This window comes from Tinamus guttatus, unplaced genomic scaffold (genome assembly GCF_059628265.1).
Source record: "Tinamus guttatus ecotype Peru unplaced genomic scaffold, ASM5962826v1 Tinamus_guttatus_pri_ptg000090l, whole genome shotgun sequence".
NCBI classification, from domain to species: domain Eukaryota; kingdom Metazoa; phylum Chordata; class Aves; order Tinamiformes; family Tinamidae; genus Tinamus; species Tinamus guttatus.
Genome location: NW_028288624.1, coordinates 893,160 through 1,037,338, shown reverse-complemented (window position 1 = coordinate 1,037,338; position 144,179 = coordinate 893,160). Strand labels below are relative to the sequence as shown.

The 144,179-nt window shown below is 39.6% G+C and overlaps 2 protein-coding genes across 2 annotated transcripts; one reads left to right on the top strand and one right to left on the bottom strand.

Annotated features, from left to right (window-relative positions):
* The first annotated feature begins 40,672 nt into the window (after nt 1-40,672).
* VRK2 (VRK serine/threonine kinase 2) lies at nt 40,673-83,961 on the top strand. Its single transcript, XM_088520564.1, has 13 exons — nt 40,673-40,811; nt 51,502-51,557; nt 51,999-52,068; nt 52,924-53,011; nt 53,161-53,269; nt 54,893-54,985; nt 62,725-62,857; nt 70,572-70,692; nt 72,777-72,835; nt 75,560-75,741; nt 79,581-79,754; nt 80,094-80,267; nt 83,743-83,961. Exons 1-13 carry the CDS (start codon nt 40,676-40,678, stop codon nt 83,959-83,961), a joined length of 1,614 nt encoding a protein of 537 aa, XP_088376690.1. The 5' UTR covers nt 40,673-40,675.
* Nucleotides 83,941-110,853, bottom strand: FANCL (FA complementation group L). The gene is made up of 14 exons (XM_088520562.1): nt 110,724-110,853; nt 108,605-108,663; nt 107,737-107,797; nt 106,704-106,760; nt 103,819-103,916; nt 99,959-100,055; nt 95,695-95,763; nt 88,666-88,816; nt 86,592-86,675; nt 85,924-85,969; nt 85,753-85,834; nt 84,835-84,951; nt 84,458-84,529; nt 83,941-84,064 (listed from the first exon to the last, which is right to left on the bottom strand). The coding sequence occupies exons 1-14, from the start codon at nt 110,814-110,816 to the stop codon at nt 84,029-84,031; spliced, it is 1,122 nt and encodes a 373-aa protein (XP_088376688.1). The 5' UTR covers nt 110,817-110,853; the 3' UTR covers nt 83,941-84,028.
* Nucleotides 110,854-144,179: the final 33,326 nt, after the last annotated feature.

Genomic DNA, 144,179 nt, shown 5'->3' with positions numbered 1-144,179 from the left:
ACCCCTTGTGAGAAGGGACTTGGAAATACAGGTGTTCCGCTAGCAAGCAAGGGAAGCATATTCATCATTACTAAATTTTCAGATTGTTCATTTCCACCTCTAATATCTATGGTTATTTCATCTAATACCTATGGATATTTCATTACAAATCCTAAAAAAACCTGTCATACTAAAGAATTAACAGGCTTCCACTGACACACAGCTCCCATCTTGATTCTTTCTCAGTGTTTTTGACACGCTGACCCTCTACTACTAATTGTGGCACAATCTGAGGTCCACGACTTGTTGTCAGAAGTCTCCCAAGACTAATCCAGTCAAGGTTCAGCAGAGCACATGGTAGTTGTTCCTAGAAGTAATAATAAGGAAGAAGACAGTGAAGGGGGGTAGGAAAGGAGGTGAGGAAGCCCAGAAAACTGCTAATCCCTGAAATGTTTTACGCCTGGGAAACATCTGAAGTGCTGCAAGAATACAAGGGGTTAAGGAAAGGATCACAGAAAGGGTCTCTCTCATTTAACTACCTGCAATGTCTTCTATCATCTCTCTATAATTTGGATCACATTTCACGTTAAAAAATTTTAAACCTTCAGGAAATCTTCTCTGTATATTTACAGCTATATAAAGAATGAGAACTGCTAACTACCTTGGTCTATTTCGAACAATTCAACCTCTATTACTTTGTGCAGATTCTGCCATCTCAATGTGATAGTTTGAGAATTTTTCTCTAGGAAAGTTCAGACCCACCTCAAACAGTGTCACTCACCTTATATTCAGGAGCAGGGATCAGAGCTCCAAAAGTAGACTAAAAAGAGCCAGGATTCAATAAAGATTTTTTTTTTCTGGTTGTTATCAAATTGAAGAAAAACAATTTATGTGTGACTAGCCAGCCTGCACGACTGGCTTGCTTATAACCTAGTATCCTCTTAGCACCATAGCTTATTACCACTTGCTACACAAAGACACTTTAAGCAGCTGAATGCCCACCATGAGGTGCATGTGTGGTTGCTCCCTGCATCACATTGGGTAATATCTGGCATATGCTCTGAAGCAGAAGGGATTATTTCCCTGTCAATATTTTTATGCCTATCTTCAAATATTTGCCGTTAGAAATCTGGTTAGTCTTGTTATATCTAGGTAGATCTCACTCTTTAGGCTTCACCAATATCTTCTGGTGTTCCATCATTTACTATAAGAGTATATTGTATGCTCATTTTAAATGCACAGCCTTTCAATTTCCTTATAATTTCCTGTTTGCATGAAAAACACCTCAGAGGGGAGGTACTCCAGGAGCCCAACTCCTAATACCTAATACCTAATACCTGCAACATTGATTAGCCTTTCTTGAATAAATGTGTGGTCCTGGAGAGTGGCATGGGCTCTCTTATTGATGCCTGGGACAGCAGCTGGGAGCCAGGACTACAGCTCTGCAGGCGCTGGGCAGGCCAGGCAGGACAGTAGGGGAGGCTATTGGAGAAGGAAGAAGGTTTACGGCAAGCCCCATGTACGGCCATTCGCAGTCCCCAGCTCAAAATGGCCTGGGATTCAGCCCACCAGTGCCGTTCGCCCATCATGGACTGCATTGCTACCCATCCAGAGCCGGCTCCATGTAACTCTGCAGCTTTCCGGCTCTTCGGCATTTGTGAGGGATTGTGCAAGGCCTCCTATTCCCCAAGCAGAGCCTTAATCTGTTTTCAGTCAGTTACTTCCTTTCTGGCAGCAGATATAAGGCCACACAGTCAAATAATGAACTTGTCTTTCATTTGGATATAGTTTATTAATGACAAAAACATTAATCCATTAATCAATTTAAAACAAGTTGGTAAATGAAAAAAATTCTCAGTCTCTTTTAGTAACAGGATCACATGCATCTTAAAAGGGGACCATTATCTCCATGGGTTTCTCAGCTGAAGTTAAAAATCTAAAAATGATTTTCATTCATTTCTCATTAATATGCAAAATTATTCAAATTAGATAGTAATTAACCATCTACTCAGTAGAAAACCTTTTCATGATAATTTATGATAAACTCAGTAGCAGCTTTGATTGAGATTGATTTTTGGTGTTGAGAAGCTATCATGAATACAAAAAAGCACCTGAAAAAATATTTTTAAACACCTAACTCACTGCTCAGCTAATTATATGGTAACCATGTTCATAGATTATTTCAAAGGGAGGCCTATAGGCAAGACACTAAAGCTGAATGAAACAGGCAAAACATCCTTTTGAGTTTGTCCTACATTTCATCTTAAAGCTCAGCTTTCTTTACATCTTCCAGCCTAATTCATTTAGCATGTTAAATGTTTAGCACTGTTTAATTCAGCAAACTGATACATTGGAGCCAGGGCTTTGCTTGATAAGGCACACATGAATTCTTTCAAGATAAAACCATTTGGAAAAGTCAGAATACATTCGAGACGAGCCATTCTTTCACAACGTAGCATTCCCAGGAAAATCATGGTGGTTTGTAAACAGGCTCCAGATTTCTTTTTGCAGATGGTGCAGGGAGCTCAGCAGGTTACAGGGTTAATATCATGGGCATGTTGTGCCGTGGAGAACCTGGTTTTGTTCTTTGCAGCAAAGATGAGCTTCAGGATTGGGGGACATTCTAGTGCTAAACACTGGGGACTGCTGCTCAGAAATGTTACTCTCTTGAGGGGGGAAAACCAGAGGGAAAGAAGCACTGACCTTGTGCTCCCGACATAGCTTTAAGGGGAGAAAAAAACTCTATTCGACACCTATTGCTACTAGTGGGAATTGACTGTGAGTACCCATGCCAAAGAGGCAGGACTATGGAGGAAAGAAAAAACAGATATTCCTAAAGGCCTTTCCTCTGAACTCGACCACAGAGCTAATGTGACCAAAGCCTGATGCTCTCATATATAAGCCATACACAGTTCTATTCTGGGGATTTTGTGTTATGTAAATAATTACCAACAGTAACAGGAGAAAGAGGAACTTTGAAGCCAAGACTTCTGAACTCTGCAGCTGGGGAGAGAAGGGTAAAGGTGAGGGGAAGGTTGGTGATGGGCTCCACAACCATCCTTAAAACAGGAGCTCTGGCTTGGGGTCCCAAAGGTCTATTTCCAGGTGGAAACCAAATGTCAGCACAAGTAAATCTTTTGATTTATTTTTTGACAAGTAAATCTTTTTCAACCCTTAGCTTAAGATTCAAAGTACTCCGATGTGGTAGGATGCTGTGCCCTGCAAAACACCCGCCTGCCCCAAGCGAGCCTGTGGTGGTCATGGCTATTGTAGGGCTCAGGCAATGCACTTCACTGCTGCCTGCAATCTGCAGGGAAAATGTCAATAGCTTTCGTGAAAACAGTGTTTTTCTATATGATTCTAGCCTTAAACTTAATAGAAATCCTATATATGTGTATGGCTGATGTGAGACACCCAGTATAAACAATGCACAGTTACTAAATGTAAAAATTTTCTTATCAGAAGTCACAAAAGGAATGTAGCTTAGTAAGAAATGTGTGGCTAGTGCGCAAAGGACAGAGTAAGATAGCTCTGAACAAATCCCCATTCATATAAGTACAATGGCATCAACATTCCCATACATTTGCTCTGGCCGAGTTTTATTTACTGCCCCACTGCAACGTGCGAAGTCCTTTTCCTCATCAGTGTGCTACATAAATGTCCCAGTTAGTAAATAATCCCCAACTGTACTTCTTGGCCCTGTGTTATTCCCCTTACAATGTAATGTATTTGCCATCTATTGACCTGGTACCTATACAAACCAAGGCCTATTGAATCTGTCTGCATTGTTCCTGGATATTTACTCTGTCTCCAATTGCTTCCAGATGGTTCAGCTTTACAATGACTCTATTCATCACTACCAGGGAAGGCACAGAGGGTGGCAGTGGACAACCTTCCCCAAAAACCCTCCCTTCTGGAGTCACAGAAGGACCACATTCATTCTGCCCACATTCATCCACAGGCATGACATGAGAATGTTTTCAAAGGATTATAAGAAATGCTATCAAGAAGATACTGATGACACCCAACTGGTAGTTTTTTCTTTCAGGGACATGGGGAGAATCCTCCCAGATGCAGTACAGTCCTGGCAGGAAATACAAACTGAAATGCCTGCTTAGGTCGCATGTCTATATAGTGACTACTGTCATGGATGGGTCTCCAAAGAAAGGCTGTTTTGCCGGGCGATCTCAGGTGACAAAGATTTAACCATTGGATCAAAGGGAAGTCACATGGGGAAAGAAGGTAGGGAAGGATTTCAGGTAGATTGGAGGAGCAGTGCTTTCTGAGGCGGCAAAGACTGATAGAAATGAGAAATTCATTCCCAACTTCCACATCCCTTGCTTTTCAATGATCTATGTTTCCTGCTTTCTGAACACTGAGATTCAAATAAATTGAAAGTAGCTGTGTCTTCGACGCAAGCAGAAAGAATAATAATCCTCCAGTACTTATAAACCTTTTCTTTTCTTCCTTCCATTGGAATATCTTAAGGGAGTTCCTGGGTATGAACTTCTCCAGGAGTGAAGCACTATTCAACTTATTTTACTGATGGGGAAACTGCAGCAAAGGACAGGTTGAGTTGTGTGTCTGAGGTTACACAGGAGGCTTGTGTCAGAATCAGAAAACATTCCTTGACATTAACATTAACCTGGAGCCCTAAGCATTAATCACAAGAGCTTCTTCGTGGTTTGGGGAGAACAAACCCACCAAGAAGCTAGAGTGAGTGAGTCCAGAAGGAGGCAGGCTCTGACGTGCAAGTGCTGCTCGAGTAATGGAGGGGCTGTGGTGAGGGAGAATTACAAGAGCAAATAACACCAGCCTTCCAGGCAGCACACTTAATCTGACAGACAAGAGCTCTACAGTAGCCAATGGCTGGCAGTGGAAACCTGAAGAAGCCCAAATGGAAAACAAGTGCCATCTCTCTAACCACTCTGCACCACTTGGGAGAGAACAAACATGCTGTAAAGCTACCTCAGCCAGCAAGCTGAAGCCACAACTTCCAACACTCCTTTGCTGCAACAAGAATCCAACTCAAAAAAGTTTGGCCTCCTTGGAGTCCTGGAGCCCCCCATTTCAGCAAAATCCTATCTGTATTCTGGGGCTAGCTCTGTAACTTTGAAAAGGATTCAAAATAAGGTGGGATAACATATCATTCCGGCTGGAAAACTGTAGCTAGATGAGGCAAAATTCCCCAGATCCGTCTAATTAATCGTCTTCAGTGAGAAGAACTCAAAACTTTGCCTTTGTGTTTTTTAGTTTAATTTCCTCTTGCTGCTTGTGGAAACAGTTAACAACCTTCTTTCAGTAATACATTACTCTGAGGGAGGGAAGACTGGTGACCTGAGGAACCTGGGTTTTTTTCCCTCTCTTATTATAAAATCATTTCTCAAATCATCTTTCTGACATGTTTGTCCATATTGATTAGCTGCTTTTAGAATGACATTGTCTGACCTGTCTAAATCCATCAATTGCTCTCCTGCTGATGCTTAATTCCCAAGATACTTTACCTTCTAATAGTGTGGTATGAATATTATTCATAAAGTCTTTTTGCTGAAAAGATCAATAATCACATACATCTTAAGTTTGCATTCTGGGCGTTGTTCAAGTAGCCCTTTAACAGGCCACAAACTCTTCTTTTTCCTTTTATCACTGTGGACTGCAAATGTTTCATTAGTAGCATTTAGAGAGTACATACTCGATACTATATCCCCAGGAGGTCAAAGTGAGTTATTAGGAACTTGTTCTGCATTAGGATTAATGCATATTCCCAGTAGTTTTCATTGCATTTCCATGCTGTGTGCCACAAATTTTATTGTTAGATATGTTTTGTCCACTTCAAAACTGTTTGGTAGGGAAGGGATGCCTTAATTGTTCCCAAGACATTGGGTAATGCTCTACTGATGGGCCTAAGGTTGAACTAATAGGCAAGCAAGATGCAGTTTAGCTTCAGCAGGTTTTAAAGTACTAATGAGGCACAATATACTGAAGTTAAGAACTTGTCAAGATGGATAGTACATATAAAAAGTTGAAACAATCCTTACACTTCTTTTTCTTTAAAAAACATACAAGAAATATAGCGATTTAGCCAATGCAGAGAGGATGATATGCACAAATTAAATGCTTTCTAGATGAAGATACAGACAATTGCCTTATAAATGTAAAGAATTCAAGTATTGATAGAATTTTATGTAAAAGATATATTTTATTAAGGGAATTGTTAGAGAAAGCCCTTTGAAACTAGATCCCTGTGTTGATCAAAATGTACCTGTCTGAACAGTAGTAGGTAAATGTGATTGTAAAGTATCCGAATTTTAAGTCTGCAAAATGGTTGAGTTGGATATTCTGTTTTCCAAGTTGCCATTTACAGGAGTGCCTATCTATATCGAGCAGCCTTCCAAAGTTTGGCGATTTTAAAGTATTAAAATAGACATAGTGACTAGTTACCATTTTAACTTTATGAGATTTTCCTGGAAGGTTCCTTGTAACAAAAATACAAGATGCTAGGTATTTTAGTAACTACAGAACTGATTGGATCTCCATTGGATTTTAACTACTGCATGCCAGACTGTTGTGTTTGGTGACATAAAACAATTCATTTTCATTTTATGACATAAATGTTTAAGTGTCCTGCTGCTGAGATGTATCAATCAAATCAGGGGTTCAAATATAGCATTATCCTGATGCTGGTATGAGAGGGAAAATGATGCTTTAGTTCACAGTCAATCAGTACCAAATGTCTTCACAGTCAATAACAGACTTCTGCATATCCTTCTGCAGAGCCATTACTTCAGGGTTCATAAAGTGAAACACAGCACTTCTGACAATGCTGTAGGATTTTTTTAGACCATAAAAATGTTGCTTACATTGAAAAGGAAAAATCAAACTCATTTTTAGAAGGATCATTTCAAGGCAGGCATTTCAAACAATTAAAGCCCAAGTGCTTTGTGGATAGTGATATTTCACAGATGTTTGAAGAATGGTTACAATCTGCCCAAATCCATTTTTTATGAAGACCACTGGAGAGCTGCAGCACTGGGAAGGGAAATTGCAGGCTACGCAATGGGATTTTTTTTCATGTGACGTCTTTCTGGCCTTAGAGCACGTGATTACTGCAGATAAATGGAGTGAAATCTTCTCTGTGCTTGAAAGGCTCAAACAGCTTTAATGCTTAGGGATTAACAAAAAAAGTCATATTAATGACTGCATATTGCCTTATCTTAGGCTTACACCTTAAATGGGCTTTTTCCTTACAGCTAATTTAGCTCACCACTCATGCTTCATGTGCCCTTTCTTAGTTGCACATTTCAAAAATGTAATGCAAGCCTGTACCAAATGGACAGTACATGGCCCAAGTGCCACTTCTAATGGCTCTTAACTCAGTCAAACCAAATGGCAGTGGAGCTCAGGTACTTCTCTCCCAGAAGAGCTACTGGGCTCCATGGCATGTTTCCTCTGTCAGGCACCTATCTGTGCCGAGACACCTGCTGCTGTACTCTGGAATAACAGAGGTCTATTTCTTTGGCCTTTCTTGTATTAAAAAAAAAGAAATAAACAGATGACTGAACTGCTTAAATGTTAGGGGAAGAAAAAAAAAAAAAAAAAAAAAAAAAGACCTGCAGGCAGGAAACAATTTTTAGGGAAAACAAGTAGCCAGAAGATGATGTGATAGGGCTGAAGACTAGACTGTATGCTGATTTCCAATAACTTGGTGTGAGAATGAGCACATACTGAAAGGCCTGGAGCAGTTAATCAAGCAACGTTTGACTTTTTGCACCTCCTGATACCAAGTTCCTCCAAGCTTTTCCATAGTCCTGCATGTTGTTGCACAGCTGTATCTGCTAAAGGATCCACAATCAGCTCTGTTTTTCCAACAAAATTTTCAGTAGGGAACACGTACAGTGTTTTGATTTGCTGGGAATCAGAAGTTGTTGCTTGCAGCTTCACAAAGTGGGAGGACATCTTATCTTTCTGCAAGTGAGTGGGTCAGTAGGGTACAAAGAGGTTGTGTCCTTGCTTGAGCCCACGTAAATAAATGTCCAGTTTCAAGGGAACGCAGCACCTGCTTGAGGGTCTCCAAGGAGAAGAGAGGAAGATTTAGCCTCTGCAGGTACCTTCCTGAGAAAAGAGGAGTAGGCTGCTGTACTCACTGTAGTCTTTCACATATGGAAACAGCCCCCCAAAATTTTGCACAGACTTTTGATGCTTCCCATGGCACACCTCCACTCTGCTCCCTGCCTGTGTACAGCTAGATCTTGTAAAAGTGGCTGAATTTTTGTGAATCAGAGAGATGAGGCTGTTCTGGGGGAACACTCAGGGGACAACGCCTGAGGAAGGGAAAATTTGAAAAATGATTTGGATATGAATTCGTTCTCCTTTTTTTTTCTCGAAGAAGGTCCACCTGACTAAAGGAGGCCTGAATCAGAAACCAAAAGAGGAGCAAATGAACTGCCCGGACTGGACGCTGAATGTTACTCCTAAGATGATTTCATTTGGTGTCTTATATGTACTACCAACACATCAAACAATTCCACCACCCAGACAGACCTTGTTATTTTGCTTTTGCTGACCTTTCCCAAGATGACCTTCTTTTCTGCTTCTCCCCCTCTTAAGGCAGTTTGAAAGAGCTGCTGCACTGTACTTAACCCTGACCCCAAGGGCGACAATCTCCACTGCTCTGTGAGGAATACTGCAGTATTTGTGGTGCTTAACTCTCATTCTTTACCTCTAACCTTGTGCTTTCTGTCCAACACACATAAGTTTTTCTGGACTCAGTATAAAAGGAAGAAAAAGAAAAAACATTAAAAAAAGCAATTGCTATGTAGGCTTGCTCCAATATAATTCATGATCCTTCCTTAGCAAATGACTGAGTAAGGCTTCATTTAATATTACTGTGGAGGTTTTCACAGTAATATCCTCTTTCTACTAAGCAAAGCAGATAATATTGACAATGTTGCCAAGTAATTACACCAGCAAAGCAAATGTATGGCGTTGTGCCCTGATGATTCTTCTTCTGGCTGCCCAGCATGCATCTCAGCAAGCAAGGATACAGGCCACTGACAAGAGAAGAAATGGTTTTATTTATTAATCGTGAAGCTCCAGGTTACAGAAATGCCACTCAGCCTTGCTATGCTTCCCATATAAATAATTGAGCATTTTATAGTTCAGCACAGTTGCTATGTGAGCATGTAATGCACAAAGTTCAGGCATTCGTTGATGCTCGGTGCAATATATAAGGAACCCAGCAGAATGTGGACAAACTTGGTCCATTCCTTCCATCACCCACCAGAGCTGCCAAAGCTGTACTTGATAACACCTGAATGACATTCGGCTGAACGTAATTTTGAGGACAGCTAGTTGAAAGAAAAAACAGCTACAAAGCACACCTTTGCAGGATCTCTCGTGATTTTGGCTGCAGTTCGGCTTGTCATTGCCAGTAGATTTCTTGGAGACCTTTGAAAGTCTTTGATAGTGGCCCTTCAGATGGCAAGTCCCTTATCTCACCATCATGAAGGTTACTGGTGAGTGTCTATATCCCAGGCCTCCTGGGATGCATCCTTTGCAATGCTATTTGGTCAACACAAACCCAGAATTTCCCACAATGTCCATTCTTTTTGTCTTCTCAAAGGCATTTATGAATCAGGGAATCTTGTCCAAGTGAAAAAGGAGAACTTTACTATTTCCTCTTGATATGGATATTTCTGTTGACACAAACAGCAGCCATGAATGCCTGATGTAACTTTAGCCTCACTGATGGCTCATTGTGACACCAAACGTGATCTCTTTTTCATAATGTTTTGCCTTGGCCAGGCAGAAAAGTGCCATTAAACATACCTTATATATCCTCCTTATGTATCTATAATCTATGCCCACACCCAGATGCTATGAGAAAGGATGACCACATCTTGACTTCAGCATGCCAAACAGAATTTCAGAGACTACAGGTATCATAAGTGAAGTAGCTGTCTGCTCTGAAAACATGGAATTCTGCTGTATGAGATCCTGCAGTGGGTTTGTCTCTTAATGCCTTATCACATATTTTAGCAAATGCATGGAAACTCCAACTTACTATCACAAGATCATGTAAGCCTTTCTTTATACATAGGGATGGACATTTTTTTTTTAATAGGGCTCCATTTCTTCCCAGTTATTTAACATAAATTATATGGAAGTATAAAGCAACCTCTTGTAATATAACGTTAGTGTTGTTCTGTCTGGATGATCACATTTTCTTCTTTTTCTTACATGTGAAAAGTATCAACTTGATTGTGTGGAACTGTGCATCCTCTACAAGAGTCACCTGCGCAATTGAGGGAAGAGCATCTCATCTTTCCCCACTGCCTTACCGCCGTGTTTCAAACCTCCTTTGGAAGGACGACATCAAAGAATTGGAATATAAATCCTTTCTAATGGCCATTCAATCCTTGGTCTAGTTACTCTAGTTACTTAGTCACTTCTAAGCAGAGTGCCAATTAGTGTCAGCTGTAATGGTGGTTTCTGTACTATGAACAGCCTTCAGCTGAGAGTCGGACTACAAGACCATCGTCTCGTTTCACACTGGAAACCAAAACAGTCATCATGAAGTAATAACTTTTGGTCACTGCTAACCTAGACCGCATCAAACCAGTGACCTTGAAATGAAGAGGCCTGCGTCCCACTCCCCTTCCTTCCATTTCTCAAACAGAACAACAAAGCCAAGGGGTTTTAGGACTGGAAGAAATCCAAACATAATGCATATATCATTGAACCCTGAGGTCTAAACTGGAAGCCAAAGAGATCTACGCTCTATCACTTTTCCAAGACAAGACTGAAAAAAAAAAAATGACTCTATAGTAGGATTGCATTTTCAGCAACAGGCCATGAGCTGTGCAATACCTGTGAAACCCATAATCGCTGACCTCATGACATCTCTCACCATCAACTGATAACCATCCCAAATTTTCTTACTGCAACAGTCTTTGCTACAGTCCAATTTATTTGCAGAACATCACATAATTTCATTCAGTCCGCCATAAAAAAGAGACACTAACTTCTTAAATTATTTGGTCCTTATTTATTTGAGTTATTAGTTTGAATTAAGTGAAGAGGTCTTGTTATTGAATCGATGTTATTTTATTATCTCTGAACAAATTCAGCCAAATAGTAGGGCTCTTGGAATAATGGAGGTCAAATTTTGGTCCACTATATTTTTCTACTAAAAAAAAATCACAAATTCTGCATTAAATTGGTAATATTATTCACAGTAATCCATTTAATTTCCATTTTTTTGTGTTTTACAGATCAGTTGCTCTCTTTTCCCTTTCAGAAGACTGATATCTATAATTTAAACTGAAATGTGTGTCTGCCAGTGAACACATACATATATATAAAAATAAGTGCTATTACAATTACAGCACCTAAATATATATCTATGTATGTTGTCAGTTCTAAACAAACTGTCAAGGCCCTGCAAATATTCAACAAGTGAGCATTTTAACATTAGGTCCATGATCATTAAAATGATCATGGGGAAATTTTTGTATCGCATACAAGACTTTTCTTTCTGCTTAAAAAATAACAGCTGCAAATCTGTTTTCTCATGCCCAAGTAGTCCTTTATGAGACACGCAAGGAAATGCAGCGTGGATTGCCATGAACAGAGCAATAATCATAAAATTAGAAACAAAGGAATCAGACAGAACAAAGCTTTTCGTAAAGATTCTAAATCACACACAAAACATTTGTTCTGCTCCAGCTCTTTGTGAACTAATTGGCTCTCCTGGAGGGACAGGTAATTGTACTTGACTACACAAGCTGTCCTGAAGCTCCCTTGGAAAGCTCCAGTGAGCTTCCAGTGTTAGCAGCCATCAAGGATTTCACAGGTCAGGCATCGGATCGATACAGCTAAAAGCAGCAGGGACTGCAATGTCGACAGCAGGTTTCAGAAAATGCTGCAAGTGCCAGTTTGTTCCCCTTCATGCAGAAGCTCAAGACAGCTTAATTAACCCTTGGAAAATACAATTTATCCAGAGGCTCTGCAGGTCTGTACTGGGCCTTATTGGTGAGCTGATAGCAGAGATACTGTTGCTGGCAGCTCTGAATTCCCTTTTCCCCTTCAATGCTGTTCCAGTTAGCATGCAAACAAAGTGTGGTTTTAGGAGGATGTTTTCGCCTTGTCCTGAAGAGACCACAAAGAAGGGCGTTTTGTTAGACCCCGTTGGGATGCCCGGCAGGACCTGGCCCGGCTGCTGCATTGCTCACTCGTGTCTGGGGCTGCCAGACTGAGCGCGTATCCAGCTGTGTGCAGAGAGTGCAGGGAGGAGAGACCCTGGGAGACGGGGAAAGGCATCTCCCACAGGACTAAATGCTTCTTTGCCCTCTTGTAAAGACGTTCCCTTGTTAGTTGTCTATTTTTACTGCCTTTTAATACCACACGGCCATGAAAAGTGCAGACAAGGTAATTTTCCACATCCCAAAACACCTGCATTTTAGAAGACAAAGAACTTGCCAGGGGTGACAGACCAGCGAGAAGCTGGCTTGTCTGATGTGATATTCAAATTTGTGTCTCCAGTGTCAGGCCAACAGGCCGAAGGGTTTTCCCTTCCGCAGCTCTTTTCAAGCTAAGGAAATCTTTGAAGAAGACATGCACAGAGCAACTAAGGAAAAAAATAACCTGAGTTACTGAGGCTAAGCAACCCGAACATATAAATCTACCTGTGAATTCCATTTAAAAAACAAAAAATAGCTTGACTTACAGTTAAATTAATTGTTATCTCTAATTTGGATAATTTCAGTTAATTCATGTAAACGTGTCTTCTTTGGTTTATATTTGCTTTCACTAGTGAATGAAACATGCAGCTTTTGTTCCCAAACAGCGAGCTCTCACTGGAGTTAGTTAGGGACATACCACTCATTTTCCCCTGGATTATTACTGCTGCTGATTGGTAAAAGACTGCGTGCAAATAAGTCAGATGAAGTGACTGAAGTGAAATTAAAAATAAAGTTTTACATGTGTGCTTACATACACTGTAATATATACACACACATACATGAAGACCCATGACATTTGCTATAAGGCCTTGAATCCACATTTTCATCTTCAGTAACCATTAAAGGCACAGGAATTTATGATGAAATGGAAAAACGGTGAACAATAAGCAACCAAGAATATTAAAAAAAAAGCAAAAGCAGGCCAGACAGTATCCATATCCATGATTCTTACTTTAACGTGCTCACAAAAACAGTGCACAAAAAAGCGCTTGATAGAATTATTTAATACATCTATGTCATAGTCCTATCCACACCAGTAGATATTAATTTTTCAGGGTAATTTGTGGGAGACAGTCTGCCAGCGGTAGTGAAAGATGCTGCTGGAAGGTCTGCAAGCAAAGGGCAATGATACATACTTGACACATCTCAACCTGGTATATTGCTACCTACTGGGGAACCAGAAGGTTTTGAGGTAGGTTGGTTCTCACCTGACATTTGTATTAATGACCAGCAGGAAAATATAAAACAGCCTTTGAATGACAAATGCAGAAGAGAGAAAGGGCTGGACTGTGTCCAACACAGGCGAGCAAGTAGAGAGGGCAGCCACACTGGGCACAAAGAACTTTTGCTCTTCACATAGAGGCTAATATTATGCGAGAAACATTGCCTTAAATATAAATACTAGGCACTTTCTATGAGAAGAGGGTCTTGCAGAGTAATGGACAGCAAAATGAGACATAAGGAGGCCATAGCAAAGTATTACAGTTGCTTACAGCAGCTGTAAGTGCTGGGAAAAGAACAGCTGCATTCATGGCTTCTGAGCAGGCAGAAGGCAGGGATGCTGGATGCACCATTATAAATCAGTGTTGTATTAGCAAGCAGCTCCTGTTTTCAGAGAAATCTTTACTTTCAGTTTGGGCTCAACCAGAACATGCTTGAAAAGACTATGGGATGCAATCATTTTTTTAAGACTTGTGAGATCAAGAGGAATGAAAGTTCTTAGGAGAACTTGGAACTGGACTGAAGAATGAGCCAGGTACCTGATGGTGCTTGGAGCAAGATTTATAATTAGTGGTTGGATATCATTTAAATAAGTGATTTTTTTTTTAAAACAGACCACATATGCCTATCCATGGTAAGACAGTGAGATCCCTTTGGTAAGAAAATAGACCTGAACAGACCTGATTTTTCTTCCTGACTCTGCCACTGATGCCCTTGGTGGCCTCAGGCAAGTTTCTTCTCATCACTGTGTTTCTGTTTTTCCTGTCACTATACCCCTTCTTCTATATTTGCACCTCTAGGTTTGTTTTTTACTGGGATTTTTTTTTCAACATTTACAACTGTAAGGACTTGACCTCTAGTAGAACCACAAGGTGCTATCAAAACACACAACACTCAATCAGCTTGTCTGCATGTGGGAAATCAGAGAATAACGCCATGACATGCTCTTGCACTTAACAAGTTTAGCATTGCAACACGTCATGCTCTAGAGATCTTGAGCAGCATGAGAGTTTCCACATTGGTTAGACTGATTTTATTTCATCCTTAAATAGATGGAATCAACCTTTTAAAAAAATACACTTTGTGAGCATTTTGAGGGGAAATTTTACTGGATTCTCAGGGCACCCAACAAACCGCATTTTATGAAGATTCCAGGACACGGAGAATATTAGAAAAAGATCATTATAGAGAGCTCTACATTGACATCTTCTAGGTAGTAATATTAACTAGCTTCTGTAAGAGCAAAATCTAAATGTGCTGTAGCTTGAAAATTCTATTTTAATAATACCAGCAAAAAGCTTTCATGTCCCTACAACACGTTTTAAAAACTAAATCCTCCTGTTAATTATCAGGGAGTGCTGTCTCTCCAAGGCTGGATACCTATTTCTGCTTAAATGTCCACACCTCAAGTGCCCTAAAATCTATATACTTGCTCAAATTGCCACAAAATTTGGTGTGTCTCATGGGAATCCAAGGTAAGGTTAGAGTGACAAGCTTAGAGTCATTTCTGCTAGTGCTTCTCAAGATATGGCCTGAAAAAACAGCTTTTCCTAAAGTGAACACATTCTGGCGAACTATTTTTTCCATTCTTGCGCTCAGATCAAATCATTCCCTTCACAATTCTTCAAATGTTGTTAAAATTCACCATAGAATATATTAGGATTTTGAAACCAAAATTACTCCCAGCTTGCCAACTTTAGCATGAGCTGTGTGGTACAGGTGAATGTAAGGTGTACCTTATCCCCTCATGGCAATTTGCACCTGATCCTTAAAAGGATTTCTGAAAATGTACTAGGTATATGTTTTTAATAATGCAAAAAATCTTTGACAAAGACATATTTTATTTTTCAGGGTAAATACAACTAAGTAGTTTTTTTTAAAAAAAATAAGCAAACTATACAAAAATTCAAGCCTCGAGGAGAGGGGAACTAATGAACAGTGAGGAGACCAAGAAAGAAAGAACATTTTAAGGGCAGTGGTAAGCAAGAAAGGAAGGGCTGGGTCTCAAGACTCTGAGAGGAAAATCTTAAAGACAGTAAGGAGGAAAGGAGTGAGCAATGTCAAGTCCTTATTCTCCTCTCTCAGGTGTGTTTCAGTATTTTGAGAGGCCTAATTTCCGCTCCTCCACATTTATGTGAGTCCTAGGGAAGCGTTATTCTCTTGGGAAGAGAGGATGGGTGTCTGAGAGCTTCTCCTGTTCACATTCAAGTCCAAAGTAACACAGTTTTACGTGTGTGAATCCCAGGACATTCAATATTAGATGCCTCACCTCTTTGTAGAGGGGATGAGGGAAGGGGCTAACCTTCCCAGCTGGCTTAGCCAAAGCCAGTGTAGAGAACAATGCCACAGAGGTTGGCTGATGAGAAGTCATCAGGCCACGAAACTAAAGACTCTCATGACCTATATTTCTATAGAGAGCTTAAAGAGAGAGGGGAAGTGACTGGAAATGGTGACTAGGGGTGGGGGGAAAGTTACAGGCAAAAAAAATAGACACACTGGTTTTATAGTATGTATTTAAAATTCCTATAGCCATACTATAAGAAAAAAAAAAGCCCAAACATTGGGCAATGCGTCATATTTGTAATTTCTTGGTTAGAAAGCAGCAATCTCTGATTATACAAAGCACCTGCTTGCTGATGGTGCTGTGAGGAAAATACAGCAGGAGTTACTGACCATATGCTGAGTTATTTCCCTGCAACAACTTGTAGAGGGGCCTGCCTGTGCTCAGGGCATGAGCTGTCAGGCCTGTGGGCAGGGAGACAAGCAGAGCTCTAGTGCTCACTGCTTAAGCTCTCAAAAAAATCTTCAATTAGTGCCTGTATGGTATATGAACATGCATGCTTCATTCATACTCCATGCAAAAGACGAGATCCTTCCTCGTCCCAGCCAAGGAGTCTGGGACATCCACTTCCATCCTGTTTTTCACTTCATTAGGACTCATTTATTTTTCCCATTCTGGAGAGCCAATCCCTTCCCCAACCCATCCATCCAAGAAGTAGCCTACAAAGGCCGCCTACAACCTGGTAAGCTCTCTGATGTATCCATGCTTTCTGTTAGTGGGTGATCAAGTATATTCATCATTAAGCAGCATCAGTGGAGAACTCTCCGAACACCTGAAAGTCAGTGCTGAAAACTGGTCATCCACAGCTGTGCTTGCACAAAATTTAGCCTAATAAATGCTGGACAATGGGATTACTTATTTTAATCATAACTTTTTCCAGCATGGTTACAGAACAGAGAGAATTTCGCAATTGATACCTAACCTTTCAGATTTGATCAAACTTGGTTTTTAATATTTAATTAGTGCATGTGAACTGAGCTATTGCATTAAAATCATTCAAAGTTCAAGTTTATCAAGCCATAAATTAATCCTTTTTAAGTTTCACCACAGCAAGAAATCCTTCCACTAATCATCACTACCATCCACATAGAGTTAAATGACTGTGGAAAGCCAAAGGGTAAATCCTGCAGCCTGCTGCATGAAGGAAGGACATCAAGGAGAAGTATGAACAACCTCTTGTAAGAAAAAATTGCAATCCCAGAAACATTTGTGAAATGTCCTGTAACAATCCCACAGAAGAGTTGGTCACCAGCCCTGCTGCTAAAACATGTGTACCTCCGAGAACCCTGTGAAGAAGTGTCAGCCTTGCAAAGATAGAGGACTAGGAGGGAGTTTCTTGAGGATGCCCAGCCAGGACATGGAAACTCTTTGGCCAAGACCTAAGCCTTAAGAAGCAAAAAGGGAAGAAGTAACTACAGCATTTCAACGTTAATTGCCTAAAAGAACCTAAACCCAATGTACTTATAGTAGTCTGGGGTACACTCTCTGAGAATGAGCAAAGACACAAAATACTGTGCAGAACTAGGACAAAATCAGGTCAGGAGAATCATCCCACTGCTCTTGCTGGTGCCAGAAGGACAGAGAACACCTTGTTGCTTTGAAAGGAAGACCTAAATGGCATGAACACAGAAGACAAGAGTAGTGCTGCTGCAGAGCCACACATACGAGTCTCCATACATTTCTAGCAGCATTGATATGATACATAAATATTATTTAAATATTAATAGTAATGAATACTGCTGTATCCATTATTTTAACATAAACAAGCTCTCATCAGGCACTTGTTCTGTGCGGCTTGGTGGCTTGGGCAAGTCTTTGACAGAAGGGTAAAGAACAGAAAATCTTGACACTTGACAAGAGTGTGATGGGTGACAGGACTACAATATGGCAGGTAGACGGTGATATTTCTCTACAAACACAACAGCTAGAAAAGCCACAAGTCTTTGCTGGTCACAGAAGTTTGTTGTTTTAAATAACTACCTTCAGATGAAGCTAGTGCCCAAGTTCACCTTAGAGGTGCTCCATATTCTGAGATTTTTAACAACCACCCTTCAGAGAGCAACACTGGGAAACTTTCGGAGAGTTTTGCCTTGCTGGGAAGAACATAAGGACTGTGCAGCCAGGAAGGGACAGGCTTCAGTTTCTTCGTGTGTGCTACAACAGAATGAAGCAGCTGACACTACGGAGAAAATGGTTAGCTGTAGTAAGCTTTAACTTGGTCATCTTGCACGTGAACTGGGTGAATCAACTCTGAAATAGCAGGACTCTCTGCAGTTACTGGAACTACAAAGCAGCCCTCAGTAGCCTTTTAGATAGGAATCTGCTCTAAATCCTGAAACACTAGAATTGCTTTATTTGGTCAGCAGTGGGGTAAGAGATGATTTAGAAACAGCTTCCTGGTGTTGGGAAATACATCTGCATTTCATCATATAATGGAACAAACATGGAACAAATATATAATGGAACAAACATTCAAAAGCAGGAATCAGTTATATAGATGATATGTTCATTATAGGTACAAATTAGGAAGCTCCTTTGGGAAGATTAGCTTATGCTGAAGATCACTGTCATGTCGAATTTACTCCAAAGCAGCTTTTTTTCTTTTAAAAAAAGAACCTGAAACTGAAATACTTCTGCAATATGCTCAGACTTTGTTCTGCTGAGTTTTTGTGCTTTGCCTTGTAATTTCAGGGAGGCCTCAAACATGATCACATTAATTGCTGTGCACACAGTCTTTGCAGCAATGAAAATCTTGATGTTGCAGTGCCCTTCCCAACAGGATAAGCTTCTCTAGAGTGACATTTGCTTCTACTGTCACTGCTTCATGGGCTGCTGATGTGGGAAAGGAAGAGCAAGGGAAGAGCAAGATCATGAGGAGGAAGAGAGTAAAAGTGTCAGCAGAAAGCCTGAGATGAGCTGAAGAAAAGGAGAGGAGGCAGCACTACTGGGTTAGGAAGGGAAGGAAAGGCCTTGTAACTTTACATTTATTTACATGGACATACATCTATTTCAGTCTTTGCTACTGATTTCCTGTGGGATCTTGGAAGAGACATGACTTTTCCCTAGCGAGGCACAAAGTGAACACAGAGATACCTCCACCCCACAAGGAAGCGATGGCATTTTAGCTCCCCAGAAGGAAATCCCACTACTAGCATAGGTTATATCCACTCTCGTAGAAGTACTAATGTTTTTGTGTTAAAAGCAGACAGTGAAAGTATTCAATACAAAAGCTCAAACAACTCACTGTGGCAAGTCAAACTAAGGAAAAATACACAAGATCCTCTCTTCATCACTGAGCAGTTAGCCAAAAACACAAGAGTCTTAGAGTTTATTCCAGTTAGAAGGCAAACCTGGCAAGGGAGGTGTGTATTCCCTCCAAACAATACTGCTCATCTGTGGAGATCACGTTCTGTGTTCCTGAAGAGAGCAGGAATTAACAATGAGCAGTTTCCTTGCTCAGATTCCAAGAGCCTTTTCTCAGTTTGTGCCTTGCATCCCACCCTGGAATTTGGATCAAGCTTTAAACAATGTCCCAAGTGATAGACAATTCCTAAATTAGCAACAGTAGTTCTTTGCTCAGGATTTTAGCCTACCTCTTAAAAATAAACAAACTATACAAGAACAAAATTGTAGCTGATTCTTATTTTTGTTGCAGCAAGGATCCTTTTTATATGCCCACTCTTGTTCTCCAATATTTGAAATATTATTTCATACAGGCCTGGCTTCCTTGAGTCAATAAAAATCTCAGTTCTCATTTTGCACAATTTTAAGCCCTGCTGTTAAAAAGAAAGAATTGGAAACACAGGAAAACACACAAACCAAAAAGCCAATAAAAACATGCACGCATTTATTTAATCACCTAAAACAAGCCCCAAAACATTCCAGAAGTGGATATCTAGTTTTTGAACGCTTGAGACTGACAACTCTGTATTTCGTATAATTATTTAGTCTGTATGATTTAAAATCTGAATTTTCAAGTCAGCTGGAATTTGCTTGACAGATGTGAGAGACTTAAAGCTACTTCCCAGGGGGAAACAAAGCCATATAAGAAGAAGCTGTGTCCATGAGCGTCACAAAGCTGCAATCATTTTCAACCATAGCTACTTGGAATGGAAAAGTTCACCTATTTTGTCAGAAGTCCATTATAGATGTAGTAAGTGTTCTGACACAATCCTTATATAAGATCTTCTTTGAACTAGAAAATGTAATAAGTTATTTGAATACAGCAAGAAGTTGCAGGTATCTTCAGTCTACATTTTTGTGGAAATTATGATTAGCATTTGAAAATTCACCTGTAGTTATGAGTGATTTCATATCATGCCAAAAATCAAAAAGTAATAAAGGGCTATTTGCTTTCAGAACTTTAACTTTCCCTTAAAGCCACAGAAAAGATAATGTTTAAAATAAAAGTTAAAAGGATGCTCTAAGTACTTTGGGAATTTGGAAATTCTGTGTATTTCTAAATAAAAAGATATTGACATTTTTATGAGACTAACATCTTGTTAACTTTTTTGGCCTCAAAATTACCATGCTTAAATAAAGCCTCTACTATTGTTATTTTAACATTGATCAAGGATTCAGCCAAGTAGTTTCAGAGAAATCTGTCAGTTAAGTGGGACACTGTGCAGCCGTGACTCGCTGCAGGTTCAGGGTTTACGGCACTATGTAAGGAGGGACGGCAGCAAATTGCCATGAAAGAACCTGCTAAAGCGTGCTGAAAAATACAGAAATTTGGACGCAATCTTTAGCTGTGTTTAAATGCAATAGATCCGCCATCCACATATCAGTTTCCAGGAATGACATTTTCTAATCTTGCAGTGCGCTACCGAAAATTGAACCAGATTTAAAATATACCTATTCCAGTGAAGATAATCCTGTAGATGATGGGGGATGGTGTCCAAGTCTCAGATGAGGTGCCACTGAAGTCATCTGAAGAGTCAAATGCCATAAAGAAAAAAAGATATGGACCAAATTTTGTGATGCTTTTGTATGACAAAGGCAACAGAATCACTTGGAAGAATCTCCTGAAAGTCTGCGATAAAATTAAATTAGCACAAAGTAATGTTGGTGAGCACATTTATAGGAGATGACTTTGGAGATGAGTGCAGAGAGCGGTCAGTACAAAGCAGTGTGCTGTGTGTGACGGTGCTATCCATCTGAAAAACATGCCAGAGCGCAAGGAGCAAATGCTCCCCAATATGTGTTACAATTCCAGATATGGCCAAATGTAGCAACATGGCCTCCAGGAAGACCTCTAAAGTTGTGAATATTATGTCTTTTGCAAGATATCTTACAAAATTTTTCAAATATTCATCTTGGTATCTTAACAATTCCAAACATTTGCAAAGAAGAACAATATGAAAAACTCTACCTTGGATTCTTACCACCTTGGCTGAAATAGACTCATAAAGAGGTTGGTCTGAATATTAGCATGACAGAAAAATTACCTACATCATTCAAGTACATTGGTGAGTCACCACATTACTTATTTAATCTTTTCTTCCTGCGTTGACCTCTGAACAACAATACATTCAACCCAGCTGCGGTGTTAAAAAGTAACATCTTAAAACTTGACATCAACTCTACACAGTGAGACAATAACATGATGAGTGAACAGGAAAAAAACAAAACAAAACAAATAAAAAGCAGAAGTGAAAGAAAAAGCAACCAGATATTCTGTTTTAAAGTTTTTTTCCATACAACACAATGAGGAGTTTTCCATTGACTTCACTGAGCTGGAAGGGATAAGAAGGGAAAATAAAAGGAAAAAGAATAAAACAGGAAAAAGAAAAAGAATAAAACATAGAAACAGAAAAGTACTTAGCATAGTAATACAACCTGTGGTTATAAAATGTAAAAAGATTAAAAGGAATTGAGATAAGTAATTTATTTAGTAGATATGACTATGAGACTTTTAAGAACTCTGAAAACCTTCTGCAAGAAAAAAGTGTACAGAAAAAGGTTACCTTCTCTCAATAGGCTAAGTTTTTGTCACTGGACAAAATGGAATTTCTCAATTCTATGAAAATTTTGACTAAATGCAAACTATTTGACTAAATGCAAAATTATGTTGCAATTTACTCAGTGGCTTTGTTCAGAATATAGAGAAATCAGAAATCATTAAGAATATGACAATGATGACCATGAGGCAGCAGTGTGCCCTCATGGCCAAGAAGGCCAACGGGATCCTGGGCTGCATTAAGAAGAGCGTCTCTAGCAGGTCGAGGGAGGTGATCCTGCCCCTCTACTCAGCCCTGGTGAGGCCACATCTGGAGTATTGTGTCCAGTTCTGGGCTCCACAGTACAAGCGGGATGTGGAGCTGCTGGAGAGAGTCCAGCGCAGGGCCACAAGGATGATCAGGGGCCTGGAACATCTGCCCTATGAGGAGAGGCTGAGGGAGCTGGGCCTGTTCAGCCTGGAGAAGAGAAGGCTGAGAGGGGATCTAATCAGTGTCTATAAGTACCTCAAGGGAGGGAGTGCACAGGACGGTGATGGTCTCTTTTCAGTGGTGGCCACTGATAGGACTAGAGGAAATGGCCGGAAACTGAAACACCAAAAATTCCGTAGGAACTTAAGGAAAAATTTCTTAACAGTGAGGGTGACAGAGCCCTGGAACAGGCTGCCCAGAGAGGTTGTGGAGTCTCCTTCTCTGGAGATCTTCAAAACCCGCTTGGATGCAGTCCTGTGCCACGTGCTCTAGGTGTCCCTGCGTATGCAGGGGGGTTGGACTAGATGATCTCTAGAGGTCCCTTCCAACCCTAAGCATTCTATGATTCTATGATTCTATGACAATTAAATGTCGATTACAGTTCTTAAGAGGTAATAGAGGGCAGAGGAGAAAGCTAAAAGTGTGAAAGAATTTCCATTTGATTAAAAAAAATGTTTAAATCAAACCAGAGATAATTGAGAAAAGCTATTTTTGTAGAGGACTGGAATATTAAATATTTGTCTTGAAGGCACATTCTTATGAACTAAAACATAATACACAAATATGTTTTAAACACATTGTTCAAAAAGTGGAAATTATCTGGTATGCTACTATTGTTTGGAAAACTTCAGATCAGCAAGGATGATATGTGGTCACAAGCAATATTCTAGCCAGCATCTACCTGGGCTACACAGAGCACTACTTCAGAATTACTAAGCAAATGTGCTTGAACACAAACTTGTTAGTCTTGGAGCAGTTTTGTGCTCCAATTCCTTGGAACTCAATAGTTTAATGAAGAGAAAAAAGGAAAAATGAGAGGAGAGGAGAGGAGAGGAGAGGAGAGGAGAGGAGAGGAGAGGAGAGGAGAGGAGAGGAGAGGAGAGGAGAGGAGAGGAGAGGAGAGGAGAGGGGAGGGGAGGGGAGGAGAGGGGAGGAGAGGGGAGGAGAGGAGGGGAGAGGAGAGGAGGGGAGAGGAGGGGAGAGGAGAGGAGAGGAGAGGAGGGGAGGAATAAAAACATTTTTTTAAGAAAATCCAAATTCTTGAGACCATCAAGATATCAGCAGGATTACAAAACACACAAGAGTTTCAAGAAATTCCGAATGCTCCTAGAAGTGGTTTTCCTTTAGTATCCGCCACTCCTGCCAAGTATCCATTAATCACATCAAGAGACTAATCCTCTGTTGTGCCTCACTGAAGCAAAGACGGGAATGTGTTGGGATTTTATTTAAATCCTAGAGGTAACTATGGAGGAGGGCTCTCCAACGCTGTGATCACAGCAGTTAATGCACAGGCTTGTACTCTGCTCTCAGCTGCTTCCCCTTCCAAAGCACTATGAGCTCTTTTGCTGTTTTCTTTCTGTTTATGATGGACCACAGTCTCAAGCCTGGTGCAGAAAGCAGAGCTGCTCCTGCCAGTTAGGTGCAAAAACACAAAGCGTTTCCTTCCTCTGCAAACTTTCAAAATCCTCAAATGACCTCATATGTGAGCATCAGAATATATGTCACACGGGAGAGCTCATCACATATGAGCTCCTCACATTATAGGTTGTGGAGGAGGGCATGTTTCTAAAAAAACTTGAAAGCTTGTCGGTCCTTAATGGCAGCTAGTAAAAGTGAAGGATAACACATGGAATTCTTGGACTTCTCAATACTTTGTCTACATTTCTCTTACACCTGCTTATGTTTCATGGCTCATTCAAATGTCAGCATGAAAATCACACTTATAAACAATGCCCTCTAAGCATTTATATTTTTTATGGTGCATTTTGAACAAGCTTTTTGATATTTTCTTTTTACAGCTAATTAATGAAAAACCACTCTGAGCTATAAAGAGGAGGTAATGTCAGGTTCTGACAGATGTTTGGTATGCATAGTGCATTTACTGCAATGTTTCCACTGTAAAGCTGGAAAGGGAAAGTGCAAATAATACTTGGTTTATCTGCTGTGCCTTAAAAACACATCTTGGGGAACCTTCAGGAAAATCGATAAAACATAATTCCAGCCATTGAAATAATTTCCTTCCAAAAACACAAACCTTCAACACTATTGCCCAAAAGAACAGAAGCCAGGTTCTCTTCTGAGTGTCTTCTCATTCTCTTTTGATAATCTCTTGAAACCTGGAATGCAAAATACCTATTCCCCTTTGTCCTCTTGTTAGGCTTTGACCTCCTTTGCTTTGTTATCTTAGACTTTGTTGCATCAGCTCCATGCTGGGAGCAGAATTTGTCTCAAAACTCGTGCCAGAGACACAAGGACAGATAAAATCTTCACCGATTTCACCACATGACCTGTATTCCTAGAAAGGTGGCTTCCTGTGGGAGGAAATAAGGGTGCTCATCTATGATGTTTCCTCCTAGTTGTCCATTGTTGGGTGCCCTCAAGGGATGCAGAGGGAGTCTCCATGGATGAAGCTGGTTTTCCTTTGGTTAGTCCATTCCTGTCAATAGCTGCAGAACTGAGGAACTTGCCTCTCAGGTGGGAATATACTGAGATCATATCACCCATCGTCAGGCTCTAATCGCAGTAGGATGTGTCCTGGGAAGTCTCCCAAGGGTGACTGCTGTTGCTGAATATGCATCCATAGCACATTTGGGATACTCAGTAACATTTATTTGAATACAGAAGGACTTAAGGTGCTCCTAGGGAACTGAAGACAAGGTGACAGGAGAACCACGCATGTTATTAAAGGCACCACGACAGTGATCAGACCACTTGGGTGACAGGCTGCTTGGCTATTTGTAATACAGTCCAGAGCATCTACTGTATATAATGGAACTTGAAGAATAGATGGAAACTGGATACCAGCTGTTGTTTTTAGAAAAAAATGCTGTCATAAAAATGTACATATAACTAGATGTACCTGGATGTAGCTGCAAAGGCCATAAATGAAAGCAAGGAAGAAGTACATCTTTACTTCCCCATGTATAGTGAATGAAGTTCACTTCGGATCAGCTCCAATCTAGCAACAAACACAAGTACAGAAGGAAAGGATGGTCAATGAACCAGAGTGTAAGGGATAAATCTGACTTGCCTTTCATTAATCACCGTCAGTCATGTCTTTTATTGCTAAAAGAAAATAATTATAAGAATAAACATAGAATTATAAGAATTAAAGGAATGAACATAGTTTCCTATGTCAGGTGATTCTCCAAGGGCTACATGGTTGAAGAAGCAGAATAATTATCACTAGTGCCATTCTGCAAGGCCTGAGCCTCTCCCTTCATCAGAGCCATTATTGTACACAACATCATTGTTTCATAAAAATGTTTTGTCCCCAACTAGAGAGCTCAATGAGGGGGTGGGTTTTATACTTGCTCTGGTTAGAAATCATCTCATCTCATCCACAAAATACCTCTTCTTCTCCCAGTTATTAAAAAAAATAAAATCTGTGTTTTGCCAGATGATTTTCTGCATTAGAATGAACACACTCTTGTTAATGTGAAAGCAAAAATTTCAAAGCAAGTTCTCCTTGAACTTCACCAAATGGCTTGGTACAAAGCATCTCAGACTAGCAAATGAAAATAACATAAATCTTTTAACATTCGGACACTTAAGCTGAAGTTCTGCCTTTTTAACTGAAAATTATTTCTTTTTTTGTCAGGCTGCCTCACACTGTTGCGTTACAGGAGCACTGAGCCTCAGCCGCACTGTATCACCTGGGGCAGCGAGGCTCTCTGGTAGATAGAGCTCAAATAAGAAGCTAATTCGTCCAGGGCCGCAGCCTCAACCTTCACAAAGCCGTCTGCAAATTGCGAGCGCAACCTCAGCGAGGATCTCGATGCTGAGCAGTAGGTTCCCCGTGAACAGCAATTCTTCACTGAAGGAGATGAGGGAAAACAAGGGAGCAGGAGAGTTTCCAAAGGCACACTGACTTTTCAGTCGTGGACTGATACCACATTGACACTCAGTGTTACAAAGACCTTCTGGAGAGGCCTTTCTCAAAGCAAACTAGGGGTGATCTGGCAGTCCATCAATCGGACCTTTTCTTTCCTTACTTTTTTGGCCAAGACAGCTTGCGTAAAAACAGTAATGGAATGAAAGCCTTTCGTTAGACAAACACAAAAGCATCATGGTATTGGAAGCTCAAGATCTACAGCAAAGTGCCCAGAGAGTGGGCATTTACTTTAGCTAGTAAGAAAGTGATTTAAAAGCCACAGCAAGACTCCTCCACAGTAGGGCCAAGGCAACAAAGCGATTGAGACCTGGAGTGTGACAAGCCCAACGATAGCTTAAGGGAAACTTGGGGTGCTTAGAAAGAAAGTGTTGTGAAAATTAAGCAACTCTAATCCATGTAATTCTAGGCAACAAGAACCTTCACTAGGGCAGTAGAAGAGTGTGAATTCATCTCCATCCAGAGTACCAAGTTGTGTTAAGCTATTGACACAGTTACAATGAAACCAGAAATAATGTATGTGTCTGATTATTATAAGAATACAAATATCAAGTGGATACACCTTTGTCTGACAACCTATACTGAAATGTCTAGGAATTTCAGAGGGGTGAAGTTTAAGAGAGCCACTGCGACCATCTGGTCATATTATCACAGGCTACAGAATTTCATTCAGTAATTTCCAACCACAACACAGGTAACTGGATTTTTTTTTTCCATTTTCTCTGACCTGTTTGGATGGAAGCCTGATAGAGAAATATCCTGGAAAAAAAGACCACTTTTATATTCTTTAAGCTAAAAAATTACATCACAGCAGACCTGAAAGCCTTTCTTTTTCTCCTTACTTAACACTGTACAGAGTGGGCAATCAAGGCAAGCCAAATGGTGCATGGAAATTTTAAAGCAGTCTGGGTTTCACAAGAGCTTAAAATTAATTTGTTTCTGTGACTTGACCAAAAATTTCACCTCACAGATGCTGCTTGGGAGACCAGTTCTATACCATCAAGCTTCTTTAAAGTAATCTGGATATTTTCTACGGACAGAAATAACACATTTGCAATGTCAAATATCAGTTGCATGTAGCCATATGTCTAAGAACATCCGTACATGGTGACTCGTCATCTTTCCCTCTGGAAGGACAAACTGATTCATTCATTGGGAAGCCATTCCCTTTATAGCTTTAAAATTTATAGTTGCAGATTCTGTGAAGGCCAAGCAGCACCGCAGAGGATTTGAGGCTCAAAATCTGTGGACTTTTAATCTGTGCTGGACTAAAGCTGGTAGCAAAAATTCTCTAATGGCCATCACCTTTTCAAGGGCTGTGATGCTAATTTGCCTCATAGGTTTTTACATGCCATGTAGATGGATTTTCTGGCATTGATTAGAATACAGAAAATAACTGTTTTCCTTATGCATACTTCTTCTGTATTTCAGATTCTATTTCTCTTATTTGGCTTCAGGTGCCCTTCACTCCTTAGCAGTACGGGTAGCAATACCTTCTTCCTGTAGCATTTCATGCCACATTCCCCAAAACTGTTAGCCAGGTGCCCACACAAATCACTTACCCAAACTCCTCCATTAGCCAGTGTCTAACATCCTCACCCCAAGCATTAGCTGTCAGGAGTCAAATCAAGTCATGTAAAGCGCTATGAACATACAGGGAAACACCTGCAGCAATATGAAGGGGAGGATTTACTACAGGGAAGAAGGGAATGTGTAACTTTTGCCCCACTCCAGCCCCATGGAGAAAACAAGAGAGCCATCTGAGCAAGGTAATCTGAACAAGGGTGACCAGGAAGGACTAATAGAGTGTAATGAGGCACAGATTACTTTGTGGTTGACATTTAGCAAAGGAGGCAGAAGAATAGAGAGTAAAGCCATGAGCAAAGGGAAGGATATCTCTGGCACTGTCTAGGGTTTGGTGACTATGTCAACAAAGCTGCTATAAGCTTTAAAGGCACTAAATGTCACCAGCTAAACAGCTTTTACTATTTTTTTTTCTAAATAGTAGCATATGAAGACTAGGATTCTTAGAAGGATTTTTTCCCTGCCTAAAGACATGTCTCTGGATTTCTGCAAGGGATATTTAGATCTCCAAGGGATTTCATCAAGTGCCTCCCCATGGCAATCTGTTTTCCATATATAGCCTCAATCTGATGAACCACTCGACTACAGTAGGTCACTGCACTGACATGATGGCAGTGTTAGGGACAACGTTTGTACATGTCAATAAGGCATCAGATACAAGCAGAAAAATTATAGTAATCTCAACTGAATTTCTAGTGATTTCAGTTACAGTGTTTTATTTGCTTTTATTTTCTTGGTGTAATTTTCCAACAGGGATTTGACACAGTTAGCAAACTGTAAAACTCAACAGGCCTAAGTCTGTCCATCATTGGGGTAATGCTGGAAAGAGAGAGGCAAAGAGAGGATGCCTAGGACAAAAAACCTGAAGAAGATGCTCTAAACTACCCCAAATCTATTTCCCTAATCTACCCCCAATTTCCGTAGCAATTTGCAATCTATCCCAAGCTATCCCAGTCAAGGCTGCTCCAAAGTGTTAACTGGGAGGTGGACAACATAAAGTCTTGAACATCACTCTCTGGATCTTATGCCTCAGCCTAGATGAGATTCTTTGCAACACCCATAATCTACATCCTGATGATATATGATGCCATTTGAGTCCTTCATGATTTATGTGTAATACTGTAAATAGTTTAATGATCCCTCTTTTGCTTCCTTTCTGCCAGCCTTTCCTCCATTCACCAGTCAATCTAAACTAATATTTTGGGAAGGATATCGATGCTTGAGTCACTAGTTAAGCAAAGGACTCTTGTGAGATACTTATTGCTTGATACCCCCTCGCCTTCACCAGCTTCACACATGCAACACTTGACTTCTTCTTCAGCACTATGGAAAGCATGGGGGACCTGAAGGGACAGTTCAGATCTCCCAGCACAGTGGTCAGGTAGCATGAGGAGGGCAGCTGCAAGACTCCTTACCATGCAATGGAACTGGCCCTGCAAACACACAACAGTCCCTAAGGAAACATTCAGCACAGCTATTGCTGCTCAGCACATTCCACAACAAGGTGGTTTTAGAGTTAATAATTGTTTTATCTTTCTGGGTAAGCAAAATTTATAAGGACAGGAAAATCCTGTCAGGTAAACAGATACTCTCACTGAACTACCAGAGGCATAAAATTCTATAGTCCATTCATTTGGTCCTTCCAGGTCATGGTTATCCCCAACAAATTGGTAACTTTTAATATCTTGATCCCATATTTGCCAATGATGATGTTGCAGAAGTAGGTTAAAGGACATTTATAGAGAGTGTATCTGATTAAAAGGAGTCATGAACCACTACTGAAATGTAAATATCATCCAAATTCATTAAATTATAAAATATTTTAAACTGGTGTATATAATTAGATAGCACTTAGGTCACCATAGAAAGGTTTGAATAAATACTTGCATGTAGTTTGCTTCAAAATAGCTAATAACAGGCAATTGTTTTCAGTGGATGACATACTGAAAAAGTTCCAGCATCACAGACTTTTGGGGAGAATAGGGAAATTTATCCAATGTGTTATTACTGTTATAGTACGGATCAACATAAGTCATGGGCCCATACATTGTCCTTAAACTGAAGAAGAAAACCTGGAATCTCTGAAATAAGCGTCAAAATTTCCACTGATTTTAATGGGACGTGGTGTCAGTCTACAAGTCTATGACCTATCCAGGTCCTCCTGCATTCCAGGGAGTTCTGGGGTTCTGGATGCTGTTGAAGGTGTGATGGTTTTCCCAACTCTGCTTGTCAAGCATTACTGAAAACTAACCCATGTTACATCTGCAGGGTGGGTAAATATGGTCCATATATTACTGAGGAAGGGAAGAGAAGCTGGACACAATGATTCACCCAGTTAACAGAGCACTGGCAGAGCTACTAGAAAAAGGGCAGCAGTCCTGGTTCTCTGCTCCCTTCCTCTGCTAGGCATAGAGATGCAATCAAGAAGTCTGGAAATGAGGAGAACTATGGAAGGCTACTGCTTTTTGGGCCAAAAGTCCTCTTAATGCCTTAGCGTGGAAAGAATGGGTTCTGGCTTTCACACAAATTTTGACATCCTATTTGCAACATTGAGACATGACTGCTATAATCTGTCCTAAAGCCCATCCCTGGCTTGCTCATGAATTCACAGTTTCACTGTTGTGTCTATATAATACCTTAAATATTGGTAATATCATCTCCATTCAGCAGTTAAAGCAACTATAGAGTGTACTGTAGTAAAACAAACAGCTGTACCCTACACAGAATAGTTCAAATCTCCAAATGAAATACTAAAATGAATCTCTACAGTGCATCTAGCTTTATTGCAAAGAGAGATGAGTCCATGAAGACTATATACACAGAAGCATTATTTTTTGATGAAAGTATAGTACTTAGCTTTTAGAAAGGCAGTTCTGACTGGTTTTCCTGTGCTCTCCCTGTAAGTACTGTGTACCCAGCTGTCCCTTTTACACTGCTTTATGTATCATTCTATGTATTATTTATACTCGGAAAAGATAGAGCCACACAGGAGTCAGAACTCGTTTACATACCAGTTATGTAGTAAATTATTGGTGCTATTGTGTCAAAAGGCATTTTTTGTGTATTCAGCAGCCTTACATTCCAGCGGTAACAGAAATAAATTAAAAAATAAAAAACGAAGCTTCAATTAAGAGACTGTTGTGGTATCTTCCCCCAAAGATGTTATAGTTCCATATTGATTTAATGGTCTGTTATTTTTAAAGTGACTGTTTTTAAAACAGTTGCACATAACTGCCTTTATTATTACAAAGGCACTGTCAAGTGTAGAAGTACGGAATTAGTGTACTTACATTAGAGAAAATTAAGGCAAAATGCCCATCTTCTTAACGTTACGTGCCTTTAATAGACAATCATTCTTCATCTTTTTCCTTTCAAATGTAAGAAAGCCTGAAAAGCTTAAACCAGGTTTAGTTTAATAAGAGAAAATAAGAGAACTGTCACATAGAAAATGACTAAATTATGCTCAGTTTAGGGGTTCCACTTTTCTCTTTTGCCTAAGGCTTTTGGGACATTAAGGCCATGTTATAAATCCTGGTCAGTGCTTTTTTCTAAAGAGCAGAAATGAGAGTTTATTAGCATCACAGTGGTTGCTTCAATAATGACAAAACAGTTGCTCATTACTGCTCATTAGATTCATATTAGATTCATTTGCAATAGCAATACATCTTCTATTCATACTCGATTGCAAAACAACAGATATGATTTGACACCTGCTGTAGTACAGAATTCATTAGAAAGTAATAATACAAATAGGAATTCAACGGATGGTCTTACTCGTCTCTCTCTGATGGGTCTAAAATTTGTCATTTAATGTGGAATTTATATAGGATAAATAGCACAGCAGGTGACCAACTTCTTCAAATCTTATATGCTTCAATAAAATATGACATGCATAGAAGTATATATACGCAAAGGGCAGACAGACATACAAACAAGTCAATTAACATACTATATGCAGTATACCATGTACTCAGAAATGTGAACAAACTGTTTCTGGTGATATTCCTATATGCATATATTTACATATGTATATATATATATATTATAATTTTTAGGATCATAAAGAAATACAAAGGTTATATTTTCTTCAGAATATTCAGTCAATAATAAACAGGTCATTTTTTTTCCCTTGAAAACTTCATAGAGAAACAGGCCCAGGATGTTACTTAAATAGTACTAAATTCCATTATCTTAATTTACTTGAATAGTGTGTAACTGCTAACAAATCGCTAAACTTTGGAAACACCAAACTAATGATGGTGCCAAACTGAATTCTCTTTCTTCAGAAAATCCCACAGGAGAAAAAAAAAAACCCCAAACTCTTACTTCAGCAAATCTTGCCATCTTTCTTGTGCAAAGAATGAAGGTATAGCCAAGCCATTGGTCTTCACACGAAGAGTTGGAAAGTGGAAGGACAGTTTGCTTTCAAGACCTAACCCCGAATGTCTGAAGACAATGCATATTATTGTGTGCCTCACTATTATCTTTCATGATATTTCAGGTGTTATTTCTAAATGACAAAATGAATGCCCCCTTTCTATCCTCTGCCCAGTCCTTAATTCATCTATCAAATTAAGTATCTGTGCACATGAAAATTTGTTCCTACAACATAACCAATGTCTGAAAAACTAATTTTCTTCACTTGACCTCTGAAGTTTTCACATCCCATTTTTTTTCCAATCCTTTTCCTTCCAAAACCTGTTTCCAGCTGAAGAGATCCTCTTCCAACCCAATTCAAAGTCATAATCTAGCTCTGCTTTCCACAGCAGAACTGCAGATAAGCATTGCCCTCTGCCTGCAGTGTTTCAGGGAAAACAGCTATGATTCCACACTAAATGTACAGAAGACAGCAAGGATCAATTCCTAAGGAAGGATCAAGAAAAATACATTCCCCATTTCTTAATAAAGTACAGCTGAGTTTAGAGGAACATGCAGAGATGCCGAGCTGCTATGATAGGTGACAATTCTGTTGGCTGTAGTGAAGCTACAATCCCTTAGACAGGCTGAAAGGCAATTATTACTGACTGACTTTCCTCTTGCCAAAATGAAACTTACTGCAAAACAAAAACTATATTTCTGCTTTGAGGATCTTTACACATGGTTCACTTTAATTTCAGCTCTCCATGGTGGACCAGAACAGCAACAGACCACGATGGTCCATTTGCTGTTAGAATATTGTTTTCATCACTCTGTCTTGAAGTCAGTTTGTTTCCTTTCCCATGACTCCTACTGGGAAACTCTTCAGACCTACATTTTTCTGAATTAGAAAACTTATACATACATGGCCAACATACATCCATTTAGCTTGAGACAAACAAGGTGGAGGGAAAATTGTTTTCTATATCCCCAATATACTTCTGCATCTGATTGCTGTATATGCTTTCTATATATCCCCTAGGAAGCAATTACATCTCATTTCTATCCATATTTAGGGTAATTTAGCTATGTAAGTGTAAGCCTTCATTTAGTACAGTAACATTTACTTCATCCTTTCGTAAGAAAGGCTTTCCTTCCCCAAATCATCTTCTCTTTATCTATCTCAGTTAAAAAGAAGAAATCTCAAAAATATACGATATTTAGGTTCTGCCACAGACTTCACTAATTGCAGTAGAGCAAACTTATCTTTATGAAATACAATGTGATACAACTTAGGACTGGACTATTTTTGGTCTTCTTCTGTCACATAATCAGCCTATAAACCTTTTATGATTCTTCTCATTTTCCTCCAGGAATTCTGGTTTATAATCAGCAGTCTCAAAAATTTTATATACATAAAAAGCAGTCTTAAATTTTGTATTATGAAATTTCATTAAATTTCCCTTACACCAATACTTCAACGCATCAAAATCTTTGTAAATGTTGAATAACTGTTTTACCAGTGCCTCACATCTTTGTATTCATCAGCAAATTTGTATATGGAGATTTCTTTGTTGTGATTGTTCATTAAATTAGCAACAATGAATTAAATAGGTATTGAGGTAGATCTTTAGGGAACTAACTAGTAGCCTCTTTCTAATCCGTAATTTCTTCTTTCTGTATATGACTTTTTCCCCATTTCTCTACTATTTTACAATTCTTGCACCTATTTATACATTCTCCAGGTTAATTAATAATTTCCCATGTGGTTCTGTATTAAATGCTTTGCTGAAGTCCAGATAAATTAGATGCATCAGGCTCCTCTTGCCTAGCAAATCAGTCACCTTAGAAAAGACAGATACCAAGTTAGCTTGGCATGATGCAAAGCAGTGTTGCTTTTTAATCCATTTTCCATTTATCATGACAGATTCTACTACTTTTTCTTTCCAAAAATTGTGCTACAGCTGCTCACTGTTGAGGTCAGTCTATCAGATTTTTTGTTGACCAAATCACTTCTCCCTGCTTTCTTAATTGTAAGTATTTTCCATATGGCAATATGCCATACCACATGCATTTATTTTCCTCACTGCCTATAAACTATGGAATGCAGGTTGTCATCTTCTTTCTTGACTTATGCCACCTGACACAACACACTCAAAATGTGTATTAAACAGAAAGACTGCTAGTAAAGCAGCATTTATAAGAGGCATGTAGGTATTCCTTCTCTACTGAAGTGAGCACTTTGTTTTCTCAGGACCTCCATTGACTATACAGTATTACTTAAAGGTTATTTCATTGCAAAACTTCTTGTCCCTGCTTGTCATAGAAAAGTCACATGCAATTACTCTATAACAAATATTTTGAAATAGCAGATGATTCTTTGCTCAGCTGCTGTTAGAAGAGCAGTTCTCTGAACCTGGACTCCTAAGAGTTGCTATTAAAACAAAAAGGCACATGAGCAGGGCAAGACTCACTTGAATAAGTGCTTTATAATCAATTCTTAAAGGAATTATTAATAGAAGATTATCAGAGAAAACAGAATCCCCAGCATGGAACTTGCTAACCAAAACTGCCAGATTACCCCATCAGTCTTCTTTTGTAACAGTGTTTTTCTTCACAGAACTAACACAGCAATGGGCGCTGGACCCCAACCAGGTACAGACAAGGACCATGACTCTATGCCCTGCATTTCCCATCATTCTGGAAAAGCAACACACCACTATTTTATTAGATGCATTATACAGTCTACATGCCACTTCACCACTGTCTATAATTTTTTTAACCAAATTGAAAGCAGTCTGAATAGTCATTAAAATGCAATGGCTTCCTAATTTCTCCTGGGAAAAAAGTATGGGCACCCTGCCTCTTTCCTTCTGGATGGAATTGGAGAAATAACAATGCAAATATATTAATATTGCATGGTCAGGGCTACTTTCTATTAATATGCCATTAATATGGTGACCTTTGCACTACATTTAAAGATCATGAAGATCAATATTTATTCTGAGGTCAGGAAAAAATCAATCTCGCAGTAAAATGAGTCATATTTAATATATCCCATCATAATAATTAAGTTTATATTTAAAAAGTAGCATTGATATGTGAATAATGGATGCCGTGACAGGTGAGTTTCCCTTCTCAAACAGCTTTATGTAGGCAATCTTGGAAATTGAATGACTTAAAGGAGCATATGCACCTTTCTCCTCAAGTGCTTCACCTAATTCCTCTCTGTTTCACTAAGTCTTTTTACAAACACTGCTCTGCGGAAGAATAAGAAGTCAATACATCCTGTAGATCAAGAACAGTGTAGTACTGTTAATATTTCTGCTATTTCTTCATCCTCATTCCCAGATATTCTTCGAAAAGTCTTAGCATCCAAGTAACAACCACCACAGAAGCTGAGCAACTATGTCCTGCTTTTCAGGCCGGGTGTCTTTGCTTTTCTACCTAGCATAAAATGTACGTGCCTGCCATGGAGGCAATTGCACTTACATTCTCTGCAAGATTGTGGCAACTTCATGCAACTTTTTCCTTCCATGTGCATTCATTTTTGGAGGAGAGGAGGAGTTCATCCATTTCTGAATGGAAAAAAAGAAAAAAAAAGCAAATTGGGACAATGGGAGAAAGGAGAATGCACATTCGAAGTTCCTATATGGGAAACCAGTTCTAATTCATCATGCACTCCGTGATAAACTCATGCTAATGGCCACCACCAGGTAACAGCAGCCACAATAATCCTCACGTAGCAGCTGTGGATCTGAGAATTTTCAAGCAAGGCACCCCAGACCTCTTCAGATGGATAAAATGAGGCAGATATGAAATTATTTGTATGCGCTCAGTCAATGTCAGAGCAAGGCCTAGGATTCTTGGAATTACTCCCATAAGGAAAATCATTCCTCATCCGCTTGTCTACTCCAAACATTAGACTTTCCCTGTAAATACCAGAAATCTATTTCCACAATAGACTTACATCATCTCCTTGAACATTTTTGGAAATAAATGAATGTGGCTCAAAGAAACAAAAACCAATTTTTTTCCTTCAGTGCTCAAAAAAAAAAAAAAAAAAAAGCTTTTCTAAAGGTATGAGCAATAAAACCTCTCACATATGAGAAGGAATAGGGAACAAACTCAAGCCCTGGTGGTCTTTTCAGTTACAATGATGGAAACTGGGAGCAACACCTTATCCCAGCAGCCACTAAAATTATACGGAAGGTGGGAACACAGGTGGGAAGAAGAATCTTGACCCTGACTGCACACACAACTTCTGCAGCTCAGCTCAGTCAAAGAAACAAAAACATATATATATATATGTGTTTATTTATGTGAATATATATATACACACACACACTTACAGCTGATATATAGCTGGTGAGGTATATTCCCCTCATGAAAGAATTTCTTTCCTGGCCTGGCAGGGCAGGGGAATCATTCATTCATTGAGGCCACTTGGCTTCAATGACAAGCAAATGACACATATTGCTCTCATTATCTCCTGTATTTTAATAGAGCTTTTCAAATAATTTGCATTATTATAAGATGAAAGTCCTGAGATATCCAATTTTTGTATTGTCTTTAAAGAAAGGCCATTTTTTGGCCTGTCTTTTAGGAGTCTCAGCTCTTTTCTTCTGCTCTATTTAACACATAAAAGCAGTTAAGACTTTGAACCTATTGCAAGATGCAAAACGCAAGAACTGTCTACTTGAAAAACCTTAATCAGTCAGGAAGTTGGTAAATTATGTCTTCATGCCATCCATATTGAGTGTCCATTACTCCTGGACATAGCACATTAACTGACTCATTAGGTATTTCAAACCATATGGACTTAGGTTTGGGTGGGTCACTCAGATAATATCCTGAGGTGAGACTTCCTAATTATTGTAATTATGGGATCTCAATCATGGGGCTGGCCACACAAAATAGTGCCAGAGTCTTTAAAATGGGTGTCAATGCACCCAGACAATGACTGAGATGAGCAACATGCCCCCTGGATGTTGGTGATCCCTTGATACTGCGAGGAGTAATTACTTCAGAAGTCGTGAGACGCTGCCTGCGATGACTGAATCAGCACAGCAAGTGCTCGGGACTCTGCAGTGGTGCACGAGCGCGAGCAGATTTCTCAGCAAAAGCTGAAAACGTTGTTGTTAACGGTCTTAATACAGAGATGTTACCTCTCTCGTGTAAATTTAGCCATTATGTTTTCAGCAACAAGGGGAACTGGGGCGTAAGGCAGGATTAAAAGTAGACGTGCTAAAATGTCAGTGTTAAATGCCACAAAAGTGCCACAGTGCAACAGTGCAATAGTTACAAGTTATTCACCTACTGTAGCAGATTTAAAGGGCTTTTTTGTCTGTGTGTGAAACCACAAAATTTCATATAACTGACTGAAATCTTTCACACTCAAGCTTAGGTTTGAAGCAAAGAAATAAATGGAAAATGGTTCTAAGTTTTCATGTGCAGTGCTTTAAAGCAAAGATGTGTTGTTAGGGAGCCTTAGGATAGTTTGCTATATGTCAAGTGCTTAAATAATACTTTGAAAATACTTATAAAATATTTAAAGAAAATGCTCATTCCCTGAGACGCACACCACACACAGCTTTTTATCATGCTCTAGGACTTACTCTGGAGAAAGATTAGGAATAGACTGCTGACCACAAGTCACGGAGCAGGACAAAACTTCCCAAGTTTGTGCCTTATAGCTACTGCCAATTTTCAAAATGCCTCTTAGGCACTTACAGACCTGAAAGGCCAGGTATTTAACAGTACCAGGCACCTGAATGCACAACCGACAGTGACCACGCAATGTCCTAGGCACCATAGCATTCCCGTTTTCTTTCTTGGTGTGAGGTAGCAACCACATCCGCGCTGACTCTGCGGGGACACTCAGATTTGCTTATACATCACGTCTTGGCATATGTATACCAAGCAAAACAGAGGAATACAACTCATTTTTAAAAGAATATTTCAAAAAGGTCTGTTTTAAAATGTTTTACAGCTTTTTACTCTCGTTTGCCTTGACTAAAACAGAAGTGGATGAACAATCTTCCACTCTTCACATGCAACACCAGCATATGCTATTTGTGGGCTCGCTGGTTATTATTGTTTGTCAATAAGTACCCAGGTTTAAACAACAAACTGGTTCTTCAGGGGTAGCCTCCTATTCTCAGTAAGTTGCTCTTCGTAAGTGATATTTGTTAGTTCCTATTGAAGATGGGTATTTGCTGTTAAGTTTTCCTGTTCCTGCAATGAATGTTAAAAGCTTTAAAGACTTTAAGCTTAAAGCGATTCTCTACTCTAAAAACAGAATTGTCCATGTTTTTCCTTAGAATTTCTCTTCTCTGACTTGTAGGTATATTTTAGGTCTTTTTATACTGTGTAATGATGTTAAGCTGTACAAGCCGTAAAACATTTAAATGATATTAAAGATGGGTAAGTTTTCAGATAGTCTTGCCTTTGGATGGAATTGGAGCTATAAATGTGCAGTTTCTCCTTTTTTAATAGTGCAAGAAAATTATATATAAATCTTTTCGTTTAAAAGCTGCCAAAATCTAAACCACAGCTACATATGCAGGTGTCTGTCATTGAATGAGTCACTTGGATGTTAAGTAGTGTGACTTGAATTTTCAAAAGTACTAACAGACTGAACATGTTGCTGTTTGTTAACAGTAAAACAGACTTTGGTGTGTCTGCTTTTGGTTTCTCTTTTTCTATTAGTTTACAATGAGGTTATATTTCAAATAACCTCCTCTTTTGATGAGTTCATTATCTCTCAGAACTGCATGAAACTCTTGTTTTCTTTTTGTGATCTTATTCGGGTTCCAAAATCAAAATCTTAACAGGCCCTAGAAAATTTACAAATGTTTATGATCTGTGAAGTTTTTGCATTAGACCTCAAATTTCTACTAAATCAATATATTTCACTAGTTTCCTGATGTCATAATATTCTCAATGGATTTATAGGAAGGAAATGAAATTAGCTCTGGTTACATTGCTTCACTAAAACAAGAAAAATCAAGAATATGCTCCTCAGTTATATTTATTTGGCTACACATTTCTTTCTACTTATTCATATTTAATCCGTTTTCTTTGTTTTTAATATCATTTCTACAGATTTTGAGTGTTTTAATCTGTTATGAAGTTTTCTTCCATTTCTACTGGAAAAAAAATCCTTAAACCATGGAGCAATGTACATGTCCGTGTAGATGTCTAACATATCACTGGTTTCTGCCAAATGTCTAGGAAACAGACACAAACCTGATTTGACTTGTGTTTCTTCTTCTTACCCCGATGCTGTACATTCGTGGGCGGGGAAAGGATAGCTAAGCGCTTTCATACAAGCTTCCACCCGAGTTTAATCGTTTGAATATTATTCTGCAATAGTTAGGCAAAAAACTTTCTCTTCAAACCGCAGCGGCTGGCTCTCTGACAACTACTTGAAGGCAATTTCTTTCAGAAAAGCTCATTCAGCAGTGGCATGATGGTGGCTCTCACCCCAAGCGACAGATATCCACAGAGCACTACCCAAACAGGGGAGTGATCTCTGCGAATTAAGGTGCTAGTTTCTTCTAGTGCACGGTAAGGGTTTCTCCGATGCAATACTAGTTATGTGTGTAAAAGATAACTCCCCTACAGTACATTTTGACAGCTGCTCCAAAGGAAAACCCATGTGAAATGCCCTGTGCCATATGCCTGCGTGAATTTTGAGAATTTGTTTGCTTCAGGGCTGACGCTTCTGCTGGCACTTTTTTTTTTTTTTTTAATTTCTGCCACTTTATCTGATCTCAGCCATTGTAAAATCAGAATAAGCCGCATGACTGCTAAAGAAGAAAGGGCCTCTCATTGCAACGTGGGCAATGTTCACTTTATGATCACAACCTCCCTAACTGCCTTTCTGTTCGTTCACAAATTCTGTTGCCATTGAAGGTGTGATTTTGACGATTCTTGACCTCCTAGATTTTGACTGTTCTTGAACTCTTGGGAATGTCCCAGAAAGGGCTTTGCTTGGTTAAGGGGCTTTCTGGTCCTGAGGATGGTCCATCCAGCACTGCAGTTGAGCAAGAGTCCCATTTGCTACAACCAAGTCCCTAAAGCTGAAATCAGACCCACAGCGTACCTGGTTGTACGGGTCAGAGTATCACCCAGCAAAGCTCAGCACCCAGGAGGTCCGAGGTAATATGATTTGAGGCCTCTTTTATTAATGTGTGCATTCAACACAGGGGCAGCAAAAGTAGAAAACTCCGTGTGAGTTGTGATCTCAGTTCAGATCTCACTTCGGTGGCGCTTTGGCCTGTGGGAACGTGTGGCAGGGAGCAGGGCGCGAGAAGGACCTGGTGGGCTGATCTCCCTGCCGCCAGGCTTCACCGGCGCGCAGGGCCACCCGCCCCAGGCGACACCCGCCCCGGCGCCGCGCGGGAGGAGGGCGGGCAGGGCGGGACGCGGCCGCTCCGCCCCGGGCTCCCCTCGGCGCGAAGCTTGCGGCCGGGCAGAGACCGCCGGGGGCCGGCGGCGAGGGGCGGGGCCGCGCGCGCGCCGCTCCCCTGCGCGCCGCTCGGAGCCGCTGGCCGTTAACGGCCGCTAACGGCCGCGCGGGCCTGTCGGGGCGTCGCTGCGCCAAGGCTGCCTTTGGGCGCTCTCCATGGCGCCTAAGGGGCGTGGAAGGAGCAAGCTGCCCGCCCCACTGCCGACGGACATGGTGCTGCGAGACACGGAGGGCAACGCGTGGAGGCTGGGCCGCCAGCTCGGGCAGGGAGGCTTTGGCTTGATCTATCTAGGTAATGATCCGCGCTCCCTCGCCCTGCTAACAGCTTGGAGCGCTTTGAGAAGTCGCTGCGGCGTTAGCCGCGCTGCCGGTTTGGCGGTGGAGCTGCGGGCCCGCGTCAAGGCACCAGGAAAAAGTTATCCGGAAGCGGTTTAGTCCCTCGTCACCGGAGCCAAAGAGGCTTTTAGAAGCTAGGCAGTGAGTTGCCAGCCCTGTGTTTGGAGTAATAGTGTTCAAAACTTGATAATGAAACTGCTGCGTAAGTTGCACGTGTAGTGCACAAACTGACATCCTGTTTCATATTTTAAAGAGCCAGTTCTGTTTTTCTCATTTATGTGTATTTAGTTATAAGCATATATTATAATTATGTATTATATTACTTCATTTTTGGGGTGGAAACTTTTTTTCTGGTGTTACCGTTTGTTTTCCTTTTTCTTTTAATCTTTTAATAATGTTTATTTCCTCTTCTTTGCTTTGTCAGAAAATACTCTGATGATACTCTGAGATATGGCATGAGCTTTCTCCGTAGCGTGTTCGTGTTCTCCAGGGTTTTATAAGATTATATTTTTATTAGAACAGGCATCATACGTCACATGCATTCCTGCTTCTTCTGCTTTTAGTAGCTGCAGGCTCCTCCGCATGCAGGGACTGCTTTCCAATGTGCAGAACCATGCGCGATTCACTGTGGCTTCCTTCAGGTGAAGGGCTTCTTTTCTAGCATCAGGCACCCAGTGTAGAGAGTACAGATTTGCATTTCCATGTGAGGGTCAGTGTGTTTTGGTGAGCTGGCCTGTGTAACAATTTCCAATAACAACATAAATGCCATCTTTTTTTCTGTTTCTCTGTGAATACAGAGTAGATTTCCAGAAAGTGGAAATCTTGGAGAAAGCTAAGGCTGTGTGTGTATGTCTGCAAGTGCAACAGAAGTACATAAGTAGTTTGGAACAGTTGGTCGTTAGGTGCCTGCATTTACCCTATATTTAAGTTAATGGTTTCTTTTACTTTGGACTTGGCCTGATTTGCTGCACAGAATTTCCTCACCAAGGATGTGGTGTGAGGCTCTGAAAGAAGAACTGTTTCAAATCCTTTTGCCACCCTTAGGAGTTGTAGGGCTCCTACAGGGGAGTTCCTGTTGTACTTTCATCTGCAATTTATAGTTTGCACGCAATGAACTGGTCTGCAGAGTGATGGGGCAGGAGATAAGTGGGGATAGCTAGAGATTCAGCTACTGCTCCTAATCAGAAAGCTAATGTAGACACAGCCCAAGATGTTCTTGACTGCACTGCAGAAGTTACTTAGCTTTAAACTATGTCAAAAAGCTGTTTCACTTCAAACTTTTTCTTCTTTCTGAATAGTTCTTTTACTGGTGATGAGAAAATAATAATTTGGCAGCTTCTTCCATTAATTAAATTCTCCAGTGTGTAATAATGTTCTCTCTTGATATTAATTTCTTTTATATGCTTTTGGGGGAGCCAGGAGATTTGTCACAAAACCTAAACTAGTTACCATACGGGTTTGTTTGTTTGTTTTTTGTGTGTGTTTTTTTTCCCTATATATTTTTTTCTACATTTTCCTCTGGTGCGTGATCCTTCAAAAGACTTTAATTCCATTTGAGAGTCAAGGGAACAAAGTAGATGATGAATCTCTGAGTATGAGACACAAGTGTTTGGTGCTGAGAGTGCCTTGTTGCTGTGTGTGAGTCTCCCACTTTGAGAGTTTTTAATATATATGTAGCTAGAAGAGACAGTGATCACTAAACCTTCAGCGAGAAGCAAACCCCCAAAAGAACTGTAGAGAGCTGAGCAAGACAGAGGAGGGGAGACAAATGCGACTGCCTGCCAGATCCAAATGGCAAAGCCCTTTTATAGAAGTAAAGGTTAACTTTACTGGCTGTATCTTTTAATAAGTATTTTTACAGCAGAGGTGTAAAGATTTTGATGTGCATTGTTACAGCTTAATTTCCCATTAAGGATACTCTATACTCCATTAATCTGTAACAATGTACTTGAGAAATTTTGTACTACCTCTGCAAACTGTTGCCTTCCTCAGAAAGCTCGGTTAATGAAATCAAAACTTCTGAAAGTCTTTGAAGACCCTGAGCCCTAGGATGCAAATAGCCTCTTCAGGTGTGAGGCTTCTAAACACAGATGCCATATGAGCCATCTAGCATTGGTCTTTCAAAGGTGCCTTTTTTTTTTTTTTTTTTTTTTTTCACAGGGAGGGCAGTATGGAACATAAACCAGCACTGTCTATGCTGGTGCAAGTTAAAGGAGACTCCCCCCTCAGACACACCCTTTAGTACTGGTGCTTATTTGCTGTTAGCCTCCTGAGACAAACTGTGTTATCCCTTTGGAAAGGGAGAGGAATGGAGAGCAGCTAAGGAAGAAAGAATGTGACATATTGGTGGCCTCAAGACTAGTTTATAGCCCCCTGGAGGACAGTGGCAGTACATAAGAAAATTAAGCAAGACTTGAGGAGAGTGCCACTGAGAGCCTTACATTCTCTCATTTATCTTCCTGATCACAGTCAGTAATTAACACTAGGCTTTATATAAATCATTCTCTAGTCCTGCTGCAAGTACTCTATTAATGCACAATTTGGATTGAAAATTTAAATGCAGAAAGGTCATACGATGTTTTGTTATGATTTTTGCCACATGCTCTAGGTGTCCCTGCTGGAGCAGGGTGGTTTCACTAGATGATCTGTAGAGGTCCTTTCCAACCCTAAGCGTTCTGTGATTCTGTGATTTTGCTGCCACAGTGAAATCTGCCGTACATAGTTCTATCTGCACTCAAATTTCTTTTAAAAACAGAGTTCTGCCAAACATTGTTGCAGATATCTTTTATAGTAACAGTTATATTGCAAGTGTTTTCATTGTATTATAATTGTATCTTGCGGTACAATGGAACTTGGTAAATGATAGATGAAAGCTGAGAATTGTGAAACCATTTTTCATAGGTGGCTTCACTGCAGATATTTATCTTTTGATTTTATTTGATGCTATTTTTGCGTATGTTTTGTTCAGAATATGTTTCCATTTCTAAAAGAGCAATTTCCATGGGTAATTTGTATAGCTGTGAGGAAAGGTGGCAAGGAGCAGAAGCTTTAGTGGAAGCTTCTTCTATCATTGCCATAGTTTTCATTCCTTGATTTGAGTTAGGAAGCAAATGTTGGTAACTAGAGAAATGAATTCTTCAACAGGAGCTTCAATTACTTTTACTAAAAATATTTTCTATAGAGTGCATCAAATTAATTAACAATGCAGTAAAAATGTATATCTAAAGACATATGTTAGAATCATAGAATCCTTAAAGTTGGAAGGGACCTCTAGAGATCATCTAGTCCAACCTCTCTGCACATGCAGGGTCACCTAGAGCACGTGGCACAGGACTGCGTCCAAGCGCGTTTTGAAGATCTCCAGAGAAGGAGACTCCACAACCTCTCTGGGCAGCTTGTTCTAGTGCTCTGTCACGCTCACTGTCAAGAATATTTTCCTTAAGTTCCTGTGGAACTTCTGGTGTTTTAGTTTGTGGCCATTACTTCTAGTCCTGTCAGTGGCCACCACTGAAAAGAGGCCGGCCTCATCCTCCTCACACCCTCTCTTGAGGTACTTATATACACTGATTAGATCCCCTCTCAGCCTTCTCTTCTCCAGGCTGAACTGGCCCATCACTCTCAGTCTTTCCTCATAGGGCAGATGTTCCAGGCCCCTGATCATCCCTGTAGCCCTGCACTGGACTCTCTCCAACAGCTCCACATCCCTCTTGTACTGTGGAGCCCGTTCTTGTTCTTGACTTGGTACTGTTAATTCTGCTCCCTTGGCTCTATGGCAAGAGGGTAGTGGATCCTCAGGTCGATTTGGGGGTTCTCTGGGTGCACTTACTGGGATGGCTGCAGAATGCAGCTCCACCAGTCTATTTCTTTCTTGCATTCTCTAATGCTCCTCAACCTTTCTACCTCCTCCTTCAGCTCCACCACCGGGCTAAGGAGATTGTCCACCTGCTCACATCTAAGATGGGTGGTATTTTTGCTACTCCTTGATAACAGGAGAGGCTCAGACACTCCCTGCAGCCAGAGACCTGGACTGCCACATGTTTCTGTGACAGTTCAGTCTGTGTTGCCACAGTCTTCCTGGTGGAGGCTCTCTTCTGAATGTCATGTTCAGCATCACTTTTATAAACTCAACAGAAAGAAAAACATTAGGAGCAGAAAGGTATGGTTGCAGATGCCAACAGGTGCCTGGCTAAGTAAGAATCTTGCTCAACCTTCAGACATTAAGCTGGAATTCAGCAAAGGTCCCATAGTACCTCCATGTGTGAACCGTCATGTGAAAATAAATTCCATGCTGGACAAAGATTGCATGAAGAAAGAGTCTTTTATTCTAGCTGATAATATTAAGCTGCATAAATACAGATATGGGAAGTAGATTATCTAATTTTTCACCCTGTCTGTGGGCAAACTAAGTCATATGTTTAGCCTGATTTTGCTACTCAGTGGTCACTGGGGATGGTCTCATTCTGTACCATCTGGTCAAATTGAACTGCTAAAGGGGAAATCTTCCCAGCCTGTGCAACTTTTTGTCAGTTCCTACTTCCTGTTGAGTCTTCTCTGTTTTCTGTATATATTTCCTTACAATTTAGGCCAGAAGCCTTTCAAAAAGTAAGCTATTTTTACTCAGTCTTCTAAAGTGCATTAGAAAGTCTGCAAAGGTTGACATTTTTCCAGGTCAGAGTGCTAACGTTTCATGTGGCCGTTTTGTTTAACGTACTTGTGATTTGGTTAGGAGCTGCTGTTTGCTCTGCATTTGTCCTCTTGGTAGCAGCTCTGGTTGAGAACTGAGGGTCCAGCATGGCAGGGTGATGCCAGGAAGATCAGAGCATCATGTGCTTAGTTCAGGGAGAGCTGCTTTCCCAACATGCTACCTCACGAGACAGGGCACCTGTAGCCTCACGGAGGGTGCTCCCTTCAGCCAGCTTTGGCACCTGTGCCCAGCTGGAACTGGTGTAGCATCCTCTAGGGGTGGCACTGTGTCAGGCTGGCAGATGGGCTAGAGCAGCTCCTTGCCAGAAAACAGTTTGTTCATCAAGTCTTAAATATTAGAGGCCTGGACTCCCATCAGAGAGTGCTGTAAGAGCAGACCATGCGTAGCTTTTCTGCCTGGAGTTAAAAGATATGACAGACCTATTGCAGCTCAGATTTAATTAACTTTGAAAGTCAAGTAGTGGCTTTCCTTGCTGTGGAATGCAAAACTTTGGCTGTAGCGAAGCAAAATTAGGGCTTCATGGAAAGATGAATAAGAAATAAAATGAAATTTCCAACCAGAACCAGATGTTCTATACTTAGAGGCTTTTGCAGTTATCTGTAAAACAGTTTAGCAGTTGAGCACAGTTTTCTCCCCCAAAAAACAGTTTAGTTAGGTCCTGTAGAATATGGATTCACAAGTGCAATATGGATCCAGGTGTAGGTAATTTGTATAAGGAAACTCAATTTCATAAAGATACCTACAAGAATAACCTAGAAGAAAACTATTCAAAAATGCTGATTATAAAAGGGTCTGTCCAGGCAAAGATTGTGCATCATTAAAGTAATGCTGTGGATAGAAAGGTATGTCTTCCTTAGGCTACATTATATATACACCATAAACACACTTAAGCAGTGGATGTTTTAGTTTTCAGGAAATACTGGAGATGGAGGTGGGGAGAAAAGTGTTGTGGTGCCTTTCCTTTAAATATTTGACTTGGTATCTTCCACACGTATGATATATTTAAAAATAAATGTAAAATAACAGATGCTACTCCTTGCTCATTTGTGCAGTTTTTTTAAAGTAACAATTTTCCTGCAACTTGGGTTGTTTTTTATTGTTAAATGCTCTGAATGACATTTTCACCCTTTTGCTAGCCATTGGATTTAATAGTTCTTGGCTTTACTTAAATGGGATTGGGTTTTTTCCAGCTTTCTTGTAGGCAGCCTGTAACTCTGGAGTGTGGTATTAACTTCTGAAGGTAGGTTTTATTTCTGCAAAAATTAAGCTGACAATATCACTCACCAGGATCAGCTATCCAGTGAAACAAAGCAAAAATAAAATGTTAGCGACCCAAGAACTTGTGAGAGTAATTCTCTTAGTATTTCTAAAATGAATATATCCTCAAAATATCCAACAGTGGCAAAGACACCAGCTGTGGGCAGTAGTGGGGATGTTTTTTCAAGCTGCCAGATCAGTGCTGTTTTCTTTTCCGCTGTGTAAACTTCGTCAACAAAACTGGTTCTGTGAGAGCCATTGAAGCCATTGAAAATATTTCACCATATTCCAAATGTGACTGCCACAAATTAGCTGCTCAAGCTGCACCAAGCACGTTTGGACTGGCAAACGGAATTGGCACATGCCTCTGTCAGGCGGCGAGCAATTGTGCTCTGCAGTAGTAGGAAATCACAGTTCATCCAAAAAGAAAAAAAAAAAACTCCTTTGTTACCATGTCATATTAACATTTAGAAAGCTACATTGATTAAGTTTGTGGCACTCGGCAACAAAACCATTGAAATTCATGGTTAAAGTGGATGTTAAGACCATAACTGCTGTGCTTGGATGAAACTAGGGAGTTCTGGAGAGGGGTTAATTTGAGGTAAGTTATTTGCTGTGTTGCCTAGGCACAACAGTTGGAAATTATGGCAAAGAATGTGAATCCTCCTGCACTGCTTTATCTCAGACTGCATTTTAAATTCTTCATATACTTCTTGCTGGTGCTTGTGGAATTGTCACCGAAAACGGGGAATAAATCTCTTAACACCAATGCAGTATTAAGAAGCAGACATTCACTTTATTGCAGCTCTGGATGCACGGGGGATGGCTCCGCTTATTGTGCATGCTCTAAGGTGTCTTTGCTAAAACTTTTATTTCTCTGTTATCTATTTATGCATTAAACTCTAGGAATGATCATGCATATTCATTCTATTTCCTGGAACTAATTACAATGTACCCCACCCTCGCGTGCGTGCACCCTCTGTCCCTCTGGTGGTCTCTCACGGTCTTTTGAGACCCCTGGTGGCTGTCTTTTCATAGAACCAAGGTTGGAGGGGACCTCTAGAGGTCATCTAGTCCAACCCCCCTGCACACGCAGGGTCACCTAGAGCACGTGGCACAGGACTGCATCCAAGTGCGTTTTGAAGATCTCCAGAGAAGGAGACTCCACAACCTCTCTTGGCAGCGTGTTCCAGCTCTCTGTCACCCTCACTGTTAAGAAATTTTTCCTTAAGTTCCTGTGGAACCTTTGATGCTTCAGTTTCTCTAGTTCAGTTTTCTCTAGTTCTGTCAGTGGCCACCACTGAAAAGAGGCTGGGCCCATCCTCACGCCCTCCCTTGAGGTATGTATATACCCTCTCAGCCTTCTCTTCTCCAGACTGAACAGGCCCAGCTCCCTCAGTCTTTCCTCATAGGGCAGATGTTCCAGGCCCCTGATCATCCTTGGAGCCCTGCGCTGGACTCTCTCCAGCAGCTCCACATCCCTCTTGTACTGTGGAGTCCAGAACTGGACACAGTGCTGCAAATGTGGCCTCACCAGGGCTGAGTAGAGGGGCAGGATCACCTCCCTCGACCTGCTGGAGACGCTCTTCTTAATGCACCCATTGTGTCCATTCGATGATGTCTAGTAACTCATTTCCGTATATGGCCTCATTTTGGCTCAGAATGCCCTGTTTTGGTTCTACTGCCCAGTTTCAGACAGTTTCTTGGAAGATATGGTGGCCCTTATCTTCATCTTCAACCGATGTTGAATGTTTTGTGTGTATTCTCTCATGACGTGCCAGGAACATCCACTGTATTTTGTTTGTATTTTCCCATAATGTACCAGCAACAGCAGCAAAAATGTGTCTTTGGGTGCATTCTTTTCTGGGGTTTCCCGTAACAGGATGAAGGAAAGCAAGGGGTAATAGAGCAGTGCCCTTTGTGCTTTGCAAATGTTTGTGAGGCTTTTGTTGGTGAGCGGTGGCCTCTGCATGGATTCACCTCGTGCCAATGTTAACAGTTATGCAGGCAGTAGGTCTGATTGTACGCATACATTAGCACCCTGCCCCCAAACTATGGAGCCTGTGCATCTCCATAGGTGATGAACACCGATGCACAAGCTGTAAACTGGAAATGCTCCTATTTGTTATGTTATTTTAAAGCACCCTTTGCAATCATAATCTCACCACATTGTACTCGTGGTACTAGATGTATGTACTTACATGCCATTGGAGACCTCCTGCATGTCAGCGCTGCTCTCCTGCAGGGCCCGTGCTTACTGTCCTGCAGTCTAGAATTTAACTGATTGCAATATTATGAATAGCCATGTGCTATCACACAGAACGAGGCTAGCACATGGCTAATTACGAGTATGCGGTAATTAACTATGAGCTAAACTCGCAGGAGAGTATGTGGTGCTGGGCTATGAGGTATGTAATCAGACTGTTTGTTAAACCTTGGGAGCCTTTCCAGTCTGCTAAGTAACTATACATAGTAATGAGGCAATTTAAAAAGAAGAAAAAGTTGTGTATATTTATATACAAAAAATAGTCTGTCCTGTATCTGAGCCGCAGTTAAAATACTGCTGCCTGATACATGAATGGTTAATTAAAACAATGTAACAGAAAGTTCATATGCACCTTCTGCTTATCTGTATGTATGTGATTAACTGTCTGAGCACCATCCACGTAAGAAATTCAAAGTTGTGTTACCCACTGTGTGTGTTACACCCTGTTTCATGTACATGCAGTAAAAAATGATGGTACCTTTTCTCCTCTTGCATTTTTGAAAGTCGTGCTACTCATTTGCTGGAGCATCTGTTCCTGTGTCTTCTTGCTTTTTGCCTGACTCTTCTCCCTTTTCACCTTGTAACCATTTGCAGTTAGTTTTGTTCTTATTTTTGCTTGCTGTTCTTTCCGTACGATTCCAGAAAGCATCCACGCCAGCAAAGGGTAAGAACCATGGGGGTTAGGCCCCTTTGCTGGCCTGCCTCCCACTAATTGCTCTTCTTCATTACCCTGACAGATGTTACTGTCTGTTCCAGATTACCATGAACGAGGCCTCTCTTTATAAAATGTCAAGATGTCTATAGGGAAGTTAGATCAGACTCTTTCAAATACATTTAAATTTGATACTACCCTATGTCTATCAAGCTTGTGCTAAGTAATTTGATATTAAAATCAATTTTCTTGAAAACAGTTTCCTTTCTGATGCATGCCAGGGAGCAGCTCTTACTTTGTTCTGGCAATGTGACATAGTTAAGTACAAGGAGAACACCTGGGACACATTCCTCCAAAGTGCGATGCCTTTAGCTATTAAGGTATAGCCTACATGTGTAAGGACATAAGTACCTGTGCACTAAGAACCTCCCTTAGTTTAGCAGGACAATAAGATAATAATATGTTTTGGCTTACCAAAATTCCCCTTCTGATTATAAGAATGATTTTAAATTGTATTCTGAAAGTTACCATATTGCTTTCCCAAATCTGTAGATAGTTCACACGTTCCAGAGCCACCATTTCAGGGCATGGCTCTATTTGCTCTGAAGCGCTACCTGCCCAGGAGCATTTGCACCAGCAAGTGTCAGGCAGGGGGCCTGCGGGCTGTGCATCCTCCCGGATGCAACCCAGGAGATGAGCAGGATTAAGAGAAGATGGATGTTAAAGGAATCTGTTCATTGTAAAAATATTTTTTATGCCCTCACCATCAAAAATGTAAGCTTGGATAGTTTGATTAGAGCCGAGTTTATTTGATTTTTATTATGCGGATGAAAGTGGTGTATTTTTGTATGTGCTGGTGAGTGAAGTGTTTCACACCTGGACCGTTGTGGTATTTGATCATTCTGAGAAGTTTGAAAGGGAGACGTATTTCCTCGGAACTGTATTCTTTTTCTTTCTTTCTTTTTTTTTCTTTTTCTTTTTTTTTTTTTCAATGATCATTCTAAAAGATGATTTAGTCTCATTAAATTTTAATCCAAGCGTAGCTCTATGCGCTTCAGCAGTATCAGAGAAAACTGATAGTTCTTCCAGGGTCAGAAGGAAATAGAATCGCATTGTGTGTGCAGGGAGACTCTGTCTCCGGGGCTGTAATTGGCACATGTGGTCAATTATTGTTTTGAAATTTCTACTTGCTCTAAGAGGCACAATCCCTCATCCCTCTTTTAGGCAAGTGGTGGCTTTGCCTTCCCTAACCTAGACTAGTGGCTAAATAATGTCAGAACAGAAAGCGAGGTTCTGGGGCCAGATTAATTTGTAGTGGTGGAAAGCAGTTCTGTCTATAGGCATAATGTAGGTCATAACTTTTAAGTGGTGTCTTTGTCACGATAGTGGATTGACAGGGACCAAATACAGAGGTTATCCAACTGATGGGAATGGCTAAAATATAGTCTGCTGTCATGTGATACTTCATGGTGGTGCAAAAGTGATGGAGTCATCCTGCTTGCTCCCTAATCCATGTTGAGGGAGAGAGTTCTGCAAATGTGAATTGAAATTGCTTTTATACTTTCTGATAAAACTTTTGGTTTTAGTTCTTTTGTTGTGTTTTAATTGACAATGTTTTGACCTTTAAGAACAGAAATTCTACTATATGTTGGGAGCTGGAAATCTTTGTCCTGCATTTTGACTGCCTTATGCAACATTAGCTTGCTCTTTATTTGCAGTTCTATTTTGTGGCGTAGTTTCATCCCCATCTCTTTCTTATTTTGCAGCTTCCCCTCAAACTCATGTTCCTGTAGAAGATGATGCTGTGCATGTAATTAAAGTGGTAATGTGTAGATTTCGTTTCTAAATTGTTAACTTGTATTCAGTGCTTTCCCTTAATTATCTATTCTCATTTTAAGCTTTGGGTTTGTACTGAATGCTTGTGGCTTTTGGTTTTTTCAGTCTTTTTTCTTTTTTTTTTTTCATGCATAGTGTTTGCTTGTCCTCATTAGTGCCCTTAACAGTTTAATAAGGAAAATGAAACTGTATATTTAAAACTATGCTTGATTTTACAGTATTTCTGAAATGGGTTCCTAAATAATTCCCCCAAAAATTAGTATTGCAGATTGTTTTTTCATCTTACTAATTAAAAAATGGTGAACCAAATGACAAAAAAGACCAAAAATATAAGAGGTAGGGGAATGATCCTCTGAATTTCATATACATTTTTTAGGATTTTTTTATAATATGTTTTCTGATACAAACTTTACTTATTTCTCAATAGGAGTACCTTGAAAATGGCCCCTTGTTTTCTGAAGTGAAATTTTACCAGAGGGCTGCAAAACAAGTGCACAGTAAGTAATGTATCAGAAAATAAAACTGTGTTTTCTAATTCAGTTAGTTTTAAAACTGAGTTAGTTTGTTTTTTTTTTTGTCTGTTTGTTTGTTTTTCTTGAGAGCTGATCCTTTAGCCCTTAAAAGTCAACTTATTTCGTACGTGCTGAACTGATTCTAGTTGGTGTTATAATAATTTTGGGTTGCTGCAGGTTTCCTTAATTGGATATAGCCCTTGTTTTTTTTTTGATCAGAAGTGAGCCAAGCAGTTTCTGCTCATGTGCACACATCAGGGTGCCCAAGAAGGTATGGACTCCACATAAGGCCAGTCTTTGAACAGAGGGTGCTTCTGCTAGTACCTCTTCCCCTGAACCAAGTTAAGAATGCACTAAATAATAACGGAATTTAGTAATAGCTGAGGCAATTGATTCTGCAGACAGTTAAATAAGCATGGATGCAATTTATTCATGGGAACTGTCCTAAAGACTTCAAATGACTTAGATTGCCGGTAGACTTAAGAACCTTTGCTAGTTTGAAGCATGCTGGATTGATGTACTTTTTATAACTTTACCATCTTGAATAAAGTAGAGCTTTTAAATGAATTGCATTCTCAGTTGGTGATAACTGGGTATATCTATTGCCTTTTAAGGGTGCTAAGTATTACCCTACTGGAATAGAGAACTTTGCTTCTTGATTTAGGTAATATAGAGGACTTAAGAGCGAAATTATCATCTGAATTGTTTGCTAAAGTAATCTGTCAAATTACATTTGTTTCATTGTGGTGGAGTTTTGCATTTGCTAAAAGTAGTAATAAAAATACTGTAAAATTCTCTGGCTACTTTGAACACAATGTTGTCTTTTTATTGTGATTACAGTAAGAAAATGGATGCATCTCAAAAAAATAAAATGCTTAGGAATTCCAGTGTATTGGGGATCAGGCTTGGCTGAATACAAAGGGAAAAGGTAATAAATAATCAAATGAGTTGCAATCAAGTGTGAAATTAATGAAAGATTCATTTTCAACCAAACAAAGGATATGTCTTTTCAATCTGACGATGCAAACCTGCATTTTCATCTTAAAGGATTCCTCCCTTCTGTGTATTTCCTGATAGCTACAGGTTCATGGTCATGGAGAGACTGGGGCAAGACCTTCAAAGTATCTTCAAAGATTCTGGGAGTAGGTTTAAGAAGACGATTGTTCTGCAGCTTGGGGCACGAATGGTATGTAGAGAGCGAGGAAATTGCTTTGTTTTTAACACGTTGAATTCAACTAATGAGATCTTCTTTCTGAAGTAATAAAATTCTTTTAGGTAGCTGTTGAGCTTAGAATTAAATGTATATTCAAGAACTTTTTCTTTTTTAAGTAAAATGAGCATTAAGTGTAAAATCAAGATACCTTGCAGACTAGAACTTGCTGGGCTCAAACCAGGGTTCTGTCTCGTAGATTAAAGCATTTTTAAATGTATGTCCAGACTGAGATGTGTAAACCCATTCTTATATGCTTTAACATGAATTGATTTTTTTTTTCCTTTTTTCACTGTCTGCAGGGTATTGTATAAGACCCTTGAGAATTTTGATCACAGTACTTTATGTGTGCAACTGTGAAATTAGACTGTGTTTGTTGAACACCCTGCTTGCACAGGCCAGAACTAGGCTATTTGCAAGTGTTTTCTCTCTCTCTCTCTTTTTTTTTTTTTTTTTAATGTGTAGACCAGCAGATGCTAATGGATGGTCACATACGTTTTCCTTTGTGATGTCCTTTGTGTTGTGAAAGACCATTCTGCTATTGCTGAGCAGAGATACACAGCAAGTAGAGTTGAAGCAATGGTCACAAGCTGCAGAAGGGGGAGTTCCAAGTGCGCATAATGTAACAAAGGTTTCACTGGAAGAATGGTGTGGTGCTGGACCTGGTTGCACATTGCTGAATACCAACCTCAGAGGACTTTTTAAAACTGGATTGTCCAGCATCATGTGCAACCTTACCTAACTTTGAAGTGAGCCCTGCATCAAGCAGGGGTTAGACTAGAGACTTCCAGCAATCCCTTCCAACCTCAATAAAAAATAAAACTGCAAAAGGCTTTTGTAGCCATGTAATTAAACAAATTTCTAACATTTCTTGGCTGTCTTTGTATTCTTCAGCAGCCAAGATTAGACTGTCCTTTGTTCAAATTGCCAAATACAAGCATATATTTCATAACAAGTAGAGAGCTATCACCCCTTAGTGAGGAGATGGAGGGGGAAGATGATGAGGAGAAATAGGGAACCGAGTTTCAGACCATGCAGTAATTGGCAGGATTAAATACATTCAACCCTAAAGGTTTATAATATATGTGTTCTTCCTCTAAAGAACCTGCTACTCTCAACAGTTCCTTCAGTGTTTGCAAAGTGCTTAGTTTACTCTTTGTCAGTGATCTTTGAAGCTGGTATTCTTAAGTATTTAGACAGGGATACTCACAGTAAAGGTGTTTTTTTTTTTTTTTTTTTTTTTTAATGCTTTGCTATTAGCTGTGTGTGGAGAGGGACAGAATGGAGAGGGGACTGGGCAGACCTCAGCAGCTGTGTGCTTGATGCATGTGATGCGACCAAACCAAGTGCCACACAGAGTGAACCTTCCAGGAGGACAACTAGGAAGGACCCCTCAGACCTTGTGCTCTACCCCCTAAAATAACTTGTCATCTCTCACAGCCTATGCAACCCCTGAGCTCACTGTAAGAGTGTGGAATATTTGGTGGTAGGGTGAAGGGAGGAGTAGAGATGATGATGGTTTCCTTTCTGATAAATTAAAGCTTTAAAGCATTTCTCATAGATTAAAGAATTTTATAAAGATTTATAAATCTTTTCTAGTTGGATGCTTTGGAATACATACATGAAAATGAGTATGTTCATTGTGACATTAAAGCAGCAAATCTGCTTTTGGGCTACACCAACCCACATGAGGTAAGCATTTTTATACTAATCTATGCTGCTACTCTAATGTATTTAGAATTGTTTTTGGCTATGCATATTCTGAATTTCATGTATTAAAAGAAGAGAGGACTTGCAGCAAAAACATTGTTATCTTCTCTCTGAAATTCTGATGCGGGATTTGTGGAACTTAAAGCTGGAGAGAGAAGCTGGGCAGAACTCTTGCTTTATTCTCTTATTGTTCCCTCTGATTGGGGTCATAGTGAGGGAAGGGTAAAATAACCCACAGGATAAATTAGGGGACCTAAAAACTCATCTAGATTATGCCAATTCAAGTTTAGAAGTATGGTTTAAGAATGTGGCCCGTTGTATCACCTTTGTTGAGAAGATCTGTCTTTCTAGCACTCTCATGAGCTGTGGTTCCATGACAATAGTTCTTGCTTATTGTACTGGATAGAGCAGGTGAGTGTCATTAGGACTGCTAAAGCCAAAAATAGCCATAAAAGTTGTTTTGGTGAAATGCTGTGAAACAGACCTTTTGATCCCAGCCTATTTGCCTGGTTTTATGATGTTCTTCTCTTTCTTTAGTTAATAAAAAATTGAAGTACCTTTTCCTCATGGAAGATGATCTTAATTTTGGAAAAGGGGACACCCCTTAAATGTAACTTAAATATGATTTGCTATAAGCAATATTTTGCCTCATCCTTCAATTTTTGTTTTCCTGCAACAGTGACAAAGTAATAGATGCTGCAAAACTACTCGCTGCTGTTGAACCACTGAACTGTATCTGATTTTTTCAAAACTTCAGAAGTTGTGCCTTTTAAATGCTTGATTCAGATTTAACTTTTTAGCTTTTTAAAATACATAGATTAAAAATTCTCATGACTGTTTTAAACAATCATGTGTATAGACAGTTGCATCAATTAGTACATAATCTCACTTTATGGTATTTACCAGCTTACTGAATCTGAGAAGAGGGTATTTATTTAGAGGCAAAACAATCTGCTTTTACTAACATAACTCAAAATACTTCTTTTTTCTTGATTTTTGTGTATTTTTATGATAACAGGATATGCTGCTATTTTTTCATTTTCAAATCATTTTGGATGTGTCTATTTACAATAAAGTTTTAAGACATGTAGCTGACTTGGATCAGTTGCTTTTGCCAGACTTGGCCGGATTGTGGGATGGTTTTGTAATTTGCTGCTCATGTAACTTGATGAAGATTGTGCTACTAGTATTTTGTTCTTAAGGGTGTTAAATTCATTGAGAGATCAAAAATGAGATAGTCGAGAGTCACGGGATAGATGTTTTGAGTAGCAGTGCAACTTAAATACCAAAAATGGCAATAGATATTGCTACTCAAATACATCCTAGCTAATAGTGTACAAAGTGTGAGCTAAAAGGCTTTGTGTGACTTTTTTTTTTTCTCTAGTAAAATTTTCCTTTTCTCCTGAAATACTTCTGTAAAACATTAAAAAGGAGGAAAGTAGCGCTAGTAATGGCTTGCATAAGCAAGATAGCATTTTTGTGTGCCTAAAAAGACAGCTGCTTACATGTGTTTGATAGCAAAGCGAGTGTGAAGGGAATTCGCCAACCCTAGGCCCCAGAAAGGGTGCAAGGGACCCAGCCCTGCTGCATGGTCATACCATGCTGACAGAGCCCCAGAATATCCTCGCTGTGTGCAAGTCATAATTATTCATAAGTGTATTTTAAAGTAGTATATTTAGCTAGTAGTAGTATGTTAGTATATTTATATTTCCTTATTCCAGAGATGGAAGCTGTGTGTTCTAATATATACATTTATATTCAACTTTGTTATTGCTGTTTAGCGTCTGTTAATGACTCCTGTTATTTTATGTGCAAATGTGCCAATAGCTTCCTGCAGATTCAAGAAGGGATCATGCTTTCTGCTCTTATACTGTCTCTTCTATAAATTAAACTCGCAAACGTTCCCCACAACCAATAAATACCATAATACCCTTTTCGAAATAGCGTCTGAAATCCTTATTGCTACACCTTACCTTCTGTGGCATGGCACAGAAATAAATAAGCAAAGGCCCTATCACTCCATGATCTCCAGGTGATGTTTAGAAATGGTGAGAAGATCAGAATCAACTGGCTTCAGAGAGCAGCTGACTGCAGATCTACCCAATAGAAGGGAGCGAGGCCAGGCGGTGAGTTAAAGGTTGAAAGATGAATTTTCTAGTCAGTGTGTTTCTTAACGGAGTCCGCGTGATGGCCGGTGGAATGGGGGTGATGGGCTGAGGGAAAGGCTCACTCATGAATTGAGGAGCAAACTTGAAGTGAGCAGGGCTATAAATTACAGAACAAGTGAAGCCCTGAGTGCTGAGAGGAGTTAAAGGTAATTCAGCGCGTAGCAGTAACTTTTTATATGACTAAGCAGAATGAGCATTGTTGATAGAGACCCTAAAACAGAAATTTGAATCCGATCACCTCCTTTAATATGGGATGCTTAGCATTAAAAGAGACAGCCTGTCATCAGACAAAAGCTTAAAATCAACGTTTTTAATACATGAAATGCAGTTTGGAGGAATGCCTCTTTGAAGCAGTTATCTTTTAACATGTTTTTCCTGGAGTATATCAGTAACATGCTTCAGTGCTGTGGGCTCTTGGGATTCTACCAAAAGGTCTGTATTATACTGGGGTTTTTTAATCTGTAAATTTTTAAAAATAGGTTTGTATCCGTGAGTTCTGATTTGGGTTTTCAGTGCTTCTTAGAAACAATAGCTACAAAATAAAACTTGCAGATATAAATCATAGATAGTCTTAACATAAAAAGAAAACATTTAAACAACCTTCATTTTGTGAAAAGACAAATAATAGTAGTTTTTGATCCGATGCAATGGATTTGCTCAGGAGGAGATGGGTTGAGGAAGAATGAAAATCCTTTCTGTTCCCATTCATGTGTTTTAGGAAGAATATAGTACATAGAGATATTATGCAGAAACAGTTGAGTTAGCACCTGAATGCTGGCTGCACCCCTGATCAGAGATACAACTTCCCAAGCAGGTGCCCTTAATTTTCTTTCATCACTCATATTTCTAAATCCGACTATAACTGCTTAGGCTGGTTTGATTTCCTTGGATCCTTGGGTATGATCCCAAATAATTTGCAGTGCAGTTGATTCCAGAGTATTGGGTTTGTTCCCTTGCTTCCAAGAACAGCACAGAATAGAAACTTTGGTAGAAATGAAAAAGAAAACAAAGCGTCCAAAGGGGCATCCTGGAAGTGGCCTTAGGCTTGGGCTGCACTGCTAGCTTGGCAAACACATTGCACTGTTTTGGAGCGACATAATCCTCCTTACTTTATGAAGGGGGCTGTTTCCAGGCTGGGATTTGAAGACAAGTAGCCTTAAAATTAAGGATTGGATGAAGCGCTACTTGAGCATTGCAGTGAGCCTTGATGTCCTTTTAGTCCTCAGAACATTAGAAAATGTGGACATGCTATTGATGCTTCTTTCTTAAAAGTCCAGAAGAGAGAAAATCTACAGGATTTCTTTCGTAGATTGTTTAGGCTGAAGCTTGTACAGTACTCCTGATGCTACAGTTCTCTTCTGTGTACTTTCTGCTGCAATATTAGTCCAATCTTCAAGATGATTTCACCTACATAGGCTCAGTCCTCTAAGTTCAGTCACCACTTGACATTTTTTTTTCTTTATTGTACCTAAAATGTACAATAAATTCTGTTCCAATCAAAATGTTTTTCTTCAATCTTTACCTGTTACATTTTGGTAATATTTGGATAAATTCAATAAATTCTTTAACTTTTTATAACTCAATGTTTATTGCTTTACCAGAACTTCTGTTTTCTTGTTACATATATTTTTTTGATCCTTAAAGCTTGTGTTTTCTTGATGCTTCTTTCTCCAAGAGTTTGTTGCTGAGAATGTTTCTCTCTCAATATTCCAAATGAAGTTTTCTCCATTTCTTTCTCAAACTTTAGATTTATCTTTTTTTTTTTTTTTTTTTTTTAACATTTTTGCCCTGCAAGACTCTTTCATCTTTCCTAGAGTCTTGCTCCAGGGTGCGGGTGTGTGAGAGAGACGGAGTGTAAAAGTGAGAAAGAACAACTACCCTGTACTTCATACCTTCTACTTCAAATGGAACTGTCTTCTAGGCCAGAATACAAAAAAAAAAAAAAAAAAAAAAAGGTGTCTGAAAAAGGTGGTCAGATGGTCTAGTGTCTCTGCGCAGGCACAAGTGATTCCTCCCCTTCTCTCCTTTGGTTAAACCACTCTTCCTTCCTTGTTTGCTTTCTTGGCCTCCTTGATTTTGTGAAAAATACAGTTTCTCTCTTAATCGCTGTCCTTCAAACTTCTTACACCAAGATGTACCTCACTCCTAAGACTTCTTTTAGTCTCTCCTTTTTCTGTAGAATAGTGTTCAAATTATGTTGATGACTCTATGGCCATTAGCCATCTCCTTCTCATAAGTACAGGTTGAGTTAATTATTTACAGAGCATTGTGCAAGCTTGATAGTGGAATCAAATGGAAAAAAAAATGTCCAAAGAAAATCTGGATATCATTATTCTTTCAGTGACAAATCACCTGTAATGTGTACTTCAAGATAAAATGCCATAAGAATCGAAAGTAGCAGGCCCATGGCTTTCCGGATCAGTGCAGTTATAAATTATCGATTATAGGTGTTTTATATGTTTAGCAGATATTTAGCACTTCAGATATAAAGTGCTGTGATAAGGGAATCGTGAAAAAAAAAAAAAAAAAAAAAGACCAGAGGAAAGCTAAATAGTACAATAACTTGCTTGTGCAGGTAGACAGTTTTTTGTGCCTATATGGCTGTTTGTTTGAGTAAGATAGACACATCCATGTTAGCATGAAATTAAGTGCTAAGTCTTTGGAAATCTGGCTCATAATCTGTAATAAAATCTATTAATAACAGACCATGCTAAGCACTGCTGAGTCTAGTGTGAACTGAGATACACTTCTGAAAACACGCTTTTTTAAAAACAAAAGCCAAAGAAAATCATCTAAGTTAAAATAAAGAAGGTGGGAATGGAGGCAGGAGGGTGGTGTGGTATGGCTAAAACCAGTTGTTCTAGGCTAGTGTCATAGTTGTGGCATCTGATCCTTGGTATCACGTTTTTTATTTGAAATGTTTTGCGCATCTTATTCTGTCTCTCTTGTTTTCCCTTGTTTCTGCTTTGTTCTCATTATACAAAGTGTGCAGATGCAGATTACCCTTTTATGATAGGGAAGCATATGCTAATACTGTAACTTCAGTATTTCTGTTCTTTAATCTTCACTCTCTTCCCCTTTATTTCCCCCATCCTCTTTGAAAAACAGGCAAATAAAATTACCTACTCTTCCTGCCATGTCCTGTATGAGTTTGGAAGGGCGCAATGCGTTGCTTTATCAAAACGTGTCAGTGAGCTATGAAGAACACTGCATTTTATGATGAAAATTGTATAATTAGAACAGATGAAATCACGAAAAGGAAATTTAGATTAGCTCAGCGCTTCCAATAATGGGGGTGACAGGCATGTGGAAGTGCATTGCTGGTTTTGTACAGGCAGAAGGGGACTGTTTTTTTGGTCCAACACTAATGACCAGCTTCTAGAACAACCAATGCTGCAGTCCTGGATGTTCTTGTTTAGTGCATTCGAGTGGCCTCAGCTGTCATTGCTTCTTGGTTTGCAAGAAGCTTGTCTTTTCTAGTGATGACAGAATAACCTAAAGCTACTTCTCACTTTCCTTTTTTTTTCCAGTATAAATTTAAAACAGCTCTGCTGAACTACTTCTGAGGGTATGTTAAGTAAATCTAATGCTTAAAATGATTTAGGAGTACACATTACCATCTTACAGCTAAGACACAGTGATTTATTTGCATGGTTCAAATTTGGCTGACGTATAATTGAGGTTATTCCCTAGACACCCCAATAAGATAAGATCATATAGACTGGCCTGCCATATGAGAACAGCTTATTGTATCTGCTCACATTTCCAGTCTAGATGCCACCAGAGAGCTGGCAGAGAGGTTTCTTTCTTTTTTTTCATGTAAGGGTTAAATTCTCATTTTAGAACAAGAGAGAGCTTGAATTTTTAAAGATTGAAGTCCATTCCACTCAACTGCACATGCAAACAACTACAGTCAAGCAAAATCCCAGACCTACTGCTTCAGCAGGGCAGAGTACCCCTCTAACCTGCTTGCCAGCCTGCATGGGATGTAGAAGACTTACAAAACTTGGTATTGGGATAGCCCAGATGGGTCCTAACACTGACTGGAGGCTCAATTAGCACAGGAACCAGAGCATCAGGAATACACCAGAGAATTAAGGCAGGAGAAAATCAAATCACCCAACCCAGCCATGTTTATGCTGTGTCCCAGATTTTCTAAACATGCCTACGGTCTTTAATCTTGTCTCACAGTTTGTGTAGTCTGCCAGGTGAAAAGCATCATCACTAATCTTAAAAGCCATCACCCTGCAGGAAGTGAGTGCTGCATCCCAGCTTACACGCTCCAAATAAGCACAGATCCTGCAGCAGAAACAGTAAAGCCAAGAGACTAGCCATCCCAGGATTCAGTGCTGCCTGGAGCACAAACAGGAGTCAGTAATTCAACAAAATGTGCCACAAAATAATGCGCCAAGTTTTCTGGAGGGTTTTTGCTTGTGTGTTTGTTTTTCTTCTACCAAAAGTGGTATAATTAAATTAAAAGTGAGAGCCAGAAGAGTTTATAAAAGATTTTTATAGGCTAAGCTATCTCTTAGCTAAAGAGAAAACCAACTCATTTTCTTATTCTAAATTTAGTTTCTTTTATAACATAAAGTGATTTACTAGAAATGATTTGTATATGACTTCTGATGCTCTAATTTTTTTTCCCCAGAGATCAGTCCCGTTGGCCATACTATAGCAGTCATAGACTTTTGTTTTGTTTTGTTTCCCAAGTAAGAAGCACCATACTTAAAATATTTCTGAAAAGCAATTGCCTAACCTGAGAACTGGTCAATGTAAAGGGGCAAAGGCCAAGTGAGAATGTAAAAATGTGAGTGAGAGAATAACCTGTGGGATATTATGGGGTGGACAAACTGTGATTAAATTCCAGCTGCTTTCAACAAGTTGCTGCTTGCCAGCTGCCCTGCAGTAGGTAGCCAGGGGCAGGTAATAAGCCTGCCCCACTCAGCAGGTAGGACAGGTTAGTGTGAAATCCACACAGGGCACTTGTGCCCTTAACGTGAATCTCGTGCATGGCAGAATTGATGTAGATGCAGTGTCCCGCTGCCCTGTGGTCGTGTTCCTTGTTTGCCCTGGAGCCCCGGGCTCTAGGGAAAGCTGCTGTCACTCAACCTTCCTCTGTGGCTTTTATGTGGTGCTGTTCCTATGAAATTGGACAGTTGCAGTTGATGGATGTTGAGGATGGGGGTTAGGTTTGTGTGTTTTTAGTAAGGAGAGGAAAGAGTCCCATAAGCAACATGAAGATACATAAAAGGCATATTGCCATTTATGATATCTAGATGCCCACCTGGAGAGGAGAGTGCTTAGGAAAAAGTAAGAAGACTGAAATTCTACCTGACTCTCATATAAGATAAGATGATGGTAGTGGAAGATTTAAATGGGGAGGGCAGCTGTTATAGCCCCCAGTTGTACATGTTTTATCCAGAGGCACCATTTGGTTTAATAAAATCTAGATCTAAGGCTGTTCTTAACCTATCAGTTTCTTAAGGCTTAATTATAAAGGTTATACTTTCAAAGGACAAAAGCATTATTCATTTGTCTGTTCATGTCTTCCAGGTTTATCTTGCAGATTATGGACTTTCCTACAGATATTGCCCCAATGGGAACCACAAACAGTATCAAGAAAATCCTAGGAAAGGCCATAATGGGACAATAGAGTTTACCAGCTTAGACGCCCACAAGGGAGTAGGTAGGTTTCTTTTTATTTTATTTTATTTTATTTTATTTTATTTTATTTTATTTTATTTTATTTTATTTTATTTTATTTTATTTTATTTTATTTTATTTTATTTTATTTTATTTTATTTCAGAGGAGTGATTACAGAATGAGTAATCAGGGTGAGTGAGCTGATGTGCACCAGGTTACTCAGGGTTGATCTGACCCTTGTGGGCTGACCTCTTCTTGTACCTGGACACATCGCTTTGGTGCTGCTGGGGGAAGCATGGTTAAACCTGACGGGCTGGGCAGTTATGGTGCTGGGAGATAGACCCAGGTGCCTCGGAGAAGCTGGCTGTCAAACTCGATTGGTTCATGGGGGCAGTACTGGCTTGTGTTTGCGGTGCTTGACAGAGACAGAGGCCGTATTTGTTACTGTTGCATTGTCAAGAAGAAGTGTTCAGAGCCTGCAAAGAGACCTTTATGGAGATGTGGACCTGAGTGTCACCATCCATGCTATCGGAGGATATTTCAAGAGGACATTACTTCTGCAAGGAGAAAACCTCTCTTGAAGCCGTAAAGTGTTAACTTTTGAAATCTTTTTCGAGTAGCCTTTCATATATCTTACTTATTTAAACTCGCTTTGATGGTATTGGAAACACATTTGCAGGTAAATTACATACATAGTCCTTTTATTGGATATTGATTATACTGCCTTGCATTCCAAGGCAGACTTAATTCAACAATTCCCTAATTAGTTAAAGTCATAACCTATGTCTTGTATTCATTTACCATTAATTAAACCTTAGCTGTTTATTACACTGCAGTCCAAATCCAATAGCAGACCCATAGAGCCATGGAAAAGGGAATGGGAGGTCAATATTGAAAATATATGGTGCAGAGTCCCACTGATGGCTGCATTGTTCACAATCAATATGGTCAATGCAACACAACTTTCTTAGTTGCTATGTCAGCAAGACAAAAAGTCAATTCTAATGTTATGCTAGTGAAAAAATGGTGATTATTGAAAAACTTTGACTCTTAATACAAAACAGTGTTTTTGTTAACTTTTTTTATTCTTCCCTCCGCTCCCCAGATCTTCTAAAGCAAAAGGAATGGTTTGATGTTGCCAGTTTTGCTAAGATCACAGTGTCACAAATGATAGCTACAGAAATTTGTGCTTGTTAATAGCTGCTGAACTGTTGCCTTAAACTAATACTTTCTAACGAGTTTTAGTTGGCACAAACAACTGTATATTATTGCTTTTTCTATTAAAAGGACCATTGGCCATGTAATGTAGAGGGTCTTGATAATTTGCCGGCGCTGTTAAAACCTGCAGTCATTTAACTCTGGTCATTAGAAAAAATGAAATAAGACTGTCAAGTGTTTGCCACTAAGACAATTGCATAATTTTACCTGCTAAAAAATATTTTGTGGTGCAGAGGGCACCTGTTCCAGCCTCTTCCAGATCACCCAAGCATATAGGGCATTTTCTGGAGATCTGACTCTGGCTGTTCTGCTTGGCAGTGTGAGACATGTGGCTAAGTACCAGTATGTTATGTGGATGCTTTTGGAAGAATAACTAAAGGTTGGTTTATTGGGATTCAACAGTCAAATAGACAAAGCAATTAAGTTGCCTAGTGGACATGTAGCAGACAAACTAGTAGAGTGCAGGTGGGAGTGAAGCTGCTTGTCTTTAGCAGCCTATGGGTTAGATAAACCCCTCAAGCGGCTGAAGCCAGGCTGGATTGGTGAAAAGTGGTAGACTCTAGAAAAGAAAATAATCTGAAAGGTACTTTGAGTGAGTTTAGCCCAACCTCAGAACAAACAAGCTCATGCTTGTTAGTAGTTCCAGAGAAAAGATCTCCAGATTTTCTGCTGCTGCCAGCAGAAAAGTCTGCAGAACATGATGTGAAATCTGGCATGTTGAGAGAATCCGGAGTGCTCATGTGGAGTGCCTCAGCTCTGGCTCCAGCTTCTCAGCAGACTCGATCCATTAAGGTCAAATTACCAGACTTTCCCAAAACAGCCGGTCTCGACACCCCAGGGAAAATGCACATCCGCACTGTGTGAGATGCTACAGGCCTAGATGGCAAAACAGTGACCCTTTTCCTTTGTCTTTTGCTGTGAGTTGTAGAGTTGTGGAGATGTTTAAGGACATTAGGGCCCTGCAAGTTTTCCAGCCCTTAGGGCAGAGGTCTTTGCTCAACAGTCTCTTGAACTCTCAGTTCATGGTTGATGCACTCAGCATAGTCTGTTATCTACAAAGTGAGATGGTGTGCTCTTCTGAAAAGTACTTAAAGACTATATTGACATGCACCACTGAAAACTGGGGTTAGCAGATTTCCAGGATGGAATTTTTTAATGGTCTTTAAATATAGTTTAATTTTTAAAAGTTATTTTACAAAGATGAGATCCTTTTCAGAGGGCTTTTCCTGAGTGTATATAGTGACATAAGTATTTCTCTACTCTGACAATCCCTGAATAGTACCATTGGTTGTGCTGAGCTAGAAACAGAGAATGCTGTGACTTGCTTTACTTTCCGCTTATGAAGTAGCTACCTGAATATGCAGTGTTTTGAGATGCATGCTAAAATTTAAAACAAAATTATGAATTTGTTGCCTTACAAAGTGCTTCTTGGCAATGCTGGAAGCCACAAGCCTCCTTCCATAAGGTCAATTGGATGCAGATTTAAATCAACACTGGTGTTTCACTAGTTGAATTGAGAGATTAACCCAGCTACATTGCTCCTCATTCCTCAAGCTGCGTGTGGAGCTCCTCAGTTGCAGAGGCTTCACAGTCCACCAAGACCCAGGACGTGCCCTCATGTGAACAGCACGTGGCAGCTCTCTCAATGGTAGAGTTAAAGTCTACAGGTAGAGTTAATAGTTAATCTTGTTCAGTGCTATCTCGGTTACATCCTCTAGCTATATCCAGTGTTGGCATTTGACCGAGTCACGGACCGAGGCAAGGCCTTGCCACCAGATCTGCCCACACCATCAGCTTTCTTGTATTTGGTGCTGGCTTTTTGCAGCCTTGTCTGCGGCCAGCAAGGGGCTCTGAACAAGCTAGCATTTTTAAATCAAAACTCATTTTACTTTGATGCAAATTCCCTATGACAAACAACTGCATTGTTGGTTTTAACACAGCATTTGATTGTGTGAGTGTGACCTCGTGTTCAGTTTTGAAGTCCATACTGTATAAACAGTCTTACATTTTTGCTTGTTGCCTGATAATTAAAGAGAATTATATCTGCATCCAATATACATCAAAAAAAAAGTTACATAGTGTTAAAAAGTAATATTTGAATCAATGCATTTTATGGATTTTTGTAGATTTTCTACTCACTGAGGCATGCAGTCAATACCTAATTTCTCTGGAGATACACTGCGCTTAACATATTGAGTTTTTTTAAATACTCTAGTCCTGTGCATTGAGTGCCTAAGACCAGTTTTAATTTGCTATCATTGATGAACATAAGAGTATGAACTATCTGCGTTGAATTCCCTACAGCACATATTTGTGTTGGTGAGCACGTTTCCTCTCAAGCTGATTTTGTTGAGCAAAAGTTTGTGCTTTGATTTTGGTTTGTTTTTTCCCTTGTGCCCCATTTTCAGGCAAGAGGGTTGTGTTAGTGCTGGATGAAGTGTGTCGAGGGGTGCTCGTGCACTGAGTCTGCACAGTCTTGTCACAGGGAAAGCCCTGCGAGTTTTGTTCTCCTTTCCCTGCTGTTCTCACAGAAATGTTGCCTTTCACATGAAAAACACAGCTCGGTACTTGTCCATTTTACTGTTTCACTCTCTTGCAGGGGTTGGCTAGAATATGTGCAAGGGTCATTTGGTGAAGAAGGATGTGCAAGGATATTAACACCTAAGGCTGGTGTTAATAAGATTCCTTCTGAACCTGTGTGTGTCTCAGAGCACTTCAGCTCTAAATAGCTCTGCATCTAGAGGTATATTCAGAGTTTGTCCATGTATATTTAGTAGTTGGAGGGAGCCTGTTGGTTTTTTCATGTTGGTCAGATGAATTCTAGATTGGCTGCACTTTGGCGCGTGTTTCCCAAAGAGTGTACGCGGGACAGCGTCCACTCTACTCAGTTATTTCCTATCCTGCTGCAGTGAATTTCCCAGATGGACCCAGAGTCTTGTCAGGGCAACAAGTGTCAGGGCAAAGAAGTACTTCACTGTTTGCTCCCTCCTACCCTGATAGAGGCACTGATTTTGGCAAGTTCTCCTAGTTGTTTTATCTTCTCAACCCCAAGTTAAAAACTTCTGTCACTTTTAGTTCATTGTAGATTAAAACACTGTCATGATTCATTTTTGACATATTACACTTCTCTGTGTTCCTGTTAACAGTGCTTTTTTATGGGCTTTTGAATTAATGGTTGTGGTATACGAGTTAAGTTTGTATGTGAATTAATATGAATTTGTTTGCTGATAATGTCATTAAGAATTGGAGGTTCCACTGCACATGAAGACAACAGAAGCAACTAAAATGATTCTTTCTATGGAAACTTTCCAGTCTAGAGAAATAGACATGGTGAAATTGTAGTACAGTAGTACTAATTAAAAATAATAGCAATACATTTCATCTCTGTCTCTCCTTAGCCTCCTAGATTTTTACAAAGGGCTTGAAAAAGTTGGCTTAATAAAGGCCACGGAGGAAGAGGCTTTTTTATGTGGCTTGAAGATGAGTTTTGTAGCACATTGTGGTATTGGGAGCTTAGAGTGGCTGATGTGAGATCATTTATGTTCCATTTTGAAATAGCAATCTGAATTTATATTAGAACTCAGCAAACTGCCAAATCTAGTGTACAGAGAGACATAATATATTCTCTTCTCAGTGTGAATTGCTTCAGTTACATTATTCTGAGTTATTGTTCAACCCTATGCCTGCATGGTGAGTATATATGCTTGTGGTGTATATAAAACTTCTTATGGCCCGACTCAGATTTCATTGGCATGGTTGTTAATTCATTAACTTCAGTGGAGTTGTTCCTGATTTATCTTTGCAGGAGTGAGTACAGAATCAGGCCTTAAATCTTCAACTAAAAAAGTTAAACTAGAAAAATACTGTAAAATAAAATATGACCAATGTGGTTATGGTAAATAGTATTTCATAAGAAATTAAAATACGTTAAAAAATTTGTAATGAATAGAAAAGTAGAAATCACAAATCTACTTTTTTAAAAAGAGCAATTTTTAGTTTACTGAGAAATAAAAGAGAATTTGTTTTAACTATGATTTTGAATATATACCATTGTAGGAGTGCCAGGTTGCGGAGTGAAACCATTCTGTTATTGAGTGGCTGCCACATTTACAGTGCAGCCAGACTGAGTTCTCAGCTCACGTTTAATGAGCACTCTGGTACTCGCAAACTAGTAGCAGATTTTTTTTTTTCAAATAATAATACAGATAAAATAGGATTTAATACGGGATGAAAATCTATTTAATTGCTCATAGGTTATATTAATTCACTGAATATTAGTTAAGTAATTAATTTGCAAGGATCAGAATTATTTATAAAGTCGAGGAAATGAGTACCTCTAATCCTGAATCAAGAAAGGAGCAAGGGAAAGTTGGTCTGTTCATATAATCAAATGCTGACGTTTTCATGTGGATCTATGAGAAACGCGTGTAAACGTCTTTATGTAGCAGACGCTTTCAGGGATCCGCTAGATAAAGTGATAGGGGATTTTGCCCTCTTTGTAAAATGTGCTCCCTGTATTTTTAGTGATAAACGACTTAGTTACATGTAGCAGCCCTGGCCACAGTGGCTTTGGGAAGGCATTAGGGGCGTCCTGCTTGCACTTACTGCTGCTGGAGTAGTCAGGAAATGGACAAAAGAGCTAAATGGGAATTAGAAGGTAATTAGACATGGCCAAACTTAAGTAAACTTGGCTCTCCAGGGACTCTTTCGGCAGCCAAGTCGTTATCTTGGGTTAGCTTCCGAAATCGTTATTTACAGCCTCACATCAATTACTCCCTTGGTGAAAAAAAAGTGGTCCAGTGTAATTTTGATGATAATCTCAAACGGCCACTTTGTATATAGACCATCCGATACAAGCGGGTGCCAGGAAAGCATTTTTGTGAAGCTTAGAGGATCGGCGGTCAGAAACGCGGGCTTATATGGTTATAATCTGGAATTGCCATAATGGAAAAAGGAGTTGTGAACACGTGTGTGAATGGAATTGTTCCACAGTTACTGGGAGATTTATGACTGGAGAAATTGCTGCAGAGCAGCAAGTGGTAGAGATTATGTTTGTATTTTAATATGAGAGCCAAGTCCTGCATTAGGACATTGTTGAATGTAGTGCAGAAAATAAACGACACCCGGGGGATGGTGGAACATTTGCTTAGATTGAAGGGCCTTTAATAATCCGATAGCCTAATAGCAGTTAAGATACGGAGTGTCTAAGAACTAATCTTGTCTTCTGCTTTTATAGTAATGTGTGGATGGTAACAAGAAGTGGTTATGATATGTTGGCATTGTGCTTTTAGCAGATGACTTCTGAAATTAAACGATAAGTTTGCCGAGTGACTTTCTGGAATTTATTTAATGAAGATCCATAAAATATGGTATCTGTTTACAACTGGATTAACAGCACTATGCTGTACTGGTAGTCTGTACTCAAGAAAAACGTACCAAATGAATCTGAACTGTTCTTTCATTCTAGAAAAATTCAAATTCATTTTGGAAAAGTATAGATTTAATTTTAATTGTATTTAATTTGTTTGTATTTTGTCTATTGTATTTTAATCATGATCAAGAGTTTTCTGTGTTAATGTAGTCTGTATTGTCTCACAAACTGCAGGCTGAAAGTCGACCCTGTGCAAAGACGTATTGCAGCAATTCTGTGTTTTATTTTAGGTTTGTTTGACCAGAAATAAGCAAAAATAATTCCATTAGTACTTTTTCTTTGATGTAGGTGTCAGTCTATAGATTAAGCAATCTGTTTTTCTCTACAGGAAATATATTGGTATGATGTTAATTTTTAATAGTATTATTTCCATTTTACTTAGTATATTATATTAGTATAACTGTTTGGGCTGCTCGGGACGAGAGTAAGTTGTTTCTGAAATAACTTCTTTTTTGGAAACAGCAGTGGTGAGTTTACCTGGGACTGGCTGAAGAGCAAGTGTATTGCAGCCGGCGCTCCAGCCCTCGCCACACGAACAGTGCGCAGCACTGGCAAGCTGGCCCCGCTGGCGTGCGAACGTGCACTAGATGGCAGTTTTGTCCTAGCTTCCACGTTCAAGCAGCTCTGGAGTAGAGCAGGAAAGGCCATCAGTGTTTAGTCTGCACGCGCAGGGTCCCTGCATGACCAATGTGGACCCCATGGACTTCCTGGAACATGTGTTAGCAATTTAGCAGCAGACATTTATTTCTTTGTTTTACTGCTTGGCTCTTTGAGAAAGTGTTGGTGCTCAGTTATGGGCTGTCTGGATCGTGTCAGAGGCCATGGGGATCGAGTCCATGTGACAGGCCCGTCTGAGGAAGGATGAAGCTGGAGGAGGTGAGAAAACTGACCCTTACTTCAGCAGTAACAAGTCACTGCCTGTCTGTGGACTGTGGCCAAAATCCTGGCCATTTTAGGTCTCATACAGCTGAACAAACAAAACACTTTGCCTGTTTGGCTTTTTCATATTTCATCAACAGTAGTTCAATCAGTCTTTTCTGTTTGCTAAGAATTGGTTCTTATTCTTCATCTTTTTTTCTCCCTTTCCCCCCACCCCTTCTGTTTTAGCCCCATCTAGACGAGGTGACCTTGAAATCCTTGGCTACTGCATGCTGCAGTGGTTATGTGGGAAACTGCCCTGGGAGCAGAACCTGAAGGACCCTGTAGCTGTCCAGACTGCGAAAACAAAGTAAAAATAAAACCACACACACATGCACACACCTATAACGTGTTCTGGCATTTACCAAAGAGGTCTGAAACGAAATTTCAAAGACAGCTCATATCCTGTAGGACATCATCTCACATGAAAGCTAAAACAATTTTCCTTAATTAAGAGAGATGTTAGAAGCTGTTCAAAATGCAAACTCCATATGCATATATACCATTTTGCACATGTTTATGTATGTTACTGCGGTGGAGATGTGATGATAAAGGCATAATGCACAGACATTTCCTCTCCTACACATCTTTTAATACACCGTTTTTTAAAAGAAATGGTGTGAACAATAATACAGCTGATACTGTGCATGCAGGTGGACACTGGAGATTGCCATTAAGCTTCACGGGTGCTTGGAAGAGAGCATGGGGCAAAAGTCCTTTGAAAGTTTTCTTCCACTGTGCATTTAATTTATTTACCTTTTTATTTGATATCTATTTTTCAGATGTAGGTTTCTAATGCCATATAAGCTGACTGTCATTATAAACATTAAAACACCAAACTAAAGAACTTGCTTAAATCTTTTTCCCAGCATGACTCACTAGAGCTTACTAAAGCAGCAGAGTGTATTAGTGTTTTCTTTCACTGCTTTCACAGTTGAGACTTGAGAGAGTTAATTGCATGTGGTACAGCATCGCCCGTAGAAGGATGTACAGAAGAGTAGTTATCCTTAAATGTAACATCACAACTGGAGAAAGCAGCAAACTTTTAAGTAGGGCAAGTCACAACAGAGGTACACAATAGGGATAGCTGATCCACGGAAATCAATCTGCAAATTCAGTGTGGCATCGGCTCTCAGCAGAGAAAAAGGTTAGCCTGCAGACTGTGGATAATACCGATTGCATCTGTAAATGTTGACATCCTATGTTATGTTTAATATTTCTCCTTTAGAAGTTCTGATCATTACACAACCCCCTGCAAGGTAACACTTATGCAATTCAATGTTAAATCAATTTAATCAATCAAACTGCTCCAGTAATGCTTCCCTTACTGTTAACCCTTTGCTTGCACCTGTTTCCAGAAAGCCGGCCAAGGAGCTGTTTAGGGGGAAATGCACAAAGAGTGACACTAATTCCATTTAGCAGAAATACCCTTTTAGAGCAACAAATTGTGTTCCTTGGCTTTAGATAAGTTGACAAGGCCCTCTCCTCTTACTTACTTGGTTTTTCTGTGCCTATACTGTTTTAGGAAGCCAGAAGCAGGCATCAGGATCCATGTACATATCCACTTGGTTGTGAGTTAGTGAGTCACCACCCAGGCAGGTCTGCTCTAATCACCCCAGCCCGTGGCTGTGCAGACTGTACAACTGTGACAGGGGAGGCACTACGACAGCTGGGAAGGGGGATGCGGTTGAAAAGCAGGAGACACAACAGGACCCCCAATTCCGTTGTTACCAGTTGCCTCTCGTCCTTCCCCCACAACTTCTTAAGTCATTCTTTCTAGATGAAACTCTAAGTAACAGAGTGTTGATGCAACTGGGCTAAAGCACTGAGTGCTGGAAATGCAAAATTTAAGGATTCCTGCTGGTCAGCTTGTTTTCAGAAGTTCTCATGTCATGCCATTACTGGAGGAGATGCTCCATTTGAATTAGGATTTTCAAATTTGAGAAAGTGAAATAAATTTAAACATACATATTTTCCTTTAATTTAGCTTAGATTCTATTTCTAATGCTGAAAAACAGCTCCTGGTCAGACCAAAGGTCCATCTAGCTTGATGTCATGCTTTGGGGAATGGTCAAGAGTCTTGGGAAGAACACACGAAGTGCTCAATTACCTTTTTCGTAAACCGTGTCATTATTGCAATATTTGAGATTTAATTCTCTGTTTATTATATGGGGAAATGAAGTTCCTATAGTAAAAAGATATAGTAACTTCCAAATAACCGCATGTTAAGTAGCCCTGTTCCCCTTTCCACTTGTCACAAAGTGGAAACACTGCCGAGGGGGCTTTTCTGGTCCATTCCCTTTGGAATTGAGATTTGCTGTCCTTCCAGATGCCAAATGAAGGATTAACTGCTCCAGAACCACTTCAAACTGTTGCATTCTTGTGTTGTTTCAGGCTTTTGGATGAGCTCCCACATTCAGTGATGGAATGGGAATCTTCTGGAAGCAAATCCAGTAAGTGTGCTTACAGTATCTACCATTAGCACTTCAGTCTGCTGTGGAAAGCACTTAAATGCCTTACACTGAGGGGAGCACGAGAACAGTAGAATTATTACAAAATGAACAAAATAATGAACTTAATCAGCAAGTCTTGCACCCTAAAAGAAAAGGCTTGAGTCCATGCAGTATCACTGGGCTCTGATCTTAGGGCAAGCTATAATGTGCAAGCAGAGATTGCCCTTCTGGGACCCTTTGACATCGCCCCTGCACACCAACCTTTGCAGAAGGAGCAGCCTCGAGATAAGAAGGAGCAGTGGGGCTAGGCAGGCAGGTGAGTGTAGGCCAAGTGGAGTCTTCAGGGCTGCTGAGAATTCGCTGTCCCGGTTCTCCATCCATCCTAGATGAGCCTTTCCATCCCTTCCCCTTGTTCTTCTCCAATGCCTGTTTGACTGGCACTGTCACTGATGTGTTTTCTTATTCCTGACCTTTTTATCTAGCTTCTACCTTGGGTTTTTGTCTGGCATCTTCTTGATTCTCTTCTCTCATATCTGAGTCAGCTGCACATAGATTTTCCTACCAGGCGCCTCCATTAGTACAAGCTTAGAGGGGCTACCCTGCCTCTCAGCTTCTGCCTTCCTGTCCTCCTGTGCTCCTTTTTCAAGTCCTGTCTGCATCCTCTCCTGCCCTAAACTTTCCTTCCTTTTCTGTCTTCCTGTGCTTACCTGTTGCATTAGTTAAGTCGTGAGAAGGTAGCTGCAACTTCTTTGCCAGAGATGGAGGAAACCAGAGAGGAGGTTTCACTGTTGGCTTCTTCCTACACGTTAGGATGCGTTTCTGGCCAGATACTGGAGTACAAGTTTGCTGGTGGTAGTGGACCTTACACCTAGGGAGAAGGGAATTAGTAAACAAATCTCCATATGCAGTGCTTAAGGATATGTTCTGTATCAAGTATGATATTAAGGTAACAAATAGTACAAAATGCACCAACCTCATGAGTACTTGGGCTAACTTTTTTTTATCCTGTTTGTGTAAAATCTGGCAGTACAGCAGATTAGGTCTTGCTCTGTATGTATTCAGCAGAATTCAGCCTGCAGTATGTGAACTGGAGCTCTATTGAGCTGATAACATGGTACTCCTGTAGTACTTATTGTGAGATTATATACATCAAACTCATTAATTAAGATCGCAATTTAATTGAACTCATAATTCTGCTGACTTCAGTGGACCTGGATTCGACCCTTCTCATCAAGCTTATTACACTTTAAGCAATTCTAGCTTGCAGGGATTTTTACTGGTGAGTTCCTGGTCGCTGTTGAATGCTGGCCATTCTGCAGCACGTGATTCTAGAGGCAGGATACTAAATGCTTTATGGCAGGTAAAAACCGTGATCCGTCTCATGCGGGGTAAGTGCCATACGGTGACATATCCAAGCGCAGTCAAGCTGCACCCGCGCTTTCCTGACCAATACTTTGTAGTTGCTCTGTGCCCAGAGGGTAGCTGGAGCCCCGGGGTTCAGCCTGAGTTCTGGTGGCTCAATTGCTGCCCTCCTTGTTAATGCTACCACCAAAAGCTGGGAAAAAGAGTGGATTGCCAGCAGAAAGGCCTCCTCCTCCAGCTATTATTATTATTTTTTAAACATAAATGTTAATAGCTTAATTCTTCTGTAACTTCCTTTATTAAATGAGAACACCATCCATGCAGGAGAGAACTGAATCTAATACTGGCACATTAGATCTTAGCTATCTGTAATCCACAAGTTTAGGAAACAGTGACTTACTATCCTAGAAATGTAGGTATCTGGAAGTAGTAAGCAACTGTTTATGGAGGTTTATTTCTTAGTGTATTAGGAGTTAGAAAAACAAATAAATGCATAGCTTGGCTTGTCCTGTGCATCCTGCCCAGAAACTGTACAAAGGTAACCAGAGAAAAGTTTAGTTTACGGAAAACACCACACTTAATACTCCCTCAATTGCAGTATCTATTTTGGATCTATTCATTTATTTCCATGAAATTTGTGCATTTGAACTATTGGAATGCTGCTGTATTATATAAGATGCATTCACAATATACATGTATATTTAATAAAACTTTACTTGTGGGATTCTAACAAATGTTTTTTCTCTACACGCTTTTCCTAATAGTATTACTTCTGCACTTTGCGCAGCTTTCCTGTCTCTAGAAGTACACAGTAGTGATAGCAAAAATAATGCTGTTATTAGGTTGTATTAGAACTTAACTCTCAAAACCAATATTTGTCCAAGAATTAGATGTAAAGAAAAGGAGAAAAAAAAAAGTTGCTCTTCTCAAATCATTGAATGTACAATTGCTAGGCTGATTCAAATAGTTATTGAGAGTATTCGGTGTTCAAAAGAATATTATGATCTACCAGATATAAACTGCTTCTATTTTAGAATGAACTATTAATATGTGTCAAGAAATTATTTTGATTTAGCTTTCATGCTTGTGGCTTAGCTTTCAGTAGCATACAAATTAATGCATGTCTATAACAAGATATAGCACTTAAAGGTTAGCTGGTTTATCCAAGCCTAATGCTTTTTTTTTTTTTTTCCCCATCTCGGAAAGACAGGATACTGTTGGTTCTGCATTTTGAATGTTGTCTTCAGCTGAAATTTTGTCATCTCATCTGGCAGTGCAGCATTGGCATCCGTTTTGGAATTAAAACCTTAAAAGTTTTATGTCCAGAAAAAGTGAAATTTATATTTCAAATATGCTCCACAGGTGAAATAGCCGAGTTTTTGGCATGTGTTTACGATTTAGCTTATGATGAAAAGCCAAAGTATGAAGTGCTAAAGAAAATCCTGCTGGATGGACTAGAGTCAAGTGGAACTCCGTATGATGGCCCTTTGGAATTTTCCACTGCAGGATGCGCCCCCTATCATTGCGCTTCTAAAATGCCAAAGGTAAGTGAGACAGTTGTGGGATTCTTGTCTGAAATCTCCTGCTGGGTAGTTGTCTCTCCTTTTGTGAGAGAAGGAAGAGCTTAAGGTCTCCAAATGAGACTGGCAGCAGTTCTTTTGCCTTAAGTGCCCCGTGTTTGGTAATTCTGTTTCCCCGGCTTTGCTAAAGAGTGGGATGTCAGCCCGCGAGGAGGAAGAGCTGTCGTGAGTCCTTTTGACCTGCAGCCTCTTACTTCAAAGCAGCAGGTCTGTGGAGAATCCCGGCCTCCCAGGATAATGGGGAAGTCAAGGACTTTGTTCCCTAACATCTTGAAGACGAGCCTGAATGCCGGGTTTTTCTTTCTGACCAGATTAGAAGCAAAGTTACCATTATTAGTGAAAGCATTTAGTTCATTTTTTTTTTGCCTTTGGCCTGTTGTCATTTGCTCTTATATTCCTACAGCCACTAATCTGGAGGATGTGTTACTCCAGAATTTAACTGTATTATTGGTATGTAGTGCTATATGATGTACTAACAGATTTTTATAGCTGACAACTAGCATGTTATGTTTTCCCTTTGTATTTTTAAGTCTGAAACCATACAGTTAATAAAACCTCATTTTAATAAGTGGAGATTGATGTAATTAGCAGCCTTGCTGGACCTGCTGTGAAATGTCAGTCCCATAATACCTCTGCCTTGAGACTCCACATATGCAAAAGCCCTGTTTCTTTCTCCGATGCATGTTCAATAAGGCAAGGTCAGGGTACCACTCATTTTTAATATTTCTTATGAACTTTGGACCATCAGAAGTGTATGTGAGCCAAGAATGCAGGATGCAAACTAATGTGACTGATAGGCTGCTAGATGAATGGTGATTCAAGTATCAGTGCACAGATGGTTCTGATTTGCTGAGTTTTGTAGCTGCTGCAACTGAAGACATAAAATATCCTTCTAGTCATAAATTAGCTCTTTGGAAGCAAAACCTTGGCACCAGAGCTTTACAACCTTCAATTAGTAGCGAAAGAAGTATTTGAATGACTGTGGTATTGACATCTGTAGGCCTGCATAGTAATCATTCCTAATAGAAGAGAATATCTGTTTGAGGGGGTTTTGCATGGCTAATTAACCACCAGTGAGAATATGTAATTTTTTCATGATCTCCTGATTGTCACCTTTCTCTCATGATACAATTACATTTTGTTGTAGCAAGTGCCTCGCAAACCAACTGTCAGCACTATTTACGTATTACAGAAGGCAGAACAAAAGTTCATGTTTAATAAAAAGCCACTGGATTTTGATCTTGGTAATTACAGATACTTATTTTAGCTACTTTACTGACTTCTGTGTTTTTTTTTTCATTTAACAAAACATAGAGTACCAAAAGCTACTTCAGTGTCAGTATTTCCCTTGCTATGATGGTGACCACTTAATCTCCACTAATTTTGAGAAGCTGTTTTTTTTTGTTTTGTTTTGTTTTACATTTTAGTTTGTACATTTTTTTTTAAACTTAGTTGAAAGCAGTTGTTAATTTCCCTGACTGATCTAGCTGGTTTTCTGATTCACAAGAATCTTGGATTACTCGGATATTGAAAGCTACCTTCAGTAAAGCTGCTGCTTCCCCATTTGGGGATACAACAGAGTACATAAAACCTTTCATAAAAAAAGTTTTCACCCATTTTGTTCCTTAGCCCCAAGCAGAAATAATTTTGATGACCAATCACAGGATCAGAGAGCCTGTAAAGTACTAGATGTGGGTACCTAACACCACTTTTTTAGAGAGATTTTTTTCATGTTGACTGTCTTGCTTCTTGGAATAGTAAGAATGCCCCAAGCTGTTTTTGCAGTGTGTTTCTTCAGCTAGTTCTGGTTATGGGGAAAAGTTTTTTTCACATATTCACTACAAAATAGCTATGGAAAGATTTCCAGGGTTATTGAGTAGACTTGAGGAACACTTTAATAAAGCCTCTTTACTAGTCTGATTTTTTTAAAAATGCAAGTAGAGCAGATAGATAGATAAAGTTTTCTTTAAATCTGTTGTCATTTTAAGAAAATCTGGATTTCAGTCTGTGCCTCCTGGCCTTGGAGTATTCAAGGCCTGGTGCACTTTGGTGCTACAGTCCTGCCTAAGTAAGTGTCTGAGGACAGAAAGGCACTTCCCACTGCCTCTCCTTATTGCGCTGTCTGTGGTTACCTGCAATAGGAATCTTTTCACCTCTGCAGTCCCTTTCCATCTCTACTTTTATTCACTGACCATTTCTCCATTAAAAAGGCAACCTGAGAATAGTGGGAGCCCCTACAAACTCTCCACTGTTGCCTCACTTAAGTAGCACCTGACTTTTAAACTACCTTTTCTTTGTCTCTGCCTGCACTGGTTTGGTAGAGGAAAGAGAGGATCTCAGTGAATTCCCTTCTTAAGATGATGTCGGGAGCAACTGATACAAATCCTGTGCTTCAGGATACTGTATGTGAATCTAATCTTTAAATGACATAAAAGGGATGACCGGGGTTACATCCTGACTCTGTTTCATTTGCATACCAAACACATGATAAAACATGGCATTATTTCTCAAATGTGCGTACCAATTTTTTGGCACTGGATAAATCTTTCAGCTTTTTCACCTACAGTGAAAGTGCTAGGATTATGGCCAAATAAAATACAGGAAGGCCAGCTGACTAGCTAAGTTTTTGTGCATTTCATTATGAATGGGAATCGATATAAGTTTTTAATTTTTTTGAGTATAGAATAAGGAGATCTTCAGGCAGAGAGTGAATATTTTCAGAAATGCTGTGTCTTGTTGTGAAAGCGGTTCGGTCACTTAAAGCAGGTACCCGACGCGAAGCTGCCAGCATGGTGCTCAGGCGCTGCCCGACGCAGTGCAGAGCTGCGCACAGAAAACAGCCCCGAACTCAGAGGCATCAGCAGCACTCGGTTGCTCATTCAGCTCCTGCACTTTCTCACAGCTGGCTACAGTGGCACATCCTGAGCTAGACCCTTGGAAAACTCTTGCAAAACAGACACACCTTTTCAAACATTAATAATTTTCACAGAGTAAAGCTATGGATTGAATTCTTAAAAGGTCTTTTAGTTTAAACAATAGATACAAATGCCCAGTAGCATTTTCAACAGTATTTAGTTTGTGCAGTTTTCATCTCCTGTATGCATTTAATTTTCAGTCCAAAAGGAAGCTTATTACTTCATTTTTAGCTGCTACATTCAGCTGCAGCTGCTGCATCAAGGACCATATGCAAACATTACAGTTACAGAGTTATTAGCGTGCCAGAAGTACCAAAGGCATGTGGCATACAGCCTGTGTTTTGGCTACATTTGTCTTCCAAGTTATAAAAGCCAAAAACAGACATCATTTCATACTTAGTGCTTAGAGCAGCACTGGAAAAAAACTTGCATTAACTCATGCAACTATTCAGAGTGTATTTCCCATTACATTTGAGAAGACTGTAAAAGCGTATGAGACTTTACTCTTAAGTTAGATTACCTGAGTCCGAGGACTTAGGAATTAAGTTATTTTAGGCAGTGTTGCATTTGATTGATTCCAGTGATAAGGGATGTTTTCAGCTCTCCTGAATAATGATACAGTGACGTATTGGCACTGTTCCCATTAAGGGTTATTAATGAAGGTTTTCAAATTTATAACTGAGTTTATTTTGTAGCATTCTTCCCAAATACTGCATAGCTTTTCGTATGTTTTTTAAAGATAATTAAAATGCTAAAAACAAATCTTTTGAGAGAGATTGTATAATCTTACTCTCATTTTACATTTTTGGTACTGAGCTTTACAACATTTATGTTTGTCAAAAATGGAGGGCTTTTTACTATACAGAATCGCTAATCATATGTCAACAGGTCCACTTACCAAAGGCTGTACTAAAACCGGTCCAACCAAAGCAAAAAAGGATGGAAGGTGAGGAATATGCCTGTCAAAACAAAACCTGTGTTGGGGCAACAACGTCACGATACTGTCAAGATGAAGACAAGACAATTAACTCCACAACGCTCCACCAAGGACAGCCTGTGCAGGTGAGGATATTGGCACTATCGTTAATAATTCTTGGGGTCCCTGGAAAGGTTTCCTGCTTCACTAGTTCAGTGCCTGTCTTTTGGGGTAGAGAGGGGAAGGACAGCCCTTCTCTAAAGCCCAAGCCATAAACAACAGGAATTGTCACATGCTTGTTGGATTATATTACTCCAAACCTCAAAGGCAATATTTTTGGTAAAGCCAAAGTAAGTGCAAGCAGGGCACTAGCCTTGCCTGTCTCAGACCTGACAGGTTCAAGGATTGGAAGGGTGCCTGTGACAACTGTGAACACTGTAGAGTTCATTTCAGTCTCAGGATTACTTTGTGTTGTATATCCACAGGTTCATGCACCAAAGCCTTCCCTGAAAGCAGTAGAAGAGAATTTACACAACACGAAAGTTGACGACTTGGACTTCCCCAGCAGGCCCTGTACTCACATAACGCGCAGAAAACTCCAGGCTCCAGGGAAGCTGCCTCGATTGAACTACATGATGGAGCCACCTGAAGGGCAGCAGGTGAGGGATGGGCATCACACACACGAAAGAAAGATTAGCTTGCTTAAAACAGGCTACAGTGACTGTGTGCAAATGGGATGTTTGCTCTAAGGAGTACATGTTAGCAGATGTATGTCCTGAGCAGGGTGGGTTGGACTAGATGATCTGCAGAGGCCCTGTTCTGTGATTCTGTCTGCTAACCAAGAAAATACATCTTTGTTTGACCATATTATTTCCAAACTAAAATCCATTTCATTTTTTCCATAGTGTGGTAGTAAAGGCACTGCCCTTTCAATAGTGTAGCGGTGTATCTGTCCAAGAGATGAAAGTATTGGCATAAAAGTAGGAACAACAGTCTCCTTTTATGGTTACTGTTGTGGTGTTTTTTGTTTGTTTTGTTTTTGTGTGTTTTTTTTTGTTGTTGTTGGAAACTTACTCCAGTAGTTTCCTTTTCTTAGTAATACAAAAGCTTCTAACACTTTGAGTAGTTGAATTCTTAAACAGTAATCTTAAATTTTGACTTTTTAATCCAAAGATTTTAAACATTCACTCACCCAGCTCAACTACATTTGGTAATTCCTGCACAAAAGGGTTCAATGAATATATTCAGACTTACTCTGCAACTCTACCTTCCAAGGGAATGAAAAAACATTCAAGGTTTTAGTAAAAATAATGCAGTGCTAAGTACATCTTAATAACCATAGTCCCTTCCTTCCTTCCTTTTCTTTCTGTGGGGTTTAAATATATGTTAACATGGAAACTCTGCCCTATTTGCTTCCCTAAAATAGAAGGAAATCATTGTCATATAGCAAGGTATTAAGTACAAAACCGAAAACTTAAAAGATAACTTTATTATTAATCCAAAATACTTCGCTCCAAGCAGCCTGCTGATCACTGCCCAGAGCCTCCAGTGCTGGGCAGGCGAGTGAAGCAGGAGAAGCAGAGCGTGCGGCAGGCAGTGGTGTGGTGAGCACCACCGGGCCTGGCAAGTCTCTAGAGTCCTGACCCAGGGTAGAGCCTGAAAGTAGCAATTAAGACTTTGTTTTTGCATTCTACTTGATAGTCCTTAATTTGCAAATTATTTTTTTAAATATATGAAAATTAAACACCCCTAGTCCCTTCCTGTATATTTTCCTTAGCCCTAAATAACAGATGGTTATGGAAAGAGAGCCATATTTGGGTTTCCTACTGCCTTTCTGGGATCTGCCCTGTCCCACGGAACAGCAAGCACCCAGCACCGTGGTTTGTAGATCTGGCCACTGGAGAGTTAACATGGGGAACTTGTGCTCCCCTCATCTTCAAGGGGAAGCCAAAAAAAAAAAAAAAAAAAAGAACATTTTGCAGAAATGGGACAAATTAGTAGGCTAGTATTTAGATTGTATGTTTTGATTTTTGTCTTTCAGAGGGAAAAGACACTGTTCAATATAATTAATAATGCTGCAACTAAGTAGAATAGGCCTATAGTACTCATCCACTATTACGCACAACAGCAGAGAGTCAGATTAAAATTAAGATATTCAAATCAGAAACTGGAGAAAGAAAAAAGGCCACAATGGTGTGTGTTCTGTATTGCAAGCTGCTTCTTTTTCCTTTTCCCATAAGTTCAGAGATCAGTACAGGAAAGATATAAAGGAAAATTTGGAGTACTGACATTACATAAATTCAGAGGGACACCTCATGCACAAGGGGGAAAAGACACAAAGCTGGGTCCATCAACATTTAAGTACCACATTGTTTTCCATTTTCTCCTTGTTTATGCAAAGTATCATATACCTATACATTTAGGCTGAGTACAGCTGTGACAACCAAGGTGTGTTTCCTTCAAGCTCTAGTTGATATGTAGGGTGTTGAACAGAGGGAAGTCTGTGAATGAAAGTTCAGAAATTTGTCTAAGGGAGAGTAACATGTATAGCAAAAGGGGGATTTTGAAGTCTTGGATACATAAGAAGCAGAGCTGTAGGAAAGGATGTCATTGCTTCTGAAAACTTTAAAAAAACAGCAAAAAAACTAACCAAGGATAAAAGAAAATGCTAATAGCATATTTTTGCAATTTTTGCAATGAATTTTTGCAATGAATTGGAAGTTCAGCTTCACTATAAAATGCAAAAAAATGCATACAACAAATACAACAAATTGAAACAGCAAATCCTATTCCTCACTATTGTCTAGGTTTCCAGGCAAAAACTTATTAGCACGAACTCTATAAATACTGTATGTATTAATATCATTGGGAACAAGAACTAGAGGTACAGAGAAACATCACTTGCTCATTTCAGCAAAAAACATGGAATACAGCTCCCTAAAAGGCTATATCATAACATATTCTAGAAGGAATAACCCTGACAAATTCATGCAAATTCCACAGTTTAGACTTTGTCGATCCACATTGCCTCCTCAGAGGGAACTTTCTAGATGCCATCTTTACACGTAGGGGTGTCCCCCAGGGGTCAGTCCTGTTCAATTTATTCATCAATGACCTGGATGAAGGCACAGAGTGCTCCCTCAGCAAGTTTGCTGATGATACCAAACTGGGAGGAGTAGCCGATACCCCAGAGGGCTGCGCTGCCATCCAGAGGGACCTGGACAGACTGGACAACTGGGCGGTGAAAAACCTCATGCAATTCAACAAGGCCAAGTGCAAGGTCCTGCACCTGGGGAGGAATAACCCCAGACACCAGTACAGGCTGGGGACTGACCTTCTGGAGAGCAGCTCTGCAGAGAAAGACCTGGGTGTCATGGTGGATGATAAGTTGACCATGAGGCAGCAGTGTGCTCTTGTGGCCAAGAAGGCCAATGGGATCCTGGGGTGCATTAAGAAGAGCGTCTCCAGCAGGTCGAGGGAGGTGATCCTGCCCCTCTACTCAGCCCTGGTGAGGCCACATCTGGAGTATTGTGTCCAGTTCTGGGCTCCACAGTACAAGAGGGATGTGGAGCTGCTGGAGAGAGTCCAGCGCAGGGCTACAAGGATGATCAGGGGCCTGGAACATCTGCCCTATGAGGAGAGGCTGAGGGAGCTGGGCCTGTTCAGCCTGGAGAAGAGAAGGCTGAGAGGGGATCTAATCAGTGTCTATAAGTACCTCAAGAGAGGGAGTGCAGGGGATGGTGCTGGTCTCTTTTCAGTGGCAGCCACTGACAGAACTAGAGGAAATGGCCAGAAACTAAAGCATCAAAAGTTCCACAGGAACTTAAGGAAAAATTTCTTAACATTTAGGGTGACAGAACAGGTTGCCCTGAGAGGTTGTGGAGTCTCCTTCTCTGGAGATCTTCAAAACTCTCTTGGATGCAGTCCTGTGCCACGTGCTCTAGGTGACCCTGCGTGTGCAGGGGGGTTGGACTAGATGACCTCTAGAGGTCCCCTCCAACCTTAAGGATTCTGTGATTCTATGATCTTTGGTATCTTTGCTTTTCTGCTCCAACTCTCACTCACACAAATACCAAGTTCTTTGTGTTTTTTTTTTCTTTTTTTTGTTTTCTTTTTTATTTTGTTTACCTGCAGAGATACATGAGAAGGGAACTTCACCCCCAGACTGTATTCTGGGAAGGCAAACACTTGGCTGCAGTTGAGGTGGTACCTTTGCAAGAAAAACTCTCTGGCATCTCTGGCTCTGGTGTATCCACTAGATCTGGGCTTGCATTTGCTGGAGAAATATACTGCTACAGTATAACTATAGCTGTACTTCTGTTATTAATAGTACTTTCCTTGTATTTTCTTTGATGGGACTGCTTCAAATGTCTTCATTTTTAGTGCAGTGATGTTCATACCAAGCTGTTTTTCCTTTCTTTCAAGGTTTCTTCCCAGAAGTCTTCAGCGTCAGGGGCTTAGAAAAGATTTTTATAAAATACTACTGTGAATACATATATTTTAAAAGCAATTTCTAGGAAAATTTCAAAATCTAAACTAAGTTATATATGCACTAAACTAGTTTTATTAGGCTATTTATGCCATAAGTGCCTGTTGATATAACAGCATTATAGCAAAAAATATTCTTGATAATACATCTTGCTAATTCATTTCTAGCCAGCTTCTGGCTCTCAGTTTCAGTACATCTTTAGTTAAATGATATTCTGAATGTATGGGATTCCTCCTTAAAACACTTTTATTTTGTCTTTTGGAATAAAAAAAGAACTTCAGAAGTTCTATTTCAGTCAGGATTTTGTTATGATTTTTCTTTTATCTAAGCTACTACCACATTTACGTTATATTTCCTTACCTTATTACAGTATGGACATTCACCAAAGATGACATTAAAACTCTGTCTGCTAGAAGGAAGACCTTGCAGCCACTGCAACAGAAATCACTGGATTAAAATTCTCATTTGTCTAATACCAAATTTACCCCTGGTGCATTCCCCAGAGTTTTTTGCAGAGTTCCTTTGATAAACATCTGTCACACATGCAAGTCTAGTATGCAGGACCACTAACTGAGGCAAGTTCCTTCCCCTCCAGTGAGCTGACTTATGAAATGTATGTTAGAAGACAAACAAATTGCTAGGCAAAATTCTGCTTCAACTTAAATTCACCTGCGCAATCCTTATTTTCTGAGGTCTGCAACAGCAAATTGAGTTTGTCTCATTAATAACATTTTTACCTCATAGAGGCAAGCCTGATGGAAAGGCTGTCCACAGCGGGGCTCATCACACACGTGATCTGGAATGGCGCCATCCAGGCGGTAGGCGTAGCAGATTCCACAGTCCTTAGTAAAATCCTTGTAAAACAACACATTTTAGCTTACAGTAGAAAGGAAAGGCAAAAAGAGGACTGCTAACAGAGCGTTTGGTTCTCTGCCTTTGATTGTGCAATTTTTATTACTTAGGAATTACTAACTATTTTTGCCTTCAACTACATATTTACATCATTCTGAAGGGTAAGATTAGTTTTAGATTTGCAAGCCTTGGCTAAGTTTTATTCTCTTATTGAATTATGTCCAGTCAGACAAGTGTTTAATGCTCTTGGGCCTCAGTTTCTTCTTCTTTAATGAAGAAAATCCTTTGTCATTACATTCGACATTAGACACAAGATTGCACAGTCAGATACCAACTTAAAAATTTCGCAAGTTAGTAATCCAGTGTTACAGCATTGTCAAAAATTAATTCCAAGTTTGTTTGAAATGCAGCAGTATTTGGATGGCCTCTTATCCCCTCTAAGCAGCTCTACCTAATTAGAACGGTAAGTCATCAACATCCATAACAGAATATTTGGATTTTCCACATCTCATTAGCCACTCTGAAACCTTCTCTTTCCCTTTTAATAGTAGTAAGACAACTAATAACAGGCTTCACAATGAAGGCCACAGGAAAGTGTGCACCTCTAATCAAAGGTTAACAAGCTCTGTCAATTGTTGTTTGAAGTTCAGAAGTCCTTATGACAATATATTAATCCAATTACCTCTCTTTTAAGTCTCTTATTTTTCCAGCAAAATTATTATTATTGCTATTTTGTTAGAAAGTGACCATTTACATTTTACGTACTCAGAAATAACAACTGATCATTACCAAAAACAACTTACACTTTTTTCTAACACGGCACGAGATGGAAAATCAACTTCTAATATGTCTTTCAGGTTTTGTAATAGGCTGATTTCTGGATCCCTGCAAATGACATGGGGAGGAAAAAGAGTCAACTCAAGGAGAAGCAAATACAGTTTTAATTTCAAACATCTGTTATTAAGGATGCTTACCACAAGTGCATGTTGTTGTTCAGCTTAATTCTCAAAGGATTAACCTCTGCAAACAACATATATAAATAGTTAGAATATCTTTAGGATCCCCTTTTCTCTGGCCATTCTCCTCCTACTTCTCTCTCTTACATTTCAGCACTAAAGAGGAAGATTTTTGTAATAATTTAAGGTACCTAAGTTGATGACTGCGCTTATGATCAAATTTGGAAATTCACACTCTACAATATTATCTCATTACCGTTAAGGAGGGTAAAAAGCTGTGTGAAACAAAGTGAAATACTTAAGAAATATTTTCAAACATTATTAAGGTACATGAGGTGCTTTTTTTAAAAAAAAAAGTATACAAAAATAAAAATGACTGGGTCATCATCAATGTGAACATCTGTAGGACACAGAGTCTACCCCTAAGCTAGGCTAGGAAAGCACCGGGAAAAAATATGACTGTCAAACACAGCAAAAGAGTTTGCCTTGAATTTAGCTTATGGGAAAAAGATTTAAAAAAAATCAACATATACTTTGTGAAACCCCTTACATACAGATTTGTCTTCGAAATTTCTGGTTCTTTAAGTAACGCTTATCCCCAGAGACTGACGGAGCTTAGGCTAGTACCTGCTTACCAGAGATGAGAGGAGGAAAGAGAAGTGAAAGGTGGATGGCTGCTGCCTTACCATGATCTGCTCCAAGAAAATAACACTCGGGAAACATGGTTGGATGCCTGGGATCTACCTCTATGTTCACCGAAACATTGGTCCCTACAATGACAAAACAAACAGAGATTTGTAGTCATACAGAGATCAACCAAGCTCTATTTGAAAATTGAAACATTAACTTTTTCGACAGTTTTAAAATACTTAATTCTGATTGTTACTACAGGTAATGAGTTACTACAAATTGTTACTACAAGTAAAGAAAAAGTTGATGTACAGTTAACAGATGAGTTAACTGAACAAAATGAGAATATATACTAAGTATTTCTAGTTTAATAGACTCTCATGAAAAATAGTAAGTTATTAAAATACTTGCAAGTCTTATATTACTGAAACAATCTTAACCTTAAGACTTCCATTTCTGCATAATCAAACTTAAGCTACATGAAACAATCAATTTGAAATCTTTGTGAAACTTTGAAACAGTGCAGATGTTATTAATTCCTCATTGTCTTTTATGGTCAGAAACAGGACAAAGACAGCAGTAAGAGATAAAATCAGCTAAGTTAGTCTCTCCCAGCATACTCTGGACTTGCACAAGCCCAGGTGTTTCTGAAGCAGTAAGCCAAAATGCATATCAATGCATAGCACTATTTTGAATGGTAGCAGATCAACAAATCATCCTCTTGGCATCTGCTATTCAAAAGGGAGCAAATGGCTCAAAATGCTCTAGAAGTTTTAAAAACTCATAGTAAATAATTTTGTAAATGAAAAGATATGTAATATATCAGACTGTGAAATTAACAGGTGCGCAGAGCATACTTGCTTTAAAGGAAAAGGAAAATCCTTTAGTGTTCAGTGTCTTTCAAGGGCATTCCCCTTGTACGTGTGTGTTCTTTTCCAAGAAAGGATCTGGTTCTGGGATCTGAACTGCTTTTGGGATTGCCTGTTTCTTAGGACCATAGTTCCTGGGCAATCTCTCTGTTGGCCAGAAAAATTCACATCGTAGATGTGAATCCTACCTGCATTTTGACCAATATGCTAAGAATGAGTGAAATCAGAAAGTTTAGCCCTAGCTGCCGATTATCAGCAAGTCATGACAGAAGGCTCAGCATTTTCCACCATCCTCATGCGACGTGAGGAACCTTTCGACCCTTCCCTTCCCTTTTCAGTGCACTTTATACAAAGCCCACTAGGACCAAGTGGGAGTTTGGTTGGACCCTTGGCCTTCTCCCTGACTGCTCCACTTCTCCTCTGCTTCCACTCCCTCCACTCCCTGTGCTCTTCTTTCCTTCCTCACTCCGCAGGCGTTCAGTCTTCCTGCAGCTTCAGGTCTGCAACTGAAGTCTACTGTTTTCCACTGTAGGTTCTCAGATTTCTACAATAAATTTTTGATATTTTGAGCTTAGGCTGAAAATCAGAAATTTTCTTTCAAAGATAACATTTCTCCTCATATTTTTGACCTCTGACAGTGGCAAATTCCTCCTTTGCAAGTACAATACTCCTTATTCTCTCTATTAAGACCTTAGAATGCCACACGACCATATGAATTAAGGTACTTTTTCAGATAGTTAATACTTTTTGCCTCTAATTTCCTCTTTCCTTCTCTCCTTCCTTTGTCCTTCCCACATGCCTCCTTAGCCCCTTTTTTCTCTCTCGCCCCTACTCTAATTCTCATTTTGCTCTTTCAGGACAGGTCAATCTTACAGATTTTTTGAAAGAATAACATTACAGTGGTGATAGAATGAGATGAGGATTTTTTAGAGCTGTATTTTTATAAATTCTGATTTCCTAGAGTTACAGGAGTCCTCAACTTTGACATTTACACAATTTACAAACACACCAGATTTTTCTACAGGAATTTCCATTTTATATTTAACACTGTAAAGTTATACTTTATATCCTAAAGTAATTCAGCATTTTGTGGAAGGTTAATATTTTATACAGAGTAAAGAGTGTGGCTTTTTATCATTTTCAAGCGCAGCCTTTAATTTTCCCGAATCAAAGAGGCACAATCTTCTTAAATAAGCAAAGCAAAACAGCACTGTGACTGGTAATGCTAAAATCCCTTGTTTGCCTTCTAATCTTTTCATACCTATTGCAATCCTTCTTGTTGTGGCACTCCGTGTGGGATTTTCTGGCTCAAGTACCCATGTGTTCCCATCAATTTCATCCATAGCAGCCCAGAACTCTTTCAGTGATTCTAATGCTGCCAAGAACTGGTTATAAATGTCTATTAAGGAGTTCTAAGAAAAGAAGAAATTTAAACAAATTTTACATAGATCTCTACCTACAACAATATGGAATAATCAAAAATAGTACATGATTTTAGAAGTTTTACAACCTAGTATATACACAAGTCATATATTAATGTAACAAAAATGTTGATCTTTACATAATAACTTTTACTACATAAAGCATTTTTAAACCAAATAACAGAAATTAAGTAGAGCTGATTTCTGAGTACAAATAACTACTCTACTCAGATTTCTAACACATATAAATATGCCAGACCTGGATTTGATAGTGTTTCATATTCTTTTTCAGAAAATTGTTCAAAAACTGATCAAAACTACCCATTTTCATTATAGCTTAATAACATAAACCACTGCAAATTACAAGTAAAAATCACTGTTATCTGCTATTAAAATTCTGTGATTGTCCTCCTGATGAGTACTTCTTACTACAGTGATTTCTACTTCCAGATGGGCTTGACTGAAAATGCACCCTGTTTTTCATCAGTAAAAAGTTAACAGTATAAGTAAGAGCTGATGGTTCCATAAACAGAAGAGATTCTGGCACAAGCAGTTTACTTTTAAGATGGTTTCACATGCTGGAGCTACGCTTTCAGCACTGTGTCTTCCCTCATGCCTCACCCTAGAAAAGCAGTAACCCTGAGATAAAATAACTCTAGAATGAGGAGAAAGGCAGCTGACAGGACTTACTCCTGCTGAACAACAACACAGTTTTACCACACAAATACCCAGAAATGCCCACATATTTAAAGTAGATTAGTAAAAAACCACCAAGCTAAGGAAAGTAACTTATCAATGTTATTGTCTCAACATTAAGCATTATAAAAACGGGTACTTAGCATTACACTTCAAACCATCTAAACAGGGCAAGAGATAGAAGGAGAAACTGTGCAATACTCAGAGCATTCTCTCAAGGCACTCCAATATTTGAGACTGGATGGGATGAAATCAGAGAATCTACGACTAACAGGACAATATGCAGAATGCTCATTCAAAAGAGAAGTTTTACAAATCATCACTGAGTAGTAACTATTCCTAAAGGAAAAGACCGAGTAAACACTCAGCAAGCAAGTTGACAACTTTCCAGAGGCCCAGGGGGTACAATACAGGACTATGAATTTAGGGAGCCAGGAGGAGGTGAAAGGAGGTGAAAAATGCAAGAGGAGGAAAGAGATCAGTTTTTTTGGAACAATAAAGGGTTTGAGTTGAAGGAAGCTTGAGTCTGATATAAGCAGTGGAGGAATTTGGAACTGTCATGAAGAGACCCGGGGGAGAATAAGGAGCTGCCTTCATGTGGACAGATGAAGCTGAGAGACAAACAGTGAAGGTGTCAAGTTATAAGGTGAATAAAAAGGCAGCAGTGAAGGAAAGTAAGAAGGAAGAAAAAAAAAAAAAAACGGTGGTTCAGAATCTCAAAACTAGAAAGAGAGAAAATATTTGGGAGTATTAGAAAATTATTTTTATACAGAACATAACTAAAAATGCATGAGTAGAAAGCAGGAGGAATATGGGATGATTGAGAAGACTTTTGATTACAATAAAGAGATCATAAAGTGCATTTCAAAAAAAAAAAAGGGTGTAACAAAGGCCTCACTGCATTAATCTTTTGGACATGAAAAGTTCTTGGGGTTAGAACTAAAAAGCAAAATAAATGATTGGTTCTTAAAGAGGTATTTTTGCATATACACACAAATATACCTGACGTGATTTCTCTTAATAATTTGTAATTCCTTCCTTCCTTTCTCCCACAGACAAAAGGAGAAGCAAATTATATTCATCTGAAGAAATACGATTTTACAAGTGATATGTTTTTATATTTTAGGCATACATATTTTAAAAAGAAATGATGTAGCTTAGAAATAAAATGTTACATTTTTCCTGCTGTTATTAAATTATATTAAAGTAGGAAAGCACTTAAGCAGAAAAGTGTGAATACTGCCAATTTCAAAATGTAACGCTTATTATCTTTAAAAGCATTTTGTTACTTTTATAATACCTGAAGTGATATAATAGTGTCAGTCACTTAACCACATCTTAGAGTATAATATCTTCATCTTAAGTACTATTATTTCCAATATTTTAATAATTTTCACACAGTCCTGAAATGTGATCTTTTGTGCTCTGATGACACTTAAATTAATAGCATAATTTTCTGGTACTTGCAACAGTTGCTTTCCATTTTGATTTTTTACATTTTTCTATATCACATACAGATAAATCCTCTAATAATCATTTTTATCTTTATCTTTCGGGAATTCAAAGGGTTTCACTAGAAAAAAAGAAACATCAAGGGATTATAACCCACAGATAAGTTTTAAAATCCAATTAATTTTAATACTAATTGTAATTTTTCAATGATGTCCCTTAAAAAGGTAGTTAAATCTTTTTCTTTAAATGCACTGTTCATTTGATCTTATTTGCATGCTTCATTGATGTTGCCAGCTGTCTCTTTCTATGTACATAAACGCATCTATAGCTATTTAAATACATCACATGCCTGTCATGCAAACCTTAGAAATAATAACATTCTTTTTTATTTGATTAACCAGCTAATTTTTGGTCATTCCCTGAGACTGTTCTTTTCAAAGACTGCTATCAATGCTCTTTCTGCCCACACTACACCAAGATGCTTGTTAATAAAGTCAAAGAATACAAACTATTGTCTTCTTGCTAAGCGCTATACAACTGCAGCAGGATTCGTATGAAATATGTCAAACATTTTTGGAAAAATAAGATATTCATAATCCAGTACATCATTACCGACTGCCTACCTGCCTCTAGAAACCAGCAACAAATATAAAACTGGTTCCTCCATGCTCTGTAATTCTTAGCTTTTTGTGATCACCAGGCAAATGTACATTCCAGGATCATCAAAGTTCAATCCTTCAAAACAGCTTAAAACGAATGAAGATTTCCTTTAATCTATAATCTATATCTTGCTTGCTATTTCTGACTATTAAGGATACCAACAATATCAGCTGTCCATACCCATAGTAATTAGGAACTAGCATAAGGCAGGAAATGCTAGCATTGAAATGCTCACAAAATCTTAGTGTTCAGATTGGATGGCATCATTCTCAGTTTTCAAACAGAAAAGAAATGTCAGTTTGGAATAATCAGTACGAGGTCCCTGGTCTGGCTTTTAAGAAGACAATGTATTTTGTAGCATTGTGTCCAGCGACCATAATCTCAGTTCTAAATGCTCATGCTCTCAAATTCTCCAAATTGAAATGAGGAATATAATTAGTGATCTCTTGTGAGAATGCAGCGTTAAGTGACTCAGCATGGACAGTTTTCCCTGTCTGCCGAGCATTTATTTAGCATCAAAGTGCCAGCTCGCCCTAGGCTCTATGAGGCAAAAATGTGGTATATGCTGATACAAGCTATAACAATGTGGTCTGAATATCAGTTCAATGTTAACATGAATCTGTGATAACTTCTGAAAACAGGTGTTTGAAGAGACTGGGTTAAACCTGTTATTCTCAAAAAAAAAAAAAAAAAAGACAGTGTAAACATATCAACTTTCACATGGTTCATCAGCTTCAGAAAACATTGGTCAAACTGCTTTATTTTTCCCATGAGATTGTACTTTTCCTTTTAATGGCAACAGCTGGGGGAGATTGTGGTGAATTATTACATAGAACCCAATTTGTATTTAATCAGAATCGGGATCTGGATGGGAAACCCTTTATTGCTCGAGTGAACACCTTATATATTAACAACCTGTCTGCTAGAGCCAGTCAGCTTTGGATTCGTGGCCTTGCAAATGACAGTAATCAGCTGGCCCCGTGCTGTCTCCAGCTGCTCTCTGAAGTAAGTTTCACATGGGAACAGCAAAGGGAGGATCAGTACACACTGGTCCTTCAAGGCCTTGGGAGAGCGCTGCTCTGTCTCAAGCTGTACCGTCTCCCACAGGAGATGAAACAAATACTTTGGTCAGTAAAAATCAGACGTATCGAACAGTTAAAAATGCCATAAGTAGCAAGTTGAAAGAATTCACAATTGTTATAAAATTGGGAGGAATTTCAAACACCTAAGAAAACAGAAAATAAGAGGAATTTAAGACACAGTTATAGAAATGAAGACAAATGAAAAGGGGAAAAATACTGAGAGTAAGAAAAGCCTAGAATTCAATAATATCTAAAGGAGCTGATATCATAGTAACTAATATTAGGAATTAAGATGACATACAGCAGTGAACATTTAGACTAGCAAAATCAATAATGGAGAAAGAGACAACAATAATTTTTGTACAAGTCTAGCAAACCACACCAAAATGCTCCTCAGAGGTTACTTATAAGAAACACAGTAGTGTAAAAGGTTGTTGGGGGAAGGAAGGTAAAAGGAGAGCTCTACAACCTCTAAAAAAAGCAGTCTCAAACACGTGCATATGTACGGTTTTAGTATCAGGAGACACATGATAGCATTGCTAATACAGATTTCTAAAATAAATTCTAAGGAATTTCATATAGATGGAGGGTGAATCATTAACGCTTTTATCCCAAAGGAAACAGTTTCTGAATTTCATGACGATTCTTCTTAGCAAAGATTCCATTAGTGAAAGCTAAGTGATATTAGTAAGACTTAAAAAAAATACTTTGCTAATTCTTGCATCAAATAAAATATGCTGAAAGGCTTCCAAGAATACCTGTAATATTTGAGGCAAATCTTCGAATCGCATCCGCTCAATCTTTGTCTCTACAGATTAGAATGGACAGTCTTGGAATGCCACACTCAACCCATCTGAACAGAAGGGCTTACCAGAGTTAGCATATGTGACTGCTAGGATTTTAATTAGTCATCTTCAAAAAGGCATATTCACCTATTCCCGAAGCTCCAGGAATCCAACCGTACAGGGCTTTGCTCAAGCCTAGCTGCTTCTTACAAAATTGCACTTGCCCCTTTTCCTTACTCCTCTGGTGACAAATCAGTAAGAGCAGGCCTGCTGGTCAGCGCAAACACCTACCTGATTAACCCTTTCAAAATAGGTCATTTCTTAAATTCCTGAAGTAACCAACATCTCTGATGAGATGGTTGCAGTTCAGATGCCAGGAAAACCACAGCCATTAGCCCATAAGCATCAGCTTACTAGAGCCATAGGTAGACAGAAAACAACTTAATAGAACTGTTGGCTGGTCAAGGGATCTCCTGTATCACCTAAATAATCTATGATTCTTCAAATACATTCAGACTACTGCTTATTTCTCACAAAAACTAAACATAGTTTCCTGCCAACTATCTAAATTTTTATATTAATAGACAGCATAGAAAGCTGAGGTGTGTGAAGCTCCTTTGCTTAAAAAAAGCACAAGCATGACAAATTTTATTGTGTTCCTATCGAAATGACTGCAGTATAATTCACATCGCTTTACCTTCCAAATCCTATATTGCTGTTTAACTGCTGGCTGGCTGCATGACCTCATTAGTCATTAATTTCCACTCTCATGACCTTCATGTACCAAGGCAGCTGGGCAGTGGGCAGTGCAGGAACAGTACCCTGATGTGAGGGCACCACAATCGGGATGTACGAAATGTGCCAAACTGCTCGCAGAGCACACTAAAACGGGGAGCCAGCACATTTATCTGGCTATTTGGGAAAAGAATATAACTGAAATAAGTAGATGTTCTTGCACTTGTCATTGAGAAGCACTCTGCATTTATTTGGCACTTGTAACGGTAGCAGCAGCAGCGTTGCCCTTGGTGCTGATTTCTTACTACTCTAAAAGTCTCCTCTGAGCCAGAATCCACTGGCTGTTGCTGATCCTGCTGTGAGACACCTGCACTGGCTACTAGGCCTGTCACGACGCACAAAACCCCACCATCTTCAGCCTGACATTGTGCAAGTTATAATTATTCATCCAAATGAATATGTCAGAGCAGCAGCAGCAGACCTCTCATCAGAGCAAAAGAAAAATACATCAAAACATTATCAACCCAGCAGGAAGACAGGGACCATAAGGAAAATTACCCATTTTTAATATGGATGCCATAAAGCCATGTCTATTATTATACAAAAAGAAAAAAAAAAAGTTTCAAGTCCACAAGCAGTGAAAGAAACCTGAAATAGGCAACAGCACACAGAAAAAAATCAATTACCTGAAATCTATTTATATTCCCTTTCACAGAGTTTATATTATAATAATACAACTGCACAATTTTAGGTAAGCCCTGTCACTTTCTACATGAAAGGTGACCTACTCATATTAAAGACTTATCAATATCAAAACTTCATGTAATTCTACATAGCAGATTTGTAAAGCATCTCCTCTTTCCCTTTTAGGAACCACAATGTTCACCCATTTGAGGACCTGCTAAATTTTGCTACCAGTTTTGTTTGATTTATTTTTTTTGATATTCAAAATATGTATAAAGTTAAAAAGGATAGGTAAAATACTGCCTGCAGTATACGGAATCCAGTACAAGCTAACAGATAACCAATACCTAAATTGCCCAAACCATACCAAAGAATAAAAAAATACAGGTAAAAATATATATGGAAACAAATATATTTTTCATTTGCAATGATCCATTCCTGCAATTATTTCCTCAAGCTCTTATACTGAAGCAATCCGACCTGGCACACACAACCTAGAAATTGGCAGTCAGAATTTTACCGTCGTTCTAAACTCAGACCGATACAACCTTCCAACCATGTTCCTTACACAAATGTAATAAAGATAGGCTTTAATGATGGGTAGAAAACCTGGCAAGGTTAGAATTATGAAAGGCTATCATTTATGTAAAATATGTTTTCCTGAATTAAATGAAATTAAGCATCAAGTATTTTCCAGAGAAAATTCAAATCAACTTGCATGTATGTTTTAATAACTTCTCAGCTATTAAAAAAGATGTATAGTACAGCATTTTACCTGTGGCATCCAAGAAACAGCAAACTGAACAGGAAAATCCACAAGGCAATCTGGCGGGTCCGTAGGATACTGAAGGAAGGAAAAAAATAATTTTTTTCTTTTGTTTTTTTTTTTTTTATTAATCATATGTGATTTAAAGTGAGACTGATATTCAGCTGCCAAATTTGATAATGAAATACGAGCGCTTCAAGCATCTTGAGAATTTGGCTTTCGAAAGAAAAATAAGTAAAGCATTTGCAGAAATAGTTATAAATATTAATTATCATTTAAAGAAGAAATCTTCATTTAAACATTTTTTGTATATCAGATTTTACTAGAGGAAGAGGATTCACAGTTTCTGATATGTTCAATGTTTTCACAGATATATTGGAAAAAAATACTTTTAAGACAAAAAGGTCAAATGTGAAAAAGTATCTTTCTTGGTATCTTGACCACATTTGTCTAAAAGAAGATGTGGACATTTACACATCACTTATGGAAAACTCTCACCTGCCAGGTACCTGATCTGAAGGCAAGAAAAACCTTTTCTGAGTCATGAATTGATTTTCATTTAAACAGGAATGTTTGCTGTTATGGGGAACATTTCTTGTTTTGAAACCTAATCAGAGTAAGCACATACCCCTTTAGGAAGGGATTACTATACCCAGAATTAAAACAAACAATTCCCATCTCCCAAAATAAATATTACCAATGAAGAAAAGGAAAAATAGCTGTACTAAGAAAACTGAAGCTACATAAAGAATTTTGATAACTAAGAAAATGACTGTTTACTGTTCGCTACACTAGAAAATATACCGCACTTCAGCACCCTAATGTGAAGCACCCTAATGTGAACAAACTAGTCAAAGAAAAAGATGTTCAGTTGTGAATTAACAATTTTTTTTAGAGCAACCATCCAAAATTCTATCAGCTTATCAGTAAAGCTTCTCATGTGAGAACCTACATATTTTAGTCAAAGCTAACCTTTAGACAATGCAATTTATCAAACCCTAATAGTGACTTGTGTAGCAGATTTACAGAAATTAATAAACAGAATATCAACAGAATATTAATAAAGTGGTATTAATATTAATAACTTAATATTAAAATAAAGAATAGAGAATCTCATCTGGGGAGACAGAGGAGAAAAAAAGTCTCAATTTCTTCACCGAACTAAAGAGTTAAGACAAAGAGATGAAGGTTAACTCTGCTTCTGCCCAGAACTGCTCTCCACCCAAAATAACCCCCCAGGCCCAGGTACTGTCGTTATCTAGCAGGCATTCTTTATTTTTAATATGTATCTTGATTTTACTCAAAATGTATTTCTGCACCAATTTCCAATTTCTGTCTACTGGAAAGAGTAAATAAAATACAGCTTCCTGAAAGCATACATCCTATTGCTTTGATTTTCTTGGATAACCTAGTAGATTTCTGTATTTCACAGAAACTTCTTTAAACTTGTATTTTTTTTTTTATTTCCCTCATCTATTTTTTTGCTAGAATGCCATTTTACAAAGACAACATTTACAACTCAAATATCTTAAGCTTTACAGTTTTATCAAATTGGTGGCAGACAAATTAAACAACAATGACACAGCAAGAGACCTGGAACATGTAAATGAGGTGGGAGACAGTTACAATTTTAAAATATCTACACACAAAAGCTGTTGAATTTCTTTTTTTTTTTCCTGTTGATATTATTTTTCATGATATACTTCAGTGCTAGAGTGAAGTAAACTTGTTTTCTGTATATAAAAGTGCGCCTCAAACACAGTAATTTTTCTGTAGGATGAGTCTTGGGACCACCCCAGCAGCTTTAGCCTATTACATGTTAACTTTTCTGGTAAGTAAATTCATTTTATGCACTCTTTCATAGGATGCCTTTGAACAAGTGATTGCAAACAGATTCCACTAACTTTAGATTAAAGAAGCCCTACAGCAATTTTTCTTGGCATTCTAGCCAAATTTTAACAGCACAGCACAATGTTGTACTTCTGTGCACCAGCTAATTGCCAACAACTATGAATTCTTATGCAACAATAATTCTGCGTATATGTTAGTATAATGCTTTTAGACTTTGCAAGATGAAATCCTATATAAGATCAGGTGAGGAGATACCCAATGGGGTGGCATAAAATACTAGGACAGAGCATATCAAAGTCGTCATATTTTTATTACTTCATTCAAATCTCTATTTAGGTTAGAAATCATCCTATTATTCTTCATAACAATTTAAGCAATTTTTACTTACATTTAATATACGAGCATGCATCTAACACACTTTTGTAACCCAGGCCAAGCCATTCACATAATCAAGTCTTTGCAGTTGCCTGCCAGAATTTGGGGGGTTTAAAATGGCAAGCAACCTACTTACTACAAGAATTCATATTAATTTCAATTATAGTATGATAATATCATAATATTATCATAATATCATAATATTAGTTATAAAACGTTATCTGATAAAACCAAACTGATGTATGAAGATTCTACTGCTTCAGACTACTGGATATCTTTTTAGCTGGGTAGAGACCGTCAGCTGCTCTTCCTCATGCTGAGCTTCAGAATACCTCTAGAAATGACTGGAATTACAACATGCATAATCAAATAATTAGCCAGTTATATTTTAATAACAGATTGTGTAAAGATCATATGTGAACAGGGGTAGCTGGACTAGAAGAACCCCAGAGATCCCTTCCAACCTCAACTATGCTGCTGCTCTGGGATTTTTTTACCATATCAAACTGCAGCATTACTAAAAACCTATGCTGCTTAAGATCTGCTTCAAGGCAACTACACCTTGCAGTATTTCACATATAGGATATATTTTTCTAGTTTCTAACAGTACTGCACTTGCCATGAAATTAAAAAAGAATTTTAGGGATAATAATTTGCATTTCATTTGTAGTGTCATACCAAGTATGGAATAGTAGCTCCCTTGTAAACACGGACAATATAGTGAGGTATATTCATATAGTTCCTGTACTTTAAATACCATGACATCATACTTTTCCATCAATGTATTTAATAACTGACAAGCAAATTAATTATGCATTCATCATTCATGTATGCTTCCAAATGTACATATATATGCATATTCAAAATACACTTTTATTAGTTTTTAAAAATCAACCTCCACAACAAAGAAGTTCTTTATCCAGAAAACTCTTTGTGTCTTTAAGGTAAAATAAATTCTGTCTTATGAAAAACTAAAAGATTTCAGATATTTAAGGGGAATATACTAAGTCTGGGAAGGTGAAATTTAATCTTATGCGACCATGTCCAATCCCCATCCCCTCAAGGCTATTATTCAAGATGTTAGAATAGACACCATCACAAACCATCAGTATTTAGACAGGTAGTAGAGTCACTACAGTGATTGTCCTGGATCCACTTCCCTCCCCCCTCCCCCGAACGGATTTTCTGAAGACAACACCAACGCTGTCTTACTGTCACCACACAGCCTGGATATTCAGTTTTTCTGGTAAGAGATTCATGCTTTGCAACAGGAAAATTTACAAGGAATTAATTCTGAGATGTTAAAATTTTGTTGCCTCCAAGCATGGCATTGGTTTGGTTCCCCTCAGGAATGAGTCCAAGATCGCTAGGAAATATCTATAGGACTTTGCACTGCCAAAAAAATCATGCAGCCTTCCACACTCCACTTAAAACTACAGCACAGTAAATTTACACAGCACAAGTCAACTCAGTCTTTAAGAAGTTATAGGGATAATTAGTAAGAGGAACATTTTGGCAGAAGTAAACACTCAAAATCAGTCAATTATTTAGCTTAAAAAGAAGGGGTTTTTTTGTTTTGTTTTGTTTTTTTTTTTGTTAAACCATAAGGACCCCACTTCTCTAGGTAGTTTGTCATAAATCTTTGTCTCTACAGATTTAATAGTAAGACTTGCTAACAAAGCAACTCAGCTATAATTCTTATGACGTGTTTAGTCTCTACACTGAACGATAATTAGCAAAAGTCTCCCAAATGGCTTTGCCTGTAAGACAGTAAAATAATTCCAATATCGTAAAAGGATTTTGCATGTGGTGCGCAGCTTCACATGAGAAGATTCTTACAGAAAACCATAGAGTAGCATGAATTTTAATTGAAGTTAAAGTCTGAAAACTCTATATAAAATCATTTTGCCCAAAATGAAACATATTATCTTGCATAAAAAACACTCAAGAATTTCTAGAAAGAAATCAACTAAAACGTTATGAATGTAAATAATGCTTTTCTTTTTTCTAAGAAGCCTTAAAATATTTTCTCTACATATAAATTCACCTTTGCATTTAGTTTCAGCGTGATTAGATGTTGTCGACCACATGAATCTTCAGCTTTTAGCTTTACTGTAGTAAGACCAGTATCCACATATGCCACTCTGGAAGAGAAAACTGTAACAGTTTGAAATGTCTGCAATACTCTTATTAGTCTGTTCGAAATAATAACCAGAACAAGTCCTATCTGCCAACCATTTCTGCTCTTCTAGATTTACTGCTGCTAATACACCAGTCTACTGCTTAATGCAGTCATATATCTTTTGGTTATTTACAGTGTGTGTCAAGGCTCACGCTGTGGTCAGTGAGCACTATGTTTCAGTTTTCCATCACTGGAACCTTTGACACACACAGCATGTTCCTGTCAGCCTCTACTTATGTACACATTAAACTTCCTGTCAAATCTTTGATCCACTTCTGCAGTTTCTTACAGTATGAGTCTTTTCTGCTCTTCATTTGCTTTTCTTTTCAATGAAGTTATCTTTTATTATCAATACTATTATTGTGGAAAATTGAGTCGATATTGGCTCATATTCTGGAATTGATTTTCTATAGATAGCAGTACTGAAGCAGGTACAAGGTGAATTATTTGCAGTGATTTCCGTTTGTTTTTTATGGCACTTTTTCACAGTACGCATGCACCCAAGCAAGCATTAAGTACATATCAAAGTTTAATATCCTAAGCTTTAAAACTTAGGACATAATCACTGACATTTTGTTCAAGGTCATACTGATTTGTAACTGATTTCCCACAAAAATGGAAGTGCATACAGTTCTAAAATGTATTCATCCCTAGAAATATCTTCTTCTGATCACTTTTACCAACTTCCAAAAAGATGCAAACTTATCCACGCAGTTACTAGTGAACATTTTCACTGTGTCAGTCTTGTGTAAAGATAAAAAGCAGCATAAGGTTATTGTACAACTTAACACTGAGATTAACTGTAAGACCCATCAGATTTCAAAATGAGCATCTGCTTGTTAACAGTAACATTTTTTTAAAACTATTGCACACTAGTTCGGTTATCTGGCGATGTCACTAAATCATGTCCCGAGAACACATGGCCTCAGTATGCAAGAATTGAAGAATAAAAACACAAAAAGCAGGAGCAGTACTAAGTGGGGCAGGGGATGCATTACTTCACGTGTAGTGCTGACTGTAATGCAATATTAAACAGTCCTAAGATACTCCCACCTTACAGAACTTTAAAACAAACAAACAAACAATCTACATCCCAACTCTTCATCTACTCTTGCCTAGGGTAGAAGAACCCCAAACCAGCAGCGAAGGCTACGTCTGGACACTCCAAGTAAACTACAAGTAAACAGTACTTAAAAAAAAAATATTCAGTTCTAAGATTCATATTTAAAAATATACCTTTAAAGCTATCTAAAATGTGATTTTCTCTGAGCTTGGAGGGAGTAGAAAAGAAATGTAAAAAAAAAAAATGTAGATTCTCACCTGCATTCTGTACCTCTGCAGTTCACTCTCTCCAACTTGGAAATTCTTACAACTTTCTGACTTCAACAACTACTCACTACTAGACAACACAACTATTTAAGTTAAACAATGCATCAGCTTTCAGCTGTTATTCATTATAAACAATGTACTTATTCGAGATTTTCTAATAAAAAAATATTTTCCCTTTCAAACTTTTCCACAAAGAGAAACAGTAAGAAACAAACAAACAAACAGAGAACAAGGGGCAGAAATTGTTAAGAAAGAATCCCAAAGAAGCCAAATTTCTACTCAAGCTTGTCTTGAGATGGTCAGGAACATGACTCACAGAACAGACTGAGGAGATGCTGGCGGTCTTTCACATGACAGTCACATAGCCCTACAGACTCTTTCACAGTCAAAATCCTACCAAAATCCTGACGCCCTGAATTCACTACTCAGGCTATCGGATAATATTAAGAGATCCTTTCCATTATTTCAGTACTACTTTCTGCGTATCCTCTTCCACCTCAACTGACACAGAAAGTATTTATTAGGTTTCTGCTGGCATTTTCCACCTTCTTAAAATGAAGAAGGTATCCTCATTTGAATTCCTCAGCTGTTGGGAGGAAAACACAGAATTTTGGTACAATTCTAGCACCTGTTGAACTGTGACTTTTGCATGCATGTATTCAAAATGAAGAAAACATATGTGTCTTCTTTGTATCGAAATTAGGTCAAAGAATCAGTACCAAAGTGCTTATATAATCACAGTAGCCTGCCCATCTGCAATCTGCTTTACTGTTTTTTTCTTTCAGTGGTTGATGACAAAAGAGGCATAAGATCATTTCAGATAATATCTCCAACTTCTTTCTGAGAAACTTCATATATTCCTTAGATAAAAGTCATTAGAACACACTAACTTTTCACCATCTTTGAGAGCTTCTTAGCTCACTTCAGAGATAAAGAAGTTATAACCTATTGCTTTGATTCGCCTTTGTCCAAATTTCTTTTGTTATTCTATCAGATTTGGATACAATCAGCTTCATCGTCACACTTCCAGCATGACCTAAAACTCATGAGAAGGAGGGGAACATGACAAGCCAGTTCTTTCCCAAAAGGAATCCGGTAAAATAAAGCTAGAGGTTCCTCAGAGCGTGAGCTGCAATCCTTCCTGACAGTACTAAATGCAGCCCTAGATGGTGCTGATAGAGTATATGAAGATCTTTTTAATAAACATGTGTACATATGTGTGCTTCACCTGAAATTCCAAATCAGCCCTGACTAAAGGGGATTTCTCTGTAGTTCATGCATACATTAGATTGCTAAAAGCATACTAAAATTAGAAAGGGTATTTGCTAGTAGGTGTCTCCCGGTTATTATCCCCCTTTCAATTCATAGTTCAGATATGATCCCCCAAATACAGTCTAGCATTTTTATTAATAACTGACTTCCCTATAACAAAAAAAAAAATGAACAGGGATTTTATCAGCAACAGAGGTTGATCAAGAAGAGTCCACTGCACTGGACGAAGGCAGAGTGCTTTGAGGGGAGAGTACATGCTCAGATTTTTTTTTGTTATGCTATAAAAACTGTGTAAAGTTTTAGGTAAATTGAACTAATATCTGAAAAGAATGTCTTCAGCCAGCACAGCTATATACTCAGTAATGAATATCACCGAGAAAACTTCAGCTAAATTAACATGGATATTTTAAATACTTAAATAAAAGTCAGTATTAAAAGTGAATTCTTATTTAATGTTATTAATTAAAAGCTATACATACATGAACCAGGTAAGAAAACTCAATACCTATGGCCTTTTTACTTCAGCTTTCCAAATTCTCACCTACACGTACATATACTTTTCTTGTCGATTTACCCTTTCTTTAGATTAACCATGCTACTTCTTTCTGTACAGAAATCATTGTGACTATGGAAAGCAAGACAGAATTGTTCCCTTAGAAATAAGTAAATTATGCAAGTTTTAAAAAATATGTGATCTAGGTTTTCATGCCAGCTTTTTAAGACACTTGTTCCTAAGCATAGCTACTTCACTAATTGTAATAATATCACTGTTATCCTTCACTACAGAACAGAAAACTAAAACAGCTGTACAAACTAGGTGAAAATAAGAAAGAAAAATAAGAAAAATAAATGCCACATTAAAAATGTAAGATCAGTAAGAACTAAATTATCTGATCCTGAGACTATGCCTTCTGTTTATATATAGTTGCTTTTTCTTTTCTTTCTTTTCCTTTTTTTTTTTTAGAGAAAAAAAGAAAGAACAGCAGAATGTTTTTAATATAGAATCACAGTTTCTGATCAGGATTAATTAACTGAACAAGTACAACTGGTATCTTGAATTCATGTATCTAAACAAACAACAGATATTCTAAAGACGATCTCTGTTTAAGTAATAAAAAACATACTTATTCCAACCCAATATTTCTATATCTCTGACAAGACAGGAGTAGTATTCTGGTGGACGTGGTATGTGCAGCTCTGGTGTATTCTTTAAGGCAATTTCCTGTTTAAAAGAGCATTAAAACATCATTAAGAGATATTTCAGTATTTTTGCATCTCATGTCATGTGATTTTTGCAATCCATTCAAAAATATTAAGCCTATGTAAACTTAACTGTACACTGCATTTGTTTTGTTATAGCCTCCAGCTAAAGCAGACAAAGAAGCTGGAAAATTACTTTAGATACTGGAAGTGAAAACATCTGCATTTAAAAAAAAAAAAAACACAGATGTCAACAACAGTTTCCACACTCAAATACCAATGTATTTATTTATTTATTTCATCTCAGACAATTGTATTTGGTACTACAAGAGTGCCAAAAAAAAAAAAAAATTCTGTAAATGTGAGAGAAAAGGTAAGTTTGCACTAGGTGTATGAGAGGGAAGGAAATGGATCCAGGGCATTTCATTGCCGATGTGGAATATACAGCGAAGTCATTGGAGAGGGATTTCCCGAGCCATCCTGGAATCACTAAATAATACTGGGATTGAGATACTATTGTAATCACAATGCCACATATTATCAGTAAAACCGCCTGTTATGATTGATTGCTGTAATTATTTTACATCACCTCTACACTATTCTAGTTTAGGATTTTGTGCAGTGAATGGACAGTGATCAGACTTTCCACAGAGCAGTACAGAATGCATTGCAGCAAGCTGCTATTATACTAAGTAATTCCGGAAGATAACTACCCAAACTCAGTGATACATCTCCAGTTATGCTTATTTTATGATTTAAAAAGTATTCCAAAAGAGAAAGTGAAGGGAAGAATTTTTTTCAAGGTCAGCCACTTATGTTTTGAAACATTCTTGACTGGAACACAAACAAGATTGGGAAATAGGCAGCCACAAGCTGTGATGTTTTTTCAGAAGCTGAAGTTTTATGCAGCTGATGCTCATGCAAGAAGGGACATGACTATCAGAGCAATGATTACTGCTACAAGCAGTTTTTCCAGTGTTACTGGGGGAGTATCTTTTAATTAGGTCAACACTTTTCACAAAATAAAACTGGTCACTGTGGATATTTAAAAAAAATCTACCAGCTGCAACTCTTAGCTGTTCTTCTCAGATCCTGGCTCCCTTGCATATCTACGTACTGTTTAAAAGATTTCTCTTGATATGGGATTATTAAAAAAAAATATGCCCCAACTTCTCCTCTCTTTGTTTATCTATTTCTAATTAACACCTAAGGACTAGCAGAAGATCAGGCAGTATGAACAGAGGTTAGGTTCATAGCTATGGAACTACTGGGACTGGCAACCATTATCAGGGAACCAAAGTCTCCACCATGCCTGCTGCGAGATAAACTGCAATTAAAAGTTCCCGAAAAATCAATGCAGAGCAGAAATCTTTTAAAATTTCAGATTTTTTTTCAGAATTTTATCCAATTAATACCTCATTCTGACATCACATCACATGATATGTAAATCATGGAGCCTGAAAATATATTTTTAAGCTGCAGCAACTATCCCTCTACAAAGAAAATGCTAATATTTTTATAAAAAACACAATAAAGCCTACGAGAGAGAACATAAGAAAAATCAGATTTCCAGAGAAAAGTTTCATTGTAACTACAGTAACAAAATCTTACAAAATGATAGCAGAATATCACATATTTTTTATGAGAAGAAATAAAAATGTCAAGAAATACCACACAAAAAAATGTGATGCTACAAGCAAAATATTCAGGATAGCTGCTTTAAGATTTTAAAAGTAAAAACAAACGAACAAAAGCCTTGAGGGGAAAAAGATGACCTTACAAATGCTGTGATACAGCTTGGAACAAACGAAAATATTTTTCTATTGTTTACAGATAATATAGAAATTGTAATAAAACAATTTTAGTAGTTTTTTTTTAGTAGTTTTAGTAGGTTTTTTTTCCCCCTCTATCAACAATCACATTTTACTACGTTGAATGAATTGTACTTTCAATATATACTCATTTTCTTGGGGCTTACGTATTCAGACACACAGATCGGCATAACTATTGTGAAATATTCCACAACAGCCACATGTAGACATTCTTATGTCTTATTCTTACTCCAAGTGCCTTTGTCTGGTTTAGCTTAATCTGTTTTGGCAGAGATTAACCAACATAGAACAAAGGCATTCCCAGTATAGAGCAGGAGTGTAATAAGAATATTTTTGCTGTTTTTTTGAAAAATAGTTATTGTGTTTTATTTCTAAATTGAGTGTGAATGCAACTATTCTTTGCAGAGAAGTCCTACAAAGTAAAATTTTGCTGATATCAAAATATTGATTTCATGTTCGTAACCAAACCTTTGCTACTCTTATAATCCCACACTAAAAAAAGGTTTTGATAAAGAATAAACAGCAGACATCAGAAAAGAACGCTTTCTACATTTATAGATCACACTATCATGCAGATGAAAGGACCTTTTGCAATCCACTGATAGAGCACCCACCCACTGTATGAATAAAAGCATTATTTTCCACCTGGACAATATGAGAAAGCCCAGAAAAAGCACTGCAAAGACGATGGCTCTTAGGGCTAACAAAGCTACATATCTCACTGGATTTTTTTTTTTCTCTAAAACAATGCATTTTCTGGAGAGAATAGACAGTTAAAATCTTATAGGGTGTTTGTTTATGCAAATATTATTTAAGCAGTGTGACATAAAATTGTCTCTTATTAAGTCATAAATCCATCTGTCAAATAGTAAACTGTAAAAAAACAAAAAACTGCAAATCAAATACATAAGAATATCCCTTCTCCCGTGTATGTGTATATATATACATATATATATATATATAAAAACATTGCTTACCATAACAGTTTTCAGCTCCACCAGAAAACTGACAAGATCTGGACAGCTGTGCAATCTCTGGAGAAAGCACAGTATCAGTTCATTTTCTTCATCTCATAACCTTTGGTGGTGAACAATTTTAGTCTAACTAGGTATTTTTCTGATGTTTTTAACTAACACAGAGAAAAAAAAACAAAACAAAAAAAAATCGAGCATGTGTGAAGAGTTCAATTTAAAACAAACCTCCCTGAGTATGGAGAACTTTATTGACAAATAAACACTTTGTCAAGCAATTTGCATAATACACTTACACAGTTTATGAAGACTTTGTTCTTTTATTTGGGAAGACATTTATAAAGACTTAATCTTCACAAACAAAAATAGAAGCTTTTGCATTACTTAACTACTCAAAAATATATTGGCTACTTTAAAAATAATAAATAACATTCTGCAGACTCATCTACCGTTTGAAGATGAACATGTTTGTGCTTCAGTTTTCTCAGCTCTGTACCCTTGGATGCTATGGAGTTACCACGCTTGTTCTACAAAGGGGTGCAGAGATGCTGTTTTTCAAATAGCACATGTGGCTTCTTAGAAACTTGACTGCAGATCTGTGCCCTTACTCCAGAGTTTTCTCTGGATAGGGAAATTTAACTATGATTACTTGGCCAAATATGACACGGCATTAGCTAGATATATTCACAAATTTTATTAACTTTCTTCTTTGTATTATGAACCTTTTTTTAGAAAAGAAAAAAATTAGTTTTAATTTAGGAATAAAATAAAAATTCCAGTAAAATGTCAGCTGTCATTTTAACAAAATATTTTCTATTTTAATCTCCAAAACATAGAGGTTGAAGAAAAAAATATATTTATAAGAATCTATCCATCTCTCTCTACTTTTGCCCGCAAATCCTCAGACATTTCAAAACAATAAATCTTGGTTATAAAATGAAAAAAGATTTAATACATTTAAATTGAGTTGTGAGAACAAGCATTTCAGAATTACTGTTACTATATATTTAGAAAGGAAAAGCTTTAAAGAGTAGTATACCTGCTTTAAAATATGCTGATATCCATGCAGTATCTTCTTTAGATCCCAGCTACACTCTATCCTAGACAAACAATATTTTGCATGCACTTTAAATACGAATTCATCATTTTTGAAAGAGTCAGGAAGTCTAATGCACACTAACACAAAAGTTTTTCCTTCAAAAACACAAAGGAAGTAAACAGTATTTTAAAATTTGAGTTATTCAGTTTTTTAAAATCTTCAAAAGTCACGATCCATAGTTCATTAAGAATTAGTAAGCAGACATTTACCCATGAAAGCCTCCACTCTTTGTTGAAAACAACAACATAATTCTTGCAAGTTAATATGACTTCATAAAACATACCAATATTTAGAAATTGGTATCCTGAAAATGTCAGAGTTAACTATAATGCAGTTCTAAGCATCCAACCTAAAATGTAATAAAGCTGTCTAATATCACATCTGTTCACAGTTTAGAATGGTTCCAGGTCACGCTGAAGTATAGAATAGAATATGAAAGACCTTAAACATTATTGCTTTAATATAGATGTTTGCACTGATCTTTCTCAAATGGTGACACATAAATATAGGCCGATTGAAATGAACAGTTCTATGCTCTCAAGTACATTGATTTCTGCATAAACACAACTGATTAATTCCAAAAGGTTTCAAAGTTAATTAACAACAAAATATTTTGATATAGACAATGTTTATTGTCAGTGTTTATTAACACCGATGCTGTAGGATGCTGTACAATTTTGTTGCAAGGTTAAGCTGAAAATAGAAAATATTAATTACCAAATTTGATATAAAATTATAATTCATAAGCCATCTATTAGTGTTTTTGGCAAAATAAACCTTTAGTTACTGCATTTAAAAAAAATCTTACCTTGCATTCTTCAGTTGATGGTCCACTGGTAACAGTATTCTGATATGGAAGTCTCTACCCTTGAAAATAAGCATTTAATTGATAGGAAGGTCAACACAGAAAAATGGTTACACATCAGCAGAAGTTTTCATAGGACTGGCTACTAAGAGAGAAACTTTTACTAGAATGTTATTCAGAATTATCACGAGGAATTTCTTCATTCAAAAAAAAAAAGAAAAAAAAATGACAGTTGGAAACTGCCACTTAAAATTCACAGAACTCAGGAAAAACTCTCCAATACATTGTGTCTCATAAGGCAAAAATAATATTTTTAACAAGAAAAAAAGCACTATCCAAATCCAGACACAACGAAGAAATAGAAGCTTATCTTAATAATGCAGAAAGATATGAAAGTCTTCCTTTGACTAAAAGTTACAGGAGACATATCATACTGAAAGGAACTTGGACACTGATTCACAACACATTTCAGCAAGGCTTGAGAAGCTAAACACAAACAGTCCCGCCTACATGACTGCAAGTACTCTATTAATAGGGAAGAAAAAAAAGAAAAAAGGGAAGAAAAAAAAAAAGTGAGACCACTCTTAAATGCTTAAATGCAACCCATTAGTGGCATTTTCAGGAGTTTTCCTGACTTTTGATCCTTCCTCTACTGTCTTCCGTGGCGATCAAAACAGTACTGAAACAAAGAAAGCTGGTTAATGTGTTTGATATCATCCTGGAGTCAAAACAGCAGTTAAGTCACTTCATTTTTTTTTTTCAGATTCTCAAAGTTCTCTCTCTACATACCATGACTTATGAACGCAAATTCTAAGATTTCTCCAGAAAGAAGTTAAGAGCAACAGTTCTCCACTATGATAGGACAACAGATTCAGTGGATGCTGTTTACCACGATTTTAATGCAACTTTCCAGAGTGATTCCTGTAACATCGTCACAGGCAAGCTTGTGAAGCATGAGCTAGATAAGCAGTCAGCGAGGTGAACTCAGCCTAGAGAGATGGGTATAGAGGGACCTCGTGTCATTTAATACAGTAAGTGTAAAGTCCTTGTCCTGCACCTGGACAGGAGAAACCAGCTGGAGAGCAACTGTGCATAGAAGGCCCTAGGGACCTGGTGGACAAGCTGACCATGAGCCGGTCACGTGCTGTCACAGCAAAGAATCATAGAATCATTATGGTTGGAAAGACCTTCAAGATCAAGAAGGACATCTGCTGCCTGGGCAGAGAGTGGTGCAGCACGCCAGGGGAGATGATCCTTCCCCTGCACTCAGCACTCCGCAGCTCACATCTGATCTGCTGCGCCCAGGCCTGGGCTCCACAGCACAGGACAGGCATGGACTTACTGCAGAAAGTTCAGCAACGGGCCACAAGACCATGAAGACATCATTAAGAGGCCAAGAGGGCTGGGACCGTTCAGCCTGGAGAAGGCTTGGAAATCTCGGCAATGGGCACTAAGTCGAACACATACCGTAAATTTCACCTAAAGGTAAGAATGAACCTCTTCGACTATGAGTAGCTGAACATGGACACAGACTGCCCTGAGACGCTGCAGCTTCTCCATCCTTGGGAGTTATTCAAAATATGTCCAGGCTTGGTCCTGAGCAACCTGGTTCAGCTGACACAGCTTGAGCAGCAGAGCTGTACTCGAAGGTCCTGTCCAACCTCTGCGATTCTCACAAGTGAGAATATCCTCTCAAAGCTAATGTTTACAAGAGGCTTCACTTAAACGTACAACCAACACAACACAAGCAGCCCACAGGCTAGACCACACTAAATAGCACAGACAAGATGTAAGGAGCAATTCTGCATGCCTAAACACAGAATCACATGAGTCTGATACTGGGTAGTCACTACAAAGCGTACAGTAAGCAAGTTATTAAGCAAATAACTGCAGGTAGCCTTGGCGCTTTCGCCAGCAATGTGCATTGTGTTTATTTAAAGACGCCTCTTTAGTCGGTTTTTAAGCCAACTCGGGAAGTGGCCGTACAACCCCACGGATGGGGAGGCGGCCGCCCCGGGGAAAGGGGTGCCCCGCGCGCCGTTTGTAACGGTCGCTTGCAAAGGCCGCCGGCCCGACCGCGCGCGCGCGCCCAGGCAGGCCCGGCCTGCGGTCGCCGCGGTACCTGCGCCGTGAGGAAGCCCTCGTAGGCTGTCCCGTGCCGGTTCTGCAGCAGCAACAGCGGGCACTGGCGGAGCAGGGCCCCCGGGGCGGCCATGCTACGCCGCGCTGCTGCCTCGCTCCTTCCCGGCACGGCCGTTCGAACCGCGCGCAGGCCGCGCCCCGCCGCCGCACGGCGCAGGCGCGGGGGGAGGCCGCGCGGCGGCGGCCGTGGGTACGAGGTGGCGGCGGTTGCTCCGTTGTGGCAAGAAAGAGTCAAGAACGTCCGGCCTCAGTTTCTTTCCGTGTTACAGGGATTCCTGAGGCAGAGGGATAGGCTGCAAGGCTGCCTGCCGCTGAGGTTGCAGCAGGCTAAGCCATCATGCAAAATGTGACGAGAGGCAGTGTCTGCCCAAAAACGTTTGAGAAAAAAAGCAGCTTAGCAAGTAGATAAGTGGTTAACAGAGTCACTTGAAACTAGGTTACAGGATGAGCAGCAGCATCGTGGGAATCTGCAAGGCTGCTTCCCTTGCAAACCAGAGGAAACATCATCTGATTTTCCTCATCATCATATGAGGAAAGTTTCTAGGAGAGCTGTATATTTATGGACCAGCTGGTGAAGGCTGTGCTGTTGGAGATCATAAGACAAGACTGTGTGTAGAAGCTTCTCAGCTTTTCCAGCAATGTCATCTGCCAGCAGAGGCAATTTCTCCTAGCCTTACTCAAATCTCCGATGACTTTGAGCCATCACATCCCAGTGCTGTAGGAGTTCAGAAGGGCTCACAAGATGTGGAAAAGGCAGGATTAGGTAGTAGGAGCCCAGTCGTTCCAGGCCAGGGAAATCAGAAGTGGCTGCAATTACTTACTGGAAGCTTTTATGGCATAGAACCACTGCCTCCATTTAGTTGCTGGCAGCAGCTCCCTTCCTCCACGACAAGAGAACTGGAGGGGAAGTGAAGGACAAGATTGTACTTGTTGCAGCTCTCCCAAGCCACATGGATGAGCACTGAGAATGAAGATGAAACCTCATTTAGCCGTTTCAGATGGATGTCAAAGTTCCTGTGTGCTCTTTGTATTCTCCCACAGTTCCTCCTGTCTAGATTCTGGTAGGGACTTTCGGTGACTTCATCCAAGCATCAGGTGTACTAAGTGCTAAGAAATGTCAGTTGTGAGATAAAAGAGTCCTAAGAATTGCCATTTAAATTCTTCATCATAGTAAATTTTTCAGGAATGCGATTTTTTAAAAAATATATATTTGGTGCTGGTTAACATGTTTTTAAAGCTGGCAAATGTCACTGATGACTTCCAAATTTCCAGCAAATTTATCAGTGTTGCTGAGCAAGACACATTCTAGCAATGCACTTCCTTGCAAGTACAAGTGTTTCTCTACTTACCCTTTTTTTTCTTTTTTCTTTTTTTTTTTTTTTTTGGCTTTGAAGAACTCTGTTCACAGTAAGATTCCATTACCATTTCAAAAAACACTTTTGAATATATGCACAAATAAGTTTTAAATCGTAATATGCTTAAGCTGGGTGCCCATGGCTGGCTTGGTAATGCTGTTCATGTGCATTTCATTACCAGCATGGCTCACCTGGAGCAGTTAATGCAATGCTTCATAGTAAATTGCATCCTTCATATTATTTATTAATTTGAGGTCAATCAAAACATTATTCTCTTGAGTTGTTTTCTCTCACTATGTATTGCACCAGAAATTACCTTATTTAATTACTAAATATCCTGAATTTTGCCAAGTACAGAGATTATTTCTTGATAGCATTAAATGCACAACTAAGGACATTTTTTTTTCTCCTTTTGGCCATGTTTATCTTAGTCTCTAACATTATGAGAAATGTCAAATCACTTTAGCCAAGTGCAATTACTGTTTAATGTGTCTAAATGAAAATATTGTAATACGAGGACCATAAAATGTTTTAGTACTGGGATTTAGAAAACATTTGTTATAATAATTAATTTATACTGTGTACTGTACAATTTTAAACATTGTATAAAAATGCAATTTAACCTACTGGAAGCATGCTATTATTTGGATCTGGCATACAGGATTCAGCTTTTTTAATATAAGAAAGTAACAAGTTAAAAACAACAGAGATTTGACAAATATGCATCTTAAAGCAAAAGAATCTTTATCTCTCAGCCATAGACCACCTCAACTAATTTGATTACAATCATTATTTATCCAAAGAATAATAATGGGTTTTATCAATATTTTGTCCTTTTACATCTTTCTCTTAGCCAGTAAAAGGTATCAAAAAATCATGACTAGAGTGACAAAATGTAAATGCACAGTCCAAACAGAAATCACTTAAAAGTAACAATACCTGAATATCTAATAGGCCAGATTCTATTGGTGAAATTATCCATGAACAGTCAGAGACAACATAGAGATTCGTATAAGACAGAATTCATGTGGAATCACTTAAAAAACAATCCATTGATACAATACAATTCCCTCAGTAATGTGCTTTAAAAAAATACCATGAAAGGCGTAAAAATAATGCATTAGTCTCCTATATTACTATCACTAACATAAAATAATCAACTTCTAAACATGCAAAATTGTTAATAATTGCTGTCTTTCATCATAAGTCCATATCATTTCATTCATCTTGCCGTTAAGAAGTGACCTTTTCTTTGTGTATCCCTCCTTTTCACACAAATCCTCTGAGTGACAGAATCTCATCCTAATCCTGTTTCCACTTAGAAGTTACAAAAAAGTATTGCAGACCTTAGAGGGAATAAGTAATCACAATGGAAAGATAATAATATGTTTATGGAATCTGGAATTTTGTAAAAGCAAATTGAAAAATTACAGCCACGGAAGATCAATGTTACTACTAATGCAAAGCTGTCAATCAAATATTTTCAAACTTTCATAGTTAGGGCTGTGTTTTAATATAGAGCACCTCTATTTCAGAGAGCCTCTCTCTTCTGAGGTAATTCCTCTTAGTGATCACATAAAATCTGGTGATAAAAGCAATAGTTTCTATGGAAAAGGCATACTATAAAAATATTTAGTGTATTTTAACTGTCTCCAAACCAGTGTGTAACACCTAAAAACACAGAGCTACTGCTCCAACTGAATGACTCGCTGTGAAGGACAGTTCTGCTCCTCCCTTCACACCATTCCCAGCCTTGCAGGCCGTTTTTATAACTTACTCCAACTCTGGTTCTGGATTGATCCCCTTATAAACTGAGTCATTCTGCTCACCAGCCAAAAACTGATTGCTTTTCTGATTAATTCATTTTAGGCTGCCCTGGCTCACTGAAGTAGTGTCATGAGCACCAGACCTGATGTGAAGAAGGCTTCAAGAGGGCACAGCCTCAAGCCAGAACATCCTTTTTGGGGAGCAGTGGGACGTTAGATCAGCCCCTGGAAGAACATGCAGGTGAGAAGCACCAGAATTCCTGTTGTACTACAGTCCTTCCAGTTCCCAGTCTGTAGCTGGCACAATCCTTATGTATCCCCCCTTATGTATGGCCTGACATCAGAAGCTTTCAGTACAGAATATTTCTTTCGATTAGCATAGAGTGATCTTAGTCAGTACTTTATCTCTGGGTATTTTAAATCCATTTTGCATCATTAATGGTTCATGAACTGAAATGGAGACTATGGCCACCTCTGTTGTAGACCTCACTACTGAGTGCTGCTGTTACCAGGAAGGTCTCAAGCAGCACATGTGTCTTCTAAAGATTTTAAATGCAGTTATATTTCTGTACTTAATGTTAGAAAAAATACAGTAACAAAATGAAGAACACTTTTTGTTCATGGATTTGGTAACAGTTATAACAATATATATAACAATTATAAAATAAGGAAGTGCAAAGCACTGGCTGTTTTAAAATGTCTTAGGTCCAGAGAGCTCTCAAGCTTACGTTCATCTTCGTACATATATGCAAAATCTTGGCACTTGGGCAGATGACCCAGTGATAACTAATGTATGAACATTAATGGATTCATATAGATTAACTTCTGTGCATAAAGAACACAGACCCTTTAAGCCCAATTACATCTTCCTGAACTGTATAAATATTCCCTTTGCAGTTAGTGGCAACTCAAGACAACCAGGCCAATCCATATGTTGTATTGATTCTAAAGGCACAAGAGTATGCAGTTAATCCCTTTCAAACCTCGCAGAGCACAAACTCTTGGAGATCTTCCAAGCAGCCAGATGAATGTTGCCTTTCAGAACCAGTGAATGTGTGTTATGAGATTTCAAAAGACCTTGGGCCAAAATCTTTCATTGCTTTTACCATGTAAAGCCTGAATATTTAGTGAAGATGTATATGCATACATCAGTGTAAATATGAAGCTGATCATTATGTTGCTAGCAAGGGTGTAATGCTAACATTGCCTTTCCATAAACTTAGTTCCTAAGAAAACCAAACTAAAGAGAGCAACTCAAAGACATTGTTTTATCCAAACATTTGACAGACACTTGATGACAGACTTGAGGGTTTTCTGCTCATAGATTTTACCTGGAAATAATTCTAATATAACATGTGACTGACAATATAAATCTTCACAGATAGGTTGAAAACCTTTTAAAGTTACAAATACACATATATTCCAAGTTGTCATATGATTGGGAATTCCTGTGCATGTGAGCTGTAAACCTTTGACAGTCAGTCTAGATATGAAACTTAGAGGTATTAGAGAATTTGATTTAACATCTTTAGCTGTGTTCTCACTAAATTATTGTCTATCAGCCTGTCACTGAATCTCTGTTTTTTCAGCCTGTGGTATTTCACTTAAGTGTTGCCACTGTGATTTTATGGGATTTTCTAAATGCTGTAGGAATATAAAACCAGCTCTCAAGCATAGATCAGATTCTACAGTCTGACTGATTATTCCCAGGATCCAGTCTAGAATTCTCAGGTTTAACAGTGTAGCTGAGTCAAACAAATGATACTGAGGTTAAAAAGAACCATATTATTAAATAAAAGTTGTATTAATATGATGTTAAAATTAGCTAAGTTTTAGCTGTGTTCAAGCTTTCAAATTATAGTGCCCTTTATAAATCAATGTTGTCTAGCAATTTAAAAAATAATGTTTATATTATCCAAAATGAGAGAGGTCATGAAGACATACAGCTATATCATTGAGCATTATTGCTGCATATTTTCGAGGTTTCCTCAGAACTTGACATTTTTATTATATTTATAATTTTGAAGAGCTAAATATATTTTTATAAACTTCATGATAATGTAAGTATGTCAAACAAAAAGGATTTAAACTAATACGTATTGTTAAATGATAAAATTATCCGGTATTCCCAGATTGCTGGTAAGTGCAAAGTATATTGATACTGAACACTGTAATTTTTAGGACAGTAAGGTCAGAAAGTATTGCTTGCCAATAGTTTAAGGAATTTATCTTTAATTAATTTTAACTATTTAATTAATTTTAACCATTTAACAAAATTGCCTGAAAATCACAAAACTTAGCCGTTATGCAAAAATAGTGTTCTGTAAATAGAGGCAAATGCATTTTTTGTCTTAGAAACAAAGATATTGAATAGCTCCTGTTCGGAATAAATTTAAAGTCATATGTGATTAGTGACTTAAAAATATACCATAGCTGCACGTGTACCTTATGAGGAAAACTATAGTGTTTGTCTCTTACTTTTGAAGCTCATAAATACAACTCTGGTGATTTTATGTTAAGCAACAACAAAAAAAAAGACTTTATAGCATTTTATTACATTTAACTTTACAATAGTTTTAAGTAAGTGTGTAAGAAGTGCACAGACAATAAATGTAGGGACAATATTGTGTGGAAATTAGAAAGAAAGAAGAAAAATACATAATGTATGATGTAAAAAGAAACAGATAAAGAAAATTAAAAGGATTTTACTAGAGAAAAACAATTTCATTTTATTGTAAAGCTCTAAATGAATAAAATAAAGTCTTTGAATGTGAAGATGATTAAAAAGACAAAATCATTAGCTAAAGATATTCACAAGTTTAGACTTTCATTTTGATTGTAATTTTAATTAGCTGGACACTGGGGGGGATGAAAATGAAAGCCAACATCATCTACTTACTCTTTAAATTGCATTCCACCTTAATTTTCTGCTCTTCAGTTCTTAATTTTCTCTATTTTTGTTCTAAGTAATCCAGTTATCAGAATAAAGTGATTTTCTCTCAGCCAGGTTTAACATTCAGTATTCGAGTCTGTGAACCAAAAGTTCACCCTACTGCTTCAATTTTTATTCTTTCAATAGCAGAAACTCTCCAGGAAACTTTTCCAGTCTTTTGTCTGTACAGCAGGGTGCTTTATGTACACATGACAGTTATGTAGCTAATAACAAAGGATTCTATTTTAAAAATAATTATGTTCCATTTACACAGTTTCCCACAGAATTTACTCAAAATACAGGATGCACCAAAAAGATTAAATGCCATTTTGCTGTTCATTACAGCTATTTTTCTAAAAGTAGCCAGTTTATTTGCCTTTTTGTCTAGGAAGAACTGCATGACCAAAAAGTGATCAGAGTCAATTTATCCTTAAACAAAAGAACTAATTACATTTAGTCTGTGTGTACATTGAACCATTATCTTGGTGTTTTGCATCTCAGTGCCAGTCCATGGACAGATACTCCCTTCATAGCAGCTGAACTGGCTGAAGAGACTCTGGACCTCATTCTTCTTGACCAACTCTCCTGTGCCAGAAAGAGTGTTCTCAATTGATAGTTCTGGTGAGAAAATATAGTGGATCCTCCTCCTTCTAGCAAAGTCATCCAGGTTGATTTAAATGTTTGACAAAGGTGATCTGAAGAAGATTGTATGGCATTTTCCAGCAAAGCTCTGTAGGCAGAAATCCCTATCTGGGATGGGTGCTATAGGCGCATAAGCAAGATACACCCGTCAGTGTGTGGTCATCATCCCTGTCTAGTCTTATCTTTGTGAATGACTCCTCACACTCTCTGCCTTCCCCTGAACACATCCTGTCTTTACAGTTAACATGAGGCTCTTCTGCAAGACAAACTCTCTTGCAAGACAACTTGTTGGCCAGTGAGGGCCAGATATAGGAAGGACATAAGGTGATTATCAACACATTGCAGTTTTCATCCTCACTGGTAGATAGGTTTATGTAAAAGGGAGCAAATCTGTATTTCATCCCTCAACCTAGCCGGGTTCCTTCGTTTGGGCTAGAAGTATCTACATTGAGCAGATGAGTTATACATTGAATACAGTATTTACATTGAGCAGAGCCGTTATATTGTCCGGGTACGTGCTTGTCCTTTCTGAATGTTTTAGGAAAGATTCATTCCTAAGAGACATATGAATGGTTGCTGAAGCACAGTGAGCATAGGTTGATCTTGACCTGATCGTTTAATCTCACTATGCAAAAGCAATTCAGTCACAAGCCTTCTGCCCTGTCTCCACATTGCAGGCAAAAACCCAGCTAGCATTTTTACTCAGACTTACTTACTTTTTTACTTCTACAAGTTTTCACTAACTATATCAACATCTGCAAATCCTACACATACCTTTTTGTACCTGGGAGTTCTCAATGTCATTTTACTTCAGATCCACAGTGTGCTCTGCCTCAGATTCAGCATCTCCTTGTTTCCAGTGTTTCTCGCTTCCCCTTTTATAGAATTGGAAGTTCATCATGTAGTCACCCTCTCCCACCTAATTTTAACAGGTTCAAAACTCCATCGAGATAACTGCTCTGCTTCCTGGGCAGAACAACCAATTTCAAATATTATATTTAAAAACTAAACGACCACTTAGATGACCAATTTAGAATCTCATCTGAGATTGTATATAGTTCATTGGAGTCTACCTAACTTTATCCTTCCACCTGTGAAGCATGGTTTCTAAGTACCAGTGAGGGGTCAAAAGCTTCAAGAACTGAAGTGCTCTAAAGATTTTTCTGAGGAAAGGGAGATTGAGGTGAGATCTGGTCATTTGATATAAATACAAAACAAACAAACAAGGGGGCATACTGCAAAAATACTAAGAATTTTCACAGGTTTCAGTTTATGAGATTTGGTGGAATTCGGCAATGGGGAGGTAACCTGTGTGGAGCCCACAAAGATCACATTTCTAGAAAGTGATTATTCTTGAGATCCAAATTGAGAGTAGAGAGGTTGGCTTAGAGTTTCCGTGCCTCCATCCTGTTCTTTAGGGAATATGTACATATGCTAACTTTAGCACTATCAAGCTAATATCTGTATAGCTGGAACCTGACCCTTACAGAAACAATTCAAAGGTTTTAAAATTAGGTTCTTGCTCGGCATTGCTCCCTGGAGGAGCCTGCCCATCTCTAGTGACTACAGTACTTTAGTGAGGCAAATCTCCATAGACTAAATTTTTATTCCATTGTTTTTATAGAAGCACAGGAGTTCTCCAGGTGTAACATTAAATATGTAAGTGGAAATTTATAAGCAATTCTTTTGAAAACACAGAATAAAAAATATCTTACTCCCTTTAAATGTGCTGTGCAGAACATAGCTTAAAAAAACCTTCCCTTTTTAAGCCAAGGAAGTGCACATGACTTCCACAGTGTGCACAGTTATTGTATAAGCAAGCATTGATACGGCAGCAGCACTTAAACTTAAACTAGAGCTTTCCCAAGTATCTTTTTCCTATTTTTGGAAGGTTTAACATCAAATATTTAGCATCTATGCCTTTTTTTTCCTTTGTTTGTTTTACAGCTGATGTATCTCAGATATTCCTAATAATTTAATGCTAGTTCTATTTTGTCTTTTTCTTTCCCTCACTGGAATAGTCTGAATTTCAGTGTTCCCCAGTGGAAACCTGCAGCTGTGGAACTCTCTCCAAGGCTTTCAGAATCAATATAATCTCCTAGATTTGTGAATTGTTGGAGAAAAAAAAAGGAACAAATAGGCTCACGGATAGTTTGCTTATCTTAACCAGTCCAAATAAATATGATTTCTCAGTCCCCCATCTAAGAAAAAAAAAAAGTCATTCAGAAAAAGGTATCTAAGTAAACATGTAATTTAGTCATGTATTTCATACCCATCCAGAATGGCATGGATTTAAGAAGGTGCCATCCTGAGGAAAGCTGTTTCAAAATTCCCTCACTTTAGATTTTTAAAATTTGTATCAGATTTTTAAAAAATTGTATCAGATTATCAAAAAGCAGCTGAAGTAAACAAATAACGTCTACTAAGTCAACTTACAAGTGGTGCAGATAGCTGATCTTCAGAGTCACCAACTGACTTTTTACATTGGAACAAGTGACTATCTTTAACCAGCAAGGGCTAAATCAAATAAACCGTGTAGGGACTCAGAGTAGAATTAAAATAGGATTCAGGCACCTAAACTCAACTACGTTGCATATATTATATGCATATATGCATATATAGCATATATTAGGTATATAGTAAAAAAAAAATCAATTGAAGTTAAAAGTTAAAAATTAAACTCTTGATGCTGATAATTTTTTTAGCTCTATGTAATAAAATTGTTCCTCCTCCCTCAGATTTTGAATTTATACTGGCCTTGGGTTTACCTCTACATGTCTGAATGCTTGGAAATAGTTTCAGGTGCAATAATCACAGAATAGAAACATATGTGGAGGCACAACTTTTTAATGAAATAACAAAGCTAAAACAGGTCTAGAGAATTATCCATCAAATTATATTTTTAAGAGTGGCCATTAAAATGTTGATGGAAGAATATAAGATGATGAGTCAGGGACACTAAAAGACCAACTGCATGGGTTCTACAAGATATTACAATAAGTACTGAGAATTCTACTTTATAACCCAATGTGATTAAATAGCATACTGCTGAAAATGCAGATGTTATACTATTATAGTAAAAAAAAAAGCCTTTCAAAGAAGGTTCTAATTAAATCATGAAAGATCACAAAAGAAGAATGGGGAGGGGTTTTGCTAAGAGTGCAGCCATATGGAAGGGCCAAGATTTGTCGCGGATCTTTGAAGTTTCACGCCTAAAACTACAGGGCCTTGAAGCCACTGAAAACTCAAAGACCTTATCGTGAAACTGGCTTATGTTACCATGCTGTCATGCTGCTCAGTAATATGTATGAGCTGCCTATGAGGAAGAATTATTATTAAGGAAAATCTGTTTTTATAATGATCTTGGACTCATATTTTCAAGGCAACTAAAGACAGGGTAACATTGACAGCAGTGAAGATTCATGCTAACTCTGTAACCTACGTACATTCAAATCTCAGTTACCGTGTTCTACAGTGGCATTGACAGGAGTTTTGGGAGAAGGAAAATATTTCACTGTCCTTCAAAAACAAAGTTTCTATATATTTCAATAGCTCAATCAATATATATCAATATGATATTAGCAATGACACAGGATTTACAAATATAAGTACTTATATAGAGGAAAATATTTTTTTTTAATAATCCTGATCTCTTAGTCATTGGACCTGAAATTGTTTCTGGGTGAAGTATGAGCTTTTGTTACATGTTATAAAGTATGTTGGGACCATAAGTCAGTGGATAATTAAGTAGCCCAGAATACATCTGAGATTGTGGACCTTGCTTAATCTCAAAATATTTCAGTAAAGATTCTTCTGTTACAAAATCTGTATTCCAAAGGCTTTTTTTCTGTCATTCAAAATAGTGTTGCTGTGTGTTGTGTAAAGGAAGCACTTAACCCGAACAACTATGGATGAACGTGCTTGTATATAGGAACAACCTTGTGAGTCTCTGCCAGCCTCTTTGTTCTGGGCTAATCCATTCATACACTTAAATCCATTTTTACAGGTTCAGGTCTGGCTCCTTGTCACTATTTTCTTCTACATGCTTTTTTCTTCCATGCTAAGCAAAATGTTTTTTCTGTTCAATTCTATATTCTTACTCTCTTACTTATAGAAATAAAACTCCCTCATTTGAAAGCTGATGATCTTCCCTTCCCAGCAGATCAGTCATAATTACTACATTCTACTCTGTCCACATCCTTCAGGTTGTGAGACATGGCAGTCCTGGCGGTCGGCTGCTATGGGAATTGTGAAGTTTCTCCGCTGTTACGCACGTCTGGAAAAGGGAACTGAAGTGTAGAGAAATGCTGTGCTGAGAATCTGCACTGTGCTGGGAATCTGCACTGTGCTAAGAATCTGCACCACCTGCGCCTTGCTGATAATGTACTGGGGAGTGTTAGTGAGTTGTCCTTGGCCGGCTGGGAATGGGGAGCTATGTGGGAAAGAGTAGTTAGCCGTCTCTGGTAAACAACTTTGCAGAGCTGGGAAAGAGCCTATGCAGCCGGGACATAGCAACCTCCCTAGCAACCAATCGTAGCTAACCTGGATATCCCTCAGATGCTTGTAGGTATAAATATATGCGCACTTCCGCTAATAAACGGAGCAAGATCTAAACTCATATTGGGATCGTGTCTTGTAATCCGGCTCGGCTCCCGTAAAGGCCTGTGCAGTTGTCCTGCGCCTGGTTCCAACATCTGGCACCCGAACAGGGACCCAACGGCAGGGTCGTCGGGACCTGGCGGCAGGAAGGTGCTGTGGCAGGTCGGAGATCCTGGATAGCCACGGCTGACGGGGGAAGATCCGCGGGCGGAAGATCCCGGGTCGCCACGGCTTGACGGAGGATCGCGGAAAATCCAGGGTCACTACAGCGTGACGGAGAATTGAGGAGCTGGGAAGCGGTGTCCGGTGTGAGGTACCCACACCGCCGGGACCGGGTGCTAGGCACAGGGTCCAGGGCCGGGGGCAGTTGAGCCGTCGGGGCCCCTCCGCGAAGACCGCCTTAACCATGGACTGGGGGGCGGCAACACAGCTGCTATTGTATATTCTCGCCAAGCGAGAGGCGGCTGTGAGTACGAAGAAACTCTATGAGTTGTTACGATGTGCACAAGAGATGGGACATCTGCAGACTCTGGAACTTATGTATAGTGCCACTGAGTGGCAGGAGATAGGGGACTCTCTCTGCGATGCCACCATTGGGGGTAGTAAAACGGCTAAGGACTTGGGTTGTACGTGGCAAGAAATAATGATAGCGAAGGTCCTCCTCACTCCCGTGCAATATCTGTTATGGGAACGGGAGTGGGAGAAACAAGTCCAAAAGGTGGTGAACGCACGTAACATCTCGGGAGATCCATTGTGTGGTGTGACTGGGCAGATGCTTATGGGACGGGATCTCTATGGTGACCCCGCGACTCAGCTAACCTACTCGATGCCCATGTATAATGCTTCACGGAAGCAGGCGCTGTTTTTAGTGCCGTCAGAACGAAAGGCCCCATCATTTACAATGGTGAAGCAGGGATTGCGGGAGTCCTACAGAAATTTGGTGAATAGGCTCGTCCAATCCCTGGAGCAAGCTACTGAGGAACAGACCCTCTGCAAGCTTTTGATCTGGTGCAGAGAGAATGGGTTCAAAGCCGAGCCCCACCTAGTATTCAAATCCGATGTGAAAGCCAAAAGCAAAGTGGCCGCCGGACTCATGTCCGCTTTGCGAGCACTTCAGGACCGGGACCGCCACGCCACCGACAACGGCTGGTGTTTGGAGATCCATCGCCAAACCCCCCACCCGTGCCTGCCCCGGTGCCTGCACCTGCGGTGCCTACACCGTCTGTGCCCCCGCTTCCGGACCCGCCCCTGTCGCGCCTGAAGAACGGCCTGGCTGGGTCCAGGACTTGTTAGATAAACTCAAAAAAAAAAAAAAAAAGGCGAATAAGGTGCGAATGAGATCAAGGAGACTTATGTTGCTGAGGGCTTGATGAAAGCCAGGAGGGAGGTGCAGAGGAATTTGATTCATCTTTTAAAAGTGGGGGTTGTAGAACTATAATGCTTTAAGTGAGGACGGAAACCGTTATTAGGGCTATTGTTTCTATTTGCTATGTTCATCTCTATTATGTGTTGTATCCTTTGTATATTGATGCTGACACGAGGTATGGTCGAAAACTGGAAATTTGTATGATCCGTAGAGTCATAAAACTGTTGTGCAAAATAGAATCCAAGATCTTGAGAAAGAAGATGTTTGCCTGCCCAGGCTGAGCGATAAGGAGCGCGGAGGCGGCTGCTCAGTCAGGTTCACAGCCGACCTCCTCAGAAAAGCAGTTGAAGGCGGCTGCTCGACCGGGCTTGTAGCCAACTTAACTGCAAACATCCTCTAAATTAATTTGAAGGTCAAACACCCGAGAGGGAGGGAGATGAGAAAGGCAGGACCCTCAGACTGACGGCTGGGACCACTTACTGGTATGAGCACCTGCGCAGCCAGGAGGGAAGGTTATGTGACTGAAGGTGGAGTTTGTCCGCTCCCCGGTCTGCCTGCTGGCACCTACTGGCCCTACGTGGCAGGATGCACCGGGCTTAAACAGACAGTGCGGAGAGAAAGGGGGGGGTGAGACTCCTAACACTGAGACCCACGTTGTCTCTGCGGGGACGCCCGCCGAGTTAGGAGCCTGACAGCAACCCTCTAATCTGCCAACTCGAGAGAATGTTCAGTCTCAGTGTCCTGCCGACAACCAGTGGAACTCACTAGTGGAGTGCACAGCTACGTGAGGTCGTGCCGCTGGATAGAAATTGTTTTTGTGCTGTTTGTGTGTTTGGTCTTCAGATCTTTACTGTGTAATATATATCAGCAGAGAGGGCTAAATAAGCATGACAAGAAAGTGAAGAATTTGAAAGCAGGAAAGCCAGGAATAACTCAGACTGCGGCGTCCCCCCCCACCTCCCCCGCCCACCCCCCCCACCGATGGAGGACTGGGAGCCGTACTCTGACTTATATCCTTGGACAGAGCTTAGGGGAATACTTAATAATTGATTTAAAAGATTGTTTTTTCACCATACCATTGCATCCTGAGGACCATGACATAGTGGAACATATGAACCAAACGCAGAAATGCCAGCTACAAAAGACGAAAAATTGGCAAGAACAGTATATGTTTTAAATTTTGAGATTACCTCAGGATGGCCTAGTCCCTCTGATGGTCAAACACAGGGCTGGGCTAAAGGGAGCCCTGACAGAAATAAAGTCGGGTCTGTGTAAGGTGATGCTGAGAGACTGGAACACGGGAAAATGGACGGGACCCTTTAGCTTAATAATCTGGGGAAAGGGTATGCTTGTGTCATTACGGATACTGGAACCTATGGGTGCGCTACAGCCGGGGATTCCATCCCCTGTCATGTTACCTCAGGGGTGGGATCTATTGATTGTGGATTTAAAAGACTGTTTCTATACCATTCCCTTACATCCGGAGGATTCCTCGAGGTTCGCCTTCACGCTACCTTCGGTGAACCGTGCAGAACCGGCACAGCGTTTCCAGTGGGTCGTCCTGCCTCAAGGCATGCGAAACGTGTCAGATGTTTGTCGCTGCTACTTTACAGCCTCTCCGACAACGATGGCCTGATACCATCATCTACCACTATATGGACGACATCCTGTTTGCCCGAAAAACTCAATTCATGACAGAGGATGAGGAAGCGATCACCAACACACTCAGCAGCTCTGGTCTGGTCATCGCTCCGGAAAAGGTACAGCATACCAGCCCATGGAAATACCTTGGCTGGGTTATTACAGAATCCACAGTCGCTCCTCAAAAGGTTACCTTACATGTGAATTTACGTACATTAACTGATGTGCAGACCCTAATGGGAGATCTACAATGGGTGCGTTCATTGCTGGGTATTTCTAATGAGGACCTTGAGCCACTACGTCCTTTGCTCAAAGGTACAGACGCTGGGAAGCCGATTTCGCTCACGCCAGCACAGCAAGCCTGTGTTGAACGATTAGGGGAGTTAGTAGCTACGCGCTTATGCCCACGGTATCTTCCAGGATTGCCTTTGTGCCTTCTCATTCTTTCACGGGAGAATTCCCTTACGGCGGTAGTCATGCAGTGGCAAAAGAAAAAAGGGGGAGAAGACTACCTTGCAGTTTTAGAATGGATTTTCTCCTCAGCTCAACCGTGCAAGAGCGTGACCCCTCGGTTGGAATCGGTGGCTCTCATGATCCACCGTGGGAGAACTCGGGTGCTGGCAGTCTCGGGGGGTGAGCCAGCGGCGATCCACCTTCCCCTGCAGGCGGCAGATTTGGAATGGGCCCTGTGGCACTCCACTGCGCCTCAGTTAGCTCTCTTGGAGTTCCCTGGGGAGGTGACTTTGGAAAGGCCTGCAGGAAAGCTTGGCCACTTCCTCACCAGCTATTCGTGGGTAGAAAGACCAAAGTGTGTAGAAAGACCTCCGTGCGATGGCCTCACGGTATTCACAGATGCAGAGAAAACCTCCAGAAGGGCGGCCATCACCTGGAAGGAGAAGGACCTATGGAAGGCCCACACCCTACAAGCGGTGGAAGGTGACTCATTGCAGACTTTAGAATTGGCGGCTGTCGCATGGGCGCTGATGCACTGGAAGGACACCCCATTGAATATTGTATCGGATTCCCTGTACGTCGTCGGAGTAGTACAGCGGATTGAGGATGCTCTTTTGAAAGAAACTCGTAACCAGCGATTGTTCCAGCTGTTTCTACAAATCAAAAGAGCTGTGAGGTGGCGTTTGACGGCATTCTGTGTCATCCATGTCCGGAGTCATCAATGGACACTAGGTTTGGGAGAGGGTAACAATCGGTCTGACCAGTTAGTGAGCTCGGTGCGTGAACATGGGCCACTGAATCATTTTGAAATCGCCCGAATTGCTCATGAACAGTTCCACACTAATGCCAAAGGCCTGACCTAGATGTATGATATAACTGTATCCGATGCCTGTGGAATTGTGCAGGCCTGTCCCCAGTGTAGTCATCATGGGCCAGGTCTGGGCATTGGTGTGAACCCCAGGGGCCTGAAGGCATTAGAGATGTGGCAAATGGACATCACACATGTACCTGAATTTGGGCGCCTCAAGTATGTCCACGTGTCCATAGACACCTACTCTAAGTTTGTGTGGGCCACAGCGCAGACCGGCGAAAGGGCCCTACATGTCTGCAGGCATCTAACCACATGTTTTGTGGTCATGGGCTCGCCCGAGCACATCAAGACGGATAATGGTCCAGCCTGTGTCAGTGAGTCTGTCCGATGCTTTCTGATGAGTTGGGGAGTAAGGCATACCACTGGGCTCCCAAACTCTCCAACTGGTCAGGCACAAACAGGACACTCAAGGACTATTTGCAAAAGTTCAATTCAATAGTGGACCCAAGAGAGTGTTTGGTTAAGGTTCTATTTGTATTAAATCATCTCTGTGTCTTTGGGGACAATGTTGATCCGCCTGTTATAATCTGTGCCACCTGTGTTAATGCAGGCACTCCCACTAAAGAAATGATGGTTAATTATTGTAACCCTAGAACGGGGATTTGGGAGGGCCTCGCCACTGTCGTATTCAATGGTCGAGGGCATATGTGTGTTTCTATGCCCACAGGTCCGCTATGGGTTCCCAGCAGATGGACTCGTCCAGCAAAAGGAGTCGCGGACGCGAGGGAGCGTCCTGTCAAAAGGGACATGCAGGACAGTGGTGGGCAGCAGCGTTGCTGATGTTCTGGGTACTGGGACTTAAGGGGCTCCAGGTTACCATCCACGATTGTTTGATCCTCGACAGAACATCTGGGTGACCTTAGCTCGAGAGCTAAATACCACGCGTTTCTGTGCTAGTCTGGCCACCCCTAGTACCCCCTTTGTAACATGTCTAGTTGGGGTACCTGTGAACGAGACCACGTGGAAGTATTTCTGGAATGCAGTAAAGGCAATGCCATCGTTGGGGAATCCCCAAACTTTGAAAAGATTGACAGCACTCGAGAACTTGGCAACGGGAATCAACCGTTTCGATCTTTGGAGCCACAACCTGCCTGCAGGAGATAGAGTTACTAGATTCTCTTAATGCTTCTATTTGCCTTTATATTAATGCATCGCATAAGGGTTGCGCTTCGGGTTATAGTAATAATTGTCGCAGTAGCTCTCAGGCGCCCACCTGGTTGTACCCAATCGGCAACGGGAGTCGTTGGAATAAATGGTGTGGTAAGATGTCCCACAATTCCTCACATCCGGGATCCAGCCCTGTAACCCTTTGGACGTTGCCTGCAGGATATTTTCTCATATGCGGCAACCGGGCTTGGTCCGGAATTCCATCAAAGCCCATAGGGGGTCCATGTACAGTAGGCCAAGTAAGTATGGCTTTGCCCTGGGTCCATCCTAACAGCACCAGGGTCAAAAGAAGAACTTGACGAATGGCGCGTAGCATAACCCAGACGGAGGACTGTAATGACAACGTCCGTCTTTGGTCCAAGTGGGAGGTAATTTTGACATCCTTCTTCATACCGGGGGCGGCAGCGGCGCGAGCTCACAAAGTCTTAGACATCCTATCCTGCTGGGTGGTTAAACAAGCAAATGTCACCAGTCATGTCCTCTCTAATCTTGCGCTAGATTTATCACAGGTGCAACATGCGGTGCTACAAAACAGAGCGGCCGTCGACTTCCTGCTGCTAGCCCATGGGCACGGATGTGAAGACTTTGAAGGAATGTGCTGTATGGATCTGCAAGACCACTCTAAGGCAATCCACCAGCAAATCCAACAGCTGATGGAACACGCCCAGAAGATACAAAAAGATGTGGGCTTCTTTGAACTGGATGGGTTAACTAATTTATTGGGTATTGGTGGGTGGCTGAAATCCTTGCTTAAAACAAGTTTGATGCTTTTGATTATTATGCTTTTAATCCTAGGCTTAGTCAGCTGTGCCTTTGCATGCTTAAGGCGAATGCTATCCTCCCTTACTCATAACGCCTGGTTAATGCAAAAGAAAAAAGGAGGACTTATAGAGGAATGGCTTGGAGATGGAGGACACCTTACGGCTCCAGGCGGTTGGTAAAACCTCGGCAATGAAATGATCGAGAGTCCTTGAACTGCCCATCAGCAGATCAATAGACAACGGGCGCTGCTCAGCAGGACGTCGGACTCTTGACTGGAAAAACCTTGCAGACCAACACGGACTTGGGGATGGGTGCATGTATTAGTAAATCGCGGCTAATATGACTAGTTGTTTTATTGTTTATGCCTTGTAGTTTTTGGCTGTGTTTTTGCATGTATTAGACATAAGGTATTCTGTTTTTGCATGTATTAGACATAAGGTATTCTCACTTACCAGCAAGGCTTGATTAGTGCAAAAGAAAAAAAGGGGGAATTGTAGAGAAATGCTGTGCTGGGAATCTGCACTGTGCTAAGAATCTGCACCACCTGCGCCTTGCTGATAATGTACTGGGGAGTGTTAGTGAGTTGTCCTTGGCCGGCTGGGAATGGGGAGCTATGTGGGAAAGAGTAGTTAGCCGTCTCTGGTAAACAACTTTGCAGAGCTGGGAAAGAGCCTATGCGGCCGGGACATAGCAACCTCCCTAGCAACCAATCGTAGCTAACCTGGATATCCCTCAGATGCTTGTAGGTATAAATATATGCGCACTTCCGCTAATAAACGGAGCAAGATCTAAACTCATATTGGGATCGTGTCTTGTAATCCGGCTCGGCTCCCGTAAAGGCCTGTGCAGTTGTCCTGCGCCTGGTTCCAACACTGAAGGAACAAATTCTTTGCAGGGCTGGCTTGCCAAGACTCTTGGCTGAAATCCCAAACTTAAAGCGCTCTGGCATTTTGAAGTCTAGTTGTGACCTCCTCACCTACTCTTCTTGAGGAATTACTTTCTTGTCTCTACAGATCTCATAACTTTTTTTTTTTTTTTTTTTTTGTACAATGACCATACCATTAATCTAATCAGTGGTGTCTGAATTCACTCAAAAAATAAAAGAAAAATCCAACTATCTAAAGAAGTTGAGTTTGTATTTTGTCTCTGAGAATTAATTGGGTTTTAAGTGGCACAGAATCACAGAATCACAGAATGGTTAAGGTTGGAAGGGACCTCTAGAGATCATCTAGTCCAATCCCCCTGCACACGCAGGGTCACCTAGAGCACGTGGCACAGGACTGCATCCAAGCGGGTTTTGAAGATCTCCAGGGACGGAGATTCCACAACCTCTTTTGGCAACCTGTTCCAAGATCCACACAATTAGAAACGCTAGGAAAAAGGAACCCACAACAAATCATGGATCAGGCAGCCCAGAGGAAGCCTTTTCAAGTGGCCGGTTGAGTTAGCTATAGCTACGGCTTAGTCGTCTAAAAAATACTTATTTCCGTAGGCATCACTCGAAAATCAACACCATTACACACCTGTAGGGTACGGCGCTCGGAAGATCTCGCGATGTACGGGAAGAATAGGGAACTAAGGCATATGCCATATTAGGTAAAGAGCAACGCTTATTGGCTATATAGGCATGCTTCCGCCTTCGCTACCTTTATAAGATCCAACCTGCGTATATTAAACGCCATTTGCAGCATCCTCATATTGGTGTCTGTGCTCTCTGGCCCAGGCACGGGTTGGACGTGCCTGGCCGCCTCGGCAGACGGAGTCGATTGCCAATGTCAGGCAACAAGTGGTGACCCCGACGTGATACTCCGAGGCGGCGGACCGTAGGCGGTCGAGGGATCCGGATCATGGAAGGGATAATCAAGGTCGTATTATCGTTTGCTCGTGAATGGGGGATTTCTATGAAATCGAACGCAGTTAAGAGCTGCATTGAGCGGCTCCTTGAAGAAGGGGCGGTTAACAGTGCCGGGGAAGTTTTATTCCCCCAGCACTGGCAGAGATGTACCACCGCCTTAGCGGAATATGGTATATCTAAGGGGAGTGCGAAAGATCTAAAGACATGGGGAGTGATACGGCAGGTCCTCCAGAGAGCAAGGGAGGAGAGGGAGACTTGGAGGGCAGCACGGGAGGCACTCGGGAAGAGCGAAGCAGTGGGAGTGCAGACAGAGGCTGATGAACAGACCCTCTGCAAGTTTTCGATCTGGTGCAGAGAGAACGGGTTCAAAGCCGAGCCCCACCTAGTATTCAAACCCGATGTGAAAGCCAAAAGCAAAGTGGCCATCGGAGCCACAGTAGCCTTTGCAAGCACTTCAGGACCGGGACCGCCACGCCACTGAAAACGGCTGGTGTTTGGAGATCCATCACAACCCCCTCGCCCGTGCCTGCCTCTGTGCCTGCACCTGCGGCGCCTACACTGTCTGTGCCCCCGCTTCCGCTTGTTAGATCGCCTTGAAAAAAGGAGAAAGGGGGGCTGGGAAGAGAAGGCGAATGAGATCAAGGAAACTTATGTTGCTGAAGGCTTGATGAAAGCCAGGAGGGAGGTGCAGAGGAATTTGATCTGTCTTTAAAAGTGGAGGTTGAAGAACTGTAATGCTTTAAGTGAGGACGGAAACCGTTATTAGGGCTATTATTTCTATTTGCTATGTTCATCTCTATTATGTGTTGTATCCTTTGTATATTGATGCCGACACGAGGTATGGTTGAAAGGTGGAAATTTGTATGATCTGTAGAGTCATAAAACTATTGTGAAAAATAGGATCCAAGACCCTGAGAAAGAAGATGTTTGCCTGCCCAGGCTGAGCGATAAGGAGTGCGGAGGCGGCTGCCCAGCCAGGCTCAGAGCCGACCTCCTCCGAAAGCAGCTGAAGGCGGCTGCTCGACCGGGCTTGTAGCCAACTTAACTGCAAACATCCTCTAAATTAGTTTGAAGGTCAAACACCCGAGAGGGAGGGAGATGAGAAAGGCAGGACCCTCAGACTGACGACTGGGACAATTTACTGACATGCGCACCTGCGCACCCAGGAGGGAAGATTATGTGACTGAAGGCGGAGTTTGTCCGCCCCCTGGACTGCCTGCTGGCACGTACTGGCCCTACGTGGCAGGATGCACCGGGCATAAACAGACAGTGCAGAGAGGGAGGAGGGGTGAGACTCCTAACACTGAGACCCACGTTGTCTCTGCGGGGACGCCCGCTGAGTTGGGAGCCTGTCAGCAACCCTCTCATCTGCCAACTCAAGAGAATGTTCAGTCTCAGTGTCCTGCCGACAAGTATTACCTCACGAGTAATTAGGCATACTTTGCTTCTTTAACGTGCTTTCACCTGAATAGCCGTAGCCACTTTGTTCTGTGTGATTATTGCCGAATCCCAAACCCATTCGCAACCTAATTGGCAGCGAGGATGGGATTAGGCAATTGAGACAGTGGAACTCACTAGTGGAGTGCACAGCTACGTGAGGTCGTGCGCCACTGGATGGAAATTGTGTTTGTGCTGTTTGTATCTGTGGTTTTTAGATCTTTATTGTGTAATATATATATCAGCAGAGAGGGCTAAATAAGCACAACAAGAAAGTCCAGAATTTGAAAGTGGGAAAGTCAGGAATAACTCAGACTACGGCGTTCCCCCCCACCTCCCCCACCCACCCACCCCACCGATGGAGGACTGGGAGCCGTACTCTGACTTGTATCCTTGGAAAGAGACTAGGGAAGTACTTCAGCATGGGAAACAAGAATGAAGCGACAGCCAAGCTCCAGTGCAACTGACACGGAAGGACCTGCAACAGTCCTTACAAATTGTAAAAGCCTCAATGCTACTGGAGCGGGCGCCTCCTTAATATACAGAAATCCCAAGCAATTTCTGGGGAGGAAACCAAATTGAAGCTATGCAAACATAAATAGAAATGGAAATCGAGAACCTTTCAAAATGATTCGGAAATCTTAATAATCGATTTAAAAGATTGTTTTTTCACCATACTATTACATCCTGAGGACCATGACATAGTGGAACATATGAACCAAACGCTGAAACGCCAGCTACGAAAAACGAAAAATTGGCAAGAGCAGAATATGTTTTAAAATTTTGAGATTGCCCCAGGATAGCCTAGTCCCTCTGATGGTCAAACACAGGGCTGGGCTAAAGGGAGGTCTGACAGAAGTAAAGTCGGGTCCGTGTAAGGTGATGCTGAGAGACTGGAACACGGGAAACTGGATGGGACCCTTGGGCTTAATAACCTGGGGAAAAGGGTATGCTTGTATCGTTACAGATACTGGAACCAGATGGGTGCCAGCAAAAATGGGCGAGACCTTGGCTGGAAGCAAACTCGCATACATCAAACGTAGCAGGCAGGCAGCTGGTACCCTAGCTGTGGAAAGTGTGAGCCTGCAGAAGAACAACATGGGAGGAAGAAGTGTTACTGTTATTATTAGCTGTATATTGTGGCTTTTAGGAGGTAATATTACTTTTAACGCTATTATAGAAGCTGATGCTACTTTTAACACTAATGGATATGTTATGCTACTTAGGCGTATTGTTAATTATACCCAAATTAAGAGTTGTTGGCTTTGTGGGACAGCGGATCAATTGATGCACTGGTGTTAGGTATTCCTCAAAGCAACTGGACAGACCTGAATCCATATAGCCTACTCAATACATCATATCAGTGCACACAGGAGAATGTATGGGCGGGCACGCCAATAGCCATCATGCTGGAGGAGGCGCTGCAACAGCGCAGCACCACAGCCTCCATAGTCCATGTGAGAAGTCATGCCAGTATACAGGGATATTATCAGGAAGGCAACAATAAAGCTGATGCAGCAGCCAAGGGTGTATGGACAATAACACAAGCTCGTGCTATACACGAGCACCTCCACATAGGAGCGAGAGCCCTCGCAAAGCATTGCAACATTCCCCTTGCAGCAGCCAGGGATGTGGTAGCCACTTGCCCGTATTGCCAACGATCGACTCTATGGGGTGCTGGGGTGAATCCCCGTGGCCTAAAGGCAAATCAAATCTGGCAGTCAGACTTCACATTATGCCCTTTATTCAGACCACGACCCTGGTTAGCAGTTACAGTGGATACATGCAGTGGACTGATCATAGCCACACAACACCAGAGGGTTACTGCCCGTGCAGCTCACCAGCATTGGATAACGGCTATAGCATGGTTAGGTGTTCCGCGAATAATCAAAACAGATAACGGCTCCTGCTTCACAGCCCAATCTACGCAAGACTGGGCTGACAAATGGGGAATTCAACTGCAGCACGGAATTCCCCACAATAGCCAAGGACAGGCAATTGTAGAGAGAGCAAATCAAACCCTCAAACAAAAAATCAAGATCCTTGGGGAGGGGGAAGGTCATACCCAAAGAATTCCCAGTATGAAGCAACCAGAAATTTTGATGTGAGCGCTATATTCGCTGAATCATTTCATTCGTGGAAATGAGAACAAGGCACCAGTGGATAAGCATTGGGCGGTCGCAGCTATAGAGGATGGGCCCCCAGTTCTGGTCAGGTTCCCAGAGAAAGGAATATGGGAGTCTGGGTGGAACTTGGTAACCCAGGGAAGGGGCTACGCGGCCGTAAGACAGCAGGAGGTAGTGAAATGGGTACCCGCAAGGTGGATAAGACCGAACCTCAAAACTCATGGCAACTATGAGCTTACCCCTACAGGAACAGCTGGTGGGACGACCCCCACAACCCATACACCTCAGTGATGGAGGATTCGACTGGACCCCGACCTACTAAGAAAGCACCTTGTCCGGTTGAAAAGGAAACAGCAAAACAAACAATCGACATGGCAAGACGAGGAAAGGGTCTCTTTGCATTATCCTGCTGATACAGGTTGTATGGAGTCGACCAGGAAACACAGAATCCTAGGCCCAACAATGGGCGAGAGGCGCATCCCATTATTGCCTCCCCACCAAGGTGGAAAAAAGGGGAAAGTCCTGATCTCAACCTGTGTTGAAAATGTTGCAGTTTGAAAGCCGTAGTGGTAATGGTGGGGGGGGGGAAGGAAGTATCAGAAAAGGTATCGGATTCACGAACAGTCTGTCAACTGTAGGTCCGATTGCCCCCCCTCAAACAAGTAGTCGAGTTCACAAACAGTGTGATTTATTCAAGTGCAGCATTTACAAAGCAGGTTTCGGATGTTAGTACAGAAAATTCTCTACTAGAGCATGGGGTTTTTAGCTAGCTCTGATGTACAAATATGCAATCATCACTCACCCCAGAAAATGGGAGAAGACGTCCAGTCTTGAGTCTCCTCGGGCAGCGTCCCGGCGCAGGGGGAGGGAAAGGGGCTCAGCCTCTCAACTGACCCAGGAGTTACGATGAATTCTTCCCTCCAGACTTTTCATCCTTAGTTCACCTTTTATACTTTTCTTTACATTCAGGTGGAGCTTGAGTGACTAAAGTCATACTTAATATTGTTGTTGATTGGTGGAAAAGTTTCTCGCTTTCATTTAAAGGTACAGTCAACCGAAAATCTAAAGCGCATGCTCAGTGAGGGGTGGTCGTACCTCGGAGGCGGATAACTTCTGAGATGGAGGTACGGTTTTCACATTATAATGAGCAAAGTTCAAGCAAAGTTCATCATTTGCCACCTTTGCTGGCTCAGCACCGGACTTGTTATCGTATATCTCTCATTAGACGGCCACTGTGCAGCTTATCAGCAGCCCAGCAAAGGGAGTGCAACAGAGTTTGGCCGCGGAGCCTTCACCCCGCTCCATCCTCCGTTACTCCCTTTCGCAGCTGCGAGGAGGGCAGATTGTGTTGCCCAGGGAACCGTGGAGGAGCAGAGTCCGTGCGCACCAACCATCCTGGAAGTGGCAACTGTGCAGCACCCCAAGCAGGCCTCTGTAATGCCAGAGCTGTGTGAGGCCCTAGTTTTCCTCTCAGTTCCTGCTTTCAAACAATTCTTCTACAAACGCTCCTTCCACACAATCCACTAACATGCTTTGCTTTTGTAAGCTTTGCGGCTTCGCTAACAGATAACGCTTTATGCAAATTAATGGCACAAAGAGCAGCAAATCTCACAATACTGCCTAGTGGGACAGTGTATGGGGAATCATGGTCACCATATGGGTCATATGTTAATGTGACATACCGCTCCCATCATGTGAATTTCACAGGGTACCTAGAGATAATCACTCAGAAGGCTCAGAAATGGGAGAGAAAGATTACATCAGACCCCTCTGCCACCTATGAAAGTTATAATACAATAAATATAGGCAGAGGTGTGGGAAGATTTAGCTGCGGGGATGATGAAGGAAACAGGGAGTGGATTATACCCGAAGACTTGTTTAGACACTCAGGTACAAGATGGACGAACGGTACTATAATTCTCCCCACCTGAAACGTTTCCTGCTCTAGCGCGCTATGCTTGCTGGCTGCTGCATACCTACCACCAGACAAAATACCCCCAACCCTTGTAAAATTTTTTTTGCCCCCATGTCACCTGGTGTCTTTTTACCGGGTAATATGAGCGAGGCACCATTCCTCGTCCTGGTGAATGCTAATATTACTTGCCTCGGCCCGATTTTAGGATCAACAGGGCTATACAAAATTCAAAGCTCGACCTGTCACTTGTTGCGGACGAATAAAGCAGTAAACACGTTGTCTCAACAGATAGCGGCAGGTTTTAGGGATGTCAACAAGATACTCAAAGCACATCACGAGGTCATCAACGTAATCTTCGAGATTCTCCAGGTGGCGGGAGGCCGGTCCAGAACATTCAAAAACCTAACATTTTGTTGCCTGACCACAAAAGACTACGAGAAGATCGACAAGAGGTCGGAGGACATTCAAAACGTAGGATCAGATCTGCTACAGATGATAAGACGTAACCCAGGAAACTGGAGATGGCTTGAGAACATAGGCAACAGTATCTGGACATGATTACTATCCTGGCTCAATTGAATTGATTGTGGAAGCTTGGGTTGATTATCATTATGGTATTGATTGGTGTCTTTTGCAGCATGCCTATTTTGTCATGTATAATCCACTATGTATTGCATCAGCTACGACGCTCACAGAAACAAGGCAGTCACAATGTATGCTATTAGCAGCTTGTTCAAAGTAGTGATATTTAGGATATTTAGATTAACATAGGGGGGGGGAGATGTAGGGTACGGCGCTCGGAAGATCTCGCGATGTACGGGAAGAATAGGGAACTAAGGCATATGCCATATTAGGTAAAGAGCAACGCTTATTGGCTATATAGGCATGCTTCCGCCTTCGCTACCTTTATAAGATCCAACCTGCATATATTAAACGCCATTTGCAGCATCCTCATATTGGTGTCTGTGCTCTCTGGCCCAGGCACGGGTTGGACGTGCCTGGCCGCCTCGGCAGACGGAGTCGATTGCCAATGTCAGGCAACACACACCTTCATAGCATATTGAAATCTATAGGAATCAGATGTATTATAGACTTAATGCATCCCAATCAGTTAAAAACTTCACCAGATTCATTAGCTCTAGCTTGTATATTCGTTTTGGCAGATAAATTTGTTTGATCATCTGCATTTGCAGTTAGCTCTTCTAGCCAAGTACATGTGGGATTTCCTCTTCCACTTTCTATAACCTTAGCCAGTGGCATCTCCTGGAACAATTTGGTTTGGAAATTATATGTTCTCAAATACTAAGTATTATACTAAAGAAAGAAAAAAGTTTTCTCTTTAAAAAAATGACTTAACGCTAGTGTTACATTTCTTTGGAGTCTGCTGACAAAGTTTAGAGCTTGCAAGCATTATGCATCTTTCATCTTTCATCCTGGTGTGATTACTTTTGTATTCTTTGGAAGTTTTTTATTATTATTATTGTTTAACCATTAATTTTGTCTTTATTGTGTGGAATGAATTTTTTATTTGGATACATTTCAGTTACTTTTTCCAAAGTTTGTTAACTATTTATTTTAGAAATGATTGTTATCCATTTAGATATTCAGTTTTCATAATATTGAATTTACTTGGTAACATAATCCTATAAAATCATCACTATTTATACCAAAGCATTCACCATCTAAATGATACCATGGAAATGACTAGAATTTATCTGATTTATTTATTATTTTTAAATAGTATGTATTTTATATTTGGATAACCTATTTTTACTGAAAATATTAGTGAAATAAGTATTTTTGTAAATCATTTTTCAGTAAGTAAAAATATCAACAATCTTTCGTATAAATATTCTGTAGCTTTTTTGATAAGCAAATGAATTGAAAAAGAAAAACATAATCTCCCTCACAACACTTTGAAGCTACAGTGAAAAAAATCAATTAAATTGTTGATCCAGTCTTTGGACCATTTTTGGTTGCGAGTGTTCCATCTGTCAGCTATTCACATCTAATACATTCTGCACTGTGACATGCATGTGCAAAATAACACAGTGGTCTTACCACGCTGGTAGCTTGAAAAGGAAACACATCTTTACCAATAACATTTTCCTGGATATCAGTGTTTATTTGTTGCTTGTAATTGTTCAGCAATTTGCTGTCCTATTTCTGGTTGCAAAGAAATATGCAATAGATCTTGAAATCCTCTGGGCCTATGACATGTAACAGTGTAGAAGATTATTCTCCCTTTTGTCTTCTTTTCTACAGTACTTCTTTGGGGAAAATTTGGGAGCGCTTTAAATGCTTCTGGGATTGCAAAATTCCTTCCAGCTTGAGAAACTGCAGTAAGTTCATTTGCTCCACTTTTGTCAAGATTCCATTTATTTCTGACACGATATAATTAGAGCAAGTGGTTGTTAACCCCCCTCTCTCCCTTGCTAATTTCCTGCTCCCATTGAAAAGCATAGATCAAGGTCATGACAGGCTGTACTCCTCTCACATACAGCATGCACTGATTGCAGTGGATCCTAGCTAAAAGCTGGAGTCGATACACTGAAAGAAGATCTTACTTTCAGGACAGTCTGAGTTTTCTACTTAAAAAAAAAAATCCATTTACCTAAACAGGAATTCAGTGGAAAAAAAGTGAAATATGTTTAACATATGGCATCCCAAAACATCTAACATTTTGCATCTATAGTAAATGAAAGGTATATTTTTACTTTTATGCCCACATTACCTCACTTGGGTCGTTTGTCTTTTAAAGGACTAGTAAACCTTAATTTGCTTGAGCAGCTTTGAACGGATTTTTATTGTTTCTTACCACAGCCTTTCAATGCTAGTGTTTTGAAAACTAAATATGAACTGCAAAACTCAGTCAATCCTGTAGTATTCTTTTAATATCATTTTTATGTAATTAGCTGCCAAACTGTGTTCAGTTACCGACAATTATTCTCATGCATTTTGAGGGATAATGCTAATTTCACAAGTAGCAGCATTTTATAAGGAAGGTGGTTGGAACACTACAGAGAAAAGTTCCTCTCTCAAGAGCTGCACAGCATATTGAGGACCTTGGGAGAAAAAATTCATTTCACCATAGCACTATACCAAAATTCAGATTTTACAAAAACACACATATATATAGGCCGATCCTATCTGGCAGATTATATATAGGCCGATCCTATCTGGCAGATTGTGCATTCTTATAATGCTAACTAGACTTATTATAGGCCTGTGTTCTTTTTAAACTGATAAAATAATGGGAAAAAAATACACAGAAATTAGTAGGCCAGGTTAAAGCTGAAGATTAAAGTGATATAATTAGGATCTCTTACAACAAGATGCCTTTTTCTTAAGTTGTCTAACAGATACTTAGAAGCATCCCTTGTAATATTTAGGGAGTCGAAGTATATTTAGAAGGTATTTTACAGTGATTTGCAAGCTCTAATCTGTGCTATGAGTCAATTTGGATCTGTAAACTAATTTCAAGCCTGAGACCTTGTAGCTTCATAATGCAGTGCTGAGACTGTCCTAATAGACCTAGTTTATCCAACTTTGCTTATTAGGCGGGACTCAACTCTGCACTGAACTGCGAAGTGCAGAGATGGCCTTTCTTCAGTGAGGACTGTGGGAAAAAGAATCTTTTTGCGAAGACAAGGAGGTGCTTTTTCCAATAGAGGGAATCAAATGAGAATCTTAAGTGTGGTAGCCTTTACTTACGCATTGACACTCGGCACACTAAATGGAGTGGAAGGTGGGTACCAAATAAGCAGTAATTTCCAGCAGGTACTAAAGCATTCAACCTCAGATATTTCCAGTGTGATTTAATATTAAAACATGATGATCCTAAACTGTTATAGAGTGATTTGCCTCAGATTTATAGAATCCTGTGTTTTCTTACTTTCAGCATATTCTTTCCATCTGTCCTGTAAGGAGACAGGTGGAAAGGATTGCTAATGTCAGTAGAGAACTATGGTTGTGATTTACAGCTTCTGCTCCAGTGAGGTCAGTGGAAATGTCAGTTGCTTTGTAGGGCAAATTCTTTTTGTTAAGTCTATGTTCTTGTTGGACTTATGGATCTTGTGGCAATTGGAAATTTTATTTATTTGTATACTTTTAAAAGTTGGTAGCTGAGTCCAGAGACTGGTACTCTATTATTACAGAGTAGTAAAAATCCAAATAAAGAAATAAATCAAATGACACTTTCTTCAAATGAGAGTTACAGAATGGAGTTAACAGAGATCAATCTACTGAAGTCTTCAGATCTTCTGAATTATCCAGTTTATGCTATGGAGTTTAAGCAGAGACGACAAAGAAACAGTAGAGTTATTGTCAAAGAAGCCTACAGACACTTAACAACAAAAATAACAACCTTTTGTTGGCAAACGACAGCCAATCTTAACTATAGAGTATATCATAGTGTAATGATACAAACAAAAATTACAAGATAAATAAAATGATACACATTGCAACTTCCTAAATACTTACTGTCTGAAGAGCTGAAGAATAAACACCCACAGCAACATTACTGCAGTGTAAGGATATATATATTTATTTTAGTTTAAGTAAACTTTGCATAGAGTCCTACAAACACTACCAAGTATTTTTCCTCTTAAGCTTTCATTCTTTATAATGGGCTCTGATTTCAAGTGAAATGCTGGTTTAAAATCTTTATAATCGTGATGTTAAGGTGAATCACAGGCAACCTACAATAGCCAACCAGTTGCAGGTTTTGCAGTATCTTGTATAGGTTGACACGTATTTCCAGGGAGCTGAGCTTCTGAGCTTCTTTCCCTCTTACCCTCAACCCAGTGCTGTTACACATCACCAGAAAGAGATCAGAGCTTTATAAGCAGTGACTAGAGATCATGCCACTGTTCCCCAGGTTTTAGATACAATACTGAAAACATTCTCTAAGTCTAACAATCCACAACTTCACAGTAGTAGTTACTCTCTATAAAGTGAATAATTCTTGTAAGAATTAGGAGAAGAGGTATTTATAGCATACACAATAATGACTCTGACAAGACCTTTAACAGCTTAGCAGGTAGGTAATATGCATTTTAAAAGTAGGTTGCTCTAATCTAGCTAATTGCAGTATTTTTAGCGTGGTAGATCAGTCCAAACTATTATATGAATAATGAGTTTTAAAAGTTAGCTAAACACTTTATGTATTTACACAAGAGATCTACAAAGGTATTTTCTTGCCCGTTCACATAGCTTCAACAAACATTTTAACCTGGAAAAAATGAAATAGCAAAAGATAAAATTCACATAAAATATGGAAGGTCTAGTTGAAACTGCCAGAGCACAAAATGTCATAGGGAAGACTGAAGCTGTATTTGAGCTCACCTGCTTTTGTTTACCTATTGCAATGTTCCTGGTATATACTAAGCAATATGTACAGCAATACCTGGGTGCAACACAGTGAGCTAATAGTGGAGCTCCAGTCTTAGCCATGAATTCCCTTGCGTTAGTTGGTATATTGCTGAAATAGATGGGGTTTTGTGGTTTAATACGTAGCAGTATGTACAGCGTCAGCTGGAAATCCATTTCACAGTTGTGGAACAATATACCAAATACAATAAACCCGTTCCCACCTTCCCATTCCCTTCTTGCAGTAGGAAGCCAACATTTAGAAACCCATAGCAAACCAACACCTGCTACATATAAATCACAAACATGAACATAGCGGCGGGCAAGTTCGGAGAGATGCAATGGGAGAAAAATCCATGAAGAACCTTAATATTCATTAGGAGAAGCTATCATTTATTTCACAAACTGATGAGTGGCCAGTGAATTGTCTTCAGAACAGCCATAAAGAGAGAACTGGTTATTAGGCTTGTAAAACTTAAACAGCAGAGCTTTTTAATAAGCCACACTCTGTTAGGAGTGCACTCAGGGAGCGCAAGCAGGAAAAGGCAATAATCATATGTAGCAATAACAAGAGGATCAACTAATATCCATCATAATTTCTCCCTGTTTTGCTTCTGCCTATTAGCATGACATATAGTAGAGGTATAACTGCAGCAGAAGCAGCCTAACAAGACACTACACAAAACAGGTGCAGAAACAAAGGCATCTTCCACTTGGAGAGTCAGCACTTCTATTTGAAAAACCCTCTGCGTACCATGCAGGTTGGAGTCTCGGTTGCCCATCTTGCTACCCGTTGTGTGATGTGTGCATTATTTTATCTCCTCCTGCAGAGTTTGGTTGTGGCTTACATAAAACATCGCTCATAAAGTTTCCCCAAAATGTGCTGAAAAGATTCAATATATGTCATGGTGAACATATTTCTTTCTTAATTTCATAAAGACAGTCTCAAGAAGCCCCATCTCCTACAATTTTTGTGTCTGCAGTGAGGAGAAGATGGCCCATTGCCCATTGCTATCATTAGCCCAGAATTACAGCGTCCTGTGTAATGTGTAATTACTCATGCCAGAGACTGGTAGTGGAAACGGCATCGCCCCATTGCTAATGCTTAATGTATGACGAATCAGAAGCTAAAAATCCTATGACCAGTGGCAGTTTATGCCATCCCATCAGTTAGTAAATTGGATGCAGTTTGTCAGATGGACACAATATCCCTCCTCTGTAGGTGGTCTCAGTTTCATTAGATTTCAGATTGATGGTAGTGAACAATAATCCAAAAATGTGTGACAGGTACATCAACCTCATTTTTCATTAACAGTGCTTTCAGACCTATTTGAAACAGGTACAAAACATAGATTTTGTTTGGCTTACTTTGATCCATGCAGAGACTATCGTGTATCTGACTTCGCTGCTGGAGGCTTATGGTCTCGCTTAGCAGTACCTGGCACAGCAACTGGATGAGGTGTATTGATATAATCTAGTCATTTAGGTATGAGTCACAAATAGCGGGTGGCAAAGCTGCTTTTTTTTTCTTTTTGCGGAGTAATAAGCAACCAACATTCAATTTACATACACGACACTGGAATTACTAGACCATGTTTCTAAATTACGTAATAGATACAGGAGTGGTAGTGATTTTTCTCCCTGTTTCCCAAGAGAGAAACAGGAACATTGCTGTCATTTTTCTGCCTCCAAGAGAAACTAAAAGACTGCAGGTCTTTCTCAAGTTCACTGAAGTGACGTACAAAACATCTTTTGGATTATCCTACACATTTAGCTTATAGGGATACACTTACTTCACAATTGAATAAATTAAAGCAATCTGTTAATTTTGACCAAACACTGTCTAATTAAAATTAAGGCATTTTTTAAAGCCTGGGGCTTTGGACCAATGAAAGTAATATAATATTTATAAAGACAGTAAAAAACTGATATTAGATACTGTAGCAAATGAATAGGACCTGCTATTATCAGAACAGATAGGATAGCACCCACTTTCTTAGTAATTTTTATATTAAAAAAGCAGATATATAAATTAGTAAGTTAAAACACTCAGCTTTAAAAATAAAATCAAAGCTTTAAGTACAGTATTACAAATCAAATAACCATGAATTTTCTTTTATTTAAAATTAATTTTTTTAATGCTAAGATGAATGGGTCTTATTATCTGGAAGTATACATACTGTTAATTATGTAACATAAAATTATATATGTAGTCAAATAGGCAGTATGGTTTGCTTCTTAGGTGCATTTCTTACCTCAATTTTATGAAAAGTTTCAATCCACAATTATTTCATTATCTCAGTCTAAAGACTGTGTGTGTAGCTTGTGAAGATTTAAAGAAACCTCTTCATTTGGACAGCACAAACATCACTATTCTGTATGATGCTGAGGGATGTCTGCATGTGCATGTGTTTGGCATGAATAAATACAGAATATATTGGTGCAGGGTCTCGCATAATGTCATTTTTTTCAATAGTATTTCTTACTATTGTTGAAGAATATCTTTTTGCTTTTATGCTTTTCTGCAGTTATCTAACATAACCAGGCAACTTTTCTTCTGAAGTTCTAAAACGTATGTCCATTGCCTCAGGTTTTCAGCCTTGAGTCTTTCTCTGTAATAAACCACTTTCAAGGTGACGATACATTGATATTCTGCTTTAATTAGTGTCATGAAAGGGAAAAAGCCCCTAAAATGTCAATGGTTTGCAAAAGTTGTTGGAGCATCTTCTGAAATCAAATCTGAAGACCTGGCCCCCGCTATTTTTTTTTCCTTTCACATGATCTTATTACAGGAGTTTTTTGTATACTAGTGATATAAACGATTATTTTTAGTTAAGAGAAGCACTGGGAAAGATTAAAAAATGGATATAAAGACATTTTGGTTCTTGATCTTCTTTCTTCTCATCTCAACCTTTAGAAAGTCATGCTGGAAGAACACAAGGAACAGCAGGAAAGTTTCTAACAGATCTTTGAGACCTCCTTCCAGCCAGATCCCAGGGGAGCTAGAACAGTGTACCTCTGTGGTTCAAAAACTCTTTGGGACAGAAAAAGAGGCCTTTATCTGCTGACATTTCAAACATATTCAATCAAATATTGATCTAGAAAATCAGCCACTTTTTCTCTAGCAAAGAAATTAAATTACTGTTAGCTACTGAAGATCTACAAATGGTTCTCCTGAA

Excerpts from the sequence above, each read along its gene's own strand:
- FANCL (XM_088520562.1), bottom strand. The coding sequence starts at position 110,816 with ATGGCCGCCCCGGGGGCCCTGCTCCGCCAGTGCCCGCTGTTGCTGCTG. Across the intron at positions 107,798-108,604 it reads CATCAACTGAAGAATGCAAG|GATAGAGTGTAGCTGGGATC; the intron begins GTAAGATTTTTT and ends TTGTTTGTCTAG. Across the intron at positions 103,917-106,703 it reads TGGAGCTGAAAACTGTTATG|GAAATTGCCTTAAAGAATAC; the intron begins GTAAGCAATGTT and ends TCTTTTAAACAG.
- VRK2 (XM_088520564.1), top strand. The coding sequence starts at position 40,676 with ATGGCGCCTAAGGGGCGTGGAAGGAGCAAGCTGCCCGCCCCACTGCCG. Across the intron at positions 51,558-51,998 it reads CTGTGCATGTAATTAAAGTG|GAGTACCTTGAAAATGGCCC; the intron begins GTAATGTGTAGA and ends ATTTCTCAATAG. Across the intron at positions 54,986-62,724 it reads GCTACACCAACCCACATGAG|GTTTATCTTGCAGATTATGG; the intron begins GTAAGCATTTTT and ends CATGTCTTCCAG.